Raw genomic sequence first — 126,949 nt, forward strand, 5'->3', positions numbered from 1 at the left:
CAGGAGCTCGGTGCTGTCGCATGGAGTTGGATCCCGTCATACTGCCGGAGTCTTCGCCACCATCTACGTCTTCACTTTGTGTGAACTGTGAAGGCTGTTAATAAATACTCTTAGTGTCTCTGAGTCAGTCACTACATTTAGAGTCATAAGTGTTAAATAATTATTCAGTATGTCCAAGTCGGCCAAGAAGAAGACCCCAACTATTGTGTCCTCGGATGAAGAGGACGACGGAGAAGTTATCCCCCCGACAGCCCCGGAATCCAGGACCCCGGAGATTGATCCTGAGACAGCGATCCCTGCGGAGCAACGTCAGAGGGACGTCGACTCCTCGCTGCCAACGACCGAAGAAGGATGGCACGAGCGCAACGCACGCCTCGCTCGTAGACTTGCTCTAAGCTGCGGCAGAGCTAGTTGCCCAGCTTGGGGTTGATGCGCCTGCCGAGGATGCTGCTGCACGGAGGCATCGGGCGGGCAGCTCAACCATCACTGTCGGCCAATTGCGGGAATCTGCGGAGCTCCGCAAGCAGCCGCCATTTTGCCCGCCGTGAGCGGCGCGCCAAATTCGGCCGCCATTGTCAACTGGGCGGGAAACGTTTCCCGCCAAATTTGAATTTCCGCTGGCATTTCTTCCAGAGGTACCTTCTCTTCAAAAGCGGCAGCTCCTCGTCAGGCAATTTGTGGCTTCAGGGGGCAACTGGATGGCTTTTCAGAGCCATTTTGCCGCTGCTTGTGCCCTCGTGGAATGGTCCGATGAGGAGGCGCTGCGGGCTCTTCCCACCACCTTGGATGATGACTCCTTGGCAGCGTTCGATGCCATCCCCAGTGGACAGAGCAATGCTGCCTCAAGCTTGCGCCCAGATGGCTGCTATTTTCGACCTGCCGTCCAAACGCGCATTGTAAATTTGTGCTGCGAAGACGGGGGGAGACCGAGACGCCCCTCGCCTTTCGCAGCGCCCTGCTGTCGCTGGCCCACGCCACATATCCGCGGATGGAGCAGATGGCACTGGACTCTCTGTCGCTGGAAAGATTGCTGTCACTGGCCCAGGAGATGAGCGTCTCTCTGCCTGCCACGAAGGAGGACGACTTGAAATCGCTGAAGGTAGCCCGATGCATCCAAGCCCATTTTAACCTACAGCAGGGGCCCAGGGTGGCCGCCTGCAGGGGGTTCTTGGAGGACGAGGACAAGCCGGAGTGTCAGGAGCCTGTGCAAGCCTGCACTTCGTTCGTCAGGAGCCCACATGGGAGGGATGGTGCGGGACAACAACGGGAGCGAGAACGACGAAGCGGGACCCCCCCCCCTTCCATGTGGAGGTTCCCGGTCACTTGTTTCAAATGCAGCTAGTGGGGCCACATCTCCAAGGAATGCCGCGCCGACCCGGGATCATTCTCCCCACCTTCGCGGTCTCCCGCCCTGTCGACAACTGCTTCCTGGGGCCCACAGGCAAGTCGCGATGCATCGGACACCTGGCCGACACAGCCACTTCATGCATCTCCCTCTCTGAGCGTGTCGGGTTCACACACCGTCATCCCTCAGCGGATGGCGGATGGCCGCGGGGCATGGGGCAGTGGACCGCATTGGCGCATCGTGTCGTGGCAGCGGCGGCGGGATCGTCCGCGGTTATTGGATTTGTGCAGGGTGTCGAGTTAAGGGTGCTCATTGATACGGGAGCATCCGCTAGTATTATATTGTAATTTATTCATAAGTCCTTGCTGTCGAGGTCATGTTGTCTTAATCTAGTAAACAGTGCATGTGTCACCGCTAATGACGGGAGTTTGGGTATTATGGGCCAGATATCGGCGATAGTATGAATCGGGGACATTGAATTGGCTGTGCCCTGTCTGTTGGGTACCGATTTTCTCAGAAGGATACCCCGACGGCAGTTCAATTCACCCGAATTGAACTGCCGTCGGGGCGTCGGTTGGCATTTTTGACGTCCCCGACTCGATTGAGAAGAGCCAACGCCATGGTTTTGGCTCTAGTGAAGGAGACCACAGTTCCTCCTGGTGCTCAGATGTTGGTGCCCTTGCGGCTGCGGAAGCAGCTTGATCGCGAAGGCACTGCGGGAGGGGTTATTTTAACCCTTTCGAACAGAAGTTCGAGGTCTCGTGTTGGTGGGGGCTCAGGCAATAGTTAGGGGGGACCAGGACCCATTTATGCAGGTGTTGAACATCGGGCTGGTTTTGGCCCACACGACGGTCGCGTGTTGTGAGGCCAGTTGATGTGGCCACGGAGATCGTTGCCGCGGTGGAACAGGGAGGCGAGCCAGATGAGGGTTGGATGGATGCGCTGTGTAAAGAAAATTTTAAATTGTCCGGCGAGCAGCGGGGCCAGTTGCGTGCATTGCTCCAGGAATTTTCTGATGTTTTTAGTCAAGGGAAATATGATATTGGCTGTATATCACTATTGTAGCACTGCATCAATACGGGTAGTGCCTCTCCAATATGCCAGAATTCGTACAGGCTCAGTCCCAAGGAAAAGGACCATGTTTGCCAGGCAGTCGACGAGATGCTGGCCGCCAACATTATCTCCCCTTCCACCTGTGCGTGAGGAGCTCTCATTGTCCTGGTTAAAAAGTGGGATGGGAGTTTACGGTTTTGTGTATATTTCCACAAATTGAATACAGTTTCCATGGCGGATACATACCCGCTCCCATGGATGGACAACTCCTTGGACGCCCTGTCGGGTGTGCGATTTTTCTCCACCATCGACTTGCTGTCAGGGTTTTGGCAGTTGATTCTGGATGAGAATTCCAAACCTAAAACCGCGTTCCGAACACCCTAGGGGTTGTTCCAATTTAACTCTCTCCCGATGGGACTTCACTCAGCTCCGGCCATGTTCCAGCGACTTATGGAGCTGGTTTTGGCAGTTCTTCAATGGGACTCATGCCTCATTTATTTGGATGACTTAAAAGTGTTCGGACGCACGTTCTAGGAGCACCTGCAGCGGTTGGTGTTTGTCAAGGTGCAGCGTTATTGTGTGACGCGCCGCGAATTGTTGACTATTGTGCATTTTGTACAGCAGTACAGGCAGTACCTCTACGGTAGGCAGTTTGTTGTGCGCATGGACCACGTGGCTCTTCAAAATGCGTTGCGGGATGACCAGCCGTCCGGCCAGCTCTCCCGCTGGTTAGAAATTTTGCACGATTATTCCTTCACGGTCACCTAAAGAAATTTTGCACGATTATTCCTTCACGGTCACCTAAAGAAAGGTGCATGTCACTATAATGCGGACGCATTGTCGCGGTTATCCCTGAGGGATCACTGTGCGTGTTTGATGGGTACCGGCCGATGTAAAACCTGTGGTTGCAGGATTTCCGTGCAATCCAGCATCCACAGGTTTTATTTCACAACCCACGGCAACCGCTCCCTGTGACAACACGATTGATCTCACGCACACGGAATGGGGCCGCCTACAGGTGGAGAACGTCTCCTTGCTAAAATTGCGGTGTCGCGTCGGAACGAGGGGCGGTAGGAAGGTGCCAGCGGGAATGTCCCTCATGAGTTGCTGATGAGGTGGGATGAGGAAGTGCGGCATTACTGTATCATTGTGCCAACTGCTCTGCAGGGTAGAGTTACACGGGCTTTCCACGTGAGGTTGATGCATCTTGGGGTAAGGAAAACCTTGTTGACCCTGAAGCGGACTTATTTTGGCCCAGAATGTCAGAGGATGTGTACCACATGGTCAATGGTTGTGTTGAGTACGCTCGCCAAAAGCACCCGCCGAGGCAGGCCTGGCTACCGTTGCAATCCATCGAAGTGTCCCGTATTAACGAGCTTGTTGCTCTTGACATCTTCGGCCCATTTTCCGCCACTCAGAGGGGAAATACATTTCTTCTTGTTGAGGTGGAGTACCTGTCTCGGTGGCATGGCATTTGTCGGATCAGTCAGCCACGTCTGTCACGAACGCATTCCTACATGGGTATGTTTTGGACAAGGGGGCCCTGGAACATCTCCTTACAGACCAAGGTCGTAATTTTTCTTCTAAATTATTAAAGGTGTGCGACTCCCTGGGTACTAAAAAGATCCGGACATCGCCCTACCATCCTCAGACTGACGGGATGGTAGAGCGCTTGCACAGGACTCTTACGTCTATGCTGTGCCAACAGGTTAACGAGGCACAGTCCGACTGGGATTTGCACATTCCGGGTGTTCTGGCTGTGTACTGGATGGGCCCTCACGCCTCAACGGGGTTCAGACAATTTTTCCTCATGTATGGGAGGGAATGTAATTCCCCCATGGAGGCTCAGTTAAGCATGGACTGGGGCAAAAAGGTCGATGTGCTCATGCCCATGCAGCTTGCGATCAGGCAGCTGACGGAAGCATGTGAGGCGTCTCGGGGAAATTCGGCCAAACGGCAAGCCGCCAATGAGAAGCTTGTGGGACTCCGTGGATCCGTAAACTCATAGACCCCTGGGCACAAGGCATGGCTGCATTGCCCCCAGGTGCCCCTACGCACGTCTCCTAAATTGCGCCGGCCATGGCAGGGCCCGATTAAGGTGATTGAGGTCAGGCCACTGTGCGTACGTATCCAGGTCGGTCGCAGGCACTGGTTTGTGCACCCGTCACAGCTAAAACCCTATTTCCCACCTTGTGATGTTGCTTCATCCCCACTACCTGAGTGCTGGGTGTCTGATGTGTCTGACGAGCCCGGGTGAATGGTTGTGGAGGGTGCATCTCAGCAGGACTCCATTGTTTCACCTGCAGGACCCCAGGGCCTGACACCCGCGGACCCACCGGCAGCACCGTCCACAGATGGACCGAGGACAACGGAACGGCTGTCATCTCCTTCTTCTTCCTGGGAGGGGCAATGCCCATTAGGCCATTTACCTATCGTCCCGGAGGTCCCCAGGAAGCCCATTCTTGTCCCACCTGGGGGCCCGGCGACGAGGACCCATTCCAAAACTGTTCGGTTTCGATAGCCCGCCCCTTCTGCTTTGACCTATTTAGTGCCGACGCCATCTGGCAGGTGCCCACAGATGCGAGCCGGGCTGTGACTGCCGGTTGATCTGAGGTCCTTCCCGATGCCTGCGGGTTGCGGTACGCTGACGGTCATCGGACATTTTTCTATCCCTGGGGGCCGGGTTCATTCATGTGTTCTTGTCAGAATTTGTTAATTATCCCGGTTGTTTGTTGTTCTTGTTGTTTCCGCTATGTGGGGGATGGAGGTCAGCCGGGACGGCTGATTTTTCTTTTTTACAGGAGGGGGTGGAGTGACATTAAATCGGTCACATAGCAGCATAGTGCTTGTTGCTGGCAGAGAAGGGGATCTGCAGTTCCAGCAGCCCTGACTGACAACAGGTCACATGATAGACCAGAGAGGGATGTAGGGGAAAGGTTACAGAAGGGGCACGTGAGGGAAGCCCGGGAATCCGCTAGTAGGTTCTAAAAAGAGGGCGTGGCTGGGGTGGAGTGAGGCCACGCTGGGAAGATAAAAGGGGACCCCGGGCGTAAGCTCGGGGCTGTCGTTCTGATGGAGTCTTCGCCGCCATCTATATCTTCACCTGCTCCGCGTCGTCAGTCAGGCAGTCTGCCAGCTGTCATCACTGACAGCTGTAGTTATTTTGTGTGGACTGTGAAGGCTGTTAATAAATAGAGTGCCTCCTACTCTTAGTGTCTCCGAGTCAGTCACTACATTATCATCACACTTGTTATTATCCTCACACTTGTTATTACACTGTGTAACATATTTTATTTGTTCCTGGGTAGTAAGTGTTATTTCCTAATTGCTTATGCCTCGAAAGTACAGAAAATGGCTATTAGTTTCCATAAACCTTGCTTTTGTGACCAGGACATTGATTCATTTCGGTAAAGTTACGTAGGTAAAAAATTAAAATTAATAAAAGTAAAATAAAAAATAAAATGAAAATCACGACGTTTCGGAGGCAACACAAGCTTCCGTCTTCAGGTGGAACCGTCACAGCACGATAGCTGTATAAAGAAATTCCAAGAAACAGTATTTGTATATATACTGGTTGAGGGTGGGAGGAGCCAAGGTAGGCCCTGAATATCATTTTTGTGAGGTTCGGTGCGGCTGAAGCACGCTGTTAGGAATGATCCTTTGTTGTGTAAACTAGGTGTGGATGATGTAAAGGTGCGTGTAAAAGGGACTGAGCCTTTTTGTTATGTAGAGATGATGTGGCTGAAATCGCTGCCAGGAAATGGGTCTTTGTTGTGTAGAATGGTTGACTGAGCCTATTATTATGTAGAGGTGGTGCGGCTTAAATCGCTCCCAGGAATGCTCCAAATATGTGTAGTTAAATCTTGTTTTTTTGCATGGTTAATAACATCTTTCCAATGATTACTAAGTCTGTACCCATCATCACGGTTGAAATTGTATCTGTGTTTGTATATTTGGATGGCCTCGTGTACAAACCTTTGATGGTAGCCAGGAGGCTTGCAGAGCACCTTAGTCTCGGAAAAGACAATTTCATGAGAGCCCACAGCGTTGTAGCAATGATCGGCAACGGCGGAAGAATCAGTTTTGCCGTGTTTCAGATCTGACTTGTGCTCGCGGACACGATCAGAGATATGACGTTTCGTTTCTCCAATGTAGCAATCACCACAACTGCAACTCAGTTTGTAGACTCCAGGGTATTGTAAGTCAGGAATGACATCTTTCACAGATGGAATTAGATCACGGATTTTATGTACTGTACTGAATCGGACTTGAATCTTATGTTTGTTTAGAATTTTGGAGATCTTTTTGGTCACGCCTGCTATGTATGGTAACGTGATAGTTTTGATCAGAGTTTCATGTGGCTGTTTCTGTATGGTGGGAGAAACAGCTTGCCGGATGGTGCGGTCAGAGTATCCGTTCATCCTGAGGGCCTGATGTACATGTCTTAATTCACTGGCCAGGTGGTGTTGGTCAGAAATGCCATGAGCTCTGTGGTATAGCGTTTTGATGAGAAAATTCTTTTGAGATGGGTGGTGGTGGGAATCGGGTTTCAAATAATAGTGTCCGCGAGCACAAGTCAGATCTGAAACACGGCAAAACTGATTCTTCCGCCGTTGCCGATCATTGCTACAACGCTGTGGGCTCTCATGAAATTGTCTTTTCCGAGACTAAGGTGCTCTGCAAGCCTCCTGGCTACCATCAAAGGTTTGTACACGAGGCCATCCAAATATACAAACACAGATACAATTTCAACCGTGATGATGGGTACAGACTTAGTAATCATTGGAAAGATGTTATTAACCATGCAAAAAAACAAGATTTAACTACACATATTTGGAGCATTCCTGGCAGCGATTTAAGCCGCACCACCTCTACATAATAATAGGCTCAGTCAACCATTCTACACAACAAAGACCCATTTCCTGGCAGCGATTTCAGCCGCATCATCTCTACATAACAAAAAGGCTCAGTCTATTTTACACGCACCTTGACATCATCCGCACCTAGTTTACACAACAAAGGATCATTCCTAACAGCGTGCTTCAGCCGCACCGAACCTCACAAAAATAATATTCAGGGCCTACCTTGGCTCCTCCCACCCTCAACCAGTATATATACAAATACCGTTTCTTGGAATTTCTCTCACTTGATACAGCTATCGTGCTGTGACGGTTCCACCTGAAGACGGAAGCTTGTGTTGCCTCCGAAACGTCGTGATTTTTATTTTATTTTTTATTTTACTTTTATTAATTTAAATATTTTACCTACGTGACTTTACCGAAAAAACCTAAGAATATGAATCCTTGCAGTCACGAAAGCTTCAAATTTAGAATCAGGACAGTGAAATTTTTTAATTTACCTATTTTCCAGAACATTCCAGATAGATTCATTGCTGAGTAAACTTGGAGTAACGTCGAGAACTTTCCAGTAATATAAATAGTAGTATAAATACAGGGGCCTTAAGCTCACCAGTTCAGTTTAGTTCCAGCTACCTAAGTGGATACAAAGCTGCATTTTTCTGAGATGGCAGCAAAAGGCTGCAATCATCTGGCAGACGCATTTTGCTATGTCTGTGGCCAATTTATCAAGACAAGAGCGAAAAAGTACTCGGTGAATTTGAAAGCATCTGCTAAGATGTGTGAGGCCTACAAGGCATATTTCGGCATGCCTGCCAGGGATCAAGACAAACCCTGGACACCTCATTTCACCTGCAAGTAATTCAGTCATTTTTGGTCTGCTGATTGTCGGCGATGCGGTAATCGACTCATCTCAATAAGCTGTACACGATGCACTATGGTGCATAAGAGCGTTCAGGGTTTCAACGCAATCGTCCTTGCTGCGTTTCAACATCGCGTAGTACTGATTTCGGATTGATTGGTACCCCAGTCGCAGAGTTAATTACACCCTTGGAAAAAATTGTGTCCCAGATATAAAATATTTAATTGCCTCGGCCATTTTGTATTATATGGTTACCCTGGGGTACTGCCATGAGGATCAATTGTAAAAAAACATTTAATTTTAAAATGTTTTATAATTTTCAATGTTATAGAAAAATATATTCTATATGAAAAATGTTGCGAGAATCTCTTACACATTAGTCATGGATGAGGGGAAAAGAGAGCCATGAAGTTCACTATCCAAAGAATTTGGCGGGAACCCACTGACCACTCAAGCAACTGCTACTTCTGCATAATGGACCCTTCCAAACGTCGGACTGGCAAGAATGCACCTGCTATCACGTGTCCAGACCTACCTTCATCCATCACCATGGTGCCACACTGCCATAAGTTCCCCATACCCACTCCGGAGAGAGAGCAGCCATATTTAGAAGAGAGCAGCAAGTCAGAGAGCGAGGAAGACGTAGATCCAGATGATCAGAGATCTTGGTCTCACCAAGTCCAATGCCGAGCTTTTGACGTCTAGGCTCAAGCAGTGGAATTTGTTGGATGAAAGTGTGCAAGTCGCAGATCAGAGGAAGTGTCACCAACCTTTTTGCAGATTCTTCACCCGTAAAGATGGGATCTGCTTCTGCCACAATGTGACCAGTCTGTTCGAGTCAATCGTAATCGCCTGTAACTAGAATGAGTGGCGCCTCTTCATTGACAGCTCATCCAGGAGCCTCAAAGCCGTGCTGCTCCATAATGGTGTAATTAAAGACTCTTTCACTGTGTCTGTCTCCGTTGTCCTTTATTTGGGTTCTTACAACTTTGCCCCACACGGCCCTCGCTCAGAGCCTTCCTCCACCTTCCGCTTGGCAGCCCTTCTGCTGCCGTCGCTCACGTAGCCTTTTCTCCTCGCTCCCGATGCAGCTCTGCTGCTGGCTTCCCTCTCAGCCTCTCCGCCCTTATGCAGTCTCTCGGCTGCTCTCTCTGCAGCTCCATTGCTGCTCTCTGTCCTTCCCGTGCCCAGACACCACTGGCCGACGGTGTCGAGTCCCGTTCTGTGGCGATCACGCCACTCTCCACTCTCTGCCCCGCGTGGCCTCCTCCCGTCTTTATTCTTACACTCTCCCCCCGCCTCTTCCGGTTCCCGCCCTTAAGAGCTTTTCCTTCTCCCCCACGTGACCTAACCCCTCCCCCGTTACGTCATATCCGCGAGGCCGTTTACGCCCGCATTACACCACCCTCCCCCGTGGAGAAAATTCCAGCCGTCCTCGGCTGACCAACAACAAGTAATGCGAGCGACCACCAACCATAAGACATGCACGGACAACGAAGCATACAATAAATATAACAACAAAAACAAGAACAACATTAATCAACGAAAAGTAAGGGACTTCGACCGCGTGCGGGTCGCCGGCCCGTCCCGGACGAGCGGCGGCCCCCCTGCAGACCGAGAACGCGACGGGTTTTAGGAGCGACAGGTTCAAAACTGCCTGTCGCTATTGGAGGTCCGCCAATGCCACGGTCCCGTTTCCCCGAAGGACCAGAGTCCGGGGTGTCCCGCAATCGTGTCTGTGGCGGGGTCGGAAGGGCGGCGGGGCTCGGTGTCCCCGCAGCCGTGGTAGGCCCACCCCGAGCAGAGTCCCCTGTCTCCTGCGGTGTCACGGCCGGTTTGTCTGTAAAAGGCACGACAGGCGCTCTTGCAGGGTCAACAGGCACAGGCAAGGGTGCGTCGGCAGCAACAGACACCGGCAAGGCAACATCAGGAGATGACGCATCCGTTCGAGGGGCCACGTATGGTTTCAAGCGAGACGTATGGACGTACCAGCGCCGAGATCCGAACCGAACGCGTGCGGACTGCGGGTTGGGAACCTCGATGAGCCGAACAGGCCCCTGCCATGGTTTATGTAATTTTAATTTAGGGGAGGTCCCTGGCCGCACCTGCGGGCAATGCAGCCAGGCCATGTCCCCCACCTTCCAGGGGCACTTCCCCTTTGAGCGTCGAACGCACCGTTCGTTCCGGGCCTGGGCTTTGGCCGTAGCCATGCGGGCCCCTTCCCGCGCCTCAGTGACGCGGCGAACGGTGTCCTGAATATAATCAGGAAAAGGCTTAGTAGGTCCCCTCACTCCTGTTCCTAACTGCACATCCATCGGCGGCACGTTTTCGCGACCGTACATAAGAAAAAACGGCGAATATCCTGTAGACGCATGCGGCGTCATCCCGTATGCCAAGAGTACCCCAGGGATATGCAAATCCCAATCCGCTTGTTTTTCATTAACCGTGTGACACAGCATGGCGGACAGAGTCCGATTCAGCCGTTCAACCATGCCATCTGTCTGCGGGTGGTAGGGAGATGTCCGGATCTTTTTAGTTCCCAGAGCCGCGCACACCTCCCCCAACAACTTTAGACTGTATTGGCGGCACATATGGGTGTTTAGGCGGCTTCCGCCGGGCACATTCGGGACACGTGCAAACGTGCCCGACGACATCCGTCGTCATCCCGTGCCAAAAGTAATCTCGCTGCAACGTCAATAGGGTCTTCTGCACCCCCAGATGTAACAGCATGTCGCAATGCAGAGTCCTAATCAATTCGTACCGCAAGGATGCCGGTACAACAAGACGCCAGCGTTCCTGTAACCCTTCCCTCCACATCAGCAGTCCGTCGCGGAGAGCGGTTCCCGGCGTTCCCCCGGAACCCGGTCCCCCACTCTCCTTCGCAGCCCGACCCCGCAGGGTCCCCAATGAGTCGTCCAGCATTTTGTTCACGAATCCATACAGCCCGTGGAAGGTTCAAAATCCCATCGGCCGGTCCCGGCCAAACTGGAGCCTCAGGCACCTCGACCGCCAACGCAACAGGCTGAGGGGGCTGCTGGATCGGCGTACACCTATGCGTCCCCGACGCGCACGCGCAAGGGGATCGCTGCGGCAACCTAGAGAGCGCGTCCGCATTCGCGTGATGCACCCCCTTCCGATGTTGAATTTGGAAGGAAAACTCCTGCAGCGTGTCCAACCATCGCGCCAACTGGCCGGATGGTTGGTCCACCTTCAGATAATACTGCAAAGCCGCATGATCCGTGCGCACAATAAACGAACGGCCGTAGAGATATGGTCGAAATTGGCGGAGAAAATAGACAATAGCCAAAAGTTCCCGGTGAGTGACGCAGTAGCGGGTTTCGGCGGGGAACAGAACCCGGCTACCGTACGCCACCACGCGCTCCACACCGCCTTTGGACTGTGACAACACGGCCCCAATGCCCGTGTCACTCGCGTCCATATCCAGAATGAAGGGGTGATCAAAATTTGGATAGTCCAACGTCGGCGCCGTAGCCAACCGATCGCGCAGGCCTTTAAACGCCGCCTCCTCCGGTGGTCCCCAATCAAATTTCCGTCCTTTACCCGTAAGGAGGTGCAGAGGCCTCGCGATCGTTGCAAAATTGGGAACAAACCTACGATAATATGAGGCAAACCCCAAGAACCGACGCACATCCCCCACCGTGGCCGGGGTTGGCCAGTCACGGACGCACGCCGTCTTGTCCGGATCCGTGGCAACCCCGTCCGCACTAACTATATGTCCCAAATAGCGCACGGACCGTTGCAGTAGGTGACATTTTTTAGGTTTAAATTTCAGATTGGCGGAGCGCATCCTGGCGAACACCGCCTCCAACCTCAGTAAATGTTCGTCAAATGTGCGGCTGAAGACGATAATATCGTCTAAATATATCAGACATGTCTCCCACTGCAACCCCGTTAATACCAGTTCCATCAACCTCTGAAATGTGGCGGGGGCAGCATTCAAACCCATCGGAAGACAATTAAATTGAAATAACCCCCTGCGGCGTTCATGAAAGTGATTTACAGTATAATCGTAAATCTCAAAAAACTACTCACTTCTAAATCTTTTGTAGTAATGTTTGTTATTACTTTAGTATCAATACATATTAATTTGTATTCATATAGTGTTTTTTTCTGACTTTATGGGAACGAACAGACATAAATTCGCCCATTTTCTCATTGAAAATAGGTCAATTTAAAAATATCACTGTCCTGGTCACAAAAGCAAAGTTTGTGGGGAATAATGGCCATTTTCTATACTTTTAAGGCATAAGCAATTACGAAATAACACTTACTACCCAGGAACTAACACATTCCTGCGGAGGGAGCTGGTAGGAACGTTGGGTTGCTCGGTCAATGGCCAGGGTCAACGGCGGCGTGGTGTATTCCGCAAATATGGCCGACTGTGAGGGCGGGCACAAGCCGGCGTGAGTAGGTTGAACGTTTAAGGGCACCACGGGGTGACCAGCCCCCCCCCACCCAGCCCAACCCCTCTTACCCCCCACCCTCCCCACCCAGCCCCTTCCCACCCAGCCCCTCCCCACCCTCCCCTCCACACCCAGCCCCTCCCCACCCTCCCTACCCAGCCCCTCCCCACCCATTTTTGGATGCACGACGGACGGACGAACGGACACAATAATCCCGTGGGCTGGTGTAACCAGGTTCCTACCAATAAAATTGCGTTACATCGTGTTATCATCACACTTATTCTTAGGTTTTTTTTTCGGTAAAGTCACGTACGTAAAAAATTAAAATTAATCAAAGTAAAATAAAAAAATAAAATAAAAATCACGACGTTTCTGAGGCAACACAAGCTTCCGTCTTTAGGTGGAACCGTCACAGCACGACTGCTACATCAAGTAAGAGAAATTCCAAGAACACAGTCCTTGTGTAATAAACGACTGGACCACGATGTCTGGCTCAGTGTCCTTTATTATTCGGTTCGTGCTGTACACCCACACGGCTGTTTTTACTCTGTAGCTTCTCCACGGTGCTGACTCCAATGTCGGCCCGATCCACAACAGCAGCTCCGCTGCTGTTTCTCTCACACAGCCCCCCTTGGCTGTACTCCCTGCTGCTCCTCTCCCTCCGCAGCTCTGACAGCTTCTTGCTCTCTCTCTCTCTCTCCACAGCTCCTCCTGGCAGCCACACCGCTGCCTCTAACACGCAGCCCTCCTGGCTGTCTCCTCTGCAGCTGCACACCACTCCGCAGCTTCCTCTTATCTTCGGGGTTGGCTCCCGATGGCCGTCGGCGCCCCCCCCTCTCCACACTCGCCCGCGTGGCCTCACTCTATTCCGCTCACACCCCGACTGCCTTCCCCTTCCGGTTTACCCGCTTAAAGCCCCGAACCTTCCCCCCACGTCACATGACTCCACCCCCCGTGACGTCACATCCGGAAGGTCGCTTACGCCCGCATTACACCACCCTCCCCCGTAGAAAAATCCCAGCCGACCTCGGCTGACCAATAACAAATCGTAATGCGGCGAACCGAGCTTCCCCCCCTAAAGGACACTAAGCATACAATGTAACAGCAAGAACAACAACAACAACGCAATTAACATCAACGAGCGTACAAAAAGCATGCAATAAATACAACTGTAAGAAGAAAATAACAAGACAACAACACTCAACGAAACGTAAGCGATTTGGAACGTGTGCGGGTCGCCGGCCCGTCCCGGACGGTCGGCGGCCCACTCGCAGAACGGGAACGCGATGAAAGTCGAGGAACGACAGGGGGTAATCCCCCTGTCGCAGCTGGAAGTCCACCGCCGTCCCGTGTCTCTAAAGAGTTAGTCTTGGGCTTGTCCTGTGACCGTGCCCGCAGCTGGGTCGGAAGGGCTGCAGGGCTCGAAGGTCCCGCAGACCTGGCAGGCGTCCTCCGAGCAGGGCCCCTCGTCCCCCGCAATGTCACGGCCGGCCTGTCTGTTTCGGAGGATCTTTAGCCGACTTGACCGGTGCCGAGGCCTCCTGCTGCGGCGGAGCCGGGAAGCGGGCCCAGCAGTCTCTGGCGTAGTGGCCCCTACGCCCGCAGCGGAAACATTCGGCCTCGTTGCGCCGAAGCGCAGGCCTCGCCTCCTGACGGCCCCGTTCTGGTAGCACCGCGCGCGGTCTCGGCCCGCCGCGTCCCGTCCATGGAGCGGAGGCGGCCGTCAGTTGTTGAGGGCCCCGGTCATCCGGAACATAGACGGCCTGCGCAGGGTTCCACCCCAGCGCATCCCCTTCTTTGACGGGCCCCCCCGTCCACGCCGTCACTTGTTTCCAGCGACGGAGGTTGAATTGCGCATCGAGACACTTAGCAGCCGTCCGGGAAGTTAGCTTCTCATGCCCACACACAGGCATGGGGATCCCTAGATCCCGAGACAGCTCCAACATTTTCCCTAATATGAGAGGCTCGAGCAGATCCTGTGGCGTCTCAGGATAAGCTGCCATGGCCAGCTCCAGCACCGCACCCCTGAACGCCACGGGCGACTCCTCTGGTGCTCGTTGTCGTTGAGCGAATCGCCGATGCGCATCATCTGGTGGCTCATAAGCATCGGCCATTTCTTGAAAAACACCACCTAAAGTTGCCTTCTTATCGGTCGTTATGGAACGGAAGAATCGGACAGATTCGTCGTCCAGGAGAGTCGGCAACACCTCCAAAGCCTCCGCATCGGTCCATCTTGCTGTGCGTACCGCCGCCAAGAAGCGGCAGGCGAACGCGCTCCAGTCCCCACCGACGGAAAATTCTTTAACCGTTGTAAGGTGGCGACTCCGACTCCTCTTCCCGCCGTCTTCCAATGGTGGTGGCTGTGATGGCAAATTCAAAATGGCGTCGGCCCGCGGCGTGGCCAAGATGGCGGTTTGGCGCCACGGAGCGCGCAAAATGGCGGCCTCTTGCCGCGTGGGCAATGGCGGCGGCAGGACAGGCAACGTGGCGGCCCGCAGAGCACCACCTGCGTCTTCCATCGTCCCTGGCGCGACGAGATGGCATAGATGCGCCAGGACGTCCTTAAGTGCCTCCAGTTGTACCGCCATCGCTTGCCATCGTTGATCCGCGTCTGATGATGTCGACGGACCCGCCACCGCGCCAACATCCTCCACTCCCGTTCCCGTGGTCGCCTCAGCCGGGCTCTCCTCCACCACCCCAACAGGATCCGTGGTTGGAGGGAGTTCGTCGTCGTCGGACGAAGAAGCCGATGCAGGCGCCGGATTAACTTTCTTCCTCACTTGTTTCGACATGCCGTTGCACTTCCGACACCAGTGTAATAAACGACTGGACCACGATGTCTGGCTCAGTGTCCTTTATTATTCGGTTCGTGCTGTACACCCACACGGCTGTCTTTACTCTGTAGCTTCTCCACGGTGCTGACTCCAATGTCGGCCCGATCCACAACAGCAGCTCCGCTGCTGTTTCTCTCACACAGCCCCCCTTGGCTGTACTCCCTGCTGCTCCTCTCCCTCCGCAGCTCTGACAGCTTCTTGCTCTCTCTCTCTCTCTCCACAGCTCCTCCTGGCAGCCACACCGCTGCCTCTAACACGCAGCCCTCCTGGCTGTCTCCTCTGCAGCTGCACACCACTCCGCAGCTTCCTCTTATCTTCGGGGTTGGCTCCCGATGGCCGTCGGCGCCCCCCCTCTCCACACTCGCCCGCGTGGCCTCACTCTATTCCGCTCACACCCCGACTGCCTTCCCCTTCCGGTTTACCCGCTTAAAGCCCCGAACCTTCCCCCCACGTCACATGACTCCACCCCCCGTGACGTCACATCCGGAAGGTCGCTTACGCCCGCATTACACTTGTATATATACTGGTTGAGGGTTGGAGGAGCCATTGTGAGGTTCGGTGCGGCTGAAGCACGCTGCAAGGAATGAGCCTTTGTTGTGTAGACTGGTTGAAATGGGAGGTTCCAAGAGTTGTTAAGGTGTGGCTGATGTAAAGGTGCGGTTGCTGTAAATGGGACTGAGCCTTTGTTATGTAGAGGTGGTGTGGCTGAAACCGCTGCTAGGAATGAGCCTTTGTTGTGTAGACTGGTTGAACTGGGAGGTTCCAAGAGTTGTTAAGGCGCGGTTGATGTAAAGGTGCGGCTGCTGTGAATGGGACTGAGCCTTTGTTATGTAGATGAAACAGCACTTTGCTACGTTGCTGGGATTAATTCTAGATTTGCCAAATATGTTATTATCATCACACTTGTTCAGCCCAAAGAAAGCTCCACTGAGACTCGCGTCTCTTTCCGGAAGGTCTTGCCAAGTTTGTTTTCGCAGTAACATTTGCAGGGTTAATTTAACAATATAAAAAAATATATGAATGTTTAACCCTTTCTGGCAATAAAGTGTTAAGATGCTCAAACACCAAATATAAACGTGTTGCAAACCGATTTACCAGGCAATGTATATATTAGAGCATGTGTAGTAACATCGCGCTGACTGTTGTACAGCAGCAGCAAATGCAGGTGGGTACTTCGCTCACACGCCGCTGAGCATATACGCGGGTGTGCCGGCAGGGCGGAGGAACTGGGGCAAGGGTCATGATAGACTTCGTGTGGAAGCCCCTCGAACTCTCTAGAGGGTTCGAGAAGGGAGGCGCGGCTAGGGCGGAGCGAGAGTTCCTGGCTGCCGATTCTGGCAGTGGACTCGTTGTCGCCACCCTCGTCGCTCACCTCGTCTGCGGCTGTGTGCCACGAACGCCAACCGCACGCACAGACTAGACTACACATTTCGACCAAGTGAGGTGTTGACTTATGTTGGCCGACTCTCTGTTGTATTGTATTATATTTCCAAGTTTACTATGTTTGTTTTCTCATTCATTTGTACCTGATGATGGTTGCTTGTGTTGCAATCGAAACGTCGTATTCTATTATTATTTAATTTAATTTCTTTCAACGTTACTTTACCGAAAGAACCAAAGAGTAATTCCTGCAGTCACGAAGGCTTCAAATCTAGTTTTAGACTACACATGTATGCTTGCATGTTCACAAGTGTGGTTAACGCGAACTTGATTCCTTGAAAAAGGTTCATATTTGGTGTTTAAACATCTTAACACCTGTTTTGTCAGAAAGGGTAAAACCTAAAGGTCCCATTTTTTCCAATATTGCAGCATTGGGATGTTTGCCAATACCAGCCACATCGCATAGTCTGTTTGTGTTCGTTTTTGTGGGAGGAAACCAGAGAACCCGGAAGAAACCGGTGCAGAAAAAGGGAGTTTTCTGTACAAAGTCCACGCAGAAACGCGCCCGAGTCGGGAATCGCACCCAGGGTTTTTTCTCAATGCGTTTTAAGCGCGCGTGCTCACGTAGTGTCGTGATTACGCTTCACTGCAGCGTTGTGGTTAGCACGCTGCGCTGCAAACCTGAAGGCCGGAGTTCGCTTCGCGCTCAAGACCGATTACGGTGGCGAATATTTGAACAGGTCCTGGGAACCCCCATAGATCAACTCAGCCGTGCATGAGTACGTAACTAGTGCGGTGTGCAGTGTAAATATCAGTACTGTGGAAACAAAAGCGGTCGGGCGTGGTGTTGCCCACCCACCCCCACGGTATGATCGTGCCCTTCATAAGGGGCTCGCTAACAGCACTTGCTCACAACAGTCTGCTAACGGCTCCACCGGGGGGGGGTATCTGCCACGCGTAAGCCTGTTCCTGCATCTGCCTCGAGTAAGCCTGTGCCTGCAAGTGTGAACACGCATGGGCCAATAACGTTTACAGTCACAGTCTGCCGCAGAACGCCGTCCCGGGGGAAGTGCTGCGGTGTGGTTTTTTGTTGTTGTTGGAGAGGCAGAGGAAAGTCTGCGAGCCCTTCAACGCCATCCTCTGGGGAGGCTGTTAAAGCCCCCCGCTCCCCGCGCGCGCGTCGGCAGGAGCGAAACGCGGGCACGCGTTTAGTGTGGTTGGGGCAGACGCATGGGACTGGCGGCTCGAACGCCCGCTATTAACGCCTTTCCGTGATTCAATTACTCAACCCCGCTACCCCTGCCCCCTCACGCACTCACCCACCCTGGCTACCTGCCAAAGCCTGAGCTCTCGTCCAAAAACAATACACACTGGGTACAACAGCTTTAAACTAAAAATATTTATCTTAGAAAACACGAATCAGAATATTTCTATGGACTGGAGGAATCCGTTGAGCTCTGAAGCTCTCTTGCACAGATGTAAAGTAGCAACACCAAAAAATAGCCTGCGTTGGCCGGGAGCATGATACGTGAGACAAACAACCAAGGCAGCAATGGTCAACTGTGAGGACTCCGACATCTCGGACAACCTTGACCGCGAGAGGATTCGAGCAGTTCAGTGACACTGCGTGTGGTGTCGCAAAGCACGCACAGCTAAAAACGGCACCGCCCGAGACAAGGAGGAATGACTGCACATCGATGATGGGATGGGTCACATTTCGGACAATGTCCGGCCGTTCTTCGGGTCACCCTTGCAAACGCGATGTTCCATCTCAAGGGACCTTCCAAAACGTCACCATTCATGAACTTTGAACTGTTTGCTCATCTTTAGGACAGTGCAAGTGGCCCAACCAAAGACAAAGATCCCCCGTATAGCCTCAGACTGTTGGGGCAAGTGCTGTTCGCGAGCACCTATGAAGGCCGACACGGTCTAACCAATCCAACACGATTCGAGCTCCAACTGTGCTTCACGAGAATCTGACGGCATCGGGAGCAAGTGCGTCAATCACATCGACGATATTAATTCACCCTGGCGCGTGGTGACACACTCTCAGAATTAGAATGCGGTTGCAGGCCCACGCCGATAAAAGCGTCACAAACGCTTGCGGAGACATTGAGCCAGCGTCGTTTTTCCCCTCCTCCCTCCTCCCACGCGACCCCCGTGGAGATAGCGGCGACTTGGAGGGTTAATTCGTTACACCGAATTGTTAATGAGTGCGTATGGTGAGTGCCGAGGGTTTTTGCCGTTAAGTAAACGTTATGCGTGGACGGGGGTGGGGTAATCCGGACAATGGCACAGGGCGAGATCATTGTTAGGGTGATTCCGCTTTACTATGGTAATTACCACTGAACGAGACCACGCCTGCCCTGCTTGCCGAGTGGAGGTGTTTACGACAGTGAACGGTCATATCACCACCACCATCATCCTCGTCATCCCGTCTCACAACCAGACACCACGACCCATCATCACCAGCAACAGACACCCGCCATCACCGCCGTACTCATTGCCGTCACCACTTCCGATCAGCACGGTTGGCTACGTAAGCGCGAAAGAAGTTCAATATACATCCATACAACCATCATCACTGTAACCATTAACCACGGCCACCATTTTACAACCAGTCACGAAAATCATCACACCCATAACCACATCATCGCCACCGCCATCACCCGGTGAAACTTAGACATCTTGAAAACCATGGAGGTGCTGGAAAACTCCATCAGGCAGCAGCGGGACGCGCTCGCGCACATCAAGCGGAGACTGCAGCAAGAGGAGGAGGAGGCGGTGACGAGGAGGCCCGCGGGTGCCCGCACTCTGGCCGCGCAGGCCACGGGGCATCGCCTGCATGTCCTGGGGGCCACGCTACGCGGGCTGCTGCAGCAGGAGTGCCTCCTCGTCCCCGAGATGCCCCGGGAGAGGCTGGAGACGTTCGTGCGAGCCAGCAAGAAGGTAGCGCACCCGCCCACCTTTGTGCGCACCCCACGCCACGAAACCCATGCCACGCACCCCAACAACGACACCGTAACCCATCACTCAGTGGCTCGCCTGCCCGGCACTTTGCCCAGCTTTGCTTGTGAGCTCACCGCTGAACGATGCGTGAATGGAGTTTTTCGCTTGTCGACTTGTACGTGAACTTATTTCGTTCTTTCGCGCCGTGCGTGGCCACCCGTGCTCGACGGAGCGTGCAGGCGGAAGGGAAACAAACGAAGCGCAAAGAATAAACGGCTCCAAAGCAATGGGGGTTTCAATCCAGATATGAAGCCAGACGTGGTTCTGGACGGCCGCGGAAGCGCATCGGGAAGCGCGCGAATGCGAAGCCGCTTTGGTGGATCGCAACAAATGATGTTGAGCGATTTACATGATTCCCCCGTTGACGTCGCTTCGCTAAATACGGCGTCCACTTAATAATACAAGATATACCCTTGAATGTCGCGGGTGTGGATGGGGGGGTTACGTTCTTGTAATGTGCCGCGAAAGCCAAAACTGCGATATTCAATACAGAAGCGTTATTACCTAAATACAATAATGGGGTTAGGTACACGGCGACCAAAAATAAACGTCAGAATTGAAATAAGAATTGTAATGTATGCCAAATAAACTAAACAATTTAAATACACATGTAAAAGCCCTATACAAAAATAAACATTCAGAGAGAATAACTAGTGGTATAATGATGATAAAAATAATGTATTTACCAGTGATGAGTTTAACACGTAGGCTTTCGCGACCAATATCATCCATAAGAGGTTTTTTTAGGTTAGATCGCGTAAATATATAAATGTGTCGTTAAAACCCGCCACCACCCGACACAGCCAACTAGTAAGGGTTGTCACGTAAACAGAACGTGCCAATTCGTCACTAGTACAGCACAATCTCACCCAAAAAAACTTCATTATGGATTACCAGTGACGATTATCCAAAACGGGTGTGCGCGAGTAGGGAGCGGTGGTTACAACGTTTAGCGCCATGCTGCCAACCCAGCGACCCGAGTTCGATTTCCGCTCACGGCCAACACCAATGACGATTACGTAAACCGATGCTGGGCTTCCCCTACGTCGAATCGGCCTCAAATGAGTACCTGATGCCCATTTGATGTGCAAAAATCGCCGCTGAGCAAACAAACGCGACCGGGCGTGGTGCTGGCCACCTACCCCCTCGTGTGCCGTTCGGGCCTTCGTAGGTGCTACCCGCTAACAGCACTTGCCCCAAGTCGGTTAAGGCTACACGGGGGATCTTTGTCTCTATTCCCCTCTCCTCATCCCCCCCCCCATTATCCCCTCCCTCCGTGCACGATGGTAAGCTGTGATCCGTAACACCGGCACACAATGGCCAAACTCTTGTAAAATAATTTGTGCCGTTCCATCATCGCCATCACATCATCATCATCGCCATCATGGTCACCGTCATCTCAAATTCCCTCCTCCGAGTCGCCGCGTCCTCCACATGTCAGCAGCTACGGCGAGCTGCTGCGACGGGACCCATGGGGGGGAGAAGGGGAGGGAGCGCTTCTAATGAGCAGGCGTCCTGCTCATCAACAGCAGGGCGGAGTGGTGGGTGGGCGGTTGGGGCGTCCGCGCCTCATTAAGTCGCATTAAGGCCGTTACCGCACGCCCAGGGGGGACGGGGCGATTATCCGCTGCGCTTGAGCGCTCAATCGTGGACGCAACACCCGCAATTGACGCCCACCTGGGACCCCGAAAGGGTCCCCGCCTCGCGCGATGTAGCGTGAGTGGATCATTGCGCCCTCCGCAACGAAGAGGAAGAGAACAGCCGTCGAGGGCACGCGCGGGGCGCTCCGGCATAATTTCTGTCCACGTGCCGTTCAAACAAAATGCGCGGGCAGAGATTTTGCGTCGGGCGTCGTTGCGCGAAAATCTGCAAACAAAACATTATAACAGGCGCGTTATCGTGAGACACTGACAGCCACGGTGCCTGTGGTTTTCTCGTCTTATCTTTAAAACTTTCTAAATCGATTTTTGGGCTGTGTTTAGTTTCTCCCCCCACCGTACCTCCGATTAGCATGGTTGGCTACGTACGGTGAAAAAGGTCAACATACGTACGTATCTCCCAAAGCGTTCCTGCTCGATTAATTTAGAGAAAGCACACGCAAACTTGGAGGGGTGGCGCAGTGTTTAGCGCACAGCACTCGGAACACCCCGGCAAACATGAGTTTGATTCCCAGCCATGAACTGTGCCATCTGATTGCCCGCATTTCCCGCATCCACCTACCTGCAGATGGACAATCCACACGACCCTGCACGGCGTAGGGAGGCCTTCATCCAGCAGTGAAATGACACTAGAGCTGTACAGTACATAAGTAGTTCACGCCTCCACCCCGCGTTCTTTACCAAATCAGCAGTGATCAGCGTGGTGAAGTATGGTCAAATAGCCCCCACGACCGGCACGGCGAGGCCAGGCCCTCATCCTTGCAGTGCAGCATTCTCCATTGCAAGGCAACAGCGGCGCCACTGGCGGGCCCCTGGGTGGTCTTTAGTGCGGCCCCGCGACAATACAGAGTGAAAACACTCCCATCATCATCATCGTTCTGCTGTGAAATCGACAAGTGTTTCAAATGTGCCCCCTCCCTTAGTGAAGAACAATGCAGTGGTGGGTTGACAAGGGTTGCTCTAAATCATTACAACTTTATATTCGACATTACAATTAAAATTGTGCTTCCACTTTCTTGCAAAACTTCACCACTACCATCATCCTCCTCTCCACCTCAACCCAATCCTCCTCGCATCACCTCTTGTCGTACGCCCTCCACCTGGCCACAACAAAAACAGCCGCACACGCCAATCGTGCACGTATCCTGAATTGTAAATTCAGGACAGCAAATAACCACCAGAGTACTCAGCCGCATGCAACACGCACGTGTATACCAGAATCAGTATTCATCCTGGAGAAATCCGATGAGCTATGAAGCTCTTTTTTTTACAGATGTCCAATGGCGGCAGGTCAGAAAGTTACAATACTAAAACTTAATTGTTTTTGGTGGGAAATTATACCCTCAGAGACTGCTCATGCGCAGTGAATTACTCTTTCATGGGACCTTTTTTTGGCAGTTTCAAAATATGAAATTTTTTTTAACTTTCCGCGTTCCACTCACTGGCATTGTATTCTCCGCAGGGAATGGATTCTTTGCTCCGCTGCAAGTTTCCTCTCACCACTCACCCATTGACACGACGGTCAATGGTACAGTGTATAGTGGCAGATAGTGTGGCATTTGTATGCTTGGTGCAGTGTGCAGAGTAATGTATGGTGTCGTAATTGTATAGTAAATATATACACATTAAGGTGGGTAGAATAATACATAGTGTTATATTAAAATGGATAAGGCAGCAACTGCAGCAGCAGCAACTGCAGCAGCAGCAACTGCAGCAGCAGCAGCAACTGCAGCAGCAGCAGCAGCAACTGCAGCAGCAGCAACTGCAGCAGCAGCAACTGCAGCAGCAGCAACTGCAGCAGCAGCAACTGCAGCAGCAGCAACTGCAGCAGCAGCAACTGCAGCTCCCTTTGTTGCTGTTAATCCTGCATAATACACATGCATATGTAGTACTAATCACATTACTGTATTTCCCATAAATATGCTAAATTCCTCTTGATATGCAAATTAATTTGTCAAGGCGCCCAACTTATATATATGCTCCAAGCTCGTGTGCTGTTTCATTCAGACTCTGTCGCCTCGACGGACCTGGTTTTCACCTGAGGACGGCTGATTGCGTTGTGGCCGAAACGTCGTGAGAATTATTTGATTGTGTTTTATTGTATTATTTTATTATTTCCCTTCTACGTGACTTTACCGAAAGAACCAAGAAGATGAATCCCTGCAGTCACGAAAGCTTTAAATCGAAATAAAACAGGTGTTAAAGATGTTCAAACACCAAATCGATGCCTTTTGCAAGAGATCAAGCCTGCATTAACCACACACAATACTTGTTAACATGCATTCAAACGTTACTCTGCAATAAACACAAGAACTCTACTGCTGGATTTTACTCGACTGACTCCAAAAAACACAATGACTGTACTATTCACTGCACAGTACTTAACTCAAGCATGAAAACCCTCGAACACCCGAAACCACTTGCAACAATTGGACTCTAAAGATAGCAACGCGGTTTTCTATCCACGTCAGCTAGCACTGTTTACAAGGACAGCTTTCACCCAGTGACATCACAATTACACAGACCACTTTTCCCTTCCACAGCCACTTTTGTCAATCCACCGCTGTATGCCGGCCTCCCCGTGCCACTCAGGGTCTTGGGGGTTGACTACAACGTCACCACGCTGGTGGTTGGTGACGGAGGGATATCAGAGACGTTGGAGCGGAGTGTCGTGCAAGTGATGTTGCTGCACTGGCTTCTCTGTCGACGTGGCTCCATAGCAGTCGCCTTGTTCTACTCTTGCGTACGATGGCAGTTTTTTTTTGTCATGAGATAGATGCCAGCCAATGTTGACGACTTCTGCTAGGCACGACCAGAGGGCTTCAGGAGGGGGTTCGTGTAGTTTTGACTTTGCTCCATTTGACGGCAAGTCCGCAATCGTCGTCCGGGTTAGGGAAATTCTCTCCTCTTATGACTGTTAAGATGAAAAATAAAAAAGGCGTTTAATGTTTCCGGCAAAGACACAGGCGGTTATAAGATAAGAAAAAATACTAGACCACTATTATAGGGCATCAAGTCTGCATTAACCACACATTATTGTGGTAAAACGTGCAAAAATATATTTGATAGGGCACTGATCAGCGGGACTTTTATTGTTGGGTTAACATCAGCACGAACACGCACACTTGGGAGTTGACTTCCAGCCTTCTCTTGATATGTTCCTTACCCCTGTATTAAAGGGCATTGATTACAGTTTACCCAGGAAAGCCCCAATGAGTTAAGACTTTTTTTCCTTTGCGATTATTTTGGGAAATTAGGACCACGCGACACCAATGGCCTGCCCCCCTTGCAAATAACATCACAATCTTTTGACGTCCACTGCAAAGCAGACGGCATGCGTGTATTACGGCTAACACACCGCAGTATTAATCAAGTCCACCTTTACTTTTAACGAGGCAAGAGTCCAATTGTAATTTAACTTTTTCACGCGGGCTCTGAATAGATGCCACGTGCATGCGTGTAAGGAGAACCAGTGTTGCACCTATCAGTGATGTTGTTTACCTTCACACCCACAGGCGAGCGCTAACCTGAGGAACTCGTGCCTGTGCCTGGCGTCCCATGAGGCCGGAGCCGAGAAACACGGAGCCGACCGGGCCCTGGAGAGCGCCCGCCACTCGTTGCGCACCATCACGAGGGCCCTGGCGGCAAGCGCGCCACCGCACGACGCGTGCTGCCCGTGCCTCGCTCGCCTCCTCCAGGACCTCAGGGAGCCCTTCGCTGAGTGACGCTCTCAAGGGTGCGATGCTGCAGGGGGGTGCCATCGATTTCAAGGGAATCTCAACCAAAGCCACCTGGCCCTGCACAGCACACAATTCCCTAACAGCTGTGCGTGGCCGGTGGGAGAAGTGGCAGGCATTGGGCCGTGGTGCGCAAGGCATAAAATGGGGCCTCCTATCCGCCTACCCCCCCCCAGCCTTCTCCACGATGGTGAATGCACAAGTTGTTTGTACTACTGATGCTGGTATTGTTGATTGTTTACAATGCATGTGCTGCCCTGCGTAATATTTTAAACATATTACTGCGGAGATGGGCACGGGGGCAGGTGGGGTAAGATTTCACTACCCTGTACAATTTTATTTTACATGATGGAAAAAAATGTTAACACGCAACAATGAAAGCATACTGTGGCATGTCAGTGTGATTAAATACTTGAACAAGCACGCCGTCCCGTAGTCTAATCCTCAACCGAAGATAGCAGTGTTAACCACGACATCTCATTCAGTCGAGCCACGTAACTTAAGATAGCCAGAAATTAACGCAAGCAAGCATCGGAAGAGTTATTAACTTAATTTAGACTCAATAAATTTAAAATAAACATGACTAAGGTTATTATTATTCTTGAAGCCACATACGACGATGCTGCAGAACAGATATATATATTATTTACACACACCACTGCGGTTCCAAATCCAATTTAGAGACAATAGAATTTTTTACAATAAATGTAAAAGTGAAAAAATACCACATGTAGGATATTGCATAAGCTATAGTGAAAATTGTAAGACTTCCAGAAAAAAAAATATTTAAACGCATATAAGCATGAAGTAGCAAGATATTAAGCCCATGAATCAAAGTAACGCACTAACAAGACTGGTCGAGCCAATCGCACAGTAAAGATTAAGTCTTGATGAGGATGAATATTTGCACGCAAAAGTTTACATCAGAGAGAAACCAACAGAAGTGCATTTTGACCCCTTTAAAAGAAATGTTTAAGTTAACTTGACAATCCTTCAGGCTGACCGGTGACCGGACAAAGCTCGACCCCCAACGCTGATGGATGGGGTGGGGTGGATGAGGTGGGGGTGATTGGGGTGCGGGTTCACGAGCTCGGCATTGTCGCTTCACCGGGCAGTGGGGGCAACACAATGGTCTTAGGGTTGATGGCCACGGACTTAGTGGTGTTGTTCGTTTTGTAGATGCCGATCAGCCGATCCGACATCTCAAACATGTTGTTGCGCAGAGAGATGATGATGAACTGAGCGTTCTTGGTTTGCTCCTGTGGGCAAGACAGGACCGAAGGCACAAGCGTTAAGGATAATGCCTGCCACGGAGTGAAATTAACTGGCAATTTTTCAAATGAATACAGTTTTGTTTAAAAGATGCATAAAATAGACCTTAAATTCATATAACACAAACCATTACTCTCTTGCATACATCAACTTTTTTTTGGGGGGGGGGGGGGGGGGAACTAAATATATACATTTTGAATGCCGACTCGTTGCCAAATAGTTGTTAGCCGCGTGTCCACACCGCGAAAAGAGATAACGGGGTACACAGAGTATTGCTGGTTGCGTGTTATCTATTTCCTTTCATTTACTACCCTATTCACTGTAAAGGTCACGTCCAAATGATGGTTAAGTCCAGAGGGAGGGACAGACGGACACGTCCAAAGGACGTGAAGGTTGCTCTGTAAGAAAAATCCTGCTATTTCCAGGGCACGTAATTTGCACGTATCAACATTCAAGAGTGAATTATCTGACAGTCACAATTTTTTCTTCCTCAAAAGACACCTCTGGACTCAATGAACTCTTACTTAGTTACAAAAGTCACCTATAACTCATCCATATAAACGAGCGATAATCAGAATGTAGTTTATATTGGGTTACATTTTGTACAACAGAGCTGAGCTTCTGTTTACACCTCGTCAGGCCGGATGTAATCTATAGCCAAACTTCGTAGCTTATCGGGTTCCCCCAGTCTAAAGATTCTGATTCATAGAAAATTTCCCACCTCCGATTAGCACGGTTGGCTACGTACGGTGCGAAATAAGTTCAACGTATGTGCATGCACGTACATTTTGCTTGCTGTTCAACATTCCGGTTTGCCTAAATATCGCACCGATTGGCACATTTGCACACGTGATATCTTACACCAGATTGCCCCTACCCGGGTGTTTATGAGGGTTTTCAATTCCCAAAAAACAAACCGACATTAACACCTTCACACGATATAACCAGAAAATAAACTTCAGTTGATCATCGATTAATTATCCGGCTTCCAATATTATCCTGCAGTCCCAGGCCGATCCGGCAAAATCGCTCCAAAGGCTGTAACCAGTCTGGTGATAGGCACCACGTAGCTATGTTTAATTTCAGTGGTAAATATTATATACAGTACATTATAAACTACATATAAATGAAACATTGAAAATGCTACACGTGTACACATCACCCCATGCAGTCTTCGAGATTGCAGTGGTAAGTGCGGCACAGTAAATACGGTAACTTTTGAAAGTAGGATATATATTTTTGTCTATTTCTATATTTATTTAAGCCAATTTCATATCGTAAACAAATTGAAAGCATAAAAAACCATATAACACCTGAAAACATAATGTCATACAAGAAAGCGTAAAAATAAGATATTCTAAATCATGATTTATGTGATTATCCAGCGTTTTTGAAAATCCGGCGCCCCCACCCACCCCAAAGCCAGATAATCAAAGATCTACTGTGATTCTGAACGGTATCGGCCACGACAGCCCCGTGGTCGGTATCGAACGCGAGATCCCCGCGGTCAGTATCCGCCATGACAGCCCCGTGGTCGGTATCGGCCGCGAGAGCCCAGTGGCGGTGTGCATGGCGAGGCCACTCACGTAGACGTAGAGTGCCACGATGGAGACGTTTTTAAAGTCGAGCGCCGCGTCAATCTCGTCCATGAAGTAGAGCGGCGTGGGCTTGTAGTGGTGCAGCGCAAACACCAGCGCCAGCGAGCTTAGGGTCTTCTCACCGCCCGACAGGTTGAATATTTTCTTCCAGCTCTTCTTCGGGGGACGCACGCTGCGCAAACGGACGGTAATGGTTAAAATTCATATACTTAAAGCTTTCGTGACTGCAAGAATTCATACTCTTTGGGTCTTTCAGGGCCTGAGATGGGTGCAGCCCAAGGGTAAGTGGGCAGGGTTAGAAAAGGAAGATCGAGGGTACCCCCCCCCCCACCTGAATACCAGTTTAAGTCATAACTGGCTATGATGTTTCCATCCTACCTGCCGATGTTAGCAGTTATTTCCGACTCTTTGAGTTGCATTCCTCGACATGGAGGTGGCGACATTGACATGCTAATCTCTCACAATACGATGGCCAGCCCTTTGGGGTGCCCTCGATCTTCCTTCTCTAACCCCGCCCACTTACCCTTGTACCCATCTCAGGTCTATATAACGCCCTGCTTCAGCAGCTCTCTTGCTATATTTTACCACCTGAGGACGATTGCTTGCGTTGCGATCGAAACGCCGTGATTTTTTTATTATTTGTCTATCTACGTGACTTTACCAAAAGACCCAAAGAGTATGAATATACAGTAAACTCGATTATCCACGCTAATGACGGGGAGGACGGCCGCAGATCATTCAAAATTGCGGATATTCCAAAAATATTACCATTTTCTGTGGATCTTTAGAACGAATACTACCGATCGATACGCGTGTTCAGCGATAACACTTTCCTGCTCCCACACAGAAGTCTCGGCCTACAAAGTGGACAGCAGAGCCACGCCATTCAACTACTGTGCTGTGGAGAAAATCACGTGGATTTCGGATTAACCTGAGCAACGTGTTTGTTCGGATTGAGTTCGTGATCGGAACGGGGAAAGGGTTAAACAACACCAGAAGACTTCCCCCCCACACCCCACCTGAAAACGATCCCCTCAGAGAAGGGGTCCAAGCTGTCGACCAGCTCCAGCTCCGCGTCTCCGCCCTGCGTGAGCATCTGGTAGTTCTCCTTCAGCTTGTTGGTGATCACATTGAATCCGGCCATGAAATCCTGTAGGCGGCTCTTGCGCAGATCCTCGTACGAGTGCCGGAACTCGTCCCGCTGAGCCGTGATTGCATCCAGCTCGGAGACTCGCTGGAGGTAGATCTCCTCCTGCAAGCGAATGGGGGCAGACGGGGGAGGGGCAAGTTAATTATTTGTTTTTATCACGGATGCCGAGCACAGACAGGCACAAAAGGCCCAAAGCTAGAGATAACAAGTAAACCCGTAAAAACAAAGTTTTTCACTATAAATCCTTTATATGCGTGGCGGCTAGAGTCTTCTCGTCTTCTGGCTTGAGATGGCTGCCACCTATGGGTCAGATGATTGTCTGCCAGTATTAAACAATTGGTAATTAAATATTTCATTTGTTTTCCCTAAACAGTGTAAAATTTTGGAAAAATGTTTTCAAGAAAATGAATTGTCACACACAACGAGTCTGTGTGGAAAATGTCAGCTCGATTGGATCACGGGAAGTGGGTTAAAAAACGAGCGAAAGATTTGCACGGTCCTAAGCAAGCAAGCAAACTTAATATAAAGGATTTAAAAATATATTCGCCTGTGGAGGACGCGGGGATCGATCCCGCGACCTTTGGCATGGGAAGCGAGGGCGCTACCAACTGCGCTACTCCGCCACGGCCTGTGGAGGGGTTACGCTCTGGGCTCCTACACTGTGACGTTCAGCCAAAGCCATGAATGAGTTCTATTTGAATAAATGTAAAATACATTTTTGTTGCCTAAAAAGTGTAAAATGTTTGAATTTTTTTTTCACGAACATTAATTGTCTCGCACAACGAGTCTGTGTGCAAAATGTCAGCTCGATTGGATCACGGGAAGTGGGTTAAAAAAACGACCGAAAGATTTGCACGGTCGTAAGCAAGCAAAGCAAGCACGCAAGCAAGCAAGCGAACTTAATATAAAGGATTTAAAAAGGGTCAATGCGCTTCTTGAAATGAGCAAAGCTGGAAGAACGTGCAAAAAATCTGAACCAGAATATATATTTATATTGGGGGAGGAATCCAATGAGATATAAAGCTCTTTTTCACAGATGTCCAGTTGGGGCGGGCCAGCCACTTACAACAAATAATACACAAACACGATAGGAGTGCCAAGTATAGGAAAGGTAAGAAAATCACTACAAAATATAAAAATAAACTTTTTATTTTACTAGGTAAGGCCCACTAAGTTACCGGCATGTTTTTCAGAAGCGGGGAAAGGGTTAACAACACCATGTGATAAGCCACTTTTCATTCGTGGCCAGAATAAAAGTCAAAGGAACCTTCTATCAATGAACCTAAAGAAAAAACATCAGAATCACTGTCATTGTAAATTTAACAAATCTACACCAAAACCGTAATGCATTGCTCCCCAATGGCATGCTGGCGGCGAACCTTCTTCTTGTAGTCGGAGATGGCTCCCAGGTTGGGCTTCATCTGCAGCGTCTTCTCCTCCAGGATGGTGACTTTGTTGGCCAGGGACACAGGGTCCTCAAGCTCCTCCAGTTCCCCGTTGCCGAGCGTGGGCAGCACCGGCGCCTCGCCCTCATCGTCCAGGACGTGCAGCTTAAACTTCGACAGCTGTTGCCGGCGCGCACACACAGCAGGCCACATTGTGGGAGAAGTGGTGCTAGTGCTGTTGAGCAAGCACCTATTGAGGCTGTAATGGGTACATAAAAAGGGTGGTGTGTGTGGCCAGCACCACGCTTGGCTGCCCCAGTGACGATGTTTAGACACTGGTCCGGTACTCATTTAAGGTTGAGTTGGCAGAACGGAGGTGTAAGACCCACTCAGATGATCACCAATGTTATTCAGTGGCCTGGAATCAAATTCGGGCCACCAGGTTCGTAGCACAGTAGGCCAACCATGAACACCACCACCACAAACCCGAGACACTCATAGACATACTGGGCTTGTGACAATCATCAACAAATGGTCCCTCAAATTTTCCCAGTTCATCTCTTGGCCACCTCGGTTTCACACAACTACATGAACCACCAGCTGTAAATTATAGATGTGCAGCATCATAACTAGTTGTAATATTCCACACACTTTAATTCTCTTGCATTTTTTCTCCCTCAAAATACATTTCAACTGTACCACCAGTGAGAATAGCTTTTCCAATTTTTTCTGGCAACAAAATAGGTGTTAAGATGTTAAAACACCAAACTGAAACATTTTACAACAAATCATGTCTGCATTAACCACAATACCAATACTTGTGGTCAGAATGCAAACAAAAAACACCAACAATATATGCATCGTCTGAAACTGATTGGTCCACACCAGAGACAGCTTTCTTTTGAGCCTAGTCTCAAAACGGTGTTAGACCAGAGGACGCCAAAAGGCATACAGCACAAAGACAATGCACTATCAGAGTAATGAGAGCTCGGGGTGAGCAGCTACATCATTGGACCGTTTTGTTGCCAGAAAAAGGGAAAAACCCCTATTCTCATATTTTGGTACTAGCAAAGGAGGTCCCATGATGTAGCTGCTCACCCGAACTCTCATTACTGATAGTGCGTTGTCTTTGTGCTGTACACCTTTTGGCGTCCTCTAGTCTAACACCGTTTTGAGACTAGGCTCAAAAGAAAGCTGTCTCTGGTGTGGACCAATCAGTTTCAAAGACAATGCATATATTATCAGAGTATGTTTTTTGTTTGCATTCTGACCACAAGTATTGTGGTTAATGCAGACATGAGTCGTTGTAAAAAGGTTTTAATTTGGTGTTTTAACATTTTAACACCTGTTTTGTTGCCAGAAAAAAAGGGAAAAACCTATTCTCATATTTTGGTACTGGAAAACGAGGTCCCATGATGCGCCACAAGTTTAATAAAAAAAGAGGACATTGTCCATGCGAATATTTCAAATCGAGCAGTGACACCACACTTTTTCAGAGAATTACCCTGGAATATAACATCGCACAACTTCTCAAGTTATTTGAACATCTAGAAGTACACCTTTTACATGACGTGCAAATAATGTTCACTGCCAATCAAACCAAAGTTGTTAAATCTAGATTGAAAACACATTTATTCAGAACTGCTTTTTGTGTTTAGTTCGTTGTCCTTCACCCCCGCACCTACGATTAGCGCGGTTGGCTACATACGGTGCGAAAGAAGTTCAACGCACATCACCAGCGGTGAACGAGTCGCGGCGCACGTGAATGACGCGACGACACGTTTCCGCAGTGCACCGACGTCGCACGTTACGAACGCGTCCGTTAGCCCCTGCTCGTTAGCCCCACTTGACCGAAAGCCATTTTACAATATTAAAGATGCTTTGCGAGGCCCAACGTTTGACGATTCCGTTTCTAGCTCGGAATAGCAAATGGTTGGTGAAAAATTGGCCATTATGGTGCCGGGGGGCCCTCAATGGCTTGGCTCAGATGTGCCGGTGGGAAAGGAAAATGGGTTTCGACGAGCCGCCAATCCTCGCGTTAACTCTAAACACGCCGACTGTGTATAGGGTTTCAATTAACAAAAGGGCACGGCGAGCCAGATATAGCGTGGCACGCGCACCTCTTTGTTGAAGTGCTTCAGCATGCTGTTGAGCTCCGAGATCTTGGTGTCGAACTGCTCCACTTTGAGGCGCACCGCGAGCTCCTCCTTCTGGTAACCCTGCTCCTCCTCGCTCAGCGCTTTCAGCTCGCCCATCAGCTCCCTCTTCAGCTCCGACACCTCATTTTCTCGCTCCTGAAGGGCACGCACGCGCACGCCCAACCTCGTCAACACAAGCCCGCGTGTTTTTATTGCCTTGTAAGTAAAACTAAAATAACGATTTTTTTTGTTCACCAGGTAAAACCCAGAGCTATGTAGTTTTTTTAGAAGCGACCTGGCCACAATTGATACCTCAACCAAGTGGTTTATCACGTGGAAATGTATAGTGGCCAAATACTCTTTAAACGCATGATGTCGATTCTAAACGTGGAGGGAAACAACAGAGGACCCGGAGAAAAATGCATGCTCTCACGGGGAGAGAGACATGCAAACTCCAAATATACAGGCGCCAGTGTCAGGATCATGTATTACCAGGCGAGGTAATTAACATCATGGCGCCCAATAAGACATTTCAAATAATCAAAATGCACCCCATACTTTGGTAAGGCCTTAAAAAATTCAATTTTTCTGCAAAACTAGTACTACCCATGCAATTTTGCTGGACACTTAAACAAAACAAATGTCGGACGCTAGTACATACAGCGAGGGAAAAAAAGTATTTGATCCCCTGCTGATTTTGTACGTTTGCCCACTGACAAATAAATGATCAGTCTATAATTTTAATGGTAGGTTTATTTGAACAGTGAGAGACAGAATAACAACAACAAAATCCAGAAACACGCATGTCAAAAATGTTATAAATTGAATTTTAATGAGGGAAATAAGTATTTGACCCCTCTGCAAAACATGACTTAGTACTTGGTGGTAAAACCCTTGTTGGCAATCAGATGTCAGACGTTTCTTGTAGTTGGTCACCAGGTTTGCACACATCTCAGGAGGGATTTTGTCCCACTCCTCTTTGCAGATCTTCTCCAAGTCATTAAGGTTTCGAGGCTGACGTTTGGCAACTCGAACCTTCAGCTCCCTCCAGACTTTCTATAGGATTAAGGTCTGGAGACAGGCTAGGCCACTCCAGGACCTTAATGTGCTTCTTCTTGAGCCACTCCTTTGTTGCCTTGGCTGTGTGTTTTGGGTCATTGTCATGCTGGAAAACCCATCCACGACCCATTATCAATGCCGTGGCTGAGGGAAGGAGGTTCTCACCCAAGATTTGACGGTACATGGCCCCGTCCATCGTCTCTTTGATGTGGTGAAGTTATCCTGTCCCCTTAGCAGAAAAACACCCCCAAAGCATAATGTTTCCACCTCCATGTTTGACGGTGGGGATGGTGTTCTTGGGGTCACAGGCAGGATTCCTCCTCCTCCAAACACGGCGAGTTGAGTTGATGCCAAAGAGCTCTTTTTTGGTCTCATTTGACCACAACACTTTCACCCAGTTGTCCTCTGAATCATTCAAATGTTCATTGGCAAACTTCAGACGGGCATGTATATGTGCTTTCTTGAGCAGGGGGACCTTGCGGGCGCTGCAGGATTTCAGTCCTTAACGGCGTAGTGTGCTACCAACTGTTTTCCTGGTGACTATGGTCCCAGCTGCCTTGAGATCATTGACAAGATCCTCCCGTGTAGTTCTGGGCCGATTCCTCACCGTACTCATGATCATTGCAACTCCACGAGGTGAGATCTTGCATGGAGCCCCAGGCCGAGGGAGATTGACAGTACTTTTGTGTTTCATCCATTTGCGAATAATCGCACCAACTGTTGTCACCTTCTCACCAAGCTGCTTGGCGATGGTCTTGTAGCCCATTCCAGCCTTGTGCAGGTCTACAATCTTGTCCCTGACATCCTTGGAGAGCTCTTTGGTCTTGGCCATGGTGGAGATTTTGGAATCTGATTGATTGATTTCTTCTGTGAACAGGTGTCTTTTATACAGGTAACAAGCTGAGATTAGGAGTGCTCCCTTTAAGAGTGTGCTCCTAATCTCAGCTCGTTACCTGTATAAAATACACCTGGGAGCCAGAAATCTATCTGATTGAGAGGGGGTCAAATACTTATTTCCCTCATTAAAATGCAAATCAATTTCTAACATTTTTGACATGCGTTTTTCTGGATTTTTTTTTTGTTATTCTGTCTCTCACTGTTCAAATAAACCTACCATTAAAATTATAGACTGATCATTTCTTTGTCAGTGGGCAAACGTACAAAATCAGCAGGGGATCAAATACTTTTTTCCCCTCACTGTAGGTCATATGTATACAATTTTGCTAACTTATTTAATGTTTTTTCATTTTTCCAATTTTGATTTGAAATGTGATATCAGCATTGTGTCACAAGAAGACGTATCGAGTTGATACTCGCACAGAGCGGTACAGTGAGCTGTACACCGAGCTGTACACAGAGCTGTACACTGAGCGGTACAGACAGAGCAGTACACGGACAGAACGACGCACAAAGAAAGCGGTATAAAGAGCAGTACACCCCACGTTGCAGGGAGCAGCCTACAGGAATTACCATTCAACTACTACTGAGGTCCTTCCAAGTGGCATATCAATTTTATCCGCACAAGGAGGCAATGCACTTTCCCACAGATCCTGCTGCAGATACATTCTTGTTGCATGGCCATCATATTTTTAATTCTCACAACAGGAATATTTTCAAATCAATTGAAAATACAAATATAATAGCATGGCCTTTTAACAGTCATTGGTGCCCAGGCTGAGAACAAATTACAAAAACTTGCCATCCCGGTACAGTAATACCCTGGTTTACACATCAGTGAATAGCAAAACAATGTAAATCGAAGCAGTTTACAGGGTGGTGGCGGAGAAGGCTGAAAGAGGCGACAGATATGAGAAAGGACAGACGATGCTATCAGCGATGTGAGTGTGTGGGGTTGAGGCAACGCAAATCAGGAAGTGGTATTAATAAAGTGACGATATATTTATAATAACTTAAATTGATAACGCGCATTCGATCCTCCGATCCCAATACATGAAAAGCAGGAAACAAAAACAGAACCAGCGCAACCGACCAAACTGAAGAGGGAAGGTCACTTTAAAGAGATGGGTTTTCAAAGCAGACTTGAATATAGCTACCGACTCCGATTGCCTGACTTCAAGTGGCACAGGCATTCCATAGGTTTGAGTGCCACACTAACAAAAGCCCGGTCACCAACTAAGCACAACCTGGACCTAGGAGTACTGAGCAGTTGGAGATCAAAAGATCTTAAGGACCTTGATGATGGAATATATAAATGTATTAGTTCCTGCAAGTAATGTGGGGTGAGCCATTTTAAAGCCTTATAGGTTAATATCAACATCTTTAAATCCACTCGGAATTTGACTTGTAGCCAATGAAGAGATAAGAGGACTGGGATAACGTGCTCACGGAATGGTGTACGTGTAAGCACTCTAACAGCTGCATTCTGAACAAGCTGGAGTCTGCCACTACTATGCTCGGAATCCCAACCAGTAATGCGTTGCAGTAATCGAGTCAGGATAACACAAAAGAATGGACCGGTCTCTCCAAGTTGACAGGTGACAGGAAGTGATGCATTCTGGCAATATTTCTTTGGTGGAAAAATTATATTTTAACCACCTTAGATATGTGCCTCAAAGGATAATGATTGGTAAATCTGAACACCAAGGTTTCTGACCTCCGGTGTAGTGCAAACATTGTCACCATCAAGCCACAAACGTGGCAAACCAATTTTAGTAAGATGCAGAGGGGAGCCGATGAATATGGCTTCAGTCTTGTCGGCATTGAGTAGCAAAAGTTTTGTCACAACCATGAAATCACTACTGTAAGTGATGCAGACAGCATCATTCAGCGTACTTAAAGATGACTTTTGACAGATTCAAACTGAGGATTTAAAACAAACGCTGGCTCAGTACTCTGACCCTAAAGCCACCCCCTGGTCAACAAACGCCCATTTAACATCAGCTTGTGAACACCGCAGGCCCAGCTTCAGAGGGCACCTCGAGTGACGAGGTCAACACTCCCTCCTGACCTGTGCATGTGTGGATTCTTTCAAGATCTCCGCAGCCGCCTCCTCCAAGCTCTTCACTTCCTCATTGAGCCGCACAATGGCCTGGCGGTTCTCCTCCTGCTCCCGCTCCGTCTTAGCCAGAGCCTCCTCCGCCTTCTTCAAGTTTCTGCTCAAAGTAAAAAAACAGTCAAACGGCCCTGGCAAAGAGGTAGCGAGTTTGACGCTTTCTCGTCAAGGAACATAAGCCATCACGCGAACGCCAGTCATCCTCCCAGCGGCTCTTGACTAGCCGTCGAATAAAGACGGCCACTGCATCGCGTGCTTTCGAATGCACTTCTGCAGCCGTTTGGAACGCTATAGCTTCCGATATTAGGAAGCCACTGGAGCTATGCACTTTTAAATCTAGATTGAAAACTCATTTGTTTAAAACGGCTTTTTGTGTTTAATTTGCGGTCCTTCCCTCGCATATCCGATTAGCACGGTTGGCTATGTACGGTGCGAAAGAAGTTCAACATACATATGTTGCGGAGGTTTGCAGTTCGAGACAAATGGCACCCCTGGATAATGCAATGGGTCTATTATTTGTAAATATGCGTCATCTGCTTTGCAGTGGATGTTAAAGACACTGACGCGATTTTAAAGAAAGTAAGCTAGGTGTGCTGGTGTGATGATCGACATTTTCCAAATAGAAATGAAATACTCGCAGATTACTTAGTTTGTTAAATTTCAAGGCAAAAACACTAATTTCTGGCAGACTATACTGGTCTGTGGAACACAGCATCTTCGTGATAACCTTGAACTATAAGACTGGAACAATACTAAACATAGTAAATAACAATTCACTTTTTACTTAATCTTCGCCACTTACGCAACCCCACCCCCATTATCATTGATTTAAAGGGCATTGAGATGTTATGAACGGCGCTAAGCTGTAATTATTATTGCTATTAACAATCCGTGCAGACTAGTTAACTGTCCACCACCACTCATGTGTGCACTGAGAAAGCCTGGGTTTTACACATGTGGATTCTAAACTCTAGTGACTAACTGGCAGGCGGATGTTTGTATGGGGCTCAGAAGGAGACTGACCTGTCAGCTGTTTTGAGGGCAACCTGGGCCTTGGTGATGTCCGACACACACTCGTCGATCTGCTGGTTGATCTTGTCCACCTTTGTGATAAGAAGCACCAGTTACATCAACATTGGTGATCTTAATACGAAAGTACGAAGGTAAATAACAAGGAATGAGGCATGTAAATGCAAGCGATTAAAATTCACTACGATATGTAATCAGTTGCCCTTTGACCAAATGAAATTCCACAGACACATGTGAGATTTGTTTCAGGGAAATTACTTTAAACAATTTACCACCGGCATTCCCCACCCTAGTAACCCTAACAGCAATATTGCTGCATGATGACCAGGTCTATAAATTTCGGTGTCTTACACCGACTAGTGTGGTGAAGTATGATAAAACCAGCCCCATGACCGACGACATCCTTTATTCAGCAGTAGCATTGACAAAATGCTGTCAGTTATCTACAGATTTTATATGCAATTGTTCGTCATGCGAGAACAAATTTCAAACACGCTTTGCGGTTTTTTAATGTTCTCACATGCCCCTCTGTTCGTTGTAAGAATTATTACAGATTCCATCATCGAATCCATAACTTTTGAAATCAATAATTGATTCTGAAAACGATGATAAAAACATCAACAATATTTTACCAGCCCATAATTATAACTACTGTTGTTTCTTAACAAGTTTAAAGGTTTATTTGAAATGTAACTACCCCCACTCAAGGGGGTTTTATATTAAAACTGTCATAAACCACAGCTAAGTTCAAATTGCCTCCATGACTCCCATGAGATGCGTCTAAACCAGGGGTTGGCAAACAAAGTAACAAGAGGCGGCATTTTTTAAAATATATTTCAAGAGCCGCAATCCAATGTGAATACGACACGGTGGTCCTTAATAAATAACATTATGAAGCAGCAGCCCTGAGAGAGTTGCATGCGGCTCCGGAGCTGCAGGTTGCCAACCCCTGGTCTAAAACTAGAGTCACGTGAATCGCCACCAATGAGCCCCATGTAAGCGCGGTGAGGAACCTTGTCCTGCTGTGTCTTGAGCCGGCCCTGCATGATCTCCATGATCAGTCCATGGATGCGTTTCACCTCGGCCTCAATCTTACCCGTCTGACTAGATACTTTCTCATACTCTGCAACACAAGCATCAATAAAAAAGGAACAATGTTGCAAAAAGAGAAATTTAGAACAATTCCTATCGTTTAAAATTCTTATTCTGTCCATAACTATAACAGGGCCTATGAGCGAATAATCTGGCATGCACCCGATCTCATAAAAACTTGGCAGCTAAGGAGGGTTGAGCCTGAAAGGCGATTGGATGGGCGACCATCATGTGCGTTCGGTTATCATAGGTGGCTACAGCAAAATCTATTATTGTACCTTGCTTCTATAATTCCACGCCTATACTTCCAATCTTTACCAGCCTGCATTGACAATGATGCAGTATGGCATGACACTATGGCATAGGGAGGGGCTATCATTTAGCAGTAGATGTGTCCCTGATGGCTCCCTATCTGCTGGCTTCTGTACAACTACACTCTTAGTTAAGGGGGGAGGAGAGGGGGGGGGAGCTTATCAGAATGTGGTAGCCAATGAATGGAACGTATCGGGAGGGGGGGCGGGGCTACAAGAAGGCACGAAGTGCTCGTAGGCGTCGGCGATGAGGACGTGTTTGTGCGCAAGTCATTGTTGTTGCACATGATAACTTGTATTTAAGGGCTTGCATCTTGAATCCCTGCCTCACTTGATGCAGCAAATCTGGCTGTGACGGTCCCACCTGATGACGGAGACTTGTGTTGCCTCCGAAACGTCATGATTTTTATTTTATTTTTATTAATTTCATTTTTTACCTACGTGACTTTACCGAAAGAACTAAGAGTATGAATCCTTGCAATCACGAAAGCTTCAAATCTAGAATCTGTACAACTAGTTAAATATTTACAAGGACAAATGCCTGTTTGGAAAGCGATACACAATCGACGTGTGCGAATAATGATTGTTTGCTGTATGTGTATAACAGCATGTATGTTATTTTCTGCATAATGTATTATTTACACCACCATGACTTTGCTAACAAAAAATCAGTTAAATCAAATTAATTAATCATCCAAGGAAGGAAATTGACTTGCCCTGGTCCCCCTGTTGGCCTCCCTGGGCCAGGCTACCCAGGTGAGAGGAAAGGAAGAAGTCAGCCTGCTTCTACTTTATCATAAACGAGGGCCATGATCTAATTTAATGGTTCAGTAGTGTACAACTGTTGAAAAATAGAAGCTACCATGGTTGTATTGTCTTTAAAAATATATATATACTATTTTTATTAACTTTTTTATTTGACCAGTTAAGGCCCACTGAGCTATATAGCTATTTTTCAGAAGTGACCTGGCCATAAATGATAGCTCAACGAGATGGCTTATGGAGGGAAAAACTGGAGGACCCGGGAAAAAATCTAAAACTGGAGGACCCGGGGAAAAATCCACACGACCACAGGGAGAACATGAAAATATACAGGCATCAGGAAATCACGACCTTCTGTATACCAGACAAGGTAGTTAACATCTCGCCACCGTGGCAGCCATAAAATCGCTTGCTGCCAAGTTGCGTCGTTTAATTTCCGCTTCGGCTACCGCACCTTTCTTGAAGCCTTCCAGAGTCTTTTCCAGCTTCTTGAGCTGGTTCTTGTCTGGTGCAGCCGCCACCACGTTGGCCTCCAGTTCCTTCACCTGCAGCTTGAGGCTCACCTCCTGTTCTACCTGGACCTGTCATCATCAGAGTTCACATTATTATTCTCCTAAAAGTGGCAATACCGCGTTTCTAAGTTGGGCGAGCTCAAGTTACTTATAACGCTGCGAGGAGGGTCGTGCTCGCTAAGACATGCGCGTTATTTTCCATCTTATTAATGGATAGCGCCGATGTGTGGGTTCACGCGTGGCCGACCAAAAGGTATCTGGTATCTGGAAGTCCGATTCTGCCCTCAGGAAGGAAAATGTTCCCATCGCCTCCTATGTGCACTTGACAAACAAGCGGTGCCCCTAATAATTGTTCGGGCACGCAAAGGAGAGCACCGCGAAGCATTAGAATTGATCTTTGCAATTTTTATCCTTTTTTTGCTTCAATTATAATCTAATTATGCTCTCAATGTACATGTCATCAGAAGGAGAAATTCCCATTTGGAAATCTTGCAGCTAACAATGGACCACCATGTGTGAAATAACAGCTTCGCAAGATGACATTGCATGCCTCCTTCAGTTAGATCATGAGACCTCTTTAGCTATACTCTTCTTCCATATAACCAAAGATGTTCATTCTAAGGGGTGGTTGTCACCAAGTGTGCTGACATGTTATTTAGCCTTGATCTACAAGTCAGTAGATTTGTTTTAACAATGTTCAGGATGTATGATACTGGGGGAGGCATACAGCAAGTTCAGGTATGGCACAATAGAGACGCAGCTATATTTTTCTTTTTGAATACAACTGTTTGAAACAAGAAATATCTGCGGGAGTGGGCCCAGGGCACTTGCAACTACCAGCGGTGCGGGGGCCAGACAGACATGAGTACTCTGGGACACTCGAAAATTTCTGAATTTAAAACTCCACAGCCAACCAACGTGAGCAAAACTGGCTGCGATGTCGACCCCTGATGACCCACTCCATTATTGTTGTGGTTCTCAGGCCATATACAGTTTGGTATTCATTTTAATCATAAGGTCAGCGAGAACAGCCACCCCTGCATTATGCAACGGGGACTTTTGGGTTGGTGGTTACCTTCACGCCGGCTGAGAACTTTTGCAGGTTGTACTTCATGTCCCGCAGGCCGGTTTGCAGCGTTTGCACCCGCTCCTCCAGCTGGCTCCTCTGCTGCTGGTACTGCTCCATTTTGGCACTCTCCTCCTGCAGCTTGTGCTCCATGCGCTCCACCTGCCCGAATGTGCCATTCACAGCCACCCTGCGTCACTCACTCCGCCCCACCCCGCGGGGGGGAACTTCTCGCGTAAAATTGTGGCGCGCGACTGTTCATCATTATCATCAGCCATGATCAATCCACTGCTGAATGGCCTCCACGCCGCCCCCAAGCAGTCGCCAGCTCTGACAGTCCTGCAATTTAGAAAACCATCGAGCCCCTTCACACGAGATAGTGCTATTCTACAAATTGTAGGTACCCTTTGATGAACCCATCTGGTTTTTCAATCCGGTAGGTTCCTCACAGCAACACAACTTATTTATGGGCTCTCGTTCGTAATGGATCATCTTCAAGTTGATATTGTTTAACGAGGAGAGATCTCAAGTATCGTCTCATATGCAACAGTGACTTGTTTGCATGTATGTAGAACTCTCGCACCGTACGCAGCCAACCGTGCTCATCGGAGGTGCAACTTGAGAGTTACAGTGCCCCCCCCCACCCCCAACAGAGGGGTGGACGGACATAAAGAAGAAAAGCTTTCAACCTTAGTAGGAAAGCTTTAAAAAAAACATGTAATTATTTTATATCATTGATTCATCCTTTAGCACTAATTATTATAATGTAAAGGCTCGCAATGTAGACTCACCTCCTCTTGTGGTACTTCATTGACAACAGAAGAGCCCATCCTGCCCTTCATCACCCTGGTGCCACCACCAGACATCGTCCCTGAGCAAAGCAGAGATTATGCTTAACGATGGCATAAAACGGTAGAGCACAATTGTTTGGCAACGCACACATATTAATGTACTATTTCCATTTAAAGTGTAACCGTTGCTTCTTACAGCACATGATATATATCTTCCTTGGTGTACGTCTCACTCAAATTGAAATCCTGCTGCCATGTAGACACTATACAATTCTAAACTGGAAATTGGATTTCAGAGTCAAGTAATGAACAAAGACCAAAGCAATACCCCAATTACTTGACTGAAATACACCACCTCACCCAAGTTGACTGGCTAGCAGAGAAAAATAGGCCAAAAATACCATATTTGAGGGGATGTATAGAATTCCCTATCGAGGATGTATCTCTGCCAGCAGCGGCATCTGCAAGTAATTGTAGGATTTGCACCATGACCACCTTTTAATACTCTCGATTACAACTACCCTTTAATTTTTTCCCTTTCCGAGACATCTGCACGTTGCAGGGTGGGTCCCGTTCACTGCTGAATCGAGGAATGTGCAAGCAGTTCAGCGGTGATTTTATTGAGGCATAGTACCGTTGTATTTAAAGACACTACTCACCGCAGAGAACTGCAGCAATACAACAGCACAATGTGAAAGCTGGCGCCAAAATGTACCACAGGCCCTCCCGCATGGCCTTGTGGGAGCAAAATCAGTGCGAGGGCCACTACACATTTGAAACCATTGGAGTTTGACAGCACGATGGGGGTGTTTTCACATTTGTGTATTGTCAGGGGCCGCACTAAAGGCCATCAGAGGCAGCCAGCAGCCAGCCGGCCTTGCAATGAGGAACACCGACGTACGCGTGCGTCACCGGAATGGTAATAGGTTAACTTTGACCCCTCCCTTGCCAGCAGAGGAGGAGGACGGGGGGGGGCAAGGCTCGTGACCGGCTCACCGGACGTCTCGATGACCTGGCCCTGCAGGGTGACCACCCTCCAGCGGCGCTGATGCTGGAAGGCGACGCGCGACGCTTGCTCCAAGTTGTTAGCGACCAGCGTGTCGCGCAGGGTGAAGTAGAACGCCGTGCGCACCGCCTCGTCGCCCACGCGCACCAGGTCGAAGAGGCGCAGCACTCCCTCGGGGCCCTGCACGCTCTTCTTCATCGTGCCCTGCCACACGCGCATCTGCACGTGCGGCACCGTGCCAACAATACACCATCGTCCATCGTTAGTATTTATAACTTTGAGAGAGCTGCTGCTGTCATCATTTTCCTGCCCCGCAAGCACCTGGCCTCCGGCTATCGCGGAATATCTGTACCCAACCGCCCTCACCGTTCGCGCTCTGTACTATGCTCGCTGAGCTGCACTAGCTTCCGGTTGCCGAACAAATACATTATGAGGAAGCATTCATTACACACAAAGTGCTCGCCACAAAATTTCGATTTAAAGCTTTCGTGACTGCAGAGATTCATCTTCTTGGTTCTTTCGGTAAAGTCACGTAGAAGGGAAATAATAAAAATAAAACATAATAAAATAATTCTCACGACGTTTCGGCTACAACGCAAGCAGCCGTCCTCAGGTGAAGAATGACGGCTGCTTGCGTTGTGGCCGAAACGTCGTGATAATTATTTTATTGTTTTATTTTTATTATTTTATTATTTCCCTTCTACGTGACTTTACCGAAAGAACCAAGAAGATGCTCGCCACAAATGAACCACAACACTTCGCTGATCTCATCAAAGAGCACAAAACATCATGCGAACTACGGTCATCCTCGCAGCAGCGGCTTTTAGCTAACCATCGAACAAAGACAATCACTGTATCGCGCACTTTTAGATGCGCTTCTGCTGCCGTCTGGATTGCTCTTCCTTACGATAACAGGAAGCCAACCCCTTGACGCTTAGTCGAGCAGTGTGCGCTCACAGCAATCTGGGCAAACTAGTGAGCGGGCGAGCTTAGGGTGAAGCCCACATTGCGATGAACTTAAAATGCACGACAAACATCCTGCTGTGTCTGAACAAAGTGATGATAAGTGGCCAGGTGTTGGCCAACTAGTAAGTTAAAGTGGGTTGCCTGGCTAGCAATCATTCATTTGAAAGAGGCATTTGGTGATCAAACCGATATCTTATCCAACGTGGTGATGAAAGACGTGGTAGCAGCATTTACTAAATGTCTTACATGAATTGGGGTGCAGGGGAATGTGAGTGCCTTCAGATAGTTTTGGATGTTATACTGTATATTTCAAAACCAACCAATTAAGCGACCATTATTTGTAATCTACTAGACCGTCTTGATGTATTTTAAACAATTAGTTGCAGGGCATGGAGTGACAATAAGTGTTGTATATGGTTTACATTGTTTGCTTTGAGTAAGAAGCTTGTATTCTTAGGTTTTTTCGGTAAAGTCACGTAGGTAAAACATCAAAATTAATGAAAATAAAATAAAAACAAAAATCACGAGGTTTCGGAGGCAACACAAGTCTCCGTCATCAGGTGGGACCGTCACAGCCGAATTAGCTGCATCAAGTGAGGCAATGATTCAAGAAGTAATCCCTTATAAGCAAGTTGAAGGGGGGAGGAGAGGGGGGGGAGCTCATCAGAATGTGGTAGCCAATGAATGGAACGTATCGGGAGGGAGGGGGGCGGGGCTCAAAGACAGCACGCCCCCCTCCCTCCCGATACGTTCCATTCATTGGCTACCACATTCTGATGAGCTCCCCCCCCCCCCTCTCCTCCCCCCTTCAACTTGCTTATAAGGGATTACTTCTTGAATCATTGCCTCACTTGATGCAGCTAATTCGGCTGTGACGGTCCCACCTGATGACGGAGACTTGTGTTGCCTCCGAAACGTCATGATTTTTGTTTTTATTTTATTTTCATTAATTTTGATGTTTTACCTACGTGACTTTACCGAAAAAACCTAAGAATATGATTCCTTGCAGTCACGAAAGCTTCAAATCTAGAATTAAGAAGCTTGTACTTTTTATTGTTTTCCTGGAAAAGGAACATTATGAATAAAATAACAAAGCAGATGAGGCCTAACTGAAAGACATAATAAATCGGCCTCATAAATCAATGAATTAGAAGGATTTAAGGTTGCAATCTTTTATCTCCCATGAATGTGCATGTAGAATGTATGGTGAATACAAGGTTTACATGACCCAAATATATCAAAACATACAGATCAAACATAACAGATTGTGAAATGTACATTTTTCCTTTTGTTACGAATCAATTAAAAAAGTAGTATCGATCCAACGTTTCACGCTTGCTGGCTACGGGGCTGTTTGCTGGCTAGGGAACATCAAGAGTTTCTGTATACAGACCCGATTCCCACGTGCCAACGAGTCACCTTGTCGAGGCCAATGAAGGTGGCAGAACCGATGTTGTTCGTTTTCAGGTAGGTGACGCACGCCTGCGCCGTATCCATGGTGTCCACCACGATGTTGTCAAGTGCACTGCAGCATGACGAAATGGCCACGTCGTACTTCTCCTCGATGGCTCCCAGGTCCCCCTGTCAGATGCAAAAAGAGTGGTGGGGGGGGAGCTCACACAACAGCCGCCGTTGCCAACCAACCTTCACGACCATTCGCTTATGCCAATGTTCTTATTGCAAGGCCCGCGCAGAGCCACAGGCGGGACCCCTGGTGGCCTTTGGTGCAGCCCCTGACGTGCGGGCCCCCGACCATACACAAATGTAGAAATACTCCCCATTTTCGTGCTGCTGTCAAACCCCCAATGTTGGTTCAAATGTCTGGCGGCCCTCATTGATGATGTCTGATCGGCGAAAGTGCCCCCCCTTCCCCACCCCTCTGAAAATTAGTGAAGAACACTGGCTTATATGGTAATGTTCACGGCAACCTTAGTCAATGCAAAGCTGCCCAAAGGCTCCCCAACGCCGTGTCATTGTTTTACAATACTTCACCATGCAGGTTAGTGCAGGTTGGAGGTGGTTGTGGGGGGAGTAGAAATCAAGCTCATGTTGCCAGGTTCATCGTGGAATACGCGAATCACTGCTCAACCGCAACAACCCAATTGATTGCTTAACATGCAATGGCACCCAATTTTACGATGGAAGGAAGATGGAGAATATGAAAACGGAAACGAAATCAAAACCTATAATAGTGATGGATGACAGAATTATGGACGGACAGTGAAGCGTTGATGTGTTGTGATGCTCTTACAACCCATTGCAGTGCAGCACTAACCTAGTGTTCAACTCCACAAGGCACTGTTGAACACTGCATCTTTCAAAACATTTAAAACTAAACCATTTTTATTTTAGCATATCTGGCCTACTGAGCAATATAGCTCTTTTTCAGAAGGAACCTGGCCACAGATGATAGCTTATCATGTGAAAATGTATACTGTTAAACGCATTTTTCGAAATGTGGAGGGAAAAACCGGAGGACCAGAAGAAAAATATACGCAACCAGAGAGAAAGAAACCGCAAACTCCAAATATACAGGTGTCGGGGTTGCGATTGAAATCACGACCTCCTGTGTACCAGGCGAGGTAGTTGTCATCTCACCACCGCGGCGCCCAATGTATGCACTCGTTGCCTGCGTACCAGGCGACCGTAGATGCCGGGAAGGGAGCCCTTGTTCTTCTGGTCCATGAGCAACTGCAATACTTTGTTGCGCGAGCGTGAGGCACACAGGGAGCTCTTCGCCTCCTCTGTCTTCTGACGCAATGCTCGCACCTCTGCGCGCGCCGCGTTCTCCAGAGGTGCCAGCTTCTCCAGCTCCTGCTGGGCCTGTTTGGGTCGACGAAACGGCACGGGGCACACAATCCCCAACGTCCACAACGTGCGTGGAATTCAACTTGAGTTGCTTCCTGCTCAAAATGAGCAAGGGACAGCACACGCTCGTTCTCTTTCTATTGCAAAGGTTGGCGTGGATGTGCTACGTAGCTCTCCTGATGTGTTTTCACGTTGTACCACGAGTTGTTCAACACGATGCCCAACATTTCGCTCCACACACTGGGAGCTTGAATTCAGTTCAAAGAAAAGGTCCCAGCACACGGGGAGGGAAAACTAAACTCAACTATTTTATTTTACAAAGGTAAGGCCCACTCTGAAGCGACCTGGCCACAAATGATAGCTCACCAAAGTGGCTTATCATGTAGAAATTTATAGCAGCCAAATACTCGAAATGCATATTTATAAATGCAGAGGGAAAAATCGGAGGACCAAGAGATAAAAATCCACATGACCACAGAGAGAGAGACAAACTCCAATTATACTGGCGTCTGAGTCGGGAATGAACCCACGGCCTCCTGCATACCAGGTGAAGTATTGAATATCACGATACGGTGGCGACTCCTAAAAAATCTGACCTCATGTCAAGCAACACTCGGTACAACCCAAAAACACATCGGAGAGCTATGCAGCAAAACTGCGAAAACCTACGAAGCAGTTTTCAACAGATTCGTGTCCAATAAAAAACGAATCAAAGAGCAGCCTTTGCCCCACAGTTCCCCCCCCCCCACCTGTGCGAGCTCCTTCTCTGTCGAGGGAATGGTTGCCTCCAGCTTCCGTATGTTTTCTCTCCGCCCGCAAAGGCCCTCGGTGGTGCTGGTGAGGGCCTGCTTAGTCTCGTTGAGGGCAGCCAGGGCCGAGGTGTGGCGACTCATGTACAGGTCCAGCTCCGACTGAGCCACTTCCATGCGGGAGCGCCTCTCGTTCACCTCCTTGCTCAGTGAGAGGAGCTCCTGCTGCTTCACCTGTTAACGGAGAGAGAAGCTGCTCTTAAAAATCTTACACGCCGACCACGCATCAGATGATCTCTCCGGAGATATATACATTCCTTCCTACTTGTTTATATAGATGCAAAATTATTTGTTTCGTGTTACCAATAATTGACAAAATTAATATGTAATGATGGGTTTATTAACCTACCACTATCCCTCACTGATCAACTTGGTGAAGTATGGTAAAACACACTTTACGGTCCACATGGTGAGGCCTTCATCTAGCAGTGGAGTGACAAATGGTAAGATTATTTTATATACATGTAGTGATATCGCGGGATGTCACTGTGCAGTGCCGGACCTAGAGAGGCACGGCGTGCAGTGTAACGACATCACGGATACCACAACGGTGTGGGTGTAGTACCGGCCCTAGAGGGGCCCGGTCAGCGCTGATTGATCGTGCTAGATGGCACCACGCTTGGCGTGCAGTGCCAACCCCTACAGGACAGGGTGTGGGAGTGCCTGCCGAATGATGAGGTTACTAAAGGCCATGGCACTCTGGTTGACCCGAGAGGACACGTGACCAGTTAAGTCTACAAAGGGGCCCAAGTGGGGGCTAGGGGTGGTCACGTGGTTAGCATCCAGATCCTTTCCGAGGATTCTGGAAGGTGGGCGTGGCCAACGGCGGAGCCGACCATGCCGCAGAGAATAAGCCGGGTCCTCCAGAGGGACCCGCGTTGTTCATCCTGAAGAAACCTTTGTTTACGTTCTACGTTTTCCGTTCAACGAGTCTCCAACACTCGGACCTGGACCCGGTCCGTAGTAGCTTGTTACGTTGTAATTAGTGTAGTTAGCCTGGTGGTCACCACCACAGGTTGTTATTTTGTTAAGGGGAAGTTGCGACTCCATTGAACTCACTACATATATATACACATTTTGTATGGAATGGATCGTCACGCGACAAATCACAATTCAAACAAACTGTGGTGGTGGTGTGAATGGTAGCCTGCTAATTGGCACGGTGAATATTGGAAGTGTACTGGATTCAATAATAATTTCCATGAGCTGCGGGCACCTCCTTCTCCTCCTGCAGTCCTTTGGTCTCCTTCTCGAAGTTAGCCATCACGGATTTCAGCTTCTCCTCCTCCACACTCTTGCTGGCCTCCAGCTTTGCCTTGCACTCCGTCGAAACTTTGATTGTGCGATCGCTCGCTGCCGGAACGTTGCGGATTTCCTTCAGCTGTGGAAATGTAAATCATTGAGCACATGAGCGTAAGATGAACGGGTGTATAGATGCGTACCTTCCCGTCACTACCAAAACTCTACATAGTGTGTCGTAATTGGAAGCAGCACCTATGACTAAATCACCCAGAATGCACCCGATCTTATCAGATCTCGATAGTTTAGCAGGTTCGAGCCTGCAAAGTGCTTGAATGGGCTTCAAGACATCATTATAGGCTGCTGCAGGGCTACGTGGTGGGCAGCAGAGGGCAGTGCAGCAAAATCAAATGCTGCATGCTCACATGCCTATCATCCCCCACACCTTCAACGAACCCGCACTGGCGACCACCAGCACAGCGTAAAGAAGCTCTCATCTGGCAGTATATTGACAAAAGAGTTGCTCATGTGCAATAGGTATCGAAAACTTCAGAGTAAAACAAAATCATGTTCCGCACACGTTCTCACTCTGGCGTCAGAGCAGCTGATATTGAACTCGGCCCACCTTGTCTGCATCCTTCACCAGCTGCTTGGCGAGCTTCTTCTCCTTGCTGGCACAATTCTTCAGGTTCTCCCTCATCTTAACATCTTGCAGGTCGTACTGTACAAACGTTTTCTTGTGCTCCTCAATATAAGCTTTGATCTTGTCCAGTTTCCTACGATGAAACAAGTAAAGCCCGTTAGCTAATAATAATAATAAAATACAGCTTTGTGGAAAGCAGTAGCAAAATTACAATCATAGCTCCTTTATTTGAGGTAATGAATTGAGAGGTACATTTACAAACTAATAAAAAAACCCTGCAAGTTTTAGTCTCTGGCAAGACACAGCAGTAGGGGTTTGGTGTTTTAACATCTTAACACTTGGTTTATTGCCAGAAAGGGTAAAACCTATTCTGATAAGTGGGTTCCCAGTTGTCCGAAACAGAATATTTATTTATCATGGAGAAATTTGATGAGATATGAAGCTCCTTTTTCACCGCTGTCCAGTCAGGGCAGGTCACAAAGTTATAACAACAAACAATGCAAACAACGATAGGAGTGCAAAATTGAGAAAAGGTAAACAAATTATTATAAATAAGTTTGATAAAAGTATATTAGTTCAAATTGTATAAGTATGCAAATTCCCAAGATTGGGCAAGGCTTCAAAACAACAGTAAAAAGAGATCCAGGCCACAAGAAGACAGTCCCTCAATAAAATCACATGTTAAAATTGTAGTCAGAATCAGAGCGTTTTTTTACAGGAGAAATCCCATGTGCTAAAAAGGTCTTTTCCACAGATGTCCCTCCTCACTTGTCGATGGTCTGCAGCTCCTTGGCCTTGCCCTTCTTGGCTTGCACGAGCTCTGCCATTTTCTCCCTCAGATCCTTCGATGCCTCATCGATGTCCGCCTTCTTCCGCTCTTCCGTCGCAAGGGCCTTGCGAGCGGTTTGCCTGAGTGCGACGAATAATAAAAAATTCGTTCGTTTGTTCTAGACTTCATTAGTGTGCGCAATGGACAAATTACATTCCTTTATTTTTCCCACAGATAACGTTATCCGACGTCGACTGAAGTCATTCAATTCATTAGTAGTAATGCATAACAAAACGAGTTGTGAAATAAGCAATTGTATATCTACGCTGGGCTAGAAAATATGAAAGTCCAAAAACTTAGGTGTAGATATGATTATCTAACCGATACACATAATTACTTACTTATCTACCAGTTGTGTTCCTTATTTATTGGATATTTACTTTTGTTACTTATTTACTGTTTAAAGTTCACTCGTTTCCAGTTAGTTTGTTTTCTTTGTGCACGTTATGATTTTAATGTTAACAATTGATAGTGGAATGTATTACAAATGTAAACTTTGTATTAATATGATGGAATTAAGCTGCGGTAACTACGTTAAAGATATGAATGCATGCGGGGTATATGGAGGTGCGGGCTATCTGAAATCTGTTTTACACAAAACGATATTTTTGCGGGGTATATGCGTCTGCGGGTTCTATGCGTATGCGGGCAATATGCGGGAAAATACGGTATAGAGTTAGTAAGTTACTACTAGTCAGTGGATACTACGACAGTCGGTAGATATAGTTGGTAGATACTACCGTAGAGCGAGTAAATACTACTATCGAGTCAGGAGATAATACTAGTCAATAGATACCATTACAGTCCGTATATAGTGCTGCAGAGTCAGTAGATATGACTATAGAGTCAGAGGATACTACTACGGTCAGTAGATACTACTGCAGTCAGGAGATACTAAAACAGTAGGTACGATGGAGTCAGTAGATACTACTGTACTCAGTAGATACGACTGTATAGTCATTATCTACAACTAAAGTCAGCAGATACTATTATAGTCAGTAGATACTACTATAGTCAGTAGATACTACTGTAGAGCCAGATACTACAATAGTCACTATAAAGTACTCACTCTATTGTATGTAGGGTGTGTAGGTATATATGCCTAAGGGAGGTAAAAAATTTTTTGATGGGGGGGGGGGGCGGGTCAACAATTTTCGGAAACCTTCTTGATCAACTATTTACCCCCCACTATTTTATTACTTTTTGAGTCAGGACTTCTGCGAGCCTCTTATAATTTTGTTTTGTTGAGGGACAAATGGACAGACAAACGGAACTTCGGGCTTTCACAATAGCTGAGTATTTGTGTATGTATAGGTTATGTTTTTAAGAGAAGTTTTGAAATATATTTTTCCCCTGGGCAACGCCAGGTACTACCTGCTAGTGGACACAAATAACCCTTTTTAAATCCTTTATATTAAGTTCACTTGCTTGCTTGCTTGCGTGCTTGCATGCGTGCTTGCTTACGACCGTGCAAATCTTTCGGTCGTTTTTTAACCCACTTCCCGTGATCCAATCGAGCTGACATTTTCCACACAGACTCGTTGTGCCAGACAATTAATGTTCGTGAAAAAAAAATCCCAAAATTTTACACTTTTTAGGCAAAAAAATTGTATTTTACATATATTCAAATAGAACTCATTCATCGCTTTGGCTGAACGTCACAGTATAAGAGCCCAGAGCGTAACCCCTCCACAGGCCGTGGCGGAGTAGCGCAGTTGGTAGCGCCCTCGCTTCCCATGCCAAAGGTCGCGGGATCGATCACCGCGTCCTCCACAGGCGAATATATTTTAAATCCTTTATATTAAGTTCGCTTGCTTGCTTAGGACCGTGCAAATCTTTCGCTCGTTTGTTAACCCACTTCCCGTGATCCAATCGAGCTGACATTTTTCCACACAGACTCGTGTGTGATAATAAATTTTCGTGAAATTTTTTGTTCCAAAATTTTACACTGTTTAGGGAAAACAAATTAAATATTTAATTACCAATTGCTTAATACTGGCAGACAATCATCTGACCCATAGATTGCAGCCATCTCAAGCCAGAGGACGAGAGGACTCTAGCCGCCACGCATATAAAGGATTTAGAGTGAAAAACTTTGTTTTTACGGGTTTACTTGTTATAAATCCACTGCTGGATCAGGGCCTCCCTCAAGTCACGCTGGTTATATTGGTTATTTAACCATACTCTTTGGTTCTTTCGGTAAAGTCACGTACAGTGAGGGAAAAAAGAATTTGATTCCCTGCTGATTTTGTACGTTTGCCCACTGACAAAGAAATGATCAGTCTATAATTTTAATGGTAGGTTTATTTGAACAGTGAGAGACAGAACAACAAAATCCAGAAAAACGCATGTCAAAAATGTTATAAATTGATTTGCATTTTAATGAGGGAAATAAGTATTTGACCCCCCCTCAATCAGAAAGATATCTGGCTCCCAGGTGTATTTTATACAGGTAACGAGCTGAGATTAGGAGCACACTATTAAAGGGAGCACTCCTAATCTCAACTTGTTACCTGTATAAAAGACACCTGTTCACAGAAGCAATCAGTCAATCAGATTCCAAAATCTTCACCATGGCCAAGACCAAAGAGCTCTCCAAGGATGTCGGGGACAAGATTGTAGACCTGCACAAGGCTGGAATGGGCTACAAGACCATCGCCAAGCAGCTTGGTGAGAAGGTGACAACAGTTGGTGCGATTATTCGCAAATGGAAGAAACACAAAAGAACTGTCAATCTCCCTCGGCCTGGGGCTCCATGCAAGATCTCACCTCGTGGAGTTGCAATGATCATGAGAACGGTGAGGAATCAGCCCAGACTACACGGGAGGATCTTGTCAATGATCTCAAGGCAGCTGAGACCAGTCACCAAGAAAACAGTTGGTAACACACTACGCCGTGAAGGACTGAAATCCTGCAGCGCCCACAAGGTCCCCCTGCTCAAGAAAGCACATATACATGCCCATCTGAAGTTTGCCAATGAACATCTGAATGATTCAGAGTGCAACTGGGTGAAAGTGTTGTGGTCAGATGAGACCAAAATGGAGCTCTTTGGCATCAACTCAACTCGCCGTGTTTGGAGGAGGAGGAATGCTGCCTATGACCCCAAGAACACCATCCCCACCGTCAACGTCAGCCGCAAAACCTTAATGACTTGGAGAAGATCTGCAAAGAGTGGGACACAATCCCTGCTGAGATGTGTGCAAAACTGGTGGCAAACTACAAAAAACGTCTGACCTCTGTGATTGCCAACAAGGGTTTTACCACCAAGTACTAAGTCATGTTTTGCAGAGGGGTCAAATACTTATTTCCCTCATTAAAATGCAAATCAATTCATAACATTTTTGACATGCGTTTTTTTTGATTTTTTTGTTGTTATTCTGTCTCTCACTGTTCAAATAAACCTACCATTAAAATTATAGACTGATCATTTCTTTGTCAGTGGGCAAACGTACAAAATCAGCAGGGGATCAAATACTTTTTCCCTCACTGTAGGTGAAAAATAAAATTAAAATAATAAATAACCTCACGACGTTGTGTCCCACAGTTAGAAATAACTGTTGTGTCCCACCTGATGACGGGCGCTTGTGTTGCGCCCGAAACGTCGTGAGTTTATTTGTATTATTTTATTTTTATTTTTCACCTACGTGACTTTACCGAAAAAACCAAAGAGTATGGATTTTTGCAGTCACAAAAACTTCTAATCTAGTATTTAACCATACTTCACCAAGCTGGCCAGTGCAGGCTAAGGAATTCTGGGAGCAGAGCAGGAGAGCAGTCGAGTACAATAGAACAAAGGAGTGTCATCTGCTTCCCACAACATAACCCCGCAATAGACTGTAACAATCTTGATTTGAAGTTTTCTGTAACACTTAATTACTGAAGGCAATATTAAATCCTAAGAGGTGGTGGCCCAGACTGAGGGGCCTAAAACCATGTCCAGGGCACTCGGTCAGCATCAGCGAGATCCCCTTTGAATAGTCAGCTGCTTGTAACTAAACCGGATTCTTGAGTTTAGCGAGTTGATCATCTCTGCCCATCACCAATGACTGCACAAAAACACGATTTATTTTGCACATCATTCAGCCTATTCAACCCATGAAAATGTTACACTTATTGAAGGGCAAAGGTGACACAATCTTAGTCATGGGAGTTCCAAAATTGTCCCATATCACCAAAAAATAAACTTAACCCCTTCCCGTTCAGATGATGTACATGTATGTCAATGGAACGGGAGCATAAGAAAAACTCAAATAAAATAACTTTATCGGTACCGAGGCTCCCACAAGGCTGTGCGGGAGGGCGTGTGGCAGTTTGGCGCAGCTATCGTTAAGTGGAATCGTGTTGCTACAGTTCTCTGCGGTGAGTACAATGTCTTTAAAAACAACGGCTCTATGACACTGAAGAAAAATTACGCTTAACCGCTTGCAAATTCTGAGATTCAGCAGTGAACGGGACAGACCCTGCAACTTGCAGTTGTCTCGGTACGGGCAAAAGTTAACAGTTAAATCCCAGCAGCTAGCTTACATTTTGTGTTGAAGGAGGCTGTTCCTGAGCTTGGTGATCTCATTCTCAGCCATCAAGAAAGCCACAGCGTTGTTCTTCTCCGCCTCCAGTCCGTCTTTCTCCTTCTCCACCACCTTAACTCGGTTCAGCTGCATTATGGCAGAGCCCACAATCACAAGCATGCACGCACTCTCATCAACCGTAAATGCTCACCAGAAGCAGATAAGGATAGTTAGGGATGCCCGACAACCAAGCCACTAAACCCAAACATTTCCTCTCTAAATAACCCACTATTGCCAGGGCTAGGGAATCTAGGGCAGACCGGCAGGACTTAGCTTAATACGGCCTGTGTGTGTGGTCTGACAAAGGTATTTGAAAATCTTACTCGTGGGGAGCGGTAATGTCGCGGTTAGTGCGCCGTGCTAAGAGCCAAGCGACCCAGGTTCGATTCCTCCTCAGGGCCAACACCAATGATGAATATCTGAACCAGTCCTGGGCCTCCCCTAGATCGACTGTCTCAAATGAGCACCTTGCGAGCTGTGTAAACATCGCCACAGGGGAGACAAAGGTGACCGGGCCTGGTGCTGGCCTAACCCACCCCCCTCATGTGCCATGCCGGCCTCAATAGGTGCTCGCCAACAGCAATTGCCCCAACAGTCTGTTAAGGCTATGCGGGGGAATCCTCATCTTTGCTGTAGTCCAAAGGTATTTTAAAAATCCTACTCAGCCCCAAGCGAGCAAATGTTCATGCACCCAAGCACCATGCCCACCTTTTCTCCACGCAGTTCGTTGAGTTGCTCGACGCGGCGGCAGCAGGCCTCGATGGCTGGCTTGAAGCGACCCGAGCCGATGATGTCCTCCATGTACTCCAGCATGCCCTCGTCGTGCTCCGTCTGCGCCTTGGGTTTCATCAGCGCGATCTGCTCCACCTCACCCTGCACACGCAGCCCGCCCCCCCCCCCCGATCCAGACACACCGGCTTGTAGTTGAAGACGCCCACAGACATCTGTACGGCTACGGCCTATGAGAGTAGAGTTCAACTCGCTATTCGCGAGGGGCACATTCCGGAGATGCTCGTGAATTTCACATAAAATGATATTACCTTAAATGCATAAATATTCTCTCATAACTTTATCTCATCACTTTCTTTCTCTATCGATGCAGTCGTGAAGAGTTCCAGGTACGATTCGCAAATAGCCACAAATTCGTGGATGGCAAGTTTGTGAAAAACGAGGGAATTCTGTGATTTTACATGGCTTTAAAATGACACGGACCACGCTCGCCTGTCTGATCTTCGAGAGAACCATGCTCGTGCCAGGTGTCTTTGCTCTAGCTCACAGCACTACACCGTAGTTCTCTACTTTCACTGTATGACTTTTGGTGGCCGTTCCTTTAGCCGTCTCACTCCAATGTTACGGAACGATCTCCCAACTATCGTCAGAGCTGATAGTTTTGCATTTAGATTTTTATTAAAATCCCCCTCTTTCAATGCATGTCATTTTATGCAACTACATGAGATGAGCATGTTAGCAATCGGAATAATAAGCTTTTATTATTGAAAAAATCGTCAAGGGTATATTTGCCTTGCCATTTTTAATTGTCTCGTATATTATATTATATTGTGTTGGGCATTCATGTACATTTTTACTCGTGAAAATGCTCCGAGACATTTATTAATGTGAAGTGCAACGTGCAAATAAAGGATTGAGGAGTTGGCAGAAATGCCAAGTAGAGAACGGGCTGGCACCTTGCACTCGCGTGCGAGAAATGATACATTCATAAATTCTTTGTAGATACGATAATTTCAGAAAGAGGTTTTGGGTCCAGAGAAAGGGCCAATCAAACTGCAGCAGCAAGCTAACATTGGAGGTTTCAGCAAGTGCCCACGCCAATATTTACGTGCTGCTACAGCAGAAAAGGCAGTATGTTACTTTGAAAAGATACATTTTCACCCGCAAATTACTTACTTGGGAAAAAAAGTGCATTGCAACATGGCCTGCTACGGGCAGACTATAGCAACCTGTAAAGTAAATTTTGCGGAGAATAAATAGCCGTTGTGTTGTAATAATGGTGAACACAACATTTACCAAATACACATTGGCTGACACGCTTTAATCCATATGGTATTTTTGTATTCATCACCATGAGCTGCCTCCTGAGATGAAAATACAACCGTCAACCTGACTGGGGGTCCAGCGGTGAGCGTGCGCTTCTCCACGTGCCACTGCGGCAGCACAGCATGGTCTGTAACTCCTGACATCCCAAATACAAACCATTACGTGCTGCTACAGCTCCACGAGGCCAGTCATTTCCATCCCAATATCTACGTTTTGGGAAGTCATCAAAACGACGGAGCTTCACACCAATAGCCTTTACAGGAAACTCTCGATTATCCATTTTATCCAGGCCAACTCTCCGTTCCCCATTATCCAGGATAACCAAGACTTGACTGTACTTTGAAAAACACCACAGTTAAAACTATTCAACTAAAAACTATTTATATTTTACCAAGTAAGACCCACTAAGCTATATAGCTCTTTTTCAGAAGCGACCTGGCCACTAATGAGAGCTCAACTAAGTGGCGTATGTGGAAATGTATAGCAGCCAAATACTCTAAATGCACATTGATTCTAAATGTGGAGGGGAAAACGGGAGGACCCGGAGAAAAATCGAGGCAACCACGGGGAGAACATGAAAACTACAATTATACAGGTGTCAGGGTCGGAATGGAACACACAACCTCCTACATACCAGGTGAGGTATTTAACATCGCCACTGCAGCACCAGTTCCTCAGTGCGCTCCACGTATACTCGCAGCCCCCATGCACCCGGTCACACTGACTGGGAGGGTTGTCTGGCCAGCAGGAAGGGACCTATCGCTCTCCCGAACTATGAACGAGTTCCTCACGGCAGCAATACCTGCAGGATGAGGAAGCGGTTGTGGTCCAGGTCTATGCCGTGGCTGCGCAGCAATTGCCCCACATCGCGGAAGGTCGCCTTGTGTCCGCTCACGGTGTACGATGACACGCTGTCCTTCGTCGCCGAGCGGGAAACAAAAAACTCGCTGCCCGGGATCACCTCGAAATCGTCCCCCTCCTGAAAAAGCACAGCAGGCTGGCTCGCAAACCTCGTCGTCTCTTACACATCAGACATCTTTATACATCAGACGTCTTCAAGTCACAAATACTTATTTTCCACTTTTGGAAACTATTAAATAAACTGCTATTAAACTATTATTTTACCAGGTACAGCCCACTGAGCTCTACAGCTCTTTTAGAGAAGCGAATTTGCCACAAATGACAGCCCAATGAAGTGGTTTATCATGTGGAAATTCAAAGCAGCCAAATACTCTTAAACGCATGTTTCTGAATGTGGAGGGAAAAAACGGAGGACCCGAAGAAAAATTGACACAACCACAGGGAGAACATGCAAACTCCAAATAAACAGGCGTCAGGGGAAAGATCGAACCCACGACCTCCTGTATACCAGGCGAGGTACTTAACATCTCGCCACCGCGGCAGCAAAGTCGTGCCCAGGCTATGGTCAGCCAGAGTCGAGACGTCAGCGTGTTTCGGATGTCACATGCAATTAACGCATCATTAGTCTTGGCCCGGCTGAGCCAATAGTTATATGCAGGTGTCTTGCGAGGCCAGCGGAGCGTGGTGTGGTTCCAGCTCAGCTTGGATGTGTCAGTGGAAAAGCGGTGAGAGATATTAGAACAAAGGGGTGGGGGGGGGGGGAACCTACAACTCTCTAATTTATTTCATACAGCCTGCGACCACACGAGGCTTACAAAATGGTCGACATTCATCCATTACCGTAATATTTTAGCCTCACTAATACGAACTGAAGGGGGAATGTTTAACCCAGCAACATTGTGTTTATAATTGTAGTGCACTCAGTCCCTTCTGTCAGTCCAGGGACCGTGTTATATTCTGTCAACACGCACATTACTTTACATTACTGGATCACTTTTAAGGCATGAGTTGCGTGGCCCACTCAAGTAATTAAAAGTCCTATATTGCCCTCGGTATGGAAAATGTTCCCCATGCCTTCACGGCGTGATGGTCATGGGGATTGTTTGACTTTACTTTACCACCCTGGTCAGTGTGGGTTTGTGAGGGCAGAGGCAGGCCCGGTTCAGATATCACACGCCACTTATATTAGCCGTGGCCGTGAACAAGTCAAGATCTTGAGTTTATCGTGTAAAGGGCTAACTACCAACTGCGCCACTGCTTCCTCCTCCTCCAGGTTAACATCACCTTACCAATAAAAGTGAGATGTAAAACAATGCTATTTTCGAATTAGTGACACTGAATCCTAACAATTGAATCATGGGTTGTCGTGGTGTGAATCATGACATGCTCACCTATTGCACACCTTCAGAGTTACTCACCTTGTCTACGATTTTTTGGAAGTGGACCTCCACAGTGCAGCTGTAAAGGTCAGGATGCGCTTCCGAATTGTGGATGAGAACGGAGAGCTTCTTGGAGCGGATCTTCTGGGCACGGTAGCCGAACACGAAGAGCATCGAGTCGATCACGTTGGACTTGCCGCTCCCGTTTGGTCCAATGATGCAAGAGAAGCGCTGCTCGCGAGACGATGAAAATGAGCAGCCAACATTTTAACAGGAATACTTTCTAGACCTATATGGGGACATAAGGTTATAAACAGATTTGTTAGAACATATCATACACAGCACTTTGATAATCCACTGCGAAATGAAGGCTGCCACATGCTATATCAGTCATGATGTTTACAGTTTGACTATACTTCACCGTGCTGGACAGTACGGGTTGATCAGGGGGGGCAGGACCAGTTCATACATCACCGCTGCTCGTGTTAGCCTTTGCCAGGAATCAAACTCAGGTAACCAAGTTCCTACTGCAGTGCACTAACCACTTTGCCACCACTCCCCCTATGCACCAGATATTGTATACTTGACCTTTTTGAATATAAACAAGATCACTTTTCTACATGTCTTGAATTTAATTTTAAACATCAAACAATCACTTGAATTTGATTGTTGACTTAGTTGGTCAATTATAGTGTAAGGGGTGGGGCACAGGATTATAGGAGCCAAGAAATTAATGGGAAAAACACGAATCAGAAGTAAAAAATGTCGTAAACCTTGCGCCACCCGACACAGGCAATTAATAAAGTTGTTACATGAGCAAATATGCGAATTTATTACTGTGTCAACACACCGGTGTTGGAGAGAAATTCTACATTTAACCATTGGGTAAGATGTTTTGCCGATAATTGCAACTAGCAGCATCAGGCAGTTGCCTGCTATCATCGGGCATAACAAATATTCCAGGCCGGTCCACTTATTGTTAAATCAAATACCTGGTATTGAACAAGTACAAATCTGGTGTGGATTTTTTTTTTCTCAAGTGTTTGACTTCAGACCTCCCTGACAATTTCACCAGCCCAGGGGGAAGGGGGCAAATTGACGAGTGCAGTCACGCCATCCCACCTTGTGGAAAGGGCCCAGGACCTGTTTCCCGGCATAGGACTTGAAGTTCTCGTTGACGATGTGTGTGATCATGAGGCGTGGGGCCCCGGGCTCGTTGGTCATTGCAGCTGGGGGAGCCGAAGGAATGCTCTCCAGGATCTCCTGCAGGGTACGCCGGTCCTCGGGAGACTCTGCTGCATCTGGAAAACCCAAGTGCAACCCCGTGGGGATGTGAATACCATCGAATGGATCTGAGTAAAGTGTTTTGAGTTCCACTCTTGGGTTTTTATCCGCACTGTTTTTCAAATACAGTCTTGCACACAATAAATTTACACTCACACCACAACTCTAAAATGAAACCCTCATGGACTTGTGAACTCGAGAGCCAAAGTACATGAATGTATAATAAATTTGCATAATCATATACAACTTAGCGTGATTTGTCCAACAAAAACATGGCAAATTACAAAAACTACAATTGAGGTTTTATATGCAGCCCACACATACAAGGCATTACAGACCAGAAATTGGCGCTTGCTCTGATGCCAAAGGCTCTGATGCAAAGTCATCTGCATCGTCGTCTTTATTTCCCCTCCTCTTGGCCGTTGAGGCTTTTGCCATTGGAGACATTTTCTCCTATAAAATACCCACAAAATGCACAACAGGGATTAATAAAACACATGAATGGGCAAAAAGAACAGAATTGTAAAAAAAAAATGTACAAATCACCAAGAGTGAATAAGTCGGACTTTAGTCTTTCAGTTGAAACACTTTACTGACAGCGAGAACATTCAAGTCATTGGCTCAACGTGTTGAGTGTAAATCAGTGGTTCTTAAAGTGTGGTCCCCGGACCCCTAGTGGGTCTTGGGCGGTCCTTCAGGTTGACCCAGATATAGTGACAATCTTGATTTGAAGCTTTCATGACTGCAGGAATCCATACTCTTTGGTTCTGTCGGTAAAGTCACGTAGGTATAATATAAATAACGTTTCGTGACTTTACCGAAAGAACCAAAGAGTATAGTGACAATGTTTACACCTTTAGTTTCGGATGTTAATTCCTATTTTACAAATTAAATTTCATTTTAAAAAAGTTAGGTTAAACGACCCTGATTAAAATGCCCTAAGATGTATGGCACGCCTAAAAAACTAAACCTGATAGTTGCATTAAAAAGTCTTTATATTCCGGAAATATAAATAATTTTGGATTAGTGGTATTGAGAGAAAAGTGAATGCGTTTTTGGACTAGGGGAGGGGGGCTGGATGGTCCGCGGAAATGTTTGCATCGGCTGAGTGGTCCATGGGCCAAACACCGGTCTAAACCAAAAATTCACATTGTCTTTAACAGATGTCTTCCTTTTTGGATACTATATGTGCTCATGCAGATGTTGCTGGTACAATTGTAAGCATATACATAACTACATCAAGCTGAACAACGAATGTGGCGGTATGCTCAAGTTTAACAAAACCTCTGCAGTGGCGTGGTTGGCATGGGTCACGGTGGAAGACATAAAACTGGGACCCTCGTCGAATTTCCCACTTATTCATAACTCGGCGCTTGGACCCGTCCGGCCGGTGGTTCCTGGTGCAGTTGCACCCCCTACACACTTAATATCTGGGTCATCCCATGTCCAGATCAAACAAAGTCCAGGGCAATTTCCATGTCAAGGTTTAAGATGATTTTGCTTGATTTATAATTTAAATGCATTTGCACGCTCAAAACACCCCCCCCCCCCGCTACTACACCACTTTTTCCGTAACGCGGCCACCCTTCGCCCCCCTCTTTACATGAACTTGGGGAGAGAATCTCCGCCTCCTCCCATTGCCCCCCCCCCCCCGGCCACTCTTCGGATTTTCAATTCTACATCTGTGGTAACTTTTCAAGACGAGCCAATGGGAACGATGTAAGACTTTTGATTTTCTGTCTAACAAAACATGCTGCAGTTACTATTTATCTCTCACAAAAATGTTTGTGTAGCCAAACGCCATTTTTTCTTTTAACGATTAAATTATTTTAAAATTGACGCCTTTTTTAAGAAAAAACGGTTTATCATTGTTTAGACATTCCATATACAGCCCTCAGCATATATATTTCACTCGTTGTGTAATCAATAGTGTTCGATTTATAAGATACATACTTTACAAGCATGATACATATTGACAGTATACAACAGTATATTCTTACACGCATACAATACGCCTTAACCACAACACGTTACTGACAGTATACAACAATATATAAAACGGGCTTAAAAAATTAAATTCGCGGTTTTACATCGACGGTTCAAAGGCAAATCGAACAAAACGCAATAAAATTCCTCTCTCTGCCTTCTTAACAGCAGCAGACGCGCTACTGCAGCCTGCCAAACAGCGCGCGAAACACCCATTCAGTCCACACACACAATCAACGATGCCTCACGCTGCAACAAGTGTGCAACGTTTAACACGAAACTCCGCAAACTTTTACGCGGGATCCACAGCTTTTCCCTCTCCACCCCTCCCTCCCCCTCAATGTTTGAGTGTCGGGTTCTACGCCGGCCGCTCCTAGCGCCTTCTCCCGCTAAAAAACAACCACCGCACAAAACACAACCACCACCACCAACACCACCAACAACAACACCACCACCAACAACACCACCAACAAGAACACCACCAACAAGAACACCACCACCAACAACACCACCACCAACAACACCACCACCAACAACACCACCACCAACAACAACAACACCACCACCGCCGCTGCACAAAACTTCGCCCGAACGCAGCGGGGGGAGAGGAAGGAGCATCGGGGGGGGGGGGCGGGCGGGGGTAGAATCGTCGGGACAATGCTTACCCTTCAAACTGCGAGTCGGCGGGGAGAATGCGAGCGAAGGGAGACGTTGTGGCGGGGTTGGGGTTGCAAGCCGGCGGCGGTGAGGAGGAGGGAGAGAAGCGAGGCGCCAAGGAGGGCGTCCGACGGAGCGGCGCTTTGAGACCGCCGCTCGAAAATGGCGCCGAAACTCAAGCCGTTGTTCGCGCGCGGCATTATGGGGGCGCTTCCGGAAGAGGAGGCGGAGACGGCGCGCGCCGGTTTGAAAACTATCTTCCGGAAGATTGTCAGCGGCGGTTTGGAAGAAATCGTCTTCTGGAAGCGGTAGATTTATTCCGGAAGATGGGTTAGCAGCGGTTTGGAAGCTGCGGCTTCTGGAAGCGGTAGTTGTATTCCGGAAAATCTTTGGCAGCGGTTTTGAAGCACCGTCTTCTGGAAGGGGAATAGGAAGAGATATTCCGGAAGATGATCAACAGGCGATTTTAAAATCATATTCCGGAAGAGGAAGTTGTCTTCCAGAAGACGTTTAGCAGGACGTTGAAAGCCATCTTCCAGCAAAATGCGTTCGACGTTTCGCGCTTGTTGCAGCGGGAAGTTATCGTTGATTCGCAGCGAGGGGGTGTTGTGTCGAATTTGATTCCCGCTCCACAGCGACTAAAACCAGTGAGGGGGCGTCCATAAATGACGTCACGTGATTTTGGACGATTTTTGCCCCCCCCCCATCGTCACACGGCGTCACAAAAAGTCAGACCCCCCCCTCAAATATGACGTCACAAAGCTCTGCCCCCCCCCCAAACCATATTTCCATTTTGAAAATAAACTTGCTTCAAATCGCTTTAAACTATTGTCAGTGTAGTGCGTATTTTATGTGGCGCTGCACTCTGATGTTGTAGGAGTGTTGTTATAACAATTCTATAGTTAAAGTTGCGAATTTTGATGTGATGTCACATTTCTCACCCCCCCCTCGTCACACATCGTCACAAATGTCTGACCCCCCCCCCCCCCCAGGTGCGTGACGTCATTTATGGACGGCCCCTTACGATTATCTTTAACCGGTCCTGGGTCGACTCAGCCACTGGAGAGACAAAGGCGGCTGGGAGTGATGCTGGCTAACAGCACTTGCCCCAATAGTTTAAGGCTATACGGGGGATATTTTGGTGTTGGTTAGTGTTGGCACAGCAGGGGGCACGGCTGATGCATCTGCCAGTCATCTCAGTCAGTCACATACATGTCAATCCCTTATACTGGTATAGAAACCTCCTGGTTACACCAGCCCACATGGGGATTATTGTGTCCGTCGTGCAGTGAGGGGCTGGGTGGGGAGGGAGGGGCTGGTCACCCCGTGGTGCCCTTATAAAACTCAACGTTTAACCTACTCACGCCGGATTGTGCCCGCCCTCACAGTCGGGCATATTTGCGGAATACACCACGCCGCCGTTGACCCTGGTCATTGACCGAGCAACTCAACGTTCCTACCAGCTCCCTCCGCAGGAATGTGTTCAGTGCCTACCTTATTATTCAGACCTTATTCGTCACCCCGCGCCCTTATACATCTCAAAGTTCATCCTACAAAGTCCCATCACAACGAAGAAACACAAACAAATAGACAATAAATTGGATTGCCCGTGTTGAAACGGCTGAACGCCGTATGGACCTGCAAACTCAATTTCTCTGTACAAGAATACGGGTAACCCGTATGGGTCAACTATGAAGTCAACGAACGGCAACCTGGCTCTCTCCCGTGTCGGCACTTCCACGTGGCCTCAAAGTGCACTGAGCCTGGCACAGGCGCCGTGGTAACGACACCGTCACTTAGTGGCGGGTGTTGGTGTCTCTGGTGTGGTCACCCTTAAAGTTTCCTTGAAGAGCTTTGGATTCGACCTGAAAAGCTGGGAACCCCTATAGCTCAGGACCGACCTGCCTGGAGAAGAAAAGTACAGGACGGTGCAGTCCTCTGTGAGAGCAGGAGAAGCTCCTGTGCCATCTTGAAGAGGCAGCGGCGCAAATCTACCAAGCGAGGACTTGTGGCTGCACCTCAGAGCTCTACATCCTCCCTGACCTGTCCAGTGTGCCACAGAGAATTCCGTGCTCGGATTGGCCTGCTCAGCCATCTGCGCACTCATCAAAACCCAACAAAATGACAAACGTGCCATGGTCATCATCAACTATGATGGACGAACAAGAGAGAGAGAGGCGTGGTGACTAGGTGGAAGCTTCGCGCGCCATTATGCGGGCTGCAGTAGCGCGTCTCCTGTTGACACTGAGGATTTGATTGCGTTACGTTCGTTTAATTTGCGTTTAACATCGTTGGTGTGTGCACGTACGCATCGCGATACCTGCCAAAAAGTCGTTTATGTAAAAACGCATGTTTTACAAACCCATTTTATGTACTGTATGTATACTGTCAGTAACGTCTTCTTGGTTCTTTCGGTAAAGGCACGTAGAAGGGAAATAATAATTTATTATTTTATTTCTTTACTATTTATTATTATTTTATTATTTTCCTTCTACGTCATTTTACCGAAAGAACCAAGAAGATGAATCCCTGCAGTCACGAAAGCTTTAAATCGAAATGTCAGTAACGTGTTGTGGTTAATGCGAATTGTATGCGTGTAGGAAGACTACTGTTGTAAACTGTTTATCGTGCGTGTAAATTATCTAAATAAAGACCTTAATCTGTATGTCTCAAAAACCACGAGTTACTTACCAACAAGACAGCTGACATTTGTTAAACAAGTTGCTTTTAGGATAATCTTTGGGTCTTTCGGTAAAGTCACGTAGATAGGTTCAAAGAAAATAACAAAAAACTACGACGTTTCGATCGCAACACAAGCGGTCGTGTGTCGCGATCGAAACGTCGTAGTTTTTTGTTATTTTATTTGAAAATATCAACGTGACTTTACCGAAAGACCCAAAGAGTATGGATTTTTGCAGTCACGAAAGCTGTAAGTCAAGATTTAGCTTTTAAGACACAGACAACAGGGAAAATCTGAAAATCCGAGATATTTTATTTTAAGGCCACCAATTCTCGTTTTTCAGTGCCCCATAAATGTTTGTGCGTGGTGTCATTCCGAAACCGTTAAAATATAACATTGCAGTTAGTGTCGTTTGATTGAGCGTTAACAGCAAATATAATTAAAGCGAGAACCATTTTTCAATATTTTATTGTTTTAAAGATATTTCAGATTAAAGCGGGTTTGAACGAAAAAAGAATCTGCATTTTATGATGTTCAAAGGGGCTGTCCATAAATGACGTCACGCGATTTTGGCGGATTTTTTACCTCCCCCCCCCTCGTCACACCGCGTCACAAAAAGTCAAACCCCCCTCAAATGTGACGTCACAAAGCTCTGCCCCCCCAAAACCATATTTCCATTTTGAAAATAAAACATGCTGGCTTTCTGACAGACCTGTTCTTCACCTGAGGACGGCTGCTTGCCTTGTGGACGAAACGTCGTGAGAATTATTTTATTATGTTTTATTTGTATTATTTTATTATTTCCCTTCTACGTGACTTTACCGAAAGAACCAAGAAGATGCTTCAAATTACTTTAAACTATTGTCATTGTAGTGTGTATTTAATATGGTGCTGCACTTTGATGTTATCGGAGAAAACACATTAAAAAGGAGACGTTGGAAAGCTGAAATTTAGCATAAAATTCACTTGAAAATATTCAACGTCTAACTATAACTGCAGATGTTCAAAATATTATATTGAAATTCTCTTATAATTATAAAATATTAAATGTAATTATAACTATAAACAAAATACTTGAAACTTTGTAGTAGAACGAAGACAAATGGAGAGGACAATAATAAATCACATATTCATTCCACAAAATGAAAAGCCCTGGTAGAATCATTCAAATCTACAAAATGTATGTTTCTACATTCTCCCATGGAGAAGCAAAGTGCTCCTTCATGGAATAAATAAAAGGTGACCTTAGTAAATTAAAATAATCAAATAGTTAAGAATGAAAATTTATAAAAATGTGTGTTGTTATAACAATTTTATTTAATTAGGTAGAACGTGTTGTTTATATTTATTTAAAGTTGCGCATTTTGATGTGACGTCACATTTCTCAAACCCCCCCTCCCCCCCTCGTCACACGTCACAAATGTCTGACCCCCCTCCCCCCCCTAGGTGCGTGACGTCATATATGGACGGCCCCAAATCTGATTAAATTGAAAACGGTAAAAGATTGGAGAGCTTCCCCTCAGAGTATTAAGTTAATTCATGTTAATTGTTTCTAATCAAAAAGGACTGAATCTTTAAATTGAGCGGTTTCCGATGGGTACGTCTTTAAATATAAGAAGTTGAATTAAATCGTTAACAAATTGTGTTTTTTGCGGGAAAATACCCATTTTTGGAGTAGTTGTTAGTGTCTGTAGATGAAAATTGTATAAAAAAATTTCAAGTTAAATATTACATTTATTGAAAACTTTTACCTGGCGAAGGCAGGTTTTCATGAACTTTATTCTAAGGTTTTTTCGGTAAAGTCACGTAGGTAAAAAATTAAAATTTATTAAAGTAAAATAAAAAATAAAATAAAAATCACGACGTTTCGGAGGCAACACAAGTTTCCGTCTTCAGGTGGAACCGTACGTATGAATCATTGCAGTCACGAAAGCTTCAAATCTAGAATTTCATGAACTAGTTTATCTTAAAAAGACAAACTATCTTCTTTCGTTAAAGTCACGTAGGTAATTTGTTTTATTTTACGTCTACCTATGTGACTTTACCGAAAGAACCAAAGAGTATGGATTCCTGCAGTCACGAAAGCTTCAAATCAAGTTTAAACTATCGATTATTGCGGGAAAAGGTAGCAGCGTTTTAAAAACGTCTTCCAGAAGACGTAGAGTCTACAACCAGCAGCCTGGTTTTGAATCAGTACTGCTGAAAGTGTTGTCTGATGGATTTTTTACCCCGCGGTGGCCAGGCGTTAACTCCCTCGCCTGGTATGCAGGAGATTGTGGGTTCGACCCCGACCTTGACGCCTGTTGTATATTTGGAGATTGCATGTTCACGTGGATTTTTCTCCAGGTCCTCCGGTTTTTTCCCTCCACATTTAGAATCGACATGCGTTTAGAGTAGTTGGCTGCTATAACTTTCCACGCGATAAGCCACATCGTTGAGCTATCATTTGTGGCCTGGTCGCTTCTGGAAAAAAAGCTATATAGCTCAGTGGGCCTTACCTGGTAAAATACAAATACTTAAAATGTTAGTTAATGTTAAGAGCAGCAGGTTGGTGTGCAGAATTTCCACATCTGCGTTCCCACGCGTTAACTATAGGGGTCATTGTCCACATAAGGATAAGAGAGAGGGATTTGCATTCACAGGGGCCTTAAATGCCCAGAATCTCAAAGCGCCTTCTCATCTCAACCATTCACTTTCTCTGCGGGAATTTATGGAGTTTTTCCGAGGGGACCCCCAGTGGTAACTAAACAAATGCGACACAGGGTGTACTGAGGACTGGCCTAAACATGGGTATAATCTGCCAGTGGGAATTCGATGTGACTCAGTTTTCCCAATTAAGCGATTTGTTTTTTTCTTGGCAAATTTGGACCATTACTACAGCACACTTGGCACATTTATCACCAAATAACGTCCCGGGAATATTTTTTTTCTCAAGTCCACTATAAAGCAGACAGCGCGCAGTGTTTACGGTTAATACATCCACAGTATTGGCCAGGGCGGCCCGCTATGCTGTAACAGCGGAGCTCTGCAACAAAACGCGCTCCCGCCGTGCCGTGTCACCGCCCCATCGCCGCGTTGCACACACACTCACACACGTGGTGCGTGGCGGCAGCAGCAGCAGCAAGTTGCAAGCCCCACTTGGCTCGGTGTCAACGGTGTCAGGAAAAGTGATTCCCTTCCACCGCATGCCGACTGCAATTACAGCTGCGCCCATCTCAAGCGCGAGTTGTTCCATGTTCCGACAGCCGGGTGGCAGCCGCTGGGCTGTCTGTAACCTCTGCTTATCCATTTATTACTATTTCTTCTGTTGTGCCTTTCGAAAATTTGCAGGGATAAATTCTTCAATGAATATGTTATGGTTCGCTGGTGAGTGGCACACAAACAATAGCAACATCCGTAGCTGGAGGTATATGTAGTTCTATGGGTCTCTATGCAAGAACTTGGTTCTTTATGCAAGTGTACAGAGGGCAATGAAAATGTACGTAAGTCCATTGATCTCCACGTGAGATTACGATTCTCTAAGTCGATGAGTTTCTATATAAGTCTCGGGAATCTCTATGTAAGTCAAATAAATGGCCAATGCCCCATCGCCCCCCCCCCCACACCGACCTTCCTTCATAGCCTGACACCTGGGCCCCGTCTGGCCCGTGGGTGCCAGTGCAGTTGCTCTGCCTGCTTACTCGAGAGCTAAGCCACTTTTGTAAATCGCACATTGGTGGTGTAGGTTATAATCGCCACCGTATTACACGTGGTCAGCATGGAACAAACTATTCTAAATACGTTCTCCCCAAAGAGGGTGACACCCTTCCTGCAATGCGATGACCAGCATTCACATGGCATACCTCTATAATAATAATTCTCAGACCTTTGTCAATCCACTGGTGCATGAAGGCCTCCCTATACATTGCGGCCGTGGGTGGTTTAACCATACTTTACCACGTTGGTCAGTGCGGGCTGATGAATTAGTGGTAGTGGAGGGAACTAGACAAGTTCAGATATTAGTCATGATGTTACTGGTAGGAACCTCCTGGTTCACCAGCCCACAGGGGATTATTGTGTCCGTCCGTCGTGCAGGGAGGGGCTGGGTGGGGAGGGAGGGGCTGGGTGGGGAGGGTGGGTGGGGAGGGGCTGGGTAAGGAGAGTGGGGAGGGGATGGGTGGGGAGGGGAGGGTGGGGAGGGGCTGGGTGGGGAGGGTGGGGAGGGGCTGGGTAGGGAGGGTGGGGAGGGGCTGGGTGGGGAGGGGAGGGTGGGGAGGGGCTGGGTGGGGAGGGGCTGGGTGGGGAGGGTGGGGCTGGGTGGGGGGTGAGAGGGGTGAGGCTGGGTGGGGAGGGGCTGGTCACCCCGTGGTGCCCTTATAAAACTCAACGTTTAACCAACTCATGCCGGCTTGTGCCCGCCCTCACAGTCGGGCATATTTGCGGAATACACCACGCCGCCGTTGACCCTGCAGGTCATTGACCGAGCAACCCAACGTTCCTACCAGCTCCCTCCGCAGGAATGTGTTAGCCGTGGCCAGGAATTATATTCCAGTTCGGTTTAGAGTGCAATGCGCGAACCGCTACGCTATCACTCTCCCGATCATCATCAGCCATGACCAATCCACCGCTGGATGAAGACCCCCCCAAGCCGTTTCCAGCTCTCGCAGCTCTGCGAAGACCTGCCCACCAAACATCTGCCCACGATCTGATCTCGCTCCGTCTCCACGGCGGGACGTGTCATCGAACGCGTCCCATGCCTTGGCTGCCACTTCGTCACTCTTCTCGACCATCCGCAATCGACCCCTCTCGCCAAGAAGCGTCCTGCCCAAGCGGGCGTACTTTTTTAATTCACAGCTTGAATTGTTGTCTTTTGTCAAATGCGTGTGGTCTCAAATCCACGTGTAACCGCTTTCTCTCCCTCTCTCTGTCTCAATTAAATTTCTCAGCATTCAATCTCCGTGCTTATTTGCGCCCTTTTTCGTTTCGTCTTCCAGCTACCATTATTATTAACGACCGTGCTTCTCACCGTGACACCAACACCACCACTCACCGCCGCCTAGCCATTGCTATTATCATTGCTGCGCAATTGTTGCAGTCGTAGGAGCAATAAAGATTTTAAAAAAATTGGCATCGCCCCCGTACGCTATGCTTTTCCCCTCCTGCGTTTGGCATCTCGTTTGTATTTGCAGCTGAGGCAACCGGCAGTTTCCCCACCCCTTTAATGTCACCGGATACTCGACGTTGGGGACACTCTCTTGGGAGCCACGTTGGGAGGGGTAGGGGTTGGGTAGCATTGCGTTAAGCCACGATGATGACTCATAGGCGATGACTGGAACCACTGCCGCTCGGCGTGTGGTCGTTGTTGAACGGAGCAAGGGGGGTTCCACCTCGAACTGTTGCCAGAGACACGCCGTTTGGTGGTTGTTGTGGTTGTTGTGGTGGTAGTTGTGGCGTTCCTCGCTCGCCCTAGGGCGTTGCATCCGATGTTGCTAGAGCTGCCTTTGGAATGGTCGAGTGCCCTCAAGGAATTGTCCGGCTCGTCGGGTGTTTCTCAAGCAACAAGATAACGTTTACGAGGTGTCGAATGTGCCACAGTACTTATTGCGACATTTGACGCATTTCTTTGAGATTTAAAACAGATTGTAGTTTCCGTGCGTTGGATAATGTGCTTGGAATGGGCAAAGGCGCAGGCCTGCAATGGCTTTGTTGTTGACAGCTTACGGAGGAAATGTACGGGGCCGATTCACATATTGACCAATTAGATGTTTTCGTCTGAAGCAGAATATTCGTGCTGTATACAATCACATTTACAAATGTGATTTGTAACTACATCTTGACTTAAAGCTTTCGTGACTGCAGGAATTCATATTCTTTGGGTCTTTCGGTTAAGTCACGTAGATCGGTTGAAAGACATTACATTTTTTGTTATTTTCTTTCACTCTATCAACGTGACTTTACCGTAAGACCCAAAGAACATGATTTGTAACTTTAATCCTTACCCGTGTATCGATAAGTACATTTTAATGTGCAATTTGTATCGGCTCTGCGTTGTCTTGGTGTGGTCTGGGAATGGTTTCGCTGTTGTTCTTTTCTGCATTGCCCAAGCTTGGAAATTGATTGTCTTGTGCAATTTGAACTTACAGGGAGTCCGACTTACGATGGGGTCGTCGTAACGCATCTCCATCGTAAGTAGAAGACTACCTGTATATTCTTAATTTAATTTTCTATTAATTTCGTTTCAGTGATTTACTTACCTTTCATATACTTAGCACTCCTAATCGTTGTTATTGTTTCTTGTGTAACTTTCTGAACCGCCCCTGCTGGACAGCTGTGAAAAAGAGCTTCATAGTTCATCGGATTTCTCCAGGATAAATAAAGATTCCGATCGCGTCGGACAACTGGGAACCAGCTGCTGTATGCTGCTTGAGGCCAAAACCTGTTGGATTATTTATTTGTTGTTTGTAAATGTACCTGCTGTTGGAAAGGAGGTTTAATTACACATTTAACGCGCGTTTTGCATCATCCATGTTTGTTTTATCCTGGCCGTACCTCTTCATGCATTACCCCAAATGAAAGAGCATTAGATTGAGCTTCATAGGTCATCGGATTTCTTCAGGATAAATAAAAGCGTCCGATTATTCACGGTGAATGCTTTCCCACGTCTCCACCACCAAAGCGGCGGCATGTTACGGCCGTTTGCTCAAGGCGTGTAACTGACACGTGGTGTAAGGCTGTTTCATGAAGTACCTTTGCTACCCCATTACAATAAAAAAAAACCCAAAACGTATGTCAATCTCTATATATATAAAAGGGAAATTTGTGAATATGTGTGTCTGTTCAAAATGTTTAGCGTACTTCCCAGCATGCAATAAACTTTACATTTGCCATGTCGGTACTTTCCAGACTGTACACCATGCAAAAATGATACAAAATTTACTTTTGTATATTTTTTTAGGGGGAGGGCGCAATTTTGCACGGCAAGTGAGCTGTGACGTCACAGCTGTCATGTGATCCGCGCATGTGGAAGCGTAACGGAGGGTGCCTGCTGATGTCACCCCCCCCAACCCTCCACGGGTACAGTGCCATACAAATGTGTTGCAGGTCTAAGGCGTTCTTCGCGCAGCATTGCTTTATTATTCCACTCGTTTACTGCCGTACGCACCCTGAAAGTTGTGTGTGTCTGCAGAAAGCGCGTGTATGTGTACCTATAGACGCACGCGCGTGTGTGTGTGTGAGGGGGGGGAGCGGTAATGTAGCGATTCGCACGCTGCGCTACGAACCCGGCGACCCGAGTTCGATTCCCGCTCACGGCCACCACCGGTGACGATTATTTGAACCGGTCCTGGGCCTCCCCTAGGTCGACTCAGCCTCAAATGAGTAACTGGTGTGGTGTGTGAACATCGCCACTGGGGAGACAAAGGCGGCCGGGCATGGTGAATCCAAGTGCCGGGTAGTAAAGCTAGTATTAATATGAAGTTGTGTTGCTATTGGGGGTTTACCCGATATATAACTGTGCAATACACAAGACAAAGTAATCAACGATGTGGAAATTGTGCACTGCCAGGGAGCCTTTGAGGTCGAGTGGGATGTGCAAAGCTTCCTTTGTGTGTGTGTTTATTTTATTACGTGGAGGACTGTTTGCTTAATCGTTGTGTTGCGTATGCAAAACCGGGCATATGAGATGGTCGTTGTCGTCCGGGAGACACGCACGAACATTGGGAAGCATTTCAGAATCCCATGCGTAACGCGTGGGTTGTTTTTATTATTACACGCTTTCATTTAACTCACTGTTGTTGTTATTGTCGTTTCGTATCCTCAAATCTTGTACCTCAATTTTAACCCACTTCCCAGTGTGGTATCGACTGCAAACTCGGTATACTTATGTCATACTGATGACAATACTATATTCTATCATAAAATATATATATATACAGTGCGGGAAAAAAGTATTTGATCCCCTGCTGATTTTGTACGTTTGCCCACTGACAAAGAAATTATCAGTCTATAATTTTAATGGTAGGTTTATTTGAACAGTGAGCGACAGAATAAGAACAAAAAATACAGAAAAATGCATGTCAACATTTTTATAAATTGATTTGCATTTGAATGAGGGAAATAAGTATTTGACCCCTCTGCAAAACATGACTTAGTACTTGGTGGCAAACCCCTTTTGGCAATCACAGAGGTCAGACGTTTCTTGTAGTTGGTCACCAGGTTTGCACACATCTCAGGAGGGATTTTGTCCCACTCCTCTTTGCAGATCTTCTCCAAGTCATCAAGGTTTCGAGGCTGACGTTTGGCAACTCGAACCTTCAGATCCCTCCACAGATTTTCTTTGGATTAAGGTCTGGAGCCTGGCTAGGCCTTGGCCGTGTGTTTTGGGTCATTGTCATGCTGGAATACCCATCCACGACCCATTTTCAATGCCCTGGCTGAGGGAAGGAGGTTCTCACCCAAGATTTGACGGTACATGGCCCCATCCATCGTCCCTTTGATGTGGGGAAATTGTCCTGTCCCCTTATCAGAAAAACACCCCCAACGCATAATGTTTCCACCTCCATGTTTGACGGTGGGGATGGTGTTCTTAGGCAGCATTCCTCCTCCTCCAAACACGGCGAGTTGAGTTGATGCCAAAGAGCTCCATTTTGGTCAGATCTGACCACAACACTTTCACCCAGTTGTCCTCTGAATCATTCAGATGTTCATTGGAAAACTTCAGACGGGCATGTATATGTGCTATCTTGAGCAGGGGGACCTTGCGGGCGCTGCAGAATTTCAGTCCTTCACGGCGTAGTCTGTTACCAACTGTTTTCTTGGTGACTATGGTCCCAGCTGCCTTGAGATCATTGACAAGATCCTCCCGTGTAGTTCTGGGCTGATTTGTCACCGTTCTCATGATCATTGCAACTCCACGAGGTGAGATCTTGCATGGAGCCCCAGGCCGAGGGAGATTGACAGTTCTTTTGTGTTTCTTCCATTTGCGAATAATCGCACCAACTGTTGTCACCTTCTCACCAAGCTGCTTGGCGATGGTCTTGTAGCCCATTCCAGCCTTGTGCAGGTCTACAATCTTGTTCCTGACATCCTTGGAGAGCTCTTTGGTATTGGCTATGGTGGAGAATTTGGAATCTGATTGATTGGTTGCTTCTGTGAACAGGTGTATTTTATACAGGTAACAAGCTGAGATTAGGAGCACTCCCTTTAAGAGTGTGCTCCTAATCTCAGCTCTTTACCTGTATAAAAGACACCTGGGAGCCAGAAATCTTTCTGATTGAGAGGGGATCAAATACTTATTTCCGTCATTAAAATGCAAATCAATTTATAATATTTTTGACATGCGTTTTTCTGGACTTATTTGCTGTTATTCTGTCTCTCACTGTTCAAATAACCCTACCATTAAAATTATTGACTGATAATTTCTTCGTCAGTGGGCAAACGTACAAAATCAGCAGGGGATCAAATATTTTTTTCCCTCACTGTATTTTGCAAAAAATTTGTATATGTTATGTTTCGGCTTGGGTCTAATTGTCCATGGTCAACTGACGTTGGCTGTAATTGGCCACGGTCCCTTCCGTTATGGCAAGCTTCGGGGCCACTTACTGGAGTCGTGGAGTTCTGCCATTACTCGTACGGTACATTTCATAAAAGCGTGTTTTAAAAAAGTTTTTTTAAAATATTACTTATTTTCTTATTTGTTGCTCATCCGTTACTTGACGAGACTGCAGTTTTGACATCTCAAGTGCCACCGGGAGAAGAGAGTATTTATTGTTCGCTGGTCCCTTGCTGACACTTGTTTATTCTGTGGGTTAGCCAACAAATGTTGAATTTCCAAGGGCCGAGTCTGCTGTTTGTCAAAGACGATTGTGCATGCCTCCCCCCCATCCCGTGCCGCGCTACGTGGTGGTTCTCTGCAAGCACTCACGTGGGAGGAGATCGACTCCGGCAGCAGCAGCACAATTGTGTACAATTCGTGCACAGATTAACGCTCCTTGATGTGCCCACTCACTATTGACGTGTGCGTTTAACGAGGTCCCAGGGCGCCGCGGTGGCGAGATGCTAACTCCCTCGTGGGTTCGATCCCCACCCTGGCGCCTGTCTGCTTGGAGTCTGCGTGACTTCCTCTCCCCGTGGTCGCGTGGATTTTTCACCGGGGTCCTCTGATTTTTTTTCCCCTCCACAATTAGAAATATGCGTTTTGAGTAGTTGGCTGCTATACATTTCCACGTGATAAGCCACTACGTTGAGCTGTCATTTGCTCCTCCCCCCCGCCCTTAACCTATATATAGTCTCGTGTCTCTTAGAGTTCTCCCCAATTGATACAGTAATTTTGCTGTGACGGTGCCACCTGAAGACGGAAGCTTGTGTTGCCTCCGAAACGTCGTGATTCATATTATTTTTATTTTATTTTTAACCTACGTGACTTTACCGAAAAAAACAAAGAGTACTGTCAATTGCGGTCAGATCGCTTGTAAAAGAGTCTTATACAGCTCAGTGGACCTTACCTGGTAAAATAAAAAAGTGGTTTAATAGTTTATAGTCTTATTTTTAATGGAGTGCCCTTGCCAATAACGACTTGTAATCCGGGAGGGAGCCTACCTTGGAGATGGCGCGACAACATCAGTTGATGTGAAGGTGCTGGATAGATTATTGCATCGAAGGATCATCAGAAGTGGTGGCGGGTTGGGGAGACCTTCCTCCGGCAGTGGATTGATCAAGGCTGATGATGATGAATCCAGCAGCATGTGTAACAAGCTTGACCCTGCTGATGAGACCTAATAAGGTCGTAGCTGGTCCAGAGTGTGTTTTGCTTGAATAAATGGTGTTTGATAATTTTTGTCTGAGACACGGAATGGAGTTATCCTTATATTTGATTTTAGCAATGTGACAAGAAAGCATCTACCTGACAAATACCAGTACTTTCTCCAGTGATATACCTGGTATACACACGAAGGTGTACAGCCCTTTTTTGTCAACCCGGCATCGAGTTCCCTTCTATAAGGCAGTACAGTAAAAATACATGGGACTCCAGCTGTTTCGTCTGGATGGGATCGAGTGTTCCCCCCTCGCCCCCGTGGGGTTTCTCCGGGTGCTCCGGTTTCCTTCCATGTGTAAACACTTAATAATTGTCCGATAACAACTTGATGTATAGAGGACTGTAGAGCTTGGGGAATTGTTGGTAGCGCCGGCTCGCCGCGCGACTGCCTTGCCACTTACACCATTGGTACCTTATTTGCCAGTTAAAAATATGATAATTGTTTTTTTACCCTTTTATCTGGCAACAAAACTGACACCTTTTTTACGAGGAGTCATGTTTGCATCGACCACAATACCTGCAGTCATAATGCAAACAAAAAACATAACTCTGATAATGTATGCACTGTCCTTGAAGTTGATTGGTCCACACCCGAGACAGCTTTCCTTAGAGCCTAGTCTCACATGGGTTGGACCAGATGACGCCAAAAGGCGCACAACTCAAAGGCAATGCACCATCAGAGTATAAGAGCTCGGGGTAAACATTTACACCATTGGTACCTCATTTGGCAGTAAAAAATATGATAATTGTTTTTTTACCCTTTTATCTGGCAACAAAACTGACACCTTTTTTTACGAGGAGTCATGTTTGCATAGACGACAATACCTGCAGTCATAATGAAAACAAAAAACATAACTCTGATAATGTATGCACTGTCCTTGAAGTTGATTGGTCCACACCCGAGACAGATTTCACTCCTCGTAAAAAAAAGGTGTCAGTTTTGTTGCCAGATAAAAGGGTAAAAAACTAATTATCATGCCTTGCCACTTGTCTGCGGTTTCTCCGCGTACCTCTGAGTCATCATCATCAACTTCTTTCTCTCTTTGTACGAGAGTGAGCCAATATCGTGCAGCGTCGCCTTACAATTTAAAATCACGATTGTTAATCCACTGCTGGATGAGGAGGGGGGGATGGCCTCCCCACGCCATGCAGGTCGTGGGGGTTGTTTCCACACTCGACCGCGGCTGGTGAGTGCGGGTTGGCGAAGGACATCGGAGGCCCAGGACTGGTTCGGCAGTCACTCGTCACTGATGTCAGCCGTGGCCGTGAATCAAACTCAGGTGGCTCGGCTCATGGTATCGTGCCACGAACCACTGTGACACCAACTGCACCTGCCACGCCGGTCAGTGCGGGGTTGCTGACGGCAGTGAGTATCGACGTGGAAGTACAGAATCGCGGTACAATTGCCTCCGTGGCAGTGCACTCTGGTGACCAAAGAAAATATCCGGTTTCGACATCCAGTGTCTCATTAGCAGCAGAGCCAGGCTTGCTTGAACCAATACTGGCAAACTCCCAGATGTTTCTTGGCAAAGTCCCCCCCCCCCTCTCGTTTAGATATTGGTGCCAGCTCGAGATATTGGAGCTAACTCGAGATATTGGAGCTAATTCGAGATATTGGAGCTAGCTCGAGATATTGGAGCTAACTCGAGATATTGGTGCTAGCTCGAGATATTGGAGCTAACTCGAGATATGGAGCTAGCTCGAGATATTGGAGCTAACTCGAGATATTGGAGCTAACTAGAGATATTGGAGCTAGCTCGAGATATTGGAGCCGGCTCGAGATATGGGCGCAAGCTCAACCAAAAGCTCTGTGCAACAATAACCAACACAAATTAATTATTTATCTCGGGCGCACTCTCAATGTATTGATTTTACCCGCTCACTTCCACATCGAGTTGAGCATTTGCTTGTCCCTTTTGTTTATTCGTCACCCTGAATATCCTTTTTATGGCGGTGGAGCGCGACGAAGTTGGCAACACCATTTCAATTCCCGGGCCATGGCTAACATCAACGCGTGTACTCCTGTGTTGAACTTCTTTCGCACCGCACGTAGCCAACGGTTTTCTGTTGCGGGACTGTGGGGGTCGATTTTGGGTTTCCGGGCCAAAAGTTCCACGCTTTCCGCTCTCTTTCGCTCGCTCGCCACCGTGGCGTGCGCGATGACCACCACAACCACGTGACTTTTCTTTTGTGTTGTGCGCAGTGCTTTTAGCACCACAGCGCGTCGATTTGTAGCGTTTATTTTCATTTTGTTGCTGGTGTGTGTGTATTTCATATCGAAATCGCCTCCAGTGCTTTTGCTGCTGGCGGCAATAAAAGTTGTTTAAAAAGTCTCCGCGCAAGAACGCAACGCCGTTAGCCGAGGCCACGTGCCAAGCGATGCCAATCGATTGCGCGCGCGATACAAATAACCGGCATGACGCGCTCGGTGTTGTGTGACGTTTGTACAAAAGTTTCGTCTGTGTGTTTTTCTTATCCGCGAGGGTATGCTGCAGATGAATTATAGCATTCCTTTGTGTGTGTGTCTATATACTGTACTACCAACCTGGCCAACCAGAATTCGATTCTCGCTCACGGCAACCAACACCAGTGACGATTAGCGGAACCGGTCCTGAGCCTCCCCCACTGGGGAGACAAAGGCGGCCGGGCGTGGTGTTGGCCACCCACCCCCTCGTGCGCCGTGCCGGCCTTCGTAGGCGCTGCTCATTAACAGCACTTGCCCCACAAGTCTGTTAAGGCTATACGGGGAGGGGGGTATTTATATTTGTCTCTATACTGTCCTGTACGCACACACTCAATTCTAGAATACTCGGTGCATATCTAAAGCGAGAATACGGCTCAGTCCAGGGCCGTCCATAGGTGGGGGAGGGGTCGACACGGGGCAAACTCCACCGTGCCCCCCCCCACCGCACCCCGGTATCACATCCGACACTGTGACGTCGAAGCGCGGGCTGCCCGCCCTCAAAGCGCGGGGCCCGGGACGGTCGCCCTGATTCACCGTAACCCGAGGGACGGCTGTCTCTGTCACTCGGTTCGTGTAGTAGATACCACTGATTCTATTGTATGTAGTAGATACTACTGACTCTATTGTGTGTAGGGTGTGTAGTAGATACTAATGACTCTACTGTATGTAGGATGTGTAGTAGATACTACGGAATCTATTGTGTGTAGGGTGTGTAGTAGATACTACTGACTCTATTGTGTGTAGGGTGTGTAGTAGACACTACTGACTCTACTGTGTGTAGGGTGTGTAGTAGACACTACTGACTATTGTGTGTAGGGTGTGTAGTAGATACTACCGACTCTAGTGTGTGTAGGCTGTGTAGTAGATACTACCGACTAGCAGTGGCGGCTCCTGCAAAATCTCTCAGGGGGGGCAAATGTCTGGATGATTGATAAGGTCCACCCATGCAATGAATAAATTAACAGCTTAAGCATGTAAAGGCAACTTCACTTCTTTAATATTAATGAAAAATAAAGTGACTCTTACAATACATCTTGTTTGTTTATATACTCACTATTAAAACAAACCACTCAAGTTTATTTTATTAAAGATTCCACTAGGTGGCGATAAATTATATTGTTGGATGAAACGTGCTTACGTATGATGACGTTAGCACGTATGATGACGTAAGCACGTTAGTGCATGCCCTCCCGGAAGCCATAGAGAATGCATTGCAGCGCCCCCGTTCGAAAAAAAACATCTTTGAATGTAAGTCTATGGGGCCACTCGGGGCGATTCTCAGCCGTAGTGAAATCGCCCAAAAAGAGGTGGTACTCCACAGAACGTGACATGACGCTGATTGGACTATATCCAGAGGCTGACAGTGACGGCTAGCGTGACTCTGTGGTTGAATGACATTGGTGGTGCGTCGCCCAATCGCCCTAATGAAGAAACCGCCCCTGCCGACTAGTATATGTAGGGTGTGTAGGCATGTATGCCTACAAAATACATTTACAATGTATCTTTTTGAGGGAGGCAGTGGAGGGAGTGATTTTTGTTTCCAGGGGGGGTTTGACAATTGTTGTGAAACTGTTGGATCAATTTTTTATACCCCCACATCTGGGGGGGGGGTCCAATTTCTATAACGTTTTGATTCAGTTGACAGACAAACGGACAAAGGGCCACGTGGAACGCCGGGCTTTGAAAATAGAACACGTTCCTTCGGAGTGGGCTGGTAGGAACTTGGTTGGACAGCGCATTCGTGCACGACAGACAAATATGCACGACAAACATACAAATAATCCCTGGTGGGAAGTGTGGAACCTGTTGTTCCTACCTGTATAAAAGATAACTTGACTTGAGGTAACCAGGCAGCCAGCCAGGTAGCCAGCCCCCTTAACTATCGCCCCCCCCTTGCTTAGGCCCCTCCCCCTTGCTTAGGCCCCTCCCCTTACCCCCCCCCCTCCCTCAGGCCCCTCCCCTGACCCCCCCCCCTCCCTCAGGCCCCTCCCCTGACCCCCCCCCCCTCCCTTAGGCCCCTCCCCTGACCACCCCCCCCCCCATATCCTTAAGCCCCTCCCCTGACCCGCCTCCCTTAGGCACCTCCCCTCTCCGTACCCGGCAGTCGGTCTCCACCAATCAAAGAGCTGTTTATATTATATATATATTTATGCACGACAGACAGACAGACAAAAATCCCTGGTGGGCAGTGTGGAACATATTGTTCCTTCCTGTATTACACAGCGTCTAAATGCGACCGAAGTCCGAGATGCCGCACAGGAACGGCGGGCATATTTCCATCTCGTCTCGAGACACCGGGAGGTAGTCGGAGCAGAGGGGGAGAAAGATCTTGGACCTCGACTGGGACAGGGCGCTGTGGGCAGGAATCCGACAGTACGGACGGCTGTGGAATGGATTTCCACTCAACGACGAGATAAAGAGTGAATGCGTGTTGAAGGGATTGGAGTGAGACGATAGGTGTGTGGAGGGGAGTAGAGTGAGATGAGAAGGAAGAGCATGTGGAGGGAATTAGAGAGAGGGAGATAAGGGAGAGGTCAGAGAGTGCGTGGAGGGGAGTAAAGTCAGAGGGGAGAGGTAGGGGAGTGCATGGAAGGGAGGAGAGCGAGATGAGAGAGAGTTAAGGGGTGAGTCTACAAACAACAACATTGCTGTTGTAGATCCTCTATGGTAGCGAATGCTCGTTTAGTTTTCGCGCGAAACGTTGGGCATTGGCCGATGCAAATGAGCCACACAAACCACCGAGTCGTGTAAAAATACCTACGACATTTATTTCTTATTTCATTCTCTGGCCGCGGCGTCCAAACCTCTCACAACTCCACTCAAATCTCTGCCAGTTTTTCCATCGGAGCATCTGCACAGTTCAAAACGTCGACACAGTGCCTTTGCTCGGACCCGAGTACAAGTGCTCGCCGTCCCGTTGAGATTTGCTGGACTGTTGGGTTTTAATTCGCAATACCTCGTATTAAATATCAGCCTCGCCGCCACCGCTCACGATTTACGCGCACACACACATTCTATTTGCTGTTAGGATTTAAAAAAATACAAATTACCACCACATTGCACACTATGTGCCGCACGCACGCACGCGGTCCCACAGTAAAATAAGAAGACCAATAAGTTAATGTCAACAAATGACGATAAGTAAATGCAAGTGTTTAGTTTTGAATGTACATAAAGTGATGGCCCGGGTGGCTACAGTTTAGGCTACATCCAGGTAATAGTCGCGGTTTAACAACGGCTTGAGAACATTGAAGGGGGGGGGAAGGGTGGTCATTAGGGGGGGGGGCAGCTTGTTCACATTTCGGAGAAATGAAAAGTTTTTGTTCGATTTCTAGGCGCGTATTTCCTCCCCAGCTTTCATTGCCAAAAGCCGTGCGGATCGACCGTTAACCCCCGCCCCCCCCCCCCCCCCAGAAGTGCGCATCTCAATGGCGCCGCGTAAAGAACCAGAAGCGTCGTAAAAGAGGGTGCAAGCCCTGTGAGTGCTCAGTTCCGCGCGCCACTGCTGGCCGGGTAAGGGCCTCCCCCCCGCCACCGCCCCAACTCGAGGAGAGTTCTAGAGAGCCAACCTCTTGACAGACATTCCTGGGCCTCTACCCTTCCACGCCGGCCAGACGCCTTGAAAGAGCTGCTAAGAGCACCCAACGGTTGACCGCACCTGCGGGGGTCACGTACGCGCTACCACCGCTGGGTGGGCAGAGGGGGGCCGCAGGGACATCGGATCGAGCCGGCGGCCTCTGCGTCACAGGCAGGGCCAGGGTGCCGATCGGTGGATGCGTTCCGCTTGAGATCACTTACCACAATTGTACAGCCTCCGTAAAACCCCACGTTTTAAAATATTTATACATCTCCGCGTAACTTAAAGGGCGCACGTCTGAGGGTCATGCACATTGTCGTTGTAACCTTTTGACCCCCCCCCCCCGCCACTACTGAACATATGTGAAAAATAGCTTTGTAGCTCATCATATTCCTCCAGTATAAATAAACATTCGGATTCTGTCGTGTTCCGCTGGTGATAGATACACACGCCATCTGACCCACCTGGGGTAGTACCGGTTAACCTACACGTCAACAGAGCAATTTGTTTATCGACGACAAAGTGCACGGGACTCCAGGAGATGCAGCGGCCGCGCTGTGGAGCCGGGGATGGGGGGGGGGCGTCCACCAGACCATCGCGAGAGTTCAGTTGGCGCGGTCGACTCGACACTCGTGATAACGGGTGCTGGGGTCGCAGAATTGCGACGGCTGCACCAAGGTTCTGCGACAGCCGCAGGGATGGGGATCGGGAGTGGGTGAGACAGGTGGGGCCATGGGTTGAAAGTGGTTCATCGAACGACAAGGCACTGGGGTCATTCCACACCTCCTCCTCCACCTCATTGCGTCTGCTCCTCCTCATCGCACCACCTCCTCCCACTCTTCTCATCACGTGCCGGCTCACTGCTCGGCCTTGATGTACAAAACTTTGCTCTTGTCCTCTGCGTGCTCGGTGACGGTGTCGAAGGACCGGGGCACGCTGTCCTCCTCCTCCTGCGCGGCTCGCTCCAGCACAGGCAGCCGCTTGGCCGTGAGCGCGTGGTGCTGCTGCTGCTGCTGCCGCCGCCGCTTGGTGGTGCTGACACGCCGGCGGAAGGTGTCGCCCGCGAGGAAGTAGAGCACCGGGTCGATGCAGCTGTTGACGCTGGCGAGCCCACGCGTCACCTGGTAGACGGCATAGATGCGGGCCGACAGCTCGCACTCGTTGGGCCCCAGGTAGAGGCGGGCCAGGATGTTGACGTTGCGCATCACGTGGTATGGCAGGAAGCATACAGAGAAGGAGATCATGACGATGACGACGAGGCGCAGTGAGCGCTGCCGCAGCGTGGCATTGGACAGCTGGTGCTGCACAAGCTTGCACGCGATGAAGCCGTAGCACACGAGGATGACGACGAAGGGCACCAGGAAGCCGAGCACCGTCACGGCCAGGTTGTAGGTCAGGTAGCGCTCCAGCTCATCGTCCGGCGCCGTGTCGTAGCAGGTCTTGCCACCAGAGTGGTTCTTACCAGTCTTGGCGAAGATGAGGCTGGGGAAGACCTCAGCGACCACCACGGCCCATACGACGGCGCTCATGAGACGTGCGTGCCGGCGCTTGAGGCGCCCAAGTGAGCGCATGGTGTGCACCACGCCGGCGTAGCGGTGCGCCGAAATGCAAGTGAGGAAGAGGATGCTCCCATAGAGGTTCACGTGGAAGATGAAGCGCTCTGCCTTGCACCACGCCTCGCCGAAGATCCAGTCGGTGCGGTTGAGATAGTAGAAGATGAGGAAGGGCAGCGTGAAGATGTAGAGGAGGTCGGCGAGTGCCAGGTTGAACATGTAGACCGTGATGCTCGTCCAGGGGCGCATGCGCGCCGAGCTGAACATCCAGAGGGCGAGGCCGTTACCGATGAGACCGAGCACGAAGGCGATGCTGTAGAAGGTGGGCAGCAGTATGTGCTGGAAGGCCTTGTTCAGCTGGCAGCGATGCTCCTCACTCCCGTTGGCGCTCACCGTAGGGCCCGCGGTCGAGTTGAAATTGTCGGCCATTGCCGCCGTCGCGTTCACGGCGGAAGGATTTGCGGGTCGCGGGCACTACGTACCGCTGGGGATTCCCCCCCCACCCACCCCTGTGCACCCTGGAGGTGGCTAATTAGGCAGGTTTCAAATTGATTTAAAAGCGGTTTTCACGCGAGCAGATGTTAATCATAAAACGCTCGACGGCTGCGTGGCTAAAATTCATATATATATATTTAAAAATTAATATCTCTGTCTCTGAAGAGGAGATAACTACTTAGCCGAAATGCAAAGATAAAGTGAATTGAATGGGGCTTGTGTCTTGGGAGTATTAATATCCCCTCCACTGATGGCCCGCCGCCACTTCTCCGTCTATAAATATCTGACGGGGCCCAATTTTATCTGTGGCTATCCTGTATCAATCAAGCCCTGCCCAGCAACATCGAGTGCCGTGTTAGCCGATCCTCAAACGACCATCCTCAGTTCTGTGTGGTACTACTGACGATAGTCATCGACAAAGTTGAAAACTATTCAAAGGCGGTGGGGGGTAGAGGCGCAGCCCTGCAACTGCTTGTGCCCACCACACTCTGATGGAGGACTGAGCCTCCACGGGACTTCGGAGCTCTAAAGGGGTAAAGAAGTCAAGTGATTTATTTTATAAAATCTCACACGAGGAGATTTCGGTTCACTTCAATGCGAGATAAACCCCCGCAAGGCGAAACGCGCGGGGCATAATTCGCGCTCAGCAATTTCCACTTGCGAGGAAAATCCTGCGGCCTTTTTCTTCTTTTGGACGGTGATGAATTGATCAGCAACGGTGTAAATGTTCACTCCGGGGTTAGTGACCAAGTCAAGTGGACGGCTTCGGGAGTAGCCCCCCCCCCCTCCCCGGGTGAATAATATTTTTTTCACTCTTCTGGCAAACGATCGAAGAGGGCGATCGATGTCGTCGAACGTGAACTTGTCAGGTTATTTGAGGTCCCCTCGCCCCACCCCACGCCGCGCCACCACCCCCGGGCCTTTAGCTGCAAGCGATTTTCCCACCAGAGAGGTGACCTCCACGGTGAGACGGCGTCGGCTCCACTCGCGGGCGTTGCAGCCGAAGGCAGGCCTACAGGGAGAAACAGAGGCACGCGCGTTGAAATCGCCATCGCTGGTAGATATGGACGCGATATCATGTGTCGGGGCAGCGCTCTCACGGACGACCTTTTGGCAATTTTCTGGGAATTATATTTAAACTTTTCCATTTCATTGAGGTGGGGAAATGCAACACAACCACAAAGATCGACCTGATTTCATCACATGCTGGGAGACAAAAGACAAAGATCCCCCGTATAGCCTGAACAGACTGTAGGAGCAAGTGCTGTTAGCGAGCACCTATGAAGGCCAGCATGGCACACGAGGTGGGTGGCCAGCACCACACCCAGCCACCTTTATCTCCCTCATGGCAATGTTTCCACACCGTACCAGCAACTACATTTTAGGCTGAGTCGACCGAGGAGAGGCCCCGGACTGGTTACAGATAATCATCACTCGTGTTGGCCGTGAGCGGGAATTGGACCCGGGTCGCCAGGTTTGTAGCGCAGCACGCTAAACGCTACACTACCGCTCCCCACACACAACCTCTCCATCATCACCAAGCCTCACTAGGCCTAAAAAAGCCTGAAGTTTATCCGGCAAATCTAGTGCCAAATATAGCTTCATGAACCAGACTGCTGTTGCTGTTGTACGGTCTACTGCCACTGCTATGCATTCTGCTGCTGGTGTTGTCATGCCTGCCTGCCTTCCTGCCTGCCTGCCTGACTGCCAAAGTTGCCTGTTCTACAGCAAGTGGTTGGTAGGTTCGAAGTCGCAATCAGTGAGCATCATGGCTGCACTCACCGGTATGCATGTGTATGTTGCACTTCCTTCCTACCATAGGTCGCCAACCGTGCTAAATCGGACGCGAGGACGACTTGAGCAACAATTGGCAATTAAGTTTCACACACACGCAGGTCACGAGAGGTCGTGGGGTTTTAGGGAAAACCGCAAAAAAATGTTCAGGAAATTGGAATCACGTTGACAAACATTGCACGCCAGACGGCCGTAAACTTAAAGAGCGTGACAAAGTAGCACCGAGTTGTAAAATCATCTGGTGATGCTGCTGCTCCGTTGGCAGTGATGCACAAGTGCAATTAACAATTAACCTCAGCGCGTTTCCCCGTCAAGAGCACCATGAGGCTTTAAAAAGAAAACATGACATCCAACGTCTCGGGAAATGGCTCTTATTCTTCACACCACGTGGTGCTAGCTGCACAGAAACACCACACGCCAGGGGCAGTTGCCGAGCCAGTTCTGTACAGCAACTGTTGTAAATGGACTCCTCTACATACGAACATTCGACTTACAAACTTTAAAAGATACGAACAAACCCGGTACATATGTCCAGTTGCCTGTTCGGACAGAGATTCGTAAGTTCAACCACCGCACAATGGACGGCGGCAGTGGCATTTACATCTGCAGAACGTGAAGAACCAGTGGCATCTACATCTACAGGAGATTATACGACTTTTCAAGCCATTCCCCGTGTTTAGTCTACATGCCGTATAACATGTTTGGAATCGACAGGAGTTCAGTTGCGAACAAATAGACTTACGAACAGACCTCAGGAACCTAACTCGTTCGTAAGTAGAGGAGGCCCCTGTATAGTTGGACTACAAGTTCCAGAATTGATGTGCGAGTTTCTTTGATTTGAGCGATTTTTTTTCTGTACAGCAACTGCTGTAAAGTTGGATTGCAAGTTCCAAAATTGATTTGTGAGTTTCTTTGATTTGAGTGGGTTTTTTTTAAATTTCTTTTCTATTGATTTTTTGTTATATTTTTGGAATGTAAAAATAAATGTGATAGCATTGTAAGCTGCAAACGGATACGCGGGTGAATAAAGAATATAAATACACTGCAACGGGAAACATTAAAACCCACCAGGTTCCAGCGTGCAAAAACGAAATTGGCTAGCGAAGAGCTTAAACGTCGTAAAGGGGCCAGCGGTCCCAAAAGAGCAGCAGCTTCTGGAGTACGGCAAATTGAAATGCGGAGTTCAACATTTGGAAACGGGATGCATAAAATATATGGCATCGCGTAAATGCTCATCCGGGGCCGGATGAGGGCCTCCCCACGCTGCGTAGGTCATCGGGGTTATTGGACCATAGCACAGGTCTGGCTTGGTGAAGGCAGGGAGCATAGATATACAGCACAACAGGAGATATTTTTCACACTGCCCTCTGCTGACGATGTAGTCCCGAAGTCTGTGTACAATGGCTGCATTTTAAACGGTGGCTTGCTATCCAGGCTCAGGCCTGCTCAGCTTGCGCGATCGGACGACATCAGGCGCAATTGCAGGTGACTTGGTCCATTTGCTGTCAAAGCAAAACAACCTAAGTGTAAGCAGCAGCAACAACTACGTAACATTAGAATTAAAACGACATAATAAATTGGATTTACACACACGTTCTAGTTTAACACCTAGGCTTTCGCGACCAATATCCATAATACAGGTTTTTTTTTGGGGTTAGATCACGTAAATATATTAATGTGTCTTTAAACCTGCCACCACCCGACACAGCCAATTAGTAATGTTTGCTACGTAAACAGAACATGCCAATTTGTTACGAGTACAGCACACCGGTGTGTTGGAGAGCAAAGCCACGATATTTACTGGCGAACCGTCGTACTCAGATTGTAAATGTTTCAGTGCATACACGTAACACACAGAGACAACGCTTCAAACACAAACGTGCATGGTTTTTATGCAAACTAAAAATGCATGCTTAAGTTTCATATTAAAAGAGATTTTGCTTTAAAGGTTATACAACCAGCATCGACCATCCCAAATAGTGACGGGTCCTGTCCAAGTCACATGATGGTTAACATCTCACTGCAGTGGCGAGATGTTAACTACCTCGCCTGCTATACAGGAGGTCATGGGTTCAGTCCCGAGCCTTAACGCCTGATGTATATTTGGAGTTTACAGATCTCTCTCTTCCAGTGATCACGTGGATGTTTCTCCGGTTCCTCCGGTTTTTCCCTCCCGACGTAGAATCAACATGCGCTTAGAGCATTTGGCTGCAAAAAACTTCCACATGATGATAAGCCACTTTTTTGAGCGATAATTTGTGATGGCCAGGTTGCTTCTGAAAAAGAACTACATTGCTCAGTGGGCCTTACCTTGTAAAAAAAATAGTGAAACAAATATTCTCATTCTGATCAAATGGAATGCGACGTCACATGGGGCATGCAATATTTCGATATTCCGCGTCGGCTGCTTTTACTCCACATGGCCAGACCAGAGAGAGCAGGAAGGCTGTTGCCACAGTCGGAACTAAAAAAAAAAGAAAACGCAGGGGAAGAGAGAAAGAAAAAAAACTCCCAAAAAAGCAAATAACGCCCATTCTTGTCCCAAGTGGAAACTCATGCAAGTCGTGCGTCCGCACCCAGAAAAAAACTGCACCTAACTTTTGTAACTGTTTGTTTTACAATGCAATTACGGCTGCACCTTGCAACCCCACACCCCCCGTGCACACCAACATACAACGGACTGTGCCGTATGCAAATTTTTTTTCTTGAAGCGCAAATCGTTGGGCCCACTTGGTTGCACGGAATACATTTTTTTGTCTTTTACTTGTGTTTTTTTTTCCCTTCCCTAATTTCATTCCGATTGCGCTATCGGCGCCCCCATGCCATGAGATTAAATCGACCGTTCGGATCTCTCGCAGGGCAGAGAAAAAAGCCTTCGTGCTGGTGGAAGGCCCGCTGAAGTGGATGTGACAGAACTACATCCGAGATCCCTCCGAGTGAGCTCTGGTCAACGACGCACTCTGTCGCTGAGAGTAATGTACATAATAGTCATTGCATCGCAGTCCAACTGACTTCCCAGAGCATGTTATTTAGCCAAAAAGTGATTGTGCAATATCATTGGTGACCGGGCTGAGACCACCATCACCTCGCTACACTTGGGATCCCGGTTTAATCACGGTCAGCTGCCTGGATTCGAACCCAGGACCTCAGTGGTGCCAACCCAGACCTCTGATCTCCAAAGCCAATCGGCAGACCTCAATTAAATCACTAAACAATACGTATCCCATATTCCGGTGCTTTGAAGCAAACAGTTTTGGTAGATTTGTGAACTTCAAAAATGTGCCGGGCTGCAAGGTGGCCTCGAGGTAGCAGTACAGCAAGTGGGTTCCTGCCCTGTCTGCCCCGACCTTTGAGTGTTATCCCCTTGTATGCCTCGTGCAGTGTTCTCTGTCTAATCAGTTTCCTTCCACGGGAAGCCAAACACTGAGGACAACAGAACGAGTCAAACGTCCCATGCAGTGTGCAGCCCTCCTGAAAAGGAGTTACTGGACCAGGAAACAACAACCATAATAAAAACAAAGCACAGTTAAAACCGCATGCCTGCAAAAAGCTTATCACTGCAATCTTACGTTCACAGTGGTTCACTCTCCATCCACTGCTACATTATTATTCCTGTAACTACATAACACTGCTGTGGTAGCCACACCGTGCGGAGCACAGATGGCTATGTACGGTGCGAAAGAAGTTCAACGCGCACACATGCATGCAATGAGTTTCGTTCCCAAAAATTCCCGAGGGAATCTCCCCTATCTGCCCTTTCGGTCACTCACACGAGGGCTCCTTCCTCTGTTGGTCATTCAACTCGACGCACGCTGTAGATGCTTTATAACCAAGGTTACAATCATTACTCAAACCCCCACCCTAACCACCCCGTAGGTAACTGGGGGGGGGGGTGTGGGGGAAGAGTATTAACTCGTAAAGATACGTGATCCAATATGAACCAAACTGTTATTTGCAAGCTTGTGCTGCGATAAGGGACTCGGCCTATCGAAGACCGGTCAGGGTTACTGGCCAAAACTTGGTGTAACGTGCAGACGCGTTTTGCCGTGGCAGCCGCCCCGTCGTCTCAAGCTTCCGAGCTGCTAATTCTACATTTCCCAAGAACAAACGCGCGTTGTAAAGGGGTTTAAGCAAACTGAGCTACTTTTTTTGTTATTTGACCAGGTAAGGCCCACCTGGCCACAAACGGTAGCTCAAGGAAGTGGCTGATCCTGTGGAAAATGTATGGCAACAGCCAAATACTCTGAACGCGTGATATTGATTCTAAATGTGGAGGGGAAAACCGGAGGACCCGGGAGAAAAATCCACACGACCACGGGGAGAGAGAGAGAGACACCGCAAACTCCAAATATACAGCAGGTGTAAGAGGTCGGGTGGTGGGCGGTTAACGCGATCCAACACAAAAACCATTATGATGAAAATACAATTCTCTGACCAAATTCTTTGTTAACACTGCTTTACAATCAGGCACAGCACCACCCGGAACACGCATCCCAGTTTCACCGCACCTCACAAGCTAAGCGGCGCCGAGCTTGGATCGTGCCTACATGAGTGACCACCATGCATACCAGGTTGTTATAGGTTGCTGCTGCTGCGTGGTGGTCAGCTCAGCGGAATAAAACATTTGTACTGCACTTCTACGCTCCCCCGCCTATGCTCGCCGCGTTCACCGACAGACACCGATCAGCGCAGTGAAGTATGGCTGTATAACCCCACGCCCCAGCACGGCCCGCACGGCGTGGGGAGGCCCTCATCCAGCAGTGGATTGACATAGCGCGGCTAATCGCGTCCACCCGCACAGCAGAAACAACGTGTAGTCTGATGTTTCTAAGCAGTGGCCCTTTATCAAAACCAGGAACATTTATTTATTTATTACATTCATTATAGGAGTCCACCGAGGGAGCGTTTGATCATTAACATCTGCAAGTGTAGAAGACTGCCCAGAATTCAATTGAAACACGTGCTATGCAGCGAGCTCTAAGTTTACAGGGCCCCCCGAAGGAGCAACCGTGTGATGTCGCACTGCATTGTGGTCAAGCGCTCGCTCTCTCCGTGCAATGTCAGCCCACTCGATGATAAACCTCTCCAACGTTGCACGCGGCGACGATTCACGTGGCCTGTTCTACGGTAACGGCGCAGCCCTGCGATCACTCACCCGCGCCACCGCGGGCAGAAGGGTCTCTGCTAGAGAGAACCCTTCTGTAGAGGGCATTTTGGCCGATTCATCCACGCTGGGCGAACATCTTTGAATCGGTGGGTGCACCCACACTTTACCCCACCACACGCGGCCTGCCGATGGACTAATTGTGATTACTGTGTATTGTGTCCGTCAAGGAGCATAAACTACCATCACGTGAACTCCAGTCATGGTCGCAGCAGCGGCTTCTGGCTAACCGTTGAACAAAGACGGTCACTGCATCGCGCGCTTTCAGATGCGCTTCTGCGGCCGTCTGGATTGCTCTTTCTTCCGATATTAGAAAGTCGCTGGAGCTACGGACTCTTTAATCATCTTGATTGACAACTAATTTGTTTTGAACCGATTTTTATGTTTAGTTTATTGTCCTTCGCCTGCACGTCCGATTAGGACGGTTGGATAAGTATGGTGCGAAATAAGTTCAAGTTCAACATTCATGTTCAAAGCTTTATCCAGGCAAAACGACTCATTGAGTGTTCAAGATTTTACAAGATTGGTGATGCTGGCTGGAATTTGGCATACTCCTCCACAGTTGTTCAGGCGTCTTGGAAGAAGTGGGTGCACGAGCATCTTTACCCCACCACCACCACTCGCGACCTTACCCCGATCATCGACTCGCTCTGCCACACACATTGAGAATCAAAGTGCGTTCAGAGTATTTTCCTGCTGCCATAAATTCCCACGTGATAAGCCACTTCGTTGAGCTATCATTCGTGGCCAGATCGCTTCTGAAAAAGGAGCTAACAGATCATTGGACTTCACCTGTAAAATAAAAGAGTTTAGTTTTATATTTATATATAATTTTCGTGATTTCCTTACCTTTCTACACTTTGCACTCGTGTCGTGTTTTTGTTGTAACGCTCTAACCCGTGCCCCTACTGGACATCTGTGAACGAGAGCTCGATGGCCTAATCGCATCCCTCCAGTAATAAATAAAAGATCCCCATTCTGATTCTCCTGCTGGGTGGGACCCGAGGCGGCGAGTGGAGGGGGGGTTTGAGAACATTGCACGGTTATTGTTTAAACTGCCACGCAGGAGAGATCATAGGGGTGACCTCTGGATTGCCAGTCCAGCGTGCTAATCGTTACACGGAGGCGGCATGGACATGTGGCTGGTTTGTTGAGAGAGAGAGAGAGACAGAGAAAATCCGATACTTCCTCTCCTAGTTTGTAGATATGAGTATCGGCTTACGATGAAGAGCACCAACGGGCCGCATAACGCATTACCCAAAGCGCACTCGCGCACTCCTCGCACTTGTCGTAAACATTTTCCAAAAAGCTCTTTCCAGAAATCCCCGGGACCATTGAAAGCCCGCACTCGTGTATGCACCCGAGCAGGCGCAGAGCACGACCGATAACGCGTTCTGGAAAAAGAAAACCGGTATACATGGGCACGCAAAGGTCGTGGTTTTCGCCAATCTGTCACCGTTTAACGTATCGCGTTTAATTGATCTCCCCGCGATAGGTGCTGCCGCGGCGTTGGCACGTGTGCGAAAATAGGGCGCGCATGACGCACGGGTATCGCGTGGTCTCTAAACGCGGCTACCGGGCCAGGCACACGACACAGGATATAGGCTGGACTCTACCCCACGACCACTGCCCTATTAGTATCTGGAGCCTCATCAGTTTCCCCAGGACGGCTGCCACTAACTACCCTTCGATACGATCCCGATCGCTGTGTGATTATACGAGCGGTTTGTTGGAGACCGATACCAGTCGGTTGCCCTATGCCCTTTCGTTGCCTTTGCACCGCACATGCCTCCTCCTCCTCTGTGTGTTCCTCCCCCTCCTCCGATTGCACAACGCGGCACTATTTGATTCTATTCCTGCGCATGGCAGCGATAAGCCCAAGAGCTAAATGCCAGTTGTCGAGATTTTTTGCCAGGCCGATGCCCCGACAAGCCCCGATTACCCACCGCGGCAGACCTCGGGTAATTAACCAGGGGCGAGAACGCGCGGATACCTCACGTAGACGTGCTTTGTCCGTCCAGTTTGTAGCGAGGGCGCTTTATACAATATCTGTAAATGACCAGGACAGATCCCATCGTTACAGAAGGACATTAGTGCAGGCTGCCCGGACAACAACAAAAAAACACCCACGAGATTCAAACAACAACAAACAAAAACCGCAGCAACAACAACAACAACAGGGAAACACGTGAAGGGAAAAGCACTCGGACTTGGTTTCATTTTGGCAAATGAAACGAGCATCGGCGTGGGACCATCGAGGTTCAGCAGCACAACGATGGATTTTGGCTTCAATCCATCTTCTGTTGTCCACAATGTAGCCCAGTGGGCAGCAGCAGCCTATAGCACCTGATTTTTTTCATGCGTGGTGGTCACCCATCCAAGCACTATCCAGCACGTACAGTCACTTATAGCCATCGGACAAAGGTGGTCACCGCATCGCGTGCTTTCAGAGGAGCTCCATGCGGCCGTCTGGAACGCTCTTCCTTCCGAATATTAGGAAGCGACTGGGAGCTGTGCACTTTAAATCATCAAGATTGTAAACGTATTTCTTTAGAACTGCTTGTTGCTCTCTTTAGTTTGTTGTCCTTCCACGGCACCTCCGATTAGCACGATTGGCTACGTACGGCGCCAAATAAGTTAAACATACCTACATACAATCACTTGCGCGCGAGTCTTTTATATATACACGTAACAACAATAATATCCACAGCTCCAGGCTTAAGCCAGTCTTCGGGCTGCTCCTACAACTTTCCTTGTCCTTTGCTCCGCTCTTAATGTGCTGATCAACTCTTCCTCAAACTCCATCCACGATGAGCTTCATCTCCCTGCCTCCTCCCTTCCTCTCATGCCGTCTCCCCCCATCGCCTCTCCTCTCGCTCTCTCGCGGCAACAGCGCAGGGGGCAGTGGGCAGGGGGCAGTGGGCAGGGGGCAGTGGGCAGGGGGCAGTGGGCAGGGGGCAGTGGGCAGGGGGCAGTGGGTAGGGGGCAGTGCCAGCGGACAGGGCCAACGGGCAAAGTCACCCGACCGGGATTACGCACAGCAGCAACAGCAGCAGCAGGGGGGGCACCCTCGTGCGACGATAGTCATGAGAGTCGCAAAGCGAAGGGTGCTTTCCTGGGTACGGCGGAGCGCGATGCGGGTAACAGAGCGACCATTCACCGGGGTCTGTGGAGCACTTTCGAATAAAAATACCGTTTGGCGCGGGGCAAAGACACATCGACACGGATCCTCTCTGACCATCTTCTCTTTTCCGCAAGCTCTGAACCAGCTTGCCCACGTTCACGAAACGTGTTAACTCTTGTTATCTATTACTAAGAGATAAACTAAACTATTTTTAATTTGAGCAGGTAAGGTCCACTGAGTTACATCGCTCTTGTTTTAAGAAGCGACCTGGCCACAAATGATAGCTCAACGAAGTTGCTTATCACGTGGGCATTTATAGCTTCAAGTCAAGATTCAGCCACATATTCTTGATGCATGTAAAGTGTGGACTCTCCATCTTCGCTGGTGGACTCTCTAAACAGGTTTCTAAGTGTGCAGGGAAAAGCCGGAGGACTTCAGAGAAAGTCACACGCGACCACGGGGAGAGAGACGCCGCAAACTCCAAACCTACAGCATGCGTCAGGGTCGGGATCGAACCCACGAGTCTTAACTCGTTTTATCGGTTACAATTCTGACAGTGCTTTTTGTTGCTGGCCGGCTTGATGTTTGCTGCCTTTGGGCCTACCGTAATCAGCAATTATGTTTAAAATAAAAATTACTTTCGTCACTGTTTGTTGTCGTAACGTTCTTATCCGCCCCTAACTGGACATCCGTGAAAAAAAAAGCTTTACAGCTCATCAGATTCCTCCAGCATAAATAAATATTCTTGTAAGTGACGGAAGTGGTCGAGCGCTCACCCGTTCAGGAGCGCGTCGTTGGCGGGTCAACGACAATTCCACTCGGCCACTCATCGATGCTTGGCAGTGCCCCGAGTAAATATCGTCCGGTGGCCGCGTGGTCCCCCCCAACGAGGTGAAATAAGTTCGGGTCCTGCCCGCGTGGCCGTGATAATTATTCCAGAGAGGCCACAGAATCATGTTTGAGATTTTTGTTTGTTTGTTACAAACGTAAAGGAGGGTGCATTGTTTGTAGATACCCCACTGAAAAAAAATATTTTAAAAAGATACTCGGAAAAGAAACTAAGTTTAAATTCAAAGTCTGTACACGTTCTCTCACTAATCTCGATAAACTTTCACACACACACACTCATTACATCTGTTTACCACTCTCTTGACACACTGTTGCCCAACATAATATTGCCCCGCCTGCATCGCTTGCAACTTCCAAAGATCAGAATCATAATAGTTATTTATGCTGGAGGAATCCGATGAGTTACAGATCACTTGTTTACAGATGTCCAGTATGATGCTCAGGGTGAGATCATGATAATCGCTGCCTCGCTCTTTCGTGGATGTGTTGTCGCTGTCTCCGATGTACATGTGTTTTCGGAATGTTAACCGCGCGGTGTCCGACGTTTCGCTCCACATGGTGGGAATTTCTTCTTCAGGAACGGAACTGAACATCCATTTCCCCGGGGGAGGACTTTATAATTGAATGTTTACTTCGCAAAGAAGTTAAACATTCAATTGTCGGACATCACGTGGAACAAACAACGCGATATAACCTGAATAAAAAAAACATCAGTGAGTTCTACAAGAGACTAATTAGAAATCATCGATGTGCTCTATATCCACATATCACTACATTTACAATGACAAAGATTCCCCTATAGCCTTAACAGACTGTAGGACCAAGTGCTGTTAGCCAGCACCTACGAAGCCCGGCATGGCACGCGAGGGGGTAGGTGGCCAGAACCACGCCCGGCCGCCTTTGTCTCCCTCGTGGCGATGTTTAGACACGGCACCAGATACTCATTTGAGGCTGAGTCGAGCTAGGATAGGCCCAGAACCGGCTAAGATCATCTTCGCTGGGGTTGACCGTGAGCGGGAATCGAACCCGCGTCGCTGGGTTCCTAGTGCAGCCGCGCTGACCGCTGCACTACCGCTCCCCATATACAAGTCACTGTGCACACACACAAAGTATACATGCGCATGCTATGACTGAGCTCAATGCATGCGCCCTATTGCGCAACAGACTCCCCACATGTGGTTTCTGCTGTGGAACCAGACGCCCAACCTACCTCTCCGCGAAACTTGCACGGGCGAAACCCAACGCGAGGCGAGACGAAAAGCCTCCGTGCGTGCCGCGGTAGTAACCCCGACGCTCGAAACGTCGGACACACGGACGGAGGCAGGCGACGCAGCGTAAAACCCGCGTGGCGAGAGACACCGAGAGAGAGAGACAGAGAGACGCACATGCACACCACACAGAGATAGAGAGAGCGCCCTTTGCTCTCAAGGGCTCGGTAGCGGAAGAGCTCTGTGGCGTCAAGAGATCAACAGAGAGTGAGAGACGGAGAGGCGCGACTCTCACCCCACACACACACAGATAGAGAGACGCACACACTCACACCAGAGAGAGAGAGGGGCGCCCACTCTCGCAGCCACTGAGCAAGCAGCGAAAACAGGCACAGAGGGGAGGGCTTCGCCAAACACGACGCAACTTTTGCCGTGCGGAGGGCGGGGTCTTGTGGGCTGCTCGAGTGGGGGGTGTGGGAATGTTGTGTGGCGGTGTGACTGGGTGAGTGGATACGTGCTCAAATGTGTGGTTGAGCCGTTGTGTATGTAGCGGCGGGGGTGGTGTGAGTGCGTGGTTGGGCGGTTGCCGTGAGTGGCCGGGTGGTTGGATGAGTGGCTGTGTGGTTGGGTGAGTGGATGGGCGCGTGATTGGGTGGTGGTGCGCGTGGCTGGGTGATTGGGTGAGTGGCTGTGTGGTTGGGTGAGTGGGTGGGGTCCATGGTTGGGTGGGTGTGTGCGTAGCTGGGTGCACGGTCGGGTGAATGGCTGTGTGGTTGGGTTAGTGGCTGGGTGGGTGGATGAGTGGCTGTGTGGTTGGGTAAGTGGGTGGGGTCCATGGTTGGGTGGATGTATGCGTAGCTTAGTGCACGGTTGGGTGGTTGGGTGAGTGACTGTGGGGTTGGGTGAGTGACTGGGTGGTTGGATGAGTGGCTGGGTGAGTGGGTGGATCCATTGCTGGGTAGGTGTGTGCGTAGTTGAGTGTGCGGTTGAGTGGGTGCGTTAGGGGGGTTGTTGCGTGGCTGAATGAGCGATTAGATGCGCGTAGGTGGATTGTGTGTGGCTATTTGGGGTGGATCGGTGGTCGGGGCTCGAGTTAACACCTGAAATCCCTTCCGGAGGCAACATTTCTGAGCGAGAAGCAGCAGCAGAAGCAACCCGGACTCCGCCTGCCCATGGTCGTCACCCGCGTGTGAGCGCGCGACATTTTCTGCATTTGGGTTTATCTCTGCGGACGCAAAGCAGCCACGGTGCCATCAGATTCCAGCAACTGCAAGCGAGAGGCAAAGTAATGGCGCTGCACGTATCGCGGTTGGGGGGCTGAATTTGCGTTTGGTAACTTCTGTACGGTTGCTCGGGTCTGGGATGGTGGCGTGGGCATAGCGGTTGTTGGCACATTAACCCCTGGCACCTGGGTCTGTCCCGTGACCTCCTCTGTCAGCGAGCCTTCGACACTTACACGTGGCCACAAAGTGCACCTTGGCCTGCCACAGACGCTGTGGTGACGTCACCGTCACTTAGTGACACACACACACTGCGACATGAATGCGCCATGAACCTGGCGACCTGAGTTCGACCTGAGTTCGATTCCCGAATCCTGGCCACGGATAACATCAGTGGGGGGAAAATATATATATTGACCCCAACGCCCTCTCCCGCCCCCACTCCTCACGACTCTAGCCCTTCACTAACTCCCACTGAGCAGCGTCGTGGTGAAGTATGATCCAACAACCCCCGAGGTGTGGAGAGGCCTTCATCCAGCAGTGGATAGACACGGTCTGTAAGCAGGGGTATGCGGGGCCCGGGGCAAACCCCACCGTGTTGACCCGGTGCCAACACACTTCCAAAGCTAAGTGTTACATCTGACACCACTGTGACGTCGTCAGAGTGCGCCCCCCCCCCCCCCCAAAGCGTGGGGCCCGGGGCTGTCGCCCCGATTCGCCGTCTGTAAGAATATGTTAAGCCGGTTGTGATTATACCCTGTAAGTGCAAAATGGAATGTCGCTCTGCTTCATTCATACGAGACTTCGGACGCATGGTGGATATTTTCTTATTTTTTTTTGTCTTGAGTTTGAACGAGTCCAGCCTTTGGCGATTGTTTATATTATTTGGCCCGATATAAACGTCCACGTGATAAGTCACTTCGTCGAGCTATCATGTGTGGCCAGGTTGCGTCTGAAAAAAAATCAAACAGCTTAACGGGCATTGCCTAGTTCAGGGGTCGGCAACCAAAATAACAAGAAGAGCCATTTCTTTCCAATTCGGTACAAAATTCAGTATTTCAAGAGCCGCAATGCATCTGAGTACATACTGTACATACGTACATATTGTCAAGAAGCAGCCCGTAAAGAGCCGCATGCGGCTCCGGAGCCGTAGGTTGCCGACCCCTGGCCTAGTTAGATAAAACAATTATTTCGTATTATTTGTAGATTTATTTTTAAAGTGATTCGTTGACCTTTCCTATACTTTGCACCCCTATCGCGTTTCTGTATTGCTTGTTGTTGTAACGTTCTGACCCACCCCTACTGGACATCTGTGAATAAGAGCTTTATAGCTCATCGGATTCCTCCTCCCGTCGAAATAAATATTCTGATTCTGGTGGATGGCTCTTGCTTCAAACATCCGGCACACATGAACAGCTTGCACCAATATCATCCGGTATATTCGCCCCTCCGATTAGCACGGTTGGCTACGTACGGTGCGAAAGAAGTTCAACATACATACATCCCCCTTTGTCAATCCACCTTTCCGGCCTTCAACCTGCACTAACCAGTGTGGTGAAGTATGGTCAAACAGCTTCCATGACCGTCGGTCAAGACGTCGGGATAACCTCCATCGAGCAAAGGATGCGCCATTATTCGCATTCTCATTTGTAGTTCTTATAGTATAACAAGCTCATATCGTATACTGGTAATACCTATAAGATAAACAACGTATAGGATTGGATCATATTTGGACATGTATCGTGTTCTTTGCAAAACGGTTTTGATTGAACGCCGGGAAATGCACGATGCCATCTCGCGTAGTGGACGGATGTTAAACATCGCTAGGGATGCGATCCCATTACACACGGCGCGTGCACATCGGCATCATCGCGCTTAGTCGCGAAACGGGTTTGGTTAATCCCATGGCACGGACTATCTTCGTTCGCTCTCTGCACGCAGCATAGAAAACGCGCCAAGTGTCCAAAAAATGCCCGGGGAAACCCGCGGGTCTCGACTTGTGTGCTTTGGCAAACATTCCTCCTCGCGGAAACAGGTGAGAGTGAGTGAGCGCAACATGCGATGCACGAGCGCCTTTGCAAACCCCGAACGTGTTGCCTGTGCCCACGCGTAACTCAGCTGCCGAGCGTGGAGGGGTCAGCTGGGTTTGGCGTCTGAGGGGCTATCCCGGTGTTCCACCCGACGCACCACACCACACCCACCCCACCACAGCGCCGAAGGTTTCGTGAAAATCAGAGGAGTTTTTTTGTGTCCCCGAGTTGAATATTTCCTGATATCGTTCCTGACGCGTGACACCTGAGCGCTGGGCGGGGCTACCTGGTTAGTGGGCGGAGTCTAAATCACTGGGCGGGACCTGGGTATCAGAGGGAGCCAATCCGCTCGCTGTGGGGGGTTGGGGCTCGTGGGTTAGTGGGCGTGGCTATGCACAAGTATGCGGGGCTATTGGCGAGGCAAAAAGTAGGCGGGGTCTGGGGGAGGGAAGGATGTTGCCTGCCAGCCCAACCACGTGCCCTCCCAGCAATGTGGCAGCTTCACTCATGAGTGCTTAAGCGAAACGCGCTCCATCAATATAAAGTAAGATGAGTTATTTAGTGTTGCTGCTGCGTTAAAGGGGATGCACAAGCACAACTAACTCGACAGCGTTCGTGTAACATTTTCTTTGCTGTGGGTAAGGGCCATTGCCCGAAACGTCGTCTGTTATTAAAACTAATATAAGTCCACAGTGTTGTCGACGAATGCGTTGTTGTTGTTATCAATGTGTGACGTACATGGCGTTATATACATGTCCCCGAAGATAGACTGAATTGGTCGTGAGCTTTTGTATAGCGCTACAGATTTGCTTGCCTTCAACATCTGGCCGCTCAGCAGTGTTTGTTTAAAGAGACTTGCGCTCGGAGAGCATATGTAAAGTCATCCAGAGATCAGAATCAGAATGTTTATTTCGACAGGACGAATCCGATGGGCTATGAAGCACTTGTTCGCAGATATCCATCTGCTGGCAAACATTGCTTGCAGAAGGCCCCATGAATTGGTGGATTAAAATATACTGTAGAGGCTAATTTTCCCTATTCTGTATGTGTTTAGGGCACTTTATTATTCTGTGAAAGACTGTGATATTTCTTTCACGTGCGACCAAGTCACAACTGTAACAAGGAATGTTTCACATTGCAGCGTATGGTTTGTTTTGTCGTCGCGACTGTACTGTACATAACCAGGTAACACACCCATTGAGATTTGCCGTCTATACAAATACCAAATTGCCCTGCATAGTCAGCCATTCCAACAGAGTGAAAGGTTCCAGAGTCTCAAGTGCTGGACATATTAGAACAAGGAACTCTGGAGGAGAATATGGAGTGACCAGCAGTACCACGTCCGGCCGTCTTTGTCTCCCCAGTACAGGTCTAATGTGTACACACTGCGCCCGGCACTCATTGAAGGCGATGTCGACCTAGATGACACCAGAGACCTATTCAGACACCGCTTGTCACTGATGTTGGCTGTAGCCAGGAATCGAACTTGGGTGGCCGGGTTCGCGAATCTTGGCGCGCAAACTAAGGTCGGGTACATGGGCAGATCGATCAATCGGTGACATCGATGATTTGGTTCTGATGCATCGATGTCTTGACATCGATGTCTTGACATCGATGATGATCCTTCCGATTTACATTGGAACATCGATCTTTTGCTTTCCTTGTTGTGTATATCATGCCGAATTAATTGTAAACTCTTTAATGGATATAATATATATACCGGTCACGGTCCAAAAGTGCTTGACACATGTGTAGTGACACAGCGCCGACTGCTGTCCAGCAGCGGCAACTGCGGTGGACAGTTAGTGCACACGCCGTCGAGCATATAGACGGGTGTGCCGGCAGGGCGGAGGAACTGGGGCAAGGGTCACGAAATACCTCATCGGGAGGCCCCTGGAACCCGCTAGTGGATTCGAGAAGGGAGGCACGGTCAGGGCGGAGTCAGGCTGTGCTGAGTATAATAAAAGCAGTGGAGAGCGCGAGCTCCGGGCTGCTGATTCTGGGAGTGGACTCGTCTTGTCGTCGCTGTCGTCTTCGCCGTCTTCGTCGCTGCCGCCTTCGCCCGATAATTGCGCGGCCGGACAGCTGTTGGCTGTCTCGGTCGACTCCGTCGGTGCAACGCGGTTAGGGTTGTGTCTAGGCCGGGCTGTACGGCAACGTGGTCGAGAGAGAAGGCGATCCTGGGTGTGAACGGCCGGAAAGGTGTAACAAATAAAATAATGTGCCTCCTGCAACTACCTCGTCTCCGACTTGTGCTATACACACGCGACACTACACATGTACACACACTCCAGATAGGTTTAAAGCTCATGCGCTGGAAAGTAGATGCAGGTTTGCTATTGTATGTATACAGCATTATTCTAAATAATTAAACATTTCTACACATGTTGATGGAAAGTAGACTCAAGATTGTGGGCGAGTGTTATCTCTTCAACAACAACAACAGCCTTGTACTTTTCTTGTACTTTTCCTATTAATCTATTTCTCATTCCCTATTACGATGTATCTTGGAAAGTAACGCAAGCCCTTGCTGAGTGCCTACTCTGTAGCAGTCCTCTGCCTTCTGAGCAATTCATTATTAGCTGTCTTACATTGAATTATTCATTATATCCTTCAGCAAAAATACCTTGCTTTTGAACGTAAACGTTGCTATTCCCTGTAAAGAGTTAATAAACAAACGTACAATAACAATCATTTAAAACATTGAACACCAAACAACCATCAATGTGTTCGTTGCAATGTTTCGGGGCACATCGATGTTTTCATTCAGAGCGATTGGCCCCCTTTTAGCTCCTGGCTCCAGCCCCTCACCATCCCCCTTTGTCTTCCCAATGCAATGATGCCTAATTTTTGTTTCACCCCCCCCACCCCACTCCAGCTTTCTGTTACCCCCTAACTACGACAAGGCCTATCCCAAACACTCCTTATCAATCCCTCTGTATTACTGCCATCAAAACTACACCACCACTTACAATAACCCCCAACTCTTAATTTCAAATTATTATCACGCAATGTACAATTTAATAATTGCTGTAAAGCGCCTTGGCGCTATATAAATCTCATTAACATAAAATAAGTATCGAGTGGTCGATACGTCAGTATCCTTCTCTCGATGTCTCATCACCATCGCTGAGCCATTCATTGGTCAACTGCACACGAGGGCCGCTGCGTTACCCGGAGTTGGGGGGGATGTGACGTCACAGGAAGAGTAGTCGCTCCTGTGACGTCACGTCGGCGTTTTCCTGCGACAAAATGGTTCTGTCACGCGAATGCCACGTTTTTGTTCATCTATCAAACTAAAAAACAATCTTACATTTGACTATTGATTTATAGATGGTACTTTACATAAAATCGAAAAATTCGGTGAATAAAATACATACCGGTATTAATACAGGTAGTCCCCGAGTTACGATGGTCCGACTTACGATATTTCGATCTTACGATGGCGATACGACAAAATTGCCATCAACAACCTAACATCGTTCAAATATGCAGACGACGGACAGAATCTTGTTGAGTACAGTACAATATGATACGTTACGATACGTTCAATGCATGTATGATACGTAGCTTTAGCGATTTTTTTAAGGTTACCACGATACGATACGTTCAATGCATGTTAAACGTTTTTTTTTTTATAGCAGATAGGATTGTTTCCAGAAAAAAATGTTTATTAAATTGCAGTTCATATAGGTAGGCTAAGAATTTACCTTGTTTTTTTAACTTTACATTTTACTGTGCAATACAGTATTGTAATTAATAAATACATACAGTATATAGTTTATACAGTACGGTACTGTAAATTGCTCTGTTTTCTAAATTATCACCATTCTTTAAGACTCCTGGGTAGGCTAGGCCATCTTCGACTTACGATATTTTCGACTTACGATGGGGTCGTCGTAACGCATCTCCATCGTAAGTAGAGGAATACCTGTACAAATGAGCATTCGTATCATTGTAGAGAATATAAGAATTACATCTGGCATTTCACAAGCATTGGTTCAAGTGATCCTGACTCTGCTGATGAGGCAATGAATATGAAAACCGGTCCAGAGTTTGCTTGTGATGAACTTGTCCACTCCCAGAAGGCCATGTGTCTCTTGGCATGTGGAGGGATAGATGCGGGAAGCAGGAGATTTGTCTGCTTATGTTAATGCCATTGCGTAAAATCATTTAAGTTAGTCTATAAACAATTACAACTCATATAGACACATTGAAATGCCAACACATATGGATGTGTTCTGGTCGTCGAAATAACATGCAAACAATAAAAAATATACTATTCAGATGATCCGAAATGGGGCCTAAAACATGACATTTGGAAAAAAAAATACATCCGATACTCTTCTGCATTGTACACGCAAGACAACGATCCTCCGTCTCAGCATTAACGGACTTTTATGGCAAATATTGTCAGCGAGCAACCTTTATCTCCCCAATGGCAATGTTTATGCATGTCAACAAGGTTCTCAGGCAAGGCTGAATCGACCTAGAGGAAGCCCAGGAGCAGTTCACGCAATTGTAAACCGATGATGGCTGGGAGCGGGAATCGAACACGGTGCGCTGGGTTTGTATAACGGTGCACTAACCACTGCGCCACCGCTCTCTACTAACACACAGACACAAGTGTGCAAACACTCCCATGTCAAGGGTTTCGGATTCCACAGCTGCTCAGAACATGTGCGAGCTTTATCCCTTGCCTTCTTGCACTACAGTGCACACGTGCATCGCGTGTCCCATCCCAACTATGTGCTCAGCTGAGCACACCACCTCGACCCATCTCACAGACTCTACCATCACTCAAACTCGACCCATGTCACCAAATCCACCCATCACTCAAACTCGACCCATCTCACCAACTCCACCCATGTCACCAACTCCACCCATCACTCAAACTCCACCCATCACTCAAACTCCACCCATCACTCAAACTCGACCCATCTCACAAACTCGACCCATCACTCAAACTCAACCCATCTCACCAACTCCACTCATCACACAAACCCGACCCATCACAGCAGTCCGCGTCTCTTGAGATAGCGATGCGAGTGAATGGCTGTGAAGCATGAACGTGCGTGGCACACAAAGCAATAACTACGTGTGAAAGCTCGTTAAGCCGATATTCAATCCTTTTTTGCAAGTGACCAAGGACATGCACGCGTTGTCAATCATTAACCTGTAGTCTGATTTCATCAGCAGCAGCAGCATCAGCGGCCACGATCAATTCACTGCGGGATGTCAGCATCTCTCACGATTCTGCGATGTAATCACCTACCACACGCACATTTGCTGATTTCATAGCTCCGTCTCCACGGTGCGCTTCCTCTCGGATGAGTTTCATTCGCTTGGCTCTTTGTACATTTCAAAAAGAAAATGCTCCTTGACTAATGACCAACAACTTATGCGTTAGCCATCAACCCACGGTCTGATTATAGCATCATCGGCAAAAGCAGCCAGCAGCAGCCACGGTCAGTCACAATCTCTAGCGATCTAATGACGACAATAAGACAACGATCCCCCGTATAGCCTCAACAGACCGATGGGGCAAGTGCCATTAGCGAGCACCTACAAAGGCCGGCACGCCACACGAGGCGGGTGGGAGGCGAGCACCCCGTCCGGCCGCCTTTATCTCCCCGGTGGAGATGTTTACACACCGCACAAGGTCATCGTTTGAGACTGAGTCGACCTATAGCGGAAGCCCAGGGCCGGTTCGTATGTTGGTCACTGGCGTTTGGCCGTGAGCGGGAATCGAACTCGGGTAGCCGGCTCCGTAACCGCTGCACCGGCCGCTCCAAACACGATGGTCATCATCCACCAAGCACCTGCGCGCGATCCGATTTCATCGCACCATCTCTACCGGCTTGATGGCCCCCCGGGCGGATTCACAGCCGTGACTGCCACTTGCTCATCGTACATAGCCGTGGTTATCTCTGCACGGGTGGTTAAAAAACAAAGTGAAAGTTTTTAACGATGTATGTGAAAACCCGATTATTATCTGCGCCTGCTGCAACGTGGAAACGAGATTTACCACTTCTGTTAATTTACGAACAGTGTTCGGAAGGGGTGGGAAGGGAGGAGATGCAGGAGGAGTTGGAGGCGTTGTTGCTGACCTCGGCGTGTTTCTAATCGAACCGTGGGCGGGAAGTCTGTGGCGAGAGAAATCCTTTGATTTAGTAATTAGCTTTGTGATGTGCATTTTGCGAGGGTTGTAACTTTTACCAGAATAACAATTCTCACGTGCATCGAAAAAACAACGTCTGACGGTTGCTCGCCATCACTGTTGTTAAATGTTTGTTATAACAATGCAGACGATTCCCACGCTCGCAGCCTAGAAGCAGGAAGACAATGTAGATATTTCACTGGTCTCAGCAAATGCTTTATCTTTGGTCGTAAATCAGAGATCGCGGCATGGATGGCGGTGGTTTTAGTGGCCGGTGTAGAACCATGCGCGGTTGCAACTTCACTCACTGTTGTCTCCCCTTCCACGTTGAGGCCCTTGGGATACCGGACTCATCATTTCGTCTCGTTCACACGGTGTACAAGCACCACACTCTCGGTCGCTAATCCAGTCATTCGCTCACCCACTCATGCTCTCACTCACCCACTCAATCTCTCACTCACCCACTCATTCTCTCACTCACCCACTTATACTCTCACTCACCCACTCATTCTCTCACTCACCTACTCATTCTCTCACTCACCCACTCATTCTCTCACTCACCCACTCATTCTCCCACTCACCCACTCATTCTCTCACTCACCCACTCATTCTCTCACTCACCCACTCATTCTCTCACTCACCCACTCAATATCTCACTCACCCACTCATTATCTCACTCACCCACTCATTTTCTCACTCACCCACTTATTCTCTCACTCACCCCCTCCTTCTCTCACTCATTCACTCATTCTCTCACTCACCCACTCATTCACTCACTCACTCACCCACTCATTCGCTCACTAACCCACTCATTCTCTCACTCACCTCCTCATTCTTTCACTCACCCACTCAATCTCTCACTCACCCACTCATTCTCTCACTCACCCACTCATTGTCCCACTCACCCACTCATTCGCTCACTCACCCATTCATTCTCTCACTCACCCACTCATTCTCTCACTCACCCACTCATTCTTTCACTCACCCATTCATTCTCTCACTCACCAACTCATTATCTCACTCACCCAATCATTTTTTCACCCCCCACTCATTCTCTCACTCATCCACTCAATCTCTCACTCACCCACTCAATCTCTCACTCACCAACTCATTCTCTCCATCACCCACTCATTCTCTCACTCACCCACTCATTCTTTCACTTCCCCACTCGTTCTCTCACTCACCCACTCATTCTCTCACTCACCCACACATTTTCTCACTCATCTCCTCATTCTGTCACTCATCTCCTCATTCTCTCACTCACCCACTCATTCTTTCACTCACCCACTCATTCTCTCACTCACCCACTCATTCTCTCACTCATTCTCTTACTCACCCACTCAATCTCTCACTCACCCACTCATTTTTTCACTCCCCCACTCATTCTCTCACTCACCCACTCATTCTCTGACTCACCCACTCATTCTCTCACTCACCCACTCATTCTCTCACTCACCCACTCAATCTCTCACTCACCCACTCATTCTCTCACTCACCCACTCATTCACCACACTATGGAATGCCCTCCTATCATCATCATCGTCCCTTTACCCAAATGAGCATAATATTGCAATTATTCAATAATCGTTTGCACTGTTAACGCTTCCACTTTGGATGATGCTGTTTGTTGTTGGCCGCAAGTGATTTGGGGCTTTTGGGCCTGTGCTCAGTAACTTGCGAGATTCTAGAAACAACAAATCATCTCCCCGAGTTGTTGTGAGTCCCACTGACTTGCTGGAGCCTCAGCGATGTGACGATATTACGATGGGATGATGGAATGATGTGACGATGTGGCGATGGGACGAATGGATGGAATCCCAAAGTCCAGCAGTGCGAGGGGAAGACACAAATGGAGAAGTGAGTTTACCTGCAGAAACAGCTGTCTCTGGTGAAGACCAATCAGTTTCAAGGACAATGCATATATTATCAGAGTATGTTTTTTTGTTTGCATTCTTATCAAGGCCGTAGCCATGGAGTCAACATTGCGGGAGGACCAAATCTTCCAGGGGGTCTGGGGTCCCCCCCCACCAGAAAAAAATTAAATTTGAAAACTAATCTCCTGCCATTTCCTGCCTAAGATATTAAAAAATTCACCAACACAATGTCTAAGAGTGTATTGTATTACATTGCTCTTTTTTTACCTTTTCTTGTTTAATTGTATGTAATGGCAAAGATTAGGGATTAATAAAGTACAACCATAACCACAATCATAAAAAAGAGAAATCTATTTTATAGCAATATATTGGGGGGGACATTTTGAGCATATTTGAATAATGGGGGGGATGTGTCCCCCCCCAATATATATTATAATTACGGCCTTGTTTCTGACCACAAGCATTGTGGTTAATGCAGACACGATTCCTTGTTAAAGGTTTCAGTTTGGTGTTTTAACATCTTAACACCTGTTTTGTTGCCAGAAAAAAAGGGGGAAACCTATTATCAAGATGTAAAATATTACATAACAATTACGCACATTCGCATTTGTATTGTTTGACCTCACTGACGTCTTGTTTAAAAAGAGTTACAGTGACGGCAGAGTGGCGATCCCCGGAGAAGAGACACCGCGGGTTGATTCCCAAAAAAACTTCGGAGCAGCAGCAGCTGCGGCTACATTAAACGAAATCTCGGCTAGCAACGGAGTGCCTTCAGCATAGCGTGTGGCGGATGAACCATCTCTCCCGCGTCCAGCGGGGCATTGTATTTGCGAGGCCCCAGACAAAAGCTCCAACTTGGGGGGTGGGGGGGGGTGATGAAAATTGCACAACACGAAGCCCAGGAAGTGAACGAGCAGCAGCGTGCAGCAGCAAACCGCTGCCCGGCTGCTCGCTGCCCGCGAGACGTCACGTGTCACCGTGCAGCCACGCGGTGCTGTGGCCGCACAGTGACGGCTGCAGATTTGCACTTGCGGGGTGCGGATTCTGTTTGTGGATTTTTTTTTTCACGGTGGATTCTGTGATGGTGTTTTATAAAAAAAAAAACTATTTTTATTATTATTTTCACAGCACTGTAAACAAGAAATTACAAGTCGCTGCGTGTGTCGAGAGACGTTCTCCCTCGAGCCATGGCAGGCATTGGTGTCCTTATGCAATGCATACTTATCTGCTTGAGTCATATTTAAATTCGTGACTTGCTTAGCTTGCCTATACTTCTGCACTCCTATCGTGTTTCCGTATCGTTTGTTTGTTGTAAATTTCTGACCCGCCCCCTGCTGGACATCTGCGAAAAAGAGCTTCATAGCTCATCGGATTATTCCCGTCTCAATAAAGATTCCGATCGACTTTCCTCCAGGCGGGGAGTGACCACGCATTTTCAGGGCTGCGCCTTTGTCCTCACTTTTCACAAGCACCCACTTCCAATTTATAATCAGATATATATTGCTGCACTACAGAAGATCGTAACATTGAGAGTTTCTTGGAAAGCAGAACCAGTGCGTGTGGCTATGCACACCGGTGTTTATTCGTGCAGTGTACACACGTACATGATTTGGTTGATTTGGTATGCGCCCCATCTCTTCAGATAGAGGAGACTAAGCAGGATTTTGAACCTGGATAGTGCTTGGATGTGTGACCACTCGTTACACACAAAGTGCTCGCCAGAAATGAACCACACAATACCTCGCTGATCTTGTCAAGTGAACACAAAAACCATCACGCGAACTCCGGTCATCCTCGCAGCAGCGGATTTTGGCTGGCCGTTGAACAAAGATGTTAAGTGCATCGCGCGCTGACCATCTAGGAACGCTTTTCCTTCCACCATTAGGAAGCCACTGGAGCTATGCACTTCTAAATTTAGATTGGAAACTCGTTTTTTTAGAACCGTTTTGTGTGTTTAGTTTGTTGTCCTTCCCCGCACCTCCAATTAGCACAATTGGCTACGTACGGTGCAAAAGAAATTCAACATAGTACATTAGTAGTGTCAGCGACTCGAAGACATGGGTTTCCAGGAGTCACCTTCTTTATTAACACCTTCACACTTCACAGGTTCGCCCTCGCGTTCTCCCTAGTCACCTAGCCTAGCCTAAATACGACCCTGACCGTGTAACACCGACGGCGCTGACCGAGACAGCCAACAACTCTACGGCAGCGCAATATCCAGCGAAGACGGCGGCAGCGACGAAGGCGGCGAAGACGACGACGAGACGAAACGAGTCCAACTCCCAGAACCGGCAGCCCCGAGCTCTCCCTCTCAGCTGCTTTTATGCTACCCGGCACGGCCTGGCTCCGCCCTGGCCGTGTCTCCCTTCTCGAACCCACTAGCGGGCTCCAGGGGCTTCCAGATGGGGTGTTCCACGACCCTTGCCCCAGTTCCTCCGCCCTGCCGACACACACAGCCGTGTCCATGTTCACCGGCGTGTGTACTGTTTGTCCACCGCAGTTGCCGCTGCTGGAGAGCAGTCGGCGCTATTACACTACACATACATTACATACCACCGTAACGCACAGCGGGTGTTAGAAGCTGCGCGGCTTCGTGATTTGCACCACAGGGTGCAACAAAACCCATTGTTACACTGAACCTCTCCGCCCCCCACATCTACGCTGACCAGCCTGCTGAAACAAAGCGAAATAAACCCAACGACCCGCACGCACGGTGGTGCGGGGCGGAGGCCCTCATCCAGCAGCGGACTGAGCAGGGCTGTGTTACTATCCGCGTTCTCGACAGTGAACTTTAATAGCAAGGAATGGGGGGCGGGGGTTGGGGGGGGGCTCCATAGGAACGGGAAGCTAAGAGGCCGGATCATTTTTCAGCGCGGGTGTCAAGAGGTCAGCTGTCCCCTTTCCTGTTGCGCAACACTCCTCGTCGCCTCGTTTCACTTCTACAAGGCTTCATCCATCGATTTCACGGCAGTCTCGCTTGCCAAGGATGGAGAAGCACTTCACCCACGACGATTTACTCGAGTGGCTGCGAATGAATGTGTACAGTATGTGTATGTATGTTGAACTTCTTTCGCACTGTACGTAGCCAACCGGGCTAATCGCAGGCGTGACAGGGAGAGGAGAGGGAACAGCAAACTAAACACAAAAAACAGTTCGCAAGAATTGTATACCACTAATTTAGAAATTAGTGAGATACAGGGTGCTTAAAAAGAATGTTTTTAACACTTCTGAGAATTTGCAACAATACCACAAGAAATGTGCCTCTAAGCTCTGGAGACCACCTGGAGAAGATTCCAGGCACGTGTTGACAACGATGGATAACAATTGGTGACTCTTTGACTTTTTGAAGCTATTAACGTACTTTTATTATCATGTTACAGTGTTATTATCCGTTCTTTTTCTATTAACAAACGATAGTCCCATATAAGTATCAACATTGTTTTGAAGCCCCCTGTATATATGAAGGCTGCCAAGCTGGCCTCGATTAGTAGGGATTATCAGTGTAAGGCACTACTACTAGAGTGCAAGGTTAGCATATTTACTACTATAATGAGCCAATAATGTCTGTGTCCCGCGCGTGACGTCACTCCACGTCGGTCACCTGTTCAAAATACTCATGAACAGGTGACGTCCTCCACATGGACACCCCCTCTCATTATTAATAATTAGCAGGTGACGTCACTCACATGAGGGGGGGGGGAAGGCGCCTCCTCCCCCCTCCTCAGCGTCAACTTAAAACCCTCACTGCAAAGGCAGAACCCTCACGTTACGCGATCTCCTTAACGCTGTTGGGACATCAAAGTAAAAAGGACGTCATGATGAACAGGGGATTATAATCTTTAAATGAAACAGGTCCGTGTCACCGCGGCCTTACAAATTGCACACCAATGGATGCAATGAATATGACGTCGCGGTCTGCTTTTCGCTTGCAAGTTTCAGATTTACTGCAATACACCTGTCCTTGGGCAACAGGCTAGTCCATAATAATCTGACATTGTAATCGTCCAGGGTTGGTTGCGCTGGAGACCCGCGTGCTCGTTCGCTGGACTTCCTCTGATGTCGTGTTGACTGCAAGTCCGTGTTGTGTATTCAACACGGTTGGCTACGTACGGTGCGGAAGAAGTTCAGCATACATAGATGCATTCGTGTTGTGTGTCTGTCGCCTCTGGCCCCACGTCGTTGCTCACCTCCGTACCACTGATCGCCCGGCCGCCTTTGTCTCCCCGGTGCCGACGCTTACACACCGTACGCATTCGAGGCTGAGTCGACCTGGGATGTGCCCAAGACAGATTCAAATATACGCCAGTTGATGGTCGACACACGCGCAAACGGACAAAGACCCCCGTCTAACCTTAACGGATTTATGGGGCGATTGCTATTAGCGAGCAAACTATAAAGACCGGCGTGGCACGCGAGGGGGTCGGCTGGCCAGCGCCTCGGCTGGCGACCTTTGTCTCCCGAGCGGCGGCGATGTTGACACACCGCACCAGGTACTCGGGTAATCTTTGGCCGTGAACAGGAATCGAACTCGGGTGGGGCGGGTTTGTAGCTCAGTGCGCTGTTCGCTGCGATATTGCCCCCCCCCACCAGCACACGCAAAGATCCCCCGTATAGCCTTGACAGACTGTAGGGGCAAGTGCTGTTAGCGAGCACCTATGAAGGCCGGAACGGTACACGACGGGGTGGGTGGCAAGCACCACGCCCGACCGCCGTTGTCTCCCCAGTGGCGATGTTTACACACCGCACCAGGTACTAATTTCAAGCTGAGTCGACCTAGGGGAGGCCTAGGACCGGTTCAGAAAATGGTCACCGGTGTTGGCCGTGAGCGGGAATCTAACCCGGGTCGCCGGGTTCATAGCGCAGCGCGCTAACCACTACACTATCGCTCCCCTAACCAGCACACACACAGATACACACACAGAAACACATACACGCGCACAGACACAACAAACAGCCATTTGTCTTCATCTGCTGAAAAACACTCGGGGGAAGAGGAAGTTTGATCATTAGAGACTTGGTACTTCTTTTTTCCCCGTCTCAGACGTGTGAGATCATTGAGGGGCAGCGAGCGAGAGAGACAGCTACACACGGAGGGAACGTTGTGATTGGAATCATGTATTTATTTTCTGTGTGTGTGTATTTATTATCTGTGTGTGTGCAGGGAGTGGTAGTGTAGGGGTTAGCGCGCTGCGCTACGAACCTGGCGACTCGAGTTCGATTTCCGCTCACGGCCAACATCAGCGACAATGATCAGAACCGGTCCTGGGCCTCCAATAGATCGACTCAGCCTCAAATGAGTACCTGGTGTGGTGTGTAGCAAACATCGCCACTAGGGAGACAAAAGCGGCCGTGCGTTTTGCTGGCCACCCACCCCCACGTGCGCCGTGCCGGCCTTAATACGTGCTCGCTAACAGCACATGCCCCGACTGCCTTTTTGAGGCTATACGGGGGACCTTTGTCTTTGTCTCGGCAGGGGCTCGCTGCGGGCTGGCCCGTGAGCGCGGCACAAGCGGCGCCTTTGTGCCCGAGGCGGCGCGCGCTTCGGACAGCACCATGGTTACCCCCCAACCCCTTCTGCACGGCAGCAATCGGAACAAAACAAACCGCGTTCTGGACACTCGCTCACAAATCCCAGCGCCGCGACGGGAATTGTAAGGAGGGTGGAGAGTGGGGTGGGTGTTGTGGTGGGGCCCCAACAACTTTTGCAGAAGAGCGACGCGTTAAGCCGAGCATATAAACTCAACTATAAACTTTCATGGGTTTATTTGAATGTTTTAAGCAGGTAAAGGCCCACACACTAAGCTATATGTATCTCTTTTTTTTGGAGCTACCCAGCCACGAGTGATAGCTCGGCGACGTGGCTTATCATCACGCGGACATGTTTCGCGGCCAAATAATCAAAAACGCGTGATGTTGATTCTAAATGTGGAGGGTGGTGGGGGGGGGGAACGGAGGACCCGGAGAAAAGTCCACGCGACCACGGTGAGAGAGACACGCGAACTCCAAAGACGCAGCAGGCGTCAGGGTCGAGATCGAACCCGCGACCTCCTGCATACCAGGCGACGTAGTCAACATCCCGCCACCGTTGTTGGCACCCCTCCCGCTGCAGCGAAAGACGAGCAACGGCGGTGTTCGCCGAAGGAGCGTTGTCTGTATCGGGCGAGCGATGTCCGTGCAACGACGATCCCGCTGCCACAGAGTTACGAGACGGAACGGCCCTTGCGCTCTTGCGTAGGAAGGCGCTCTGTTCACGAGCTCGAAGTCAAAGTCTACTGGCCATGACCAGAGGGCTTCAGCAGACACAGCGAGAGAGAGAGAGTTCGTGTCGTTGTGCTACTCTTCTGTAAAACAAGCGCAGACCGCAGTGGTTGAATATATTGGTCACTTGTTTTGTTTATGGTGGCCAAACATCGCACTGTGGCTTGTCTTTAATACGGTACTGCGCCCTGCCTGTTGTATTGCGCATTTATCAATGGGGAGGAAGGGCGGTGGATCGGCCACTGAACGGCACGGCGGAGCGTTCGTCCGCCAAAGCTTCCGAACGAGCGAGCTTCTTCTGTTCCCTTCCCGTGACTCGGACAATTCCGCAGCACGCGCGCGCGGGGACACCGCTCTGTCCCAGACGCAGAGCGCAGAAACAAACAAATAAAGACCCCGACTCAGGGCCGCACGAATCAGCGCTTGTGAGCGTCGGCCGAGCCACCCTCGTTGCTACCTGGGGAGGCTTCGCCGGCGGCGCATCGGGCGCACCACGTGGGCGCTTTAGCGCGACCGCCGATAGTTAACCTGGGGGCAGGCACGGGGGACGGGCTAAGGTCGCATGCGTGGGCCGATAGGGGGGGGTGGGGGATATTGATTCTCTCGAATGGTTCATGCGCTGGGACCCACGCGTTCGCCCGGGAGGTGGGAGAGAGGGTGGTTAATGCCTCCGCGTGGCGATGTCGTCCCGGTAACTTTCCACTTGAAGGTTGCTCTTTGACCATTCCTTCAAATGCGCCTGCCCTCAGCCGCATGCGGAAATCGTTGTGGTTTTGTCGTTGTTGCACGAGCCACCGGCTGGTACCTCCGATTAAGCAAGCTTGGGCGATTACGTGCGGTGTGCAAAATAGATTCCAATGTACAAAGTTAGGGGTGGAGAGGTGACGGAGCGGTTAACGCACCGCGTCGCACTTCCGGCCACGTTCAGCATCAGTGGTGAGTGCCGTCTGACACCTCTGCAAACCCCCCACCCAGACCCCACCGCGCCTTCATCATCAACCCGCACTGACCAGCGCGGTGAAGTATGGTCAAAGCTAAAAGCTAAGCAATATTGTTTTTTTTATTTTACGAGGTAAGACCCCACTGAGCTATATAGCGTTTTGTTCAGAAGCGACCTGTCCATCACAAATGATAGCTCAACGAAGTGGCTTATCATCATGCGAAATTTATAGCAGCCAAAAAATGCTCTGAACGCGTGTTGTTGATTCTAAATGTGGAGAGAAAAACCGGAGGACCTGAAGAAAAATCCACGCGACCATGGGCAGAGAGAAAGAGACAAGCAAACTCAAAATATCCAGCAGGCAACGTCAGGGTCAGAATCAAAAAAGGGTTGCAACAGTTAAATCACAAGTCAGTTGGTGAGGCCACTTGGTGAGAAGCAATGATGATAATTTAAGTAGGTGCTATTAAATGCACTTTAGTTAAGAGATGGCGATGTGGCTCAGAGGTTAGAGATCAGAGCACTGAGCCGGAATCCCCGAGTTTCTGGGTTCGAATCCAGGCAGCTCTGTGAATTGACACCCGAAACACAGTCACCGATGACTGCACACACACACACACGTCGCATTACATTCGGGTCTGCTTTTAACTTGGTTTAAGTTCCTGTGCTGAGAATTAAAAACTATCGGTTTGACTGTCACAAAACAGTCAAACTGATATATTTGTCCATCGGAAGTAATTTGAAGGGATCTTTGAAGTTAGTTCTGTCATGTCTGCTTCTGTGCGCCGTTCCCTAAGTCGTATTACTTTGATTCACAGAGATGGTTGAATGGAAGAAAGGAACGGATGAGCATGAGACGGTCACTGCATCGCGCGCTTTCAGATGCACTTCTTGCGGCCGTCTGGAACGCTCTTCCTTCTGATATTAGGAAGTCACTGGAGCTTTGTACTTTTAAAGCATCTAAATTTGAAACTCATTTCTTTACAACTGTCTGTTCGTGTTTAGTTTGTTGTCCTTCCCCCGCACTTCCGATTAGCACGGTTGGCTACGTACGATGTGAAGAAGTGGAACATACATACATTAGTAGTGTCGTATGTCTCTCCTCCTTCTCTCCCTTCTCGAGGCGTGTGTGTGCGGGTGGCGTATGGCGCACACACTCAGTCGGAGACGAGATAGTCGCAGGAGTCACCGTCTTTCATTTCTTATCACACCACCAACCCCGGCCCCCTCTCTCACGACTCCGCTGCCATACGGCCTGGCCTAGACACAACCCTGTCCACCTTGCACCGACGGTGTCGACCGAGACATCCAACAACTGTCCGGCCATGCAATAATCGATCGAAGGCGGCAGCGACGAAGGCGGTAGCGACGACGACAGCGATGACGAGACGAGTCCACTCCCAGAACCGGCAGCCGGGAGCTCTTGCTCTCCGCTGCTTTTATTCACCTCGGCGCGGCTTGGCTCCGCCCTAGCCACGCCTCCCTTCTCGAACCCACCAGAGAGTTCCAGGGGCCTCCCTATGAGATCTTCCGTGACCCTTGACCCAGTTCCTCCGCCTTGCCGGCACAGCCGTGTTTATGCTCAACGGCGTGTGTGATAAGTATCCACCTGCAGTTGCAGCTGCTGTACAACAGTCAGCGCTGTGTCACTACACATTTACAGAAAATTTACTCAGTGGTAAACCTCAGAAAACGTTCCAATAAATTTCCAATGACCTACAAAGTGCATGTGGCGTGCCTCCTTTTCCTTATCGATGTTAAGGGTCTGAGAATAACCCAGATCTCGTCAGCCCTCAGAAGCGAAGCACGGTTGAGCCTGCACAGTACTTGTGTAGTGACATATGACATCACTACTATGTCGGCTCAGTATGGGGGCTGTAGGAGGGTGTCACGGGGATCGTGTCAGGCCGTGGCACTCCACGTGAACCCAACAGGGCACGTGACCAGATAAAGGGGGGCCGGGGGCCCCAGGCAGAAGCTTGGGAGTCACGTGGTCGGAGAAGGGGGGCGTGGCCTGGGGCGACGCCGGAGCGGTTATAAGCGGGGTGTGAACGGGGAGCGGGGCTGTCCTGTTCCGGGATAAGAAGTCGTCAAGTCTCCGATCATCGTTCGTGACCAAGCAGCCGTCCCCCTGCCTTGGTCACGCTATGCAATGCTCCCGAGTGTTAGTGAGAGTAGGAACGGTGGTCACCACCTTATGCATAGTGCCCGTGTTAATTTTATGTGTTAATAAATAGTGTTGCCTCCAAGTTGAGTGTGCGCCTCAATCAAACACATTCAACTTGGATGGGTGACCAGCAAGCATACGAGGTGTTATGGAAAAAGAGCTGTGCAGCGTTATCCATTGTTGTCCTGCAATTCTATACTGGCACGTCTAAGCTGCCTGCCTTCAGCAATCCACACTGACCAGGGTGGTGAAGTATGGTCAATAACCTACACGATGATGCGGGGAAGCCCTCATCCAGCAGTGGATTCAATAAAAAAAACAGTTGCACGTGTGCATTCAGGGTGTGAATTGTAACTAAAAGTAAATAAAACTATAAATTCATTACTCATTGGTTCTTTCGGTAAAGTCACGTAGAAAGAGAATATAATGAATTAAATAATAGCATATGACGTTTCGATTACAACATAAGCAATCGTCATCAGGTACAAATTAAAGAGAAAACAAACCTAGTAAACTTACAAATATCATGCAATACAACACAGAGAGTCGACCAACACAACAGTCAACACCCCACCTGGTTGATTACGTTCTTCCAAAGATTGCTAAATTTGAGAGAGAGACAAAACACAGACATGGAGACACATAGACAGACACATAAGCAGAGAGAGATAACACAGAGACACATAAAAAACCAAAGAGTAATTCCTGCAGTCACGAAAGCTCCAAATTAAGTATAAATTCATTGTATTGTACCAGATAAGGCCCACTGAGCTATATAGATATTTTCAGAAGCAACCCAGCCACAAATGATAGCTCAACGAAGTGGCTTATCATCACGTGGGCATTTATAGCGGCCAAATACTCTAAACGCGTGATGTTGATTATAAATGTGGAGGGAAAATCCGGTGGAGCCTGAAAGAAATCCACGCGACCACGAGGAGAGAGACACGGAAACTCGGGATCGAACCCACGACCTCCTGCATACCAGGCGAGGTTTTTAACATCTCATAGCCACCGTGGCGCCCAGCGAATTGTACAGCGATACGATGGGAAGTTTTCACTTACTTTGTGCTTTGTTATTTTTTTGTAATTTGTAGCTAAAGGATTTATAGACGCCGCGTCACCGTGAACCAAAGCATTGGATTATAATCGGTGCCCCCAAACAACCACTCTCACGCCAAAATATTTGGAACAGAATGTGATTTTTAGCAGACTAAGCAAGAAGTCAACTGAATGTCAAGTTTAAGCCACATTTAAGCAGCTTATCGCCAAGGAAACGCGCGTGTTTTTTTTTGTATTAACAAGTTTTTTTTATTTTGGTTGCCGAGGTCTGGCGGATAGATTTGAAAAGTTCTCGTTTGGCAGCGCCATAATTTCCCGCCCCCACCTTGTTACTCAGCGATTGAAATGACCAAAGGCCAAAGCGTAGTTGCGGTCATAACGATTGGCGTGGTGGTGCCCGTTAACCGCCGCACTTTGAGCGGAAAGAGGCGAGTGCCTCTGTTCCCCCATCACCACCAACACTCCCCACCACGTCCGCTCGTGATTAGCGGCGTCGTCGTCGTAGATGTCCAGTCGCTCTTCGATCGTTCTTTTAACGTTGCAGTGGACGCGTAGCTCCTCCGGTAGCTGCAGGGGGGGGCGGTTGGTGGGTAACATTTTATTCTTGCGTATGATGGCAATGTGTTCTTCGGGAGCCAGATGCCCAATGATGAGCTCTGCTTGCCACGAAGAGAGGGCAACAGGAGAGAGAGAGAGAGGGAGTTGGTGTGGTTTTGTGGTTCCTCTTCCGTTGAAGGAGCACAGACCACAGCGGGTTACTGTCCGGTTCGTATTGATTTGAAGCTTTCGTGACTGCAGGAATCCATACTCTTGGGTTCTATACCTACGTGACTTTACCGAAAGAATCAAAGAGTATGTACGGTCCGTAGTTTGGGCTGCATGGCCACAATCGCAGGAGTTGTTCGCATCGGCCTGTTGAAGTTTCGGGGGGTCACACGAGTCTCTTGTGTAAACATAAGCCATCCGAATATAATTCTCGCGTGCACAATTCGACAGTTCGGCTGTAGACGATCCTCGTTTCATTTAGTCAACGTGCCTGCATCGCTGCACCACGACTGATATTTGACCGCTCGCACCGCCGGTTTGTCGCACTCCCACCAGAGTACACGCCGCCGTGACGGACTCTGCTCTTGCTAGTGAGTGTAGCAGTGGTTTGGACTGCGTGTTTATATACGCGTATATGTGGGGAGCGGTAGTGTGGTGGTGAGCGCGTTGCGCTACGAACCCGGCCACCCGAGTTTGATTTCCGCTCACGGGCAACGCTAGTGACGATTATTTGAACCGGTCCTGGGCCTCCCCTAGGTGGACGCAGCCTCAAATGAGTACCTGATATGGTGTGTAAAGATTACCATTGGGAAGACAAAGGCGGTCAGGCGTGGTATTGGCCACCCACTTCCTCGTGTACCGTTCCGGCCTTCGTAGGTGCTCGCTAACAGCACTTGCCCCGACAGTCTGTTAAGGCTATACGGGGGATTTTTTGTCTTTATTTCTATTCATATATTCGTGCAAAGAGCCGCGCTCTCTGACGAACCAATTCGTCAATTGCTCTGCCGATTGCTCGCTCTGTCACCAAACTAAATCAGATAACTCCAGAACATTATAGATTTGAAGCTTTCGTGACTGCAAGGATTCTTACTCTTTGTTTTTTTCGGTAAAGTCACGTAGGTACATTTTTTATAGAAAAAAACTAAATTAAATCACGACGTTTCGGGCGCAACATAAGCGTCCTTTTTACGTGACTTTACCGAAAAAACCAAAGAGTATAACTCCAGAACAGTTGGCGTGGAGTTGGCGTGGAGGTGGAAACTCGTGATCGCCCGGGAAGGATGGAGGATGCTTCAGCGAAAGATCTGCCACTGGGCAGAGGGCGAGAGAGAGGATCTGCATTATTTCCGCACCCTTGCATGGGAGAACGGCTCTTTCTTAAAAAAAAAGATCCAATATTTTTAGATATGACAATATAAATAAATAAATACATCTATTTTAGTGTTTAAAGTTTTGATTTAAAGCTTTCGTGACTGCAGTGATTCATATTCTTGCAAAGTCACGTAGAAGGGAAATAATAAAATAATAAAAACATAAAAACATATAATTCTCACGACGTTTCGACTGCAACACAAGCAATCATCATCAGGTGTGAAATCCACAGCACGAAAATTAGAACATTAGAAAATTGTCGTGCTGTGGATTTCACACCTGATGATGATTGCTTGTGTTGCAGTAGAAGCGTCGTGATATTTTTATTGTTTTATATTTTTATTTTTTTATTATTTCCCTTCTACGTGACTTTACCGAAAGAACCAATAATATGTTTAAAGTTATGTTTTTAAAATATCTAAAAAAATGTTTTATTCCACATCCTCACTCACATCATACATTGAATGATATAAGAGCAACACTCTGACGTTCTGAACGGCCGGTAGTTCCAGGTACACCGTTGGCTGCGTACGGCGCGAAAGAAGATCAACATACGTACAAGTACCACACCGAACTCATCAGACCAGGCAGGGGGAGGACGGGGTTAGGGGAGGTGGTTGGCTCGCCATTGCCGTACTGGAGTCAGGTGTTTAAGACTGGTCTAAGGTTTAGGAATGGACCCCAAGTTCGTTGGCCATTGTTCTTCCTTGTCTCTGACCTTATAGCTTGAATGCTCCATTGCAGAGATTGGGCCAAATTAATTCAGCCATTGAATATGGGATGGGAGGGGTGCTTCGTGATTCGTCCACGGACTCAATATCAGGATCAGAATATTTAGTTATACTGGAGGAAATCCGATGAGCTATGAAGCTATTTTCCGCAGATGTCCAACATGGTTTCCGTGGCCTGCCGTACTGAAAGTCCTTAACACAAAGCGCGGGAGAACGGCGCTTAGCCCAGTAAGCAAGGAAGTCGGCTATCGGGGCACAGGATCCTCCCGCCGCATAAACAACACTTTAACAATAATAAAAATAATTTTAAAGGGGAACAAAATTATGCGAGCTCACGAATCGCGATGTTTGTTTTGTGCGTCCAGTGATTTAGGCCACTTCCCCCGCAAATGAAGCGAGCCACAACGACATTGCTGGGGTTTATCTTATCTAAATACAATAATCATAACAACAACAAACAACAACGAGCGGCGAAATAATGGCGTCACGATGCGTGCCTTTACAACGGACCATTTACAACGGATTTACAATAAAATCATCATTATCGCAACGGACGACGCGATCATTATCGGCGGACCTTGGCGTCGCGCGATGCGCCGTGGTGCCGCCACGACACCGCAGCGACCCTCGTCACAACAGAGTTGCCAAACCCAGCGTTCCCCAGGCCACTGTCAAAGACAATGACCCCCCCCCCCCCCGTGAAGCCTCGTGAACAGACTGTTGGGGCAAGCGCTGTTAGCGAGGAGCACCTATGAAGGCCGGCACGGCACGCGAGGGGGATTGGGTGGCCAGCACCACGCCCGGGCCGCCTTTGTCCCTCCAGTGGCGATGTTTACACACCGCAACGGGTGCTCATTTGAGGCCGAGTTGACCTCGGGGAATCCCAGGACCGGTTCAGATAATCAACAGCGGTGTTGGCCGTGAGCGGGATCCGAGCTCGGGTCGCCGGGTTCGTAGCGCAACGCTGACCGCTACACTACCGCTACCCTGAGTAACCCTTGGCACACTGACATGCTCCCTGCAATATCATCGGACTCACAGCTCTCGTTACTGCACTCATCATTCTTTGTTTACCCACTAATTACTCACTGATGGCCATCTCTCTCCTCGTGATTTGCACCCATTATGTAATTTCGTTGAAAATTACTCAAGGTTACCAAATATTAGCAGTGCATTTAGAAAATCCCATTGTAAATCCACTGCTGCATTGCACATGGGCCCAAAGGGTGAAGGCGGATGGCATAAACGTCTCAACCGCAGCCCCGGAAAATAGAATGGGACCGGCGACCTTAGTGCACTGGCCACCACACCAGGGCATCGAACATTTATAATGTAGCAGAAATAGAATGACCGGAACGTGAAATTGTACCCCTGTCCTGATAATTATGTCATCAACAGAGATAAGCATCAACACACACACACATGGGAAGCACTCCGATAATAATTAATGACTAAATCTCGTCCTAATGTTATCCGGCATCGTCGTCTGTTTATATCGCAGCGAGTGACAGGAGTGGCGCTCCCCTACGTGAGGAGCGGTGGTGCAACGGTTAGCGAAACACTGCGCCGCAAACCTGGCCACCCGAGTTCGATTCCCGCTCACGGCCAACATCGGTGACGATTATCTGAAACGGTCCTGGGCCTCCCCTAGGTCGACTCAGCCTCAAAAGAGTACCTGGTGGGGTGTGTAAACATCGCCACTGGGGAGACAAAGGCGGTCGGGCGTGGTGCTGGCCACCCATCCACTCGTGCGCCGATTAGGCCTTCAAAGGTGCTCGCTAAGAGAACTTGCTCCAACGGTCTGAAAATGATTTGCGGGGGATCTTTGTATTTTGTGTTGAAATCACCCCACGGTGGCTAAAATATGTTAACTACCTCGCCTGGTATACAGGAGGTCATGGGTTAGAGGTCATGGCCTTTTGTTTTTTTGAGGGTTTACTATTTCGCGGGTCCAGGAAGGATGGGAGCCGCGTGTCCATGCCATGCAACGCACGTCAAAATATTTTCGTGGGGAGGGGTTACTGCCTTTCGTCTCTCGCCCCAATCTCTCTTCGCTGAATGTATAAAGTATTCCTACACACACAGAACACAACACGCGAGATTTGAACCCATACCACTGCAAAGTGAGGCTCAAGATAAGTTGCAGGTATCATTTCCCAAATGGATAACTTGCAGCTATAATTCCTCGATTGGGTCACTTTTTTACAATTTGGACTGTGACACCGACACGCCATGGCCTACTGGTATCGCGTGATGCTGGAGAGATCTGTAGCGTCCGCTGTGAGGCCCACATGGCGCGGATATTTTTTTTATGTTCAATGTCCCCGCAGAAAAATCCACGCGACCACGGGGAGAGAGACAGCAGGCATCGTCACGGTCTGGATCGAACCCACGACCTCCTCCATACCAGGCGAGGGAGATAACATCCCGCCACCACGGCGCCCATCCCTCCCATCCAAACGCTCTACGGTCATCTATATATTAAGATGCTTCATCCAATTAATGAGTGTTTACTCACGTAGGGAAAAAAACCCGGAAAAGCCACGCGTGCGAGGAAGCAACACTCTATCCCACACAGGCAGAACAGGTGAAACAGGTGTGGTATGCATTTGCTGGACCGCAAAAATACTGCCCCCGCTTTGTTTATACCCTGGCGAGAGCCAAGGGAATGGCACAATCGATACCCACGGGGAAGGGAGTTTTGCAACCGTTATGTGATCTACAAACCCTAGCCTACTGCAGTGGCTGGACTACAGGCGTGCGTTGCCAGCCACCGCTGCCAAATTGTTACAGTGATTCCGATACTTACGAACATTCGACTTACGAACTTTCAGAGATATACGAACAAACCTGTCCGGAGGCCCAGTTGCCTGTTCTGACCGAGAGTCGTAAGATCAACCACCGCACAATAGATGGCGTTGGTGGCATCAACATCTGCAGAACGTGAAGAACCAGTGGCATCTATATCTGCAGAACGTGAAGAACCAGTGGCATCTACATCTGCAGAACGTGAAGAACCGGTGACATCTACATCTGCAGAACATGAAGAACCACTGGCATCTACATCTGCAGAACGTGATGAACCGGTGGCATCTACATCTGCAGAACATGAAAAACCAGCGGCATCTACATCTGCAGAAATTGAAGAACCAGTGTCCATCTACATCTGCAGAACATGAAGAACCGGCGGCATATCTACATATTCAGAACATGAAGAACCAGTGGCATCTACATCTGCAGAACGTGAAAAACCAGTGGTATCGACATCTATACAACATGAAGAACCAGTGGTATCTACATCTGCAGAACGTGAAGAGCCGGTGGCATCTACATATACAGAACGTGAAGAACCAGTGGCATCTACATCTGCAGAACGTGAAGTACCAGTGACATCTACATCCACAGAACATGAAGAACCAGTGGTATCTACATTCGCAGAACTTGAAGAACCAGTGGTAGCTACATTCGCAAAACATGAAGAGCCAGTGGCATATACGTCTATAGGAGATTATACAACTCTTAAAGGCATTCACTGTGTTTAGTGTACACGCCGTACAACATGTTTGTAATCGACAGGAGTAAAGTTTGGACTTACGAACAATTCGAATAACGAACAGACCTCTGGAACCTAACTGGTTGGTAAGTAGAGAAGTCCCTTTATATGCATATGTGCGCGTGTGTGTATATGTATATGTATACGAGCCTGAAACGGATACACAAACAAAATCCTTAAACGCCAGCGGGAGCGAATGTGCAGGTTTTAACACCCTGGGGCCAAATCATTCCCGATGGCGTGTCTCCGGCGGCTGCGTTTAGATTGTTGTTGTTATTAGACGATGACTCTTCACAAGGGGCACCAATTACCGTAATTATAACTCAGACTCCAGAGGGGGGGGGGGGGCAGGTGGGGGGGGGTCTCTCGTTAAGGGAGCGCCGCTTAATGATCGTGGCACGGCACCGAAATCCCCGCGCTGGGAGTTCTATAAACAGAGCGCACAGAGCCCGCCGGGGGACACTTCTCGATGCTAATGCGGCACACGGGCGGAAGGTGGGAATACACACACACACACAGACACACACACACAGACACACACACAGGCACACACAGACACACACACAGATAACAACAACAACAACCGCCATTCGCCACTAAGTGGCGGTGACGTCACCACGACGCTTGTGCCAGGCCATGTGCACCCTGAGGCCACGTGAAGTGTCGAACGCCCGCTGGCAGGAGGTCACGGGGCAGACCCAGGTGCCACAGGTCGACTGACCGAGATGACCGAGATGACTGGCTGATGCACCACCTGTGCCCCCTACTGTACCAACTTGTTGTGCTTTAGCCACCCAGCGCTCCGCTCGTTGTTGTGAGCGTCGCTCCTCCGCCCTCCGTTGTTGTTGGAGGGCGACTGCCTCCAACTGCCCAGTAGCGTCCTTCACGAGCCTCCTCCACTGAGGCCGATCTTGACACCGCTGGTACCAGTCATCGGCAAGTCCACTCAGCTCCACGTCCTCCTGTACCACATCACTCCATCTCTTCTCTAGCCCGTGCCGCGCCCGTTTAGCCCCCTCGATCCGGCCGAACAAAAGCTGTTTAGGCATGCGGTGGCTGGGCATGCGGGCTACATGACCCAGCCAACGCAGCCTTGCCTGCCGGAGGAGCTCACTGATGGGACTTTGCCCAGATCTTTCAAGGACTTGTGAGCTCCTCACACAATCCAGCCTGGTTAAACCCAGGATGGATCGTAGGCAGGCCAGCCTAAATGTTTCCAACCGGCGAAGACAGACACACACAGATACACACAGACACACACACACACAGATACACACAGACACACACACACACACACAAGATAAAAGATCCCCCGTATAGCCTTCAGACTGTAGGGGCAAATGCTGTTAGCGAGCACCTATGAAGGCCAGAACGATACACGAGGGGGTGGGTGGCCAGCACCACGCCCGACCGCCTTTGTCTCCCCAGTGGCGATATTTACACGCCGCACCAGGTACTCATTTGAGGCTGAGTCGACCTAGAGGAGGCCCAGGACCGGTTCAGATAATCGTCACTGGTGTTGGCCGTGAGCGCGAATCGAACTCGGATCGCCGGGGTCGTAGCGCAACGCGCTAACCGCTACACTACCCACAACACACACAGATACAAAGATAAAGACAAATATCTCCCGTATAGCCTTAACAGACTGTAGGGGCAAGTGCTGTTAGCGAGCACACACACACAGCCAGACACACGCACAGATATACACACACAGATACACACACAGACACGGCCCGCTACGGGCGACCTCGGGAGACCTCGTGAACGCAAATAATTAGCAGCAGTCTCTCCCGGCGGATGGCGAGACGCTAAATAATGTATAATCCATACGGGAGCTTCACCCTGCACCCCCGCAGCCTGCGAGAACTTTAAGTGCTCGAGACGCTCTCTCACGGCTCCTGGGAGCCGTGGCGT

At 48.5% G+C, this 126,949-nt stretch overlaps 2 protein-coding genes across 3 annotated transcripts; both read right to left on the reverse strand.

The window, feature by feature from the left end:
• Window positions 1-25,459: 25,459 nt before the first annotated feature.
• Window positions 25,460-63,623, reverse strand: SMC4 (structural maintenance of chromosomes 4). Its single transcript, XM_078616551.1, has 25 exons — window positions 63,432-63,623; window positions 61,119-61,233; window positions 60,619-60,797; window positions 59,536-59,727; window positions 58,059-58,235; window positions 55,910-56,074; window positions 55,161-55,288; window positions 50,576-50,716; window positions 49,790-49,940; window positions 49,142-49,306; window positions 47,866-48,099; window positions 46,946-47,131; window positions 45,728-45,889; window positions 43,333-43,561; window positions 42,337-42,416; window positions 41,555-41,707; window positions 40,422-40,548; window positions 38,816-38,925; window positions 37,797-37,876; window positions 36,729-36,873; window positions 32,684-32,857; window positions 30,558-30,743; window positions 29,048-29,280; window positions 28,017-28,200; window positions 25,460-26,417 (listed from the first exon to the last, which is right to left on the reverse strand). The coding sequence occupies exons 2-25, from the start codon at window positions 61,225-61,227 to the stop codon at window positions 26,241-26,243; spliced, it is 3,867 nt and encodes a 1,288-aa protein (XP_078472677.1). The 5' UTR covers window positions 61,228-61,233; window positions 63,432-63,623; the 3' UTR covers window positions 25,460-26,240.
• An 18,479-nt stretch (window positions 63,624-82,102) lies between these two features.
• Window positions 82,103-97,747, reverse strand: LOC144734399 (P2Y purinoceptor 1-like). 2 transcript variants are annotated; one of them, XM_078616557.1, is made up of 2 exons: window positions 97,549-97,747; window positions 82,103-85,996 (listed from the first exon to the last, which is right to left on the reverse strand). In XM_078616557.1, exon 2 carries the CDS (start codon window positions 84,916-84,918, stop codon window positions 83,794-83,796), a length of 1,125 nt encoding a protein of 374 aa, XP_078472683.1. In that variant the 5' UTR covers window positions 84,919-85,996; window positions 97,549-97,747; the 3' UTR covers window positions 82,103-83,793. The 2 variants fall into 2 exon arrangements, with proteins under 2 accessions (XP_078472683.1, XP_078472681.1); XM_078616555.1 differs by having other exon boundaries at window positions 97,126-97,747.
• Between the last annotated feature and the right edge of the window lie 29,202 nt (window positions 97,748-126,949).

Source organism: Lampetra planeri, chromosome 51 (genome assembly GCF_965212315.1).
Source record: "Lampetra planeri chromosome 51, kcLamPlan1.2.h2, whole genome shotgun sequence".
In the NCBI taxonomy this organism is placed as follows: Eukaryota; Metazoa; Chordata; class Hyperoartia; order Petromyzontiformes; family Petromyzontidae; genus Lampetra; species Lampetra planeri.

Coding starts and splice junctions, on each gene's coding strand:
- LOC144734399 (XM_078616557.1), bottom strand. CDS start 84,918: ATGGCCGACAATTTCAACTCGACCGCGGGCCCTACGGTGAGCGCCAAC.
- SMC4 (XM_078616551.1), bottom strand. CDS start 61,227: ATGTCTCCAATGGCAAAAGCCTCAACGGCCAAGAGGAGGGGAAATAAA. Junction 42,417..43,332: donor CCAGGTCATCGAGACGTCCG/GTGAGCCGGTCA, acceptor TGCTTTGCTCAG/GGACGATGTCTGGTGGTGGC. Junction 41,708..42,336: donor ATGAAGTACCACAAGAGGAG/GTGAGTCTACAT, acceptor ACATTCGGGCAG/GTGGAGCGCATGGAGCACAA.